General features: G+C 41.2%; 3 protein-coding genes and 2 pseudogenes across 17 annotated transcripts; 3 read left to right on the top strand and 2 right to left on the bottom strand.

The window, feature by feature from the left end:
* Positions 1–10,710: 10,710 nt before the first annotated feature.
* Positions 10,711–73,864, bottom strand: HELQ (helicase, POLQ like). Of its 12 annotated transcripts, XM_063663833.1 has the most exons (19): positions 73,396–73,692; positions 71,228–71,939; positions 66,819–66,997; positions 64,860–65,060; positions 64,040–64,112; positions 61,550–61,647; positions 59,354–59,452; positions 57,913–58,058; positions 54,925–55,164; positions 50,208–50,349; positions 49,747–49,851; positions 47,597–47,819; positions 45,625–45,782; positions 44,081–44,179; positions 39,649–39,822; positions 36,210–36,323; positions 34,785–34,919; positions 14,512–14,566; positions 11,810–11,880 (listed from the first exon to the last, which is right to left on the bottom strand). In XM_063663833.1, exons 1-19 carry the CDS (start codon positions 73,690–73,692, stop codon positions 11,831–11,833), a joined length of 3,300 nt encoding a protein of 1,099 aa, XP_063519903.1. In that variant the 3' UTR covers positions 11,810–11,830. The 12 variants fall into 12 exon arrangements, 9 of the variants coding, with proteins under 9 accessions (XP_063519904.1, XP_063519903.1, XP_054340421.1 ...); XM_063663834.1 differs by lacking the exons at positions 11,810–11,880; positions 14,512–14,566 and adding an exon at positions 10,711–11,083; XM_054484446.2 differs by lacking the exons at positions 11,810–11,880; positions 14,512–14,566 and adding an exon at positions 25,369–25,586 and having other exon boundaries at positions 73,507–73,864.
* Positions 73,865–74,051: 187 nt separating this feature from the next.
* Positions 74,052–79,409, top strand: MRPS18C (mitochondrial ribosomal protein S18C). 4 transcript variants are annotated; one of them, XM_054484454.2, is made up of 6 exons: positions 74,052–74,181; positions 74,919–74,974; positions 76,354–76,437; positions 77,732–77,789; positions 78,959–79,018; positions 79,107–79,409. In XM_054484454.2, exons 1-6 carry the CDS (start codon positions 74,082–74,084, stop codon positions 79,181–79,183), a joined length of 435 nt encoding a protein of 144 aa, XP_054340429.1. In that variant the 5' UTR covers positions 74,052–74,081; the 3' UTR covers positions 79,184–79,409. The 4 variants fall into 4 exon arrangements, with proteins under 4 accessions (XP_054340429.1, XP_054340430.1, XP_054340431.1 ...); XM_054484455.2 differs by lacking the exon at positions 76,354–76,437; XM_054484456.2 differs by lacking the exon at positions 77,732–77,789 and having other exon boundaries at positions 79,107–79,223.
* Positions 78,925–112,415, bottom strand: ABRAXAS1 (abraxas 1, BRCA1 A complex subunit). Its single transcript, XM_054484453.2, has 9 exons — positions 112,215–112,415; positions 109,410–109,500; positions 97,852–97,888; positions 90,191–90,257; positions 88,182–88,375; positions 87,009–87,128; positions 85,426–85,510; positions 81,479–81,593; positions 78,925–80,886 (listed from the first exon to the last, which is right to left on the bottom strand). Exons 1-9 carry the CDS (start codon positions 112,299–112,301, stop codon positions 80,453–80,455), a joined length of 1,230 nt encoding a protein of 409 aa, XP_054340428.1. The 5' UTR covers positions 112,302–112,415; the 3' UTR covers positions 78,925–80,452.
* On the top strand, positions 104,947–105,658 carry LOC129034798 (brain mitochondrial carrier protein 1-like; annotated as a pseudogene).
* A 17,662-nt stretch (positions 112,416–130,077) lies between the features above and the next one.
* On the top strand, positions 130,078–130,414 carry LOC129034801 (large ribosomal subunit protein eL30-like; annotated as a pseudogene).
* Positions 130,415–144,179: the final 13,765 nt, after the last annotated feature.

Raw genomic sequence — 144,179 nt, forward strand, 5'->3', positions numbered from 1 at the left:
TTTTGCCTCTCTTTATATATGGGAGGAAAAATAATGCCCTCCTCCAACCTTCATGAGCTCTGTAACAAAAGATAGATTATCAAGAGAGAAACAAATGGAAGTTTAATAACATGTGTACCTCCTGTAACATGGGAGATAACCCAGAGAAATGAGTAAATCTCTAGAGTAGATCTCAAAGAAAGATTTTAAAACCTCAGGCTTGAATAGCATTATTCTCTGAAACAAAGAAATAAGGATGGAGAGAATGGCCAGCTAAGATAAGATGACCAGAAAAAGCATCTTAAACAAAGGTACATTTGTTATACAGATTTAAGTTGATGCCTTCCTTCTTTATTGATTAAGCATCTCTAGAGATTTAGTCTTCCTTCTCTTCCTGGTGCAGAGAGGGAGGCACACTTAAAAATGGAGACTGCCTTTATAGCTGCACATTTCTCTTACACAAAAGGGTAACTTTCCAGAACTTCTCCTGTGTCTGCAGTTTCTCAAAATAACCAGCTCAAAATAAACCTTATGCCAAAGAGGCCTATTTTGGGGTGGCATATTCTGGACTCTGGCAGTCATATTTTGGAGTGGTATGTCCTGAGCCCTGTCACTTACTGTGTTTAATAAGGATCATCAAATAATTTTTTCTCTAGCAGAACTTAGTGTGCCACTGGCACGCAGCACTCACAGGTTCCCCATGTTACTGGAAAGGGTCCCAGTCTAGACCCTAAGAGAGGGTTCTTGGACCTCATGCAAGAAAGAATTCAGGACAAGTCCATATGGTAAAGTGAAAGCAAGTTTTTTAAGAAAGTGAAAGAATAAAAGAATGGCTACTCCATAGGCAGAGCAGTGGCATGGGCTGCTCAACTGAGTATACTTATAGGTGTTTCTTGATTTTATGCTAAACAGGGGTGGATTATTCATGAGTTTTCTGGGAAAGAGGTGGGCAATTCCTGGAACTGAGGGTTCCTCACCTTTTTAGACCATATGGGGTAACTTCCTGATGTTGCCATGGCATTTGTAAACTGTCATGGCACTGGTGGGAGTGTCTTTTAGCGTGGTAATACATTGTAATTAGCATAAAATGAGCAGTAAGGTTGACTAGAGGTAACTTTCGTCATCATCTTGGTTTTGGTGGATTTTAGCTGGCTTCTTTACCACAACCTGTTTTATCAGCAAGGTCTCTGTGACCTGTATCTTCTGCCAACCTCCTATCTCATCCTGTGATTAAGAATGCCTGACCTACTGGAATGCAGCATAGTATGTCTCAGCCTTATTTTATCCAGCCCCTATTCAAGATAAAGTCACTCTGGTTCGAATGCCTCTGACACCCATGCCGTCCTTTTTTCCAAATGGGTCAGTGAGGTGGAGGTGGAAGCACATGCCTTTAACATCCTCTTCTAATCTCCCTCAGCACTATGTTCCTACCTCTCCTCTTCAATTCCTTGTCTTAACACTTTTGGTACAGTTATTTATGAGGATGCCTTATCTCTGCTGCTAAGCTGCATGTTTCATTAGGACTGTATCCTATTAGATTCACCTTTATATCCTCTGTAGCACACAGCAAACCCTCAACAGAAAGTATGGGTGTCATGAAACAACTTCAAACAGGAACCAATCTGTAATCTACCTGTGTCTTAAATTGATGCCTTTCTGGTTTCCACAGTAAAATGAGAGAAAGGTTTTCTGCTGTGTTCAGATTCTGGAAGCTAGGCCCGTTTCTTCCCCCTCAGATCTCTGGACTTCATTTTTCCCTTCTCTGTATCATTTCTTGCTCATATTTATGGAAACACACCATGGCCAAACAGCTCTATTGTTCCTCCCTTTGCTGGCCAACTACTGCTTCTCCAGTTCCCATTGTCCTTAAAGGGTACCAGAATTTCTCACCCCAAAATATGCCTTTTTGGCTTATGAATTATTTTGAGCTAAAGGCAATTAAGAGCCAGCAGATACAGGAAAAGCTCTTTATCTCCTGACGACTGCCTGAAAACAAAGTGTATTAGTCTGTTTTCGCACTGCTGTAAAGAACTACCTGAGACTGGGTAATTTATAAAGAACAGAGGTTTAATTGACTCAGTTCCACATGGCTGGGGAGGACTAAGGAGTCTTCCAATCATGGCGGAAGGCAAAGGGGAAGCAAGGCACATCTTAAATGATGGCAGGAGAGTAGGGTGGAAGTGCCCCACACTTTTTAAACCATCAGATCTCATGAGAACTCACTCACTATCACAAGAAGAGCAAGGGGGAAATCTGCCGCCAAGATCCAATCACCTCCCACCAGGCTCCTCCTCCAATTTGACATGATATTTGGGTGAGAACACAAATCCAAACCATATCATTCTGCCCCTGTCCCCTCCCAAATCTCATGTCCTTTTCACATTGCAAAATACAATTATCTGTTCTCAACAGTCCCCCATTCTTTACTCATTTCAGCATTAACTCAAAAGTCCACAGTCCAAAGTCTTACCTGAGACAAGGTAAGTCCCTTCCATCTATGAGCCTGTAAAATCAAACAGTTACTTCCAAGATACACTGGGAGTACAGGGATTGGGTAAATGCTCCCATTCCAAATGGGAGAAATTAGCCAAAACAAATGGGCTACAGGCCCCATGCAAGTCTGAAACCCAGCAGGGCAGTCATTAGATCTTACAGCTCCAAAATAATCTCCTTTGATGCCATGTCTCACATCCAGGTCATACTGATGCAACAGGTGGGCTCCCAATGCCTTGGGCAGCCCTGCCCCTGTGGCTCTGCATGGTACAGCCCACATGGCTGCTTTCACGGCTGAAGTTTAGTGCCTGTGGTTTTTCCAGGCACACGGTGCAAACTGTCAGTAGATCTACCATTGTGGAGTCTGAAGGACAGTGGCCCTCTTCTCACAGCTCCACTAGGCAGTGCCCTAATGGGGACTCTGTGTGGGGGCTCCAACACCACATTTCCCCTCTGCACTGCCCTAGAAGAGGTTCTCCATGAGGGCACCCCCCCCACCTGCAGTAGACGTCTGCCCTGGACATCCAGGCATTTCCATACATCCTCTGAAATCTAGGTGGAGATTCCCAAACCTCAGTTCCCAAACCTGTGCACCAATAGGCCAATACCACATGGAAGCTGCCAAGGCTTGGTGCTTGCACCCTCTGAAGCCATGGCCAGAGCTGTACTTTGGCCCATTTTAGCCGCAGTTGGAGCTGTGGATGCAGCTGGGATGCAGGATGCCATGTCCTAAGGCTACACAGAGCAGCAGGGCTCTGGGCCTGGCCCACTAAACTATTTTTTCCTACTAGGCATCCAGGTCTGTGATGGGAGGGGCTGCCATGGATGTCTCTGAAATGCCCTGGAGACATTTTCTCCAGTGTCCTGGCTATTAAAATTTGGCTCCTCTTTACTTATCAAAATTTCTACAACAGACTGGAATTTCTCCCCAGAAAATGGCTGGCTACCACATGGCTGGGCTGCAAATTTTCCAAACTTTCACACTCTGCTTCCAGTTTCAGATAATCTCTTTGTTCGTGCTTATGAACATACACTTTTACAAACAGCCAGGTCATATCTTGAATGCTTTGCTGCTTAAAAATTTCTCCTGCCAGATACCCTAAATCATCTTTCTTAAGTTCAAAGTTCCATAAATCTCTAAGGCAGGGGCAAAATGCCACCAGACTTTTTGCTAAAGCATAGCGAGAGTGACCTTTACTTCAGTTTTCAATAAGTTCCTCATCTCCATTTGAGACCACCTCAGCCTGGACTACACTGTCAATATCACCATCAGCATTTCTGTCAAAAGCCATTCAACAAGTCTCTAGGAAGCTCCAAACTTTCCCATATCTTCCTGTCTTCTTCTGAGCCCTCCAAACTGTGCCAACCCCTTCCCATTACCCAGTTCTGGGATTGTTTCTACATTTTCAGGTATCTTTATAGCAGTGCGTTACTCCTGGTACCAATTTTCTGTGTTAGTCTGTTCTCACACTGCTATAAAGAACTACCTGAGGCTGGATAATTTATAAAGAAAAGAGGTTTAATTGACTCACAGTTCCGCAGGCTTCACAGGAAGCATGACTGGGAGGCCTCAAGAAATGTACCATCATGTTGGAAAGGGAAGCAAGCACCTTCTTCACACGGTGGCAGGGGAGGGACGGGAGGTGCCACATCACTTTTAAACAATCAGGTCTCCTGAGAACTCACTCACTATCACAAGACCAGCAAGGGGGAAATCTGCCCCCACGATCCAATCACCCCCCACCAGGCCCCTCCTCCAATTCAACATGAGATTTGGGAGGGGACAAAAATCTAAACCATATCACAAAGTAAGTAAATTTTTTTTGTAAAAAAGCTTACATTTTTGAAGGACACTTCCATTTGTAAAGATATCTCTGTACCAAGGACAGAGCTACTCCAGGGAGGCAAGTCTTATCCCCTCCACCCCACCCCCGCCCCCAGAGAGTATTATCTGCATAACAAGACAAGTCTTCTTTACCTTACATTTCCCCCCTCCCCTTCCCATAACTTGCTTCCTCGGCTCAGAAGCCCAAAGCCCCTTTTATTTGTGTAGCTTAGTCTGTGTATAAGCGTCAAGCATCTGGCTACCTCCTTGAGTCACATTTTCTCTCATTTGTACATATATAAATTAAACTGTTTTTTCTTTCTTGTTCATCTGCCTTGATCAGTTTGATTTGTGGGCCTCAGCCATTGAAGCTAGGAGGATAGAAGGAAAAAGATTTTCTTCTCTATATCCCCCAAACACTAACCAATTTCCTGTTCCTATAAAGAATTTAAGGAAGACTGGCATTGGAAAGGCCCTGATGGTGATGAGGAAGATCAAACCATGCCTACCTCTTTTATCAGAGAGTGTCCGGTTTGGAAAACAGAGCCCATCTCAGATAATTTTGTTGAGGGAATTTGATATAGGGAACCAAATACAAAAGTCTTGAGAGAATTGAAAAGTCAAACAAAGGACAAGGAGGCAAGCCAGATATTAGCAACAGCAAGAGGCTGCTACTACCCATAGGACTAGAAAGAACAAGAGAAAAGGTGGTATTGGGAAGCCAGGAGCCAGAACCACCACCACTGGTGGGAGTTAACCACTTTGGAGCCTGCCCAAGGAGCTGAGGCTGCAGAGGGGCTGCCTCAAAAAAGCTGGGACCTTAGAGGAGACGCAGTCGGAGATGCTGCCAGATCTCCTGCCAGTGCCTCCCACTGGCCTATTGAGAAGGAAAAACTTTCCCTTTACTATCTTATGTTCAGTAGCTCAGGGCCTGTGAATTTAACAGACAAAAGACAGAGTCACAGGAGAAAAGACAGTTTGTGTGTGCAATGCACACGTGAGTGCTCAGTGAGGAGTCACTGGGTGTGGTGTGGTAGTTAGAATTTGGGGCTTACATTCCTAACTTCATAGGTGTAAGGGAGAAAGGAGAGAAGGCTCCTCATGAAAGAACAAATAGATTTCTTTAGGAAAGATAAATAGGTTTTTAGGGGGAAAAAAAACAACAACAGGAGACAAGAAAGTTTGTAATAATGTTTGTTTGTAAGTAGTCTTTCTGTCTTCTTTCTGGCCATGAAACCACACTGAAGAGGGGATTTATGGTAGGTTAACTCTTGGTCTCTCTCATGGGAGGAAATCTGCTTCAAAGAGGAAATTTATGGCACCCTCATTTAGAAGTTTCTGCTTTTTGTCAGAGAAAGGAAGCTCTGAAAGGGCTCCTTTCTGTATCTGTTGAATCTCAAATGTCTTCAGCTTAAAATAATCTTTATATTGTCAACCTAAATAACAGAGAGAGGCTCTCTAAAAGAAAAGATGTTTATCTGGGAATGGAACATTGCAATAGGAATGCACATACCGTAGTAAACTATGTGCATATTTAGGGAGGTGAAGGAACACAAAGGTTTTCAAAGGAAAAAATGAGGATTATGTAATTGTTTTGAAATAATTATCCTTGGCTATGAAGATCAATAATAATGGTGGCACCAGTCCAAGGTTGGACTGGCAGTTGCTGGGCAGAAGTCCTTGCAGAAGTATTTTATGTACAAAGTTGTGTTTTGTTGTAGTCTTTTTCATGATCAGGCATACAAGCATGAAACCCTCTCTTCATGGCCTTACCTGGCTCTATTGTTAGGGTTTTCTTAACATCAGTGACTCCATTTTGACTCTGACATCTTTCATAATACCAGCTCTGGAGCTCCAAGTGGGTTCCCACAGACTAAACCTAACTGAGCACCAGGTCAACAAGGAAGACTGGGAAATGGAAATGTCCAGGCTCTGGCCCCTACAATTCCGAGAAGAAAAGAGCAGGGGATGGTTCTGAGAACAAATAAATAGCCATCCCATTTCTTTTTCTGTGGTCACCAGTGATGTAGCTCCACAATTGCCCCTTTTGGAGTACTCCACCATGCAGGAAACACTGCCTACCCCCAGACAGCAAGCCCAGCAGTTCACTTCCGGGTTCCCTTGAATTGCCACTTTGATGGTACTGCCTGAAAAGCAAGAAGAGCTTTTAATCTGAGAGAACATCACCGCCCTCCACAGTCGCATACATGTAACTACTAACATATATTGGTTTGTAAGTAACACCAAACTGAGGTGCTTAAATAAAACACCCCAATAACACTCTGAAGCTTCTTAATTCACAGTATAGATGTGGCAAGTGTTCCCAGGGATAAGGAGTGGAACTCATTTCCTTCCAAGCCACTTGAATTACCTGTGGAACAATTTATCTGCAATTCTAGCAGAGACCAGCCAGGACATCTATTACCAAGGGTGGGATTCAAGCTTCTCATTCAACAGACCATTGACGTTCACTAAGGAAAAGCGAACTCTTGAGTGGGTTTCTCTGATCTTAGTCTGCTTAGTGGTTTGTATCAGACACAGGAACTCAATTGATCATTATTTATGGATGAAACCACTCGCCATTATGAATCAGTAACATGCCAATTATGCATTTGGAATAAATAATGGGAAAGACTTTTTCTCATTGCTGAATTGATAATAAAGAAGTTTTGACAGTGTCTGCTCATTTTTCAGGAAAAGACGACAAAAAAGGACACATGAAACTTGAAGGGAAGCCAGCCTCCACCTGCCGTTCATTCTGCCCACAGTAACAAAAGTGTGGATGCAGCCACTGTTAGTGTGTTCTGCCCACGGTACTATTTAGTGAGGCATCAGACCATTCTCACATTTTTCTGTGTATGGACTCATGTCCTACTTTTGTGCTTCTCTCAAGGACTTTTGGCTTCTTCTGAAAGAACACGTGTTCATCCAGCCCAACATCTTGGCAAAGGCAAGCCTTTTTGGCAGCAGGGACATTAATGATAGTAGGTGCTGGCAAAAGTGTAGGCAGCCAGGGCTCAGGGGAAGGCAGTGACCCAATTACTGACAGCTGTTAGAGCCTCGTTTCTCTGCCTTTTAGTTTCCCCAGCAGAGTGGTACCGACACCACTATCATTAACAGTTAATTTTGATTTAGTATGTCTGCACAGGCTGGGACAACTAAAGTGCAGCCTGTTGCCTATAAAAGCTCAACTACCCCCTTGAGGTCATTTTGAATTGCACCTGCTCAGGCCCAAGCGATGGGTGGAAGAAGCTTTTCAAGGTCATTCCAGTTTCTAAAGGCTTCCTCCTGCAGCAGGAGTCTTGAAAGATGAACTTAAGAGCTATGCAAAGGGCTGAAATAACTCATGTTAAAACCCTCTTTCTACTCCCGTGTGATCATACTGAGAAAAACCCAAGAACTAAAATTAAGTTAAAGACCAAGACCCAGGTTTTATAACAACCAAATGTCAAGCTTAGTGATGGTATTTTAAAAAACGAGCTAAGTGGAGCATTTTGAACAAATATTGGAGGGTGACAAAAACTCTCTTCTTGACCAAACTTTATCTATTACTTTATGTTTCAAAATAGATACAGGGCCTCAGTCTGTTGCCAGGCTGGAGTGCAATGGCATGATCATATCTCACTGCAGCCTGAATCTCCTGAGCTCAAGTGATCCTGCCACCTCACCCTCTCAATGTGCTGGGATTATAGACATGAGCCACCATGCCCGGCTCAAACTTTAGAAAGACTCCTCTGAGCCCTCTTTTTGATGAGGCCTCAACTTTGGGCCTATAAAAACTACAGACTCTCAGAACAAATGATTTCATCCACACCCTCTCTTCCCCACTAAAAGACTCGAACCACCAGTAATATAGTCTCTAACAGTTAAGGCTGAATCCCTAGGATGACCCCTCACTCCCCTTAAAGTTCCTGCCTGGGAATCCTCAAGGCTGCTGGAGAATTACTGTTTTTTACAGCCCAAACCTGGTAATAGACAGATAGGCCCCTTCACCTGCCTGCCTTAGAGCAGTACCTTTAGAAAGTTTGCAAGTGTAGACGTTTCTCTCCCTCTTTGTGATGTTGATTTCCACCATCCAGAACTGTCTCCTCAAGAACCTGAGGGCCATCCCTTTTTTTTTTTTGAGATGGTTGAAGCTATTCTCCTGCCTCAGACTCCTGGGTAGCTGGGATTACAGGCTCCTGCCGCCATATCTGGCTAATTTTTGTATTTTTAGTAGAGACGGGGTTTTACCATGTTGGCCAGGCTGATCTCAAATTCCTGACCTCCAGTGATCTGGCCGCCCAGATCTCCCAAAGTGGTGGGATTACTGGCGTGAGCCACTGCGCCTGCTGGCCATCTCTTTGAAATGCAAAAATTCAGGGAAATGACTCCGCTCTCCTTACCACATCTCCCAGCAGGGTGACCACTGTGCTCTAACTAGTAGCACTATCTCCTGTCATAAAGACGTGAGGGGAAATCTGCTTTTCTTTCACATAAGCACCAATGAACAAACCCAGTCCCTGCTCAAGCTTGGTCTGGTTCCCCCATCCTACTCCCTCATTCTCCCTTTAAAACACCTAGTCACCTCTGCACAATCAAAGTAAGCTCAGTTCAAACTGGATCTCTTCCCTATTGCAGTGGTTATGACAGAATAATGTCTATTTTAGTACTTCACTAGTGTCTGACTTTGTCTTGGACAAAGGCCAGATACATTTTCTTTTTGTCATAGGGAGCAGGGATTAGTTTAGGCAGACAGACCGTGGAGCTGACAAGACCAAGGTTATTATGAACTTGTCCTCCAGATGGCTCTGCCCGTATTGTGGTGGTACGTGCACACCTCTGTCAGGCGTTTCACACGTGGCTTCCACTGATCACAAGGGAGACCGGATGAGAAAGTAGTGCTGGCTTAGCACAAACCATGTGCTGCTGCTCATTTGGTTTCTCATTACTGCCTTAAGAGCTCCAGTATACAGATGGTGCAGCTCATAGCCTCTTCTTTGTACACCTCAGCTGGAAGAGTACCTGTGCTCTTGCTCCCCCAAATGCCTTCTCTCTGACATCCCCAATTCTCCCATCCTTTTAGCATCTAGTTCATGGTCCCCTTCTACCACAGTTCCTTCCCAGACTCTACCTCCCACTTTGCTCACTCTGGTGTCTAGAACATTTATCTTGCATACTCTACATCTCGTTTTGTTACCATGGGTAACAACATTTCGCTACTCCTAAAAGAAATAAGAACCAAGTATTCCACCTCCTGCCTTCTACTAGTATCAGGCTAGTATATTGAAACTATTCAGTAAAATGCACTTAAATATTTTAAATGAGCTTTCAATGGCTTTGACAAATTTCAGTAAAATGATGTTGAATTCCTTCAGCGTTTCTAGGATGAACAATAAACTTTTATTACAACTCTCAAAATGCTTACAAATTTATGCAAAATCAAACTAGTGTTGCTGCACTTTGTATGGAGTAAGTAGTCCATTGCCTACGGATTTTTTTCCAATTTTATGCGTGATCATACAGTAATATTATGTTTTACCACAAAGGAAAAACGTTTAGCATTTGGCATTATAATAGCTAGTTCTTTACACTCTCATTGCTGTTAGCCTATATTTTCATAACTTTATGCATATCTCTTTCTTATGATAGTATCCTTTCTGCCCATTTTAAAAAGAGAAGAAAGGTTTGGGGAAGTGTTAGAGACTAACTAGATGGCTCATAAAAACTCCTCTGCAGTTAGCAATTCAAACTTTCGGTTATCTGTATTAATTGGATCTTTGTTGTTCTGTTTTAATCAACTAAGGATAGGACTTTTACATTTTACTTAAACTGTTATAATACTATAAATAAATAATACTAATACTATAAATAAAATCTTTTCACTGGAGAAAAGAGCAATCAATAAAAATGTTAGGTATCCATCACAGTAAACTTTTTTTTTTGAGATGGAGTCTCACTCTGTCGCCCAGGCTGGAGTGCAGTGGCATGATCTCGGGTCACTGCAACCTCTGCCTCCCAGGTTCAAGCCATTCTCCTGCCTCAGCCTCCCTAGTCGCTGAGATTACAGGCACCTGCCACCACGCCCGGCTAATTTTTTGTATTTTTTAGTAGAGATGGGGTTTCACTATGTTGCCCAGGCTGGTCTCGAACTCCTGACCTTGTGATCTGCCCGCCTTGGGCTCCCAAAGTGTTGGGATTACAGGCGTGAGCCACCACGCCCAGCCACAGTTAACTTCTATATAGTTTTCAGGAGTATAAAATAATCCTGTCATGGGTATTTAACTTAGATTACTCATGTGCTAAGATCCAGAAGGAACCTTCCAGAATGGTGGTTTTCCATTTGTGTTCCACAGAACCCCAGGATGCTGAAGAGTTATTTTCAGGTATATTGGTTTTCTGTTACTGCTGTAACAAATTACCACAAATGTAGTGGCTTAAAACAACAAGGCTTTATTTATCTTACAGTTCTGGAGGTCAGAAGTCTGAAAAAGGTATTTCTAGGCTAACAACAGGGGTCAGGAGGGCTGTGTTCCTTCTTGGAAACCCTAGAGGAGAAGCTGCTTCCTTGCCTTTTCCAGCTGCTGGAGGCCGCCTGCGTTCCTTGGCTTGAGGCCCTTTCCATCTGGCTGGTGGCGTCTTCCTCAGATCAGATCACTCGGACTAACTCGCCTGTCTCCTGCTTTCACTTATAAGAACCTTTGTGATTACGTTGGGCCCACCCAGATGATTCAGGTCAATCTCTTCATCTCAAGGTCAGCTGACTAGCAAACTGAATTCCATCCACAATTCTAATTTCCTCTTGCCCTGTAACAAAACATGTTTATACGTTCCAGGAATTAGGAGTTGAACTTCTATGGCTGGCCATTCTACTGCCTACTACATCAGGTATCTCACAGATTTGAGTTCAAATTCTAAAACAGCAAAAACAGGTTATTTAAAATATTTAGAAGAAACAAAACACACACTCAAATGCAAAATGCACAGCTTTCTATTTTATTTTATTTCTGGATACAGGGTCTCACTTTGTTGTCCAGGCTGGAGTTCAGTGGTGCAATCACAGCCCACTGCAACATCGAGCTCCTGGGCTCAAGCAATCCTCCTGCCTCAGCCTCATGAGTAGCAGGGACTACAGGTGTGCAACAGCACACCCGGCTAATTTTCTTATATTTTGTAGAGAAGGGGGTCTCACTATGTTGCCCAGGCTGATCTTGAACTCCTGGCCTCAAGAGATCCTCCAGCCTTGGCCTTCTAAAGTGTTGGGATTACAGGCGTGAGCCACTGTGCCCAGGCAATGTACTGAATTTTAAACACCAGAGTCTACCAGTGTATTAACTTGTGCTGCTAGGTCACTCATTTGTTTGAGCACAGACCTTAGACGAAAACTTCTGCTGCCATCGATGTGCAGATGCCTTGTTTTGGCGGGGAGTTTAATAATCTAATACATGTGGTTCAGTTAGAGCAAAATCCAGTTATTTCCTCCAGAGTAATACCTATTCTGAATAGCAAAATTTTTATATATTGCATACCTGTAGTTATCTTGAAAGACATTTATCACATCTTCAAGAAGTACTTCAAGTGGCCACATATCACTTTCATAGCTTCTGAAGACAAGGATCAAAGGGCGATTTTAACAATGAAAAATGAAGGAAATGAAGCCCACTAATTCATCATACCTAGTTTTCTCCTCCAAGTTTGCTTTAGAACATTCTAAACATAATCATAAGGGACAACAGAGAGCTCAAAGCCACCAACTCAGTGGGGAAGGCAGATCATACCTCCCTACTATGCAGTGCAGAGTCCCTTGTTGGTGCGCAGTCAGTGGCAGAAAACAATTGCCCAATATTTTGGTGGGATTATTCCAGCTGTCTGGAGGGTATGGCCCTCAGAAAACTATCCACTCATTTTATTTAGTCTGGTGCAATACAGCTTCAACTCACTGTCCTTTTTCATATGTATTAATGTCCTTCAGGAACATTTGAGTGAATCCATCATATAATATCCTGATAGATCCTACATTTTCACAAGAGGAACATTAAAAATCATTGTTGCTTGTCAATATTGCATTTCTTGTGATCTTCACACCTACCTGCATGTTTTAAAAGTAGAAGAGAAATAATAATTTATCTCTTGACCTTGCTTCAACCTGGACATTTTCTATTGTATTTAGAGAGTGAAGACTGCTTCAGAGATACAAAGCTAACATCAGAACCTTTCTAAGAGACTGACATATTCCTATTCCAGGTTAGGTATGAAAGGTGAAGTCACAAATTAGATATTTTCCTTTGAATCTGATCTTTCTGAATTGTGCTAAAATAGCTCTCGCTGTGTTGACATCTACAGTCAATGAAGAATAAGCCACAGCGTTCTAATAGGCTACATCCTTTGAAAAAAGGATAAAACTGTTGTGCCCCCCCAAAAATTTAAATGGCTTAAATATATTAGTTTAATTCTCTCTCACAAAAAGCCTGAAGTCTTCGACAGAATGTCTGATTCTGTTATTTCCTGCATGTCTCAAGGTGTTTATTTTATCTCTATGCTAGGATGGGCATAGATTACTAGGGTCTTTTCTCTATACCTCTGAAGATATGGCTTTATTGTCTTTCAGCACAGCAATAAATAGGTATTAATAGAATTCTCATTCCTTTGGACTGTAATCTGTTCTTACTTTTTTCTCTTTCGAGGCTTTATCCTGAGCATTCTGGTTTTTCATTGCCATGTGTCTAGGTATTGGTCAGGACCTGGTGGGGCCCTTTCAATCTGTTTTTCATCAGCTCTAGGGAAATTTATCTTGTATTTATTTGTTCTCTCCCTCTGGTACGCTTTTTAGACATACAGATGTCTGAATCTCTCCTCCATGACTTCCATTGCTTTCTTTCATAGTTAGCAATTTTTTTGTTCTATAGTTATGCAGCTCAGAAAGATTCTCCAACTCAAACTTGGAAATCACTAATTGGCTCTCCAGGTCTGACTATTCTCGCTATTTAATCCAGCTTTTTTTTTTTTTTTTTTTTTTTTTTTTTGACACAGAGTCTCACTCTGTTGCCCAGGCTGGAGTACAGTGGTGCAGTCAAGGCTCACTGCAACCTCCACCTCCTGGGTTTAAGCAATTCTCCTGCCTCAGCCACCTGAGTAGCTAGGATTACAGGCACACACCATCATGCCTGGCTAATTTTTGTCTGTGTGTGTGTTTTTAGTAGAGATGGGGTTTCGCCATGTTGGCCAGGCTGGTCTCAAACTCCTGGACTCAAACAGTCTGCCTGCCTTTGCCTCCCAAAGTGCTAGGATTACAGGCGTGAGCCACTGTGCCCAGCCAGCTATTGCGTTTTTCATTTTGATCAAAATATTAACTTGTTATGATAATTTGATCTTTGCCTTCTATCTAGCATCCACCCTAAAATATTAATTATGGTTTTCTAAAATCTTGATCTGTTGCTTATTAATTGCCTCCTTAGATTGTAATTCTTCTGTTTGCTGAATTGCTGTCTCTATTTTATGGTGTTGACTTTACTCATAAACATTCGGCATTCTTGGTTCTCTGAGCAACTTAGTACCTGAGAATCCTTGTTTTCTGCTTTTTCTGTTACCAGATTGTGGTAACACGCTGAGGGTTTGAGCCAGTAGCTTTTCTTGTGGGTGTGTGGAGGTTATCTTCTATCTTTCACTCCTTGCCGGATCCTGTAGGATACCGTTTTAGCTTTGTAGGAAATGCCACTAGTGTGTACTATTCTGCATCAGTGAGGGAGTAGGAAAAGCCTGCTGGCCTAGGATGCTCCATTTGGCTTTTTAATCTTCATGACCCTATGTGTTAGTGCCAGTCTTCACTGTTTTTCTGCACTATTATACACTTGGGCTATTTTCAAATCTCTATTTTATTTATTTATTTTTTATTTTGAGATGGAGTTTTGCTCTGTGCCCAGGCTGGAGTACAATGGCACGATCTTGGCTCACTGCAACCTCTGCTTCCAGGGTTCAAGCAATTCTCCTGCCTCAGACACCCAAGTGGCTGGGATTACAGACATCCACTACCACGCCCACCTAATTTTTGTATTTTTATTAGAGAAGGGGTTTCACCATGTTGGCCAGGCTGGTCTCAAACTCCTGACCTCAAGTGATCCACCCACTTCAGCCTCCCAAAGTACTGGGATTACAGGCGTGAGCCACTGTGCCTTGCCCAAATCTCTATTTTAAATCATTTCATGGGATTTTAGGCAAGAGGAAGGGCAAACACATACGCTCAGTCTGCCATCTTGATCCACTCCTTTCCAAACACATGTAGAGTAGCTTGCGCTGCAAATGAACACAATCAAAAACAGAATTATCAGTGTGATCAGGGATGAGTCTAGGCTCTGTCACTTGATAATGTGGTGATCCTGGCAAGCCACACTTTCCACATTGGCAATGTAAGGTAAAAAACAGCACCTCGGATGGCTGCAAGGAATCATCTAGACAAAGCATGAAAGTGTTCAGCATAGTGCCAGCACTTGGCAAACCTTCAATAAATGGTAGTTTATTGTCACCCTTATTGTCATTGAGTGTAACAAAAGAAAATATACACTTCTGGCTGGGTACAGTGGCTCATGCCTGTAATCCCAGCACTTTGGGAGGCTGAAGTGGGTGGATCACCTGAGGTGAGGAGTTAGAGACCAGCCTAGACAACATGGTGAAACCCTGTCTCTACTAAAAATACAAAAATTAGCCAGGTGTGGTGGCACATGCCTGTAGTCCCAGTGACTAGGGAGGCTGAGGCAGAAGAATTGCTTGAACCTGGGAGATGGAGGTTGCAGTGAGCCAAGATTGCACCACTGCACTCCAGCCTGGGCAACAGAGCAAGACTCCATCTCAAAAAAAAAGAAAATAAGGCCAAGCACGGTGGCTCACGCCTGTAATCCCAGCACTTTGGAAGGCCAAGGCAGACGGATCACCTGAGGTCGGGAGTTCAAGACCAGCCTGACCAACATGGAGAAACCCCAACTCTACTAAAAATACAAAATTAGCCGGGCGTGGTGGCGCATGCCTTTAATCCCAGCTACTCGGGAGGCTGAGGCAGGAGAATGTCTTGAACCTGGGAGGCGGAGGTTTGTGGTGAGCTGAGATCGTGCCATTGCACTCCAGCCTGGGCAACAAGAGGGAAACTCTGTGCTCCTGTCTCAAATAAAAAAAAAAAAAAAAAAAAAAAAAAAAAAAAAAAAAAAAAGCACACTTGTCAACATGATTATAAATTACTAGAAATTGTTAGATAAAACCAAGTATAACAATGGTTATATATTTTTGGTGTTACTTCTTGTCATAATGAGATGGAGTTCAAAAGCTGCAGTGATGCTTGTGTGGAAAGACTCTCATAAATGAAAGCATAAAGTCAGGGAGGGCCTTACCTTAGTCCTTCCTGAAAAAATGCCAGTATGGAGATTGGAGGAGTGGGTGGCTAGGTTTGAAAAGGCTCATACTTGACCTTAAACATGGGTGTGCTCCAACAGAAAAGCCTCTTTTGGGTGGTTGTTTAAATTTATAATGCAAAGCAGAAGAGGCTTGGACATTAGAAAGATCTTGAAGCTAAGCATCTTAGAAATGGGCCAGCTGGCTTGTAGCTTGAAAAGAATCTAAAAAGAAAAACAATAGGGGTGGAGCCAAGATGGCCGAATAGGAACAACTCCAGTCTACAGCTCCCAGCGTGAGTGATACAGAAGACGGGTGATTTCTGCATTTCCAACTGAGGTACCGGGCTCATCTCACTGGGAAGTGTCAGAAAGTGGGTGCAGGACAGTGGGTGCAGTGCACCAAGTGTGAGCTGAAGCAGGGCGAGGCATCGTCTCACCCAGGAAGCGCAACGGGTCAGGGAATTCCCTTTCTTAGTCAAAGAAAGAGGTGACAGACGGCACCTGGAAAATTGGGTCACTCCCACCCTAATACTGCACTTTTCCAATGGTGTTAGCAAACAGCACACCAGGAGATTATATCCCGTGCCTGGCTTGGAGGGTCCTACCCCAACGAAGCGTCCCTCATTGCTAGCACAGCAGTCTGAGATCAAACTGCAAGGTGGCAGCGAGGCTGGGGGAGGGGTGCCCACCATTGCCAAGGCTGAAGTAGGTAAACAAAGCCACCAGGAAGCTCGAACTGGGTGGAGCCCACTGCAGCTCAAGGAGGCCTGCCTGCCTCTGTAGACTCCACTTCTGGGGGCAGGGCACAGCCAAACAACAGGCAGCAGAATCCGCTGCAGACTTAAACGCCCCTGTCTGACAGCCTTGAAGAGAGTAGTGGTTCTCCTAGCACGCAGCTAGATATCTGAGAATGGACAGACTGCCTCCTCAAGTGGGTCCCTGACCCCCAAGTAGCCTAACTGGGAGGCACCCCCCAGTAGGGGCAGACTGACACCTCACATGGCCGGATTCCTCTGAGACAAAACTTCCAGAGGAATGATCAGGCAGCAACATCTGCTGTTCACCAATATCTGCTGTTCTGCAGCCTCCGCTGCTGATACCCAGGCAAACAGGGTCTGGAGTGGACCTCCAGCAAACTCCAACAGACCTGCAGCTGAGGGCCCTGACTTAGAAGGAAAACTAACAAACAGAAAGGACATCCACACCAAAACCCCATCTGTACGTCACCATCATCAAAGACCAAAGGTAGATAAAACCACAAAGATGGGGAAAAAACAGAGCAGAAAAACTGGAAACTCCAAAAATCAGAGCGCCTCTCCTCCTCCAAAGGAACGCAGCTCCTCATCAGCAATGGAACAAAGCTGGACGGAGAATGACTTTGATGAGTTGAGAGAAGAAGGCTTCAGATGATCAAACTACTCCGAGCTAAAGGAGGAAGTTTGAACCCATGGCAAAGAAGTTAAAAACTTTGAAAACAAATTAGACAAATGGCTAACTAGAATAACCAATGCAGAGAACTCCTTAAAGGACTTGAGGGAGCTGAAAACCAAGGCACGAGAACTATGTGACGAATGCACAAGCCTCAGTAGCCGATTTGATCAACTGGAAGAAAGGGTATCAGTGATGGAAGACGAAATGAATGAAATGAAGTGAGAAGTTTAGAGAAAAAAGAACAAAAAGAAATCAACAAAACCTCGAAGAAATATGGGACTATGTGAAAAGACCAAATCTACATCTGATTGGTGTACCTGAAAGTGATGGGGAGAAAGGAACCAAGTTGGAAAACACTCTGCAGGATATTATCCAGGAGAACTTCCCCAATCCAGCAAGGCAGGCCAACATTCAAATTCAGGAAATACAGACAACACCACAAAGACACTCCTCGAGAAGAGCAGCTCCAAGACACAACTCCAAGACACATAATTGTCAGATTCACCAAAGTTGAAATGAAGGAAAAAATGTTAAGGGCAGTCAGAGAGAAAGGTCGGGTTACCCACAAAGGGAAGCCCATCAGACTAACAGCTGATCTCTTGGCAGAAACTCTACAAGCCAGAAGAGAGCGGGGGCCAATATTCAACATTCCTAAAGAAAAGAATTTTCAACCCAGAATTTCGTATCCAGCCAAACTAAGCTTCATAAGTGAAGGAGAAATAAAATCCTTTACAGACAAGCAAATGCTGAGAGATTTTGTCACCACTAGACCTGCCCTAAAAGAGCTCCTGAAGGAAGCACTAAACATGGAAAGGAACAACCAGTACCAGCCACTGCAAAAACATGCCAAATTGTAAAGACCATCGAGGCTAGGAAGAAACTGCATCAACTAACGAGCAAAATAACCAGCTAACATCATGATGACAGGATCAAATTCACACATAACAATACTAACCTTAAATGTAAATGGGCTAAATGCCCCAATTAAAAGACACAGACCTGCAAATTGGATAAAGAGTCAAGACCCATCAGTGTGCTGTATTCAGGAAACCCATCTCACGTGCAGAGACACACATAGGCTCAAAATAAAGGGATGGAGGAAGATCTACCAAGCAAATGGAAAACAAAAAAAGGCAGGGGTTGCAATCCTAGGCACTGATAAAACAGACTTTAAATCAACAAAGATCAAAAGAGACAAAGAAGGCCATTACGTAATGGTAAAGGGATCAATTCAACAAGAAGAGCTAACTATCCTAAATATATATGCACCCAATACAGGAGCACCCAGATTCATAAAGCAAGTCCTCAGTGACCTACAAAGAGACTTAGACTCCCACACAATAATAATGGGAGACTTTAACACCCCACTGTCAACATCAGACAGATTAACGAGACAGAAAGTTAACAAGGATTTCCAGGAATTGAACTCAGCTCTGCACCAAGCAGACCTAATAGACATCTACAGAACTCTCCACCCCAAATCAACAGAATATACATTCTTCTCAGCACCACACTGCACTTATTCCAAAATTGACCACTTAGTTGGAAGTAAAGCACTCCTCAGCAAATGTAAAAGAACAGAATTTATAACAAACTGTCTCTCAGACCACACTGCAATCAAACTAGAACTCAGGATTAAGAAACTCACTCAAAAGTGCTCAACTACATGGAAACTGAACAACCCGCTCCTGAATGACTACTGGGTATATAATGAAATGAAGGCAGGAATAAAGATGTTCTTTGAAACCAATGAGAACAAAGACACAACATACCAGAATCTCTGGGACACATTCAAAGCAGTGTGTAGAGGGAAATTTATAGCACTAAATGCCCACAAGAGAGAGCAGGAAAGATCTAAAATCAACACCCTAACATCACAATTAAAAGAACTAGAGAAGCAAGAGCAAACACATTCAAAAGCTAGCAGAGGGCAAGAAATAACTAAGATCAGAGCAGAACTGAAGGAAATAGACACAAAAAACCCTTCAAAAAATCAATGAATCCAGGAGCTGGTTTTTTGAAAAGATCAAAAAAATTCATAGACCGCTAGCAAGACTAATAAAGAAGAAAGGAGAGAAGAATCAAATAGACGCAATAAAAAATGATAAAGGGGATATCACCACTGATCCCACAGAAACACAAACTACCATCAGAGAATACTACAAACACCTCTATGGAAATAAACTAGAAAATCTAGAAGAAATGGATAAGTTACTCAATACATACATCCTACCAAGACTAAACTAGGAAGAAGTTCAATCTCTGAATAGACCAATAACAGGCTCTGAAATTGAGGCAATAATTAATAGCTTACCAACCAAAAAAAAAGGTCCAGGACCAGATGGATTCACAGCCAAATTCTACCAGAGGTACAAGGAGGAGCTGGTATCATTACTTCTGAAACTATTCCAATCAACAGAAAAAGAGGGAATCCTCCCTAACTCATTTTATGAGGCCAGCATCACCCTGATACCAAAGCCTGGCAGAGACACAACAAAAAAAGAGAATTTTAGACCAATATCCCTGATGAACATCAATGCAAAAATCCTCAATAAAATACTGGCAAACCGAATCCAGTAGCATATCAAGAAGCTTATCCACCATGATCAAGTGGGCTTCATCCCTGGGATGCAAGGCTGGTTCAACATATGCAAATCAATAAACGTAATCCAGCATATAAACAGAACCAAAGACAAAAACCACATGATTATCTCAATAGATGCAGAAAAAGCCTTTGACAAAATTCAACAACGCTTCATGCTAAAAACTCTCAATAAATTAGGTATTGATGGGATGTATCTCAAGATAATAAGAGCTATCTATGACAAACCCACAGCCAATATCATACTGAATGGGCAAAAACTGGAAGCATTCCCTTTGAAAACTGGCACAAGACAGGGATGCCCTCTCTCACCACTCCTATTCAACATAGTGTTAGAAGTTCTGGCAAGGGCAATCAGGCAGGAGAAGGAAATAAAGGGTATTCAACTAGGAAAAGAGGAAGTCAAATTGTCCCTGTTTGCAGATGACATGATTGTATATCTAGAAAACCCCATCGTCTCAGCCCAGAATCTCCTTAAGCTGATAGGCAACTTCAGCAAAGTCTCAGGATACAAAATCAATGTGCAAAAATCACAAGCATTCCTATACACCAATAACAGACAAACAGAGAGCCAAATCATAAGTGAACTCCCATTCACAATTGCTTCAAAGAGAATAAAATACCTAGGAATCCAACTTACAAGGGATGTGAAGGACGTCTTCAAGGAGAACTACAAACCACTGCTCAATGAAATAAAAGAGGATATAAACAAATGGAAGAACATTCCATGCTTATGGGTAGGAAGAACCAATATTGTGAAAATGGCCATACTGCCCAAGGTAATTTATAGATTCAATGCCATCCCCATCAAGCTACCAATGACTTTCTTCACAGAATTGGAAAAAACTACTTTAAAGTTCATATGGAACCAAAAAAGAGCCCACATTGCCAAGTCAATCCTAAGCCAAAAGAACAAAGCTGGAGGCATCATGCTACCTGACTTCAAACTATACTATATAAGGCTACAGTAACCAAAACAGCATGGTACTGGTACCAAAACAGAGATATAGACCAATGGAACAGAACAGAGCCCTCAGAAATAATGCCGCATATCTACAACCATCTGATCTTTGATAAACCTGACAAAAACAAGAAATGGGGAAACAATTCCCTATTTAATAAATGGTGCTGGGAAAACTGGCTAGCTATATGTAGAAAGCTGAAACTGGATCCCTTCCTTATACCTTATACAAAAATTAATTCAAGATGGATTAAAGACTTCAATGTTAGACCTAAAACCATAAAAACCCTAGAAGAAAACCTAGGCAATACCATTCAGGACATAGGCATGGGCAAGGACTTCATGTCTAAAACACCAAAAGCAATGGCAACAAAAGCCAAAATTGACAAATGGGATCTAATTAAACTAAAGAGCTTCTGCACAGCAAAAGAAACTACCATCAGAGTGAACAGGCAACCTACACAATGGGAGAAAATTTTTGCAATCTACTCATTTGACAAAGGGCTAATATCCAGAATCTACAGTGAACTCAAACAAATCTACAAGAAAAAAACAAACAACCCCATCAAAAAGTGGGAGAAGGATATGAATAGACAATTCTCAAAAGAAGACATTTATGCAGCCAAAAGACACATGAAAAAATGCTCATCATCACTGGCCATCAGAGAAATGCAAATCAAAACCACAATGAGATACCATCTCACACCAGTTAGAATGGTAATCATTAAAAGTCAGGAAACAACAGGTGCTGGAGAGGATGTGGAGAAATAAGAACACTTTTATACCGTTGGTGGGACTGTAAACTAGTTCAACCATTGTGGAAGACAGTGTGGCGATTCCTCAGGGATCTTGAACTACAAATACCATTTGACCCAGCAATCCCATTACTGGGTATATACCCAAAGGATTATAAATCATGCTACTATAAAGACACATGCACACATATGTTTATTGTGGCACTATTCACAATAGCAAAGACTTGGAGCCAAGCCAAATGTCCAACAATGATAGACTGGATTAAGAAAATGTGGCACATATACACCATGGAATACTACGCAGCCATAAAAAATGATGAGTTCATGTCCTTTGTAGGGACATGGATGAAGCTGGAAACCATCATTCTCAGCAAACTATCACAAGGACAAAAAACCAAACACCGCATGTTCTCACTCATAGGTGGGAACTGAACAATGAGAACACATGGACACAGGAAGGGGAACATCACACACTGGGGCCTGTTGTTGGGTCGGGGGAGTGGGGAGGGATAGCATTAGGAGATATACCTAATGTTAAATGACGAGCTGATGGGTGCAGCACACCAGTATGGCACATGTATACATATGTAACTAACCTGCACGTTGTGCACATGTACCCTAAAACTTAAAGTATAGTAAAAAAAAAAAAAGAAAAAAAAAAACCTGACACCACACTGGAATTACTGACATTTTACTGTTTTGAAGCCTTACAAGAAGGAACTGCAGATACATTCTTTGATGCTTCAGCGTAGTCAGATGACACCTTCAAAAATTCCACATTTGAATCTTTGATTTGCCTAAAGTTTAATTTGGTTTAAAGCAATAGCTAGAAATCAGCTCTCTATTTATATTTATAATATAAAACATATATTATAGATAGAGTGCTAAATATATATATATGTAGAGAGAGAGAGAGAGAGAGAAAAGAGAGAGAGAGGGTCTTGTTCTGTTGCCCAGGCTGGAGTGCAGTAGCATGTGATCTCAGCTCACTGTAGCCTCATACTCCCAGGCTCAAGTGATCCTCACACCTCAGTCTCCTAAGGAGCTGGGACCACAAGTATGCGCCACCAAGCCTAGCTAATTTTTTAATTTTTTGTAGGGACGGGGTCTTGCCATGTTGTCCATGCTAAGCTTAATATTTTTCTAAATGGCGTGGTAGCCATTTGTCTCAATTCCATTCACCGAGTTATCCATCTTTTCCACTGTGACTTGAAGTGTCATCTGTATTAGCTGTTTTCTCTGCTTATCCCCACTTCTCTGTCTTCTGAAGAACGAAAACCCAAACCTAAACCCTATATCCTGCTCATAGGGGTGGGAAATGGACCCACAAGGGACTAATGAGAACCCTTCCTGGGGATTTTTCTAACTAGAGTTGGCAGCAGAGAGCTCTTTTTGCTTTCATCTTGAAGCCATAAGGAAGCAGGTCTGGTGCTGCCCCACAAAGAAGAGATGGTGAGTATGGATGGTGATAAGATTCTCTGGTTCTAGCTGCCCTAAGGCCAATTCTATTGCTGCCTACTATTTGAGAGCATGGCCACTAAATGTCCCCTTTTGCTTAAGCTACATATGCTTGCATTTCTATTACTAAAAACTGAAAAACCATGTTTATTATTATTATTATTATTATTTTTTGAGATGGAGTCTTGTTCTGTCACCCAGGCTGGAGTGCAGTGGTGCGATCTTGGCTCACTGCCTCCTCTGCCTCCCGGGTTCAAATGATTCTCGTGCCTCAGTCTCCCGAGTAGCTGGGACTACAGGCATGTGCCATCACGCCAGGCTAATTTTTTGTATTTTTCGTAGAGATGGGGTTTTGCCATGTTGCCCAGGCTGGTCTCAAACTACTGAACTCAGGCAATCTTCCCACCTCGGCCTCCCAAATTGCTGGATTACAGGCATGAGCCACCGTGCCCAGTCTATTACATTAAATTCTTAAACGTATTTAGGTCTATTTCTATTCCCCACTTTGTTCCTTCCCACTTATCTACTTCTCTAGAACTAAACTGTTTCAGTTTCTTTACATTTTAATATCTTTTAGGGCTAATCACCCACCATTACACTTGATACAATCTTTTATTGAGATTGACCTGGAGAAACACTGATAGAAGGGTGTGTGTGTGTGTGTGTGTGTGTGTGTAGATTGTCCTGAACTGCAGATACAGGTATTCAAGTTACTGTAAAGGTACCCTTCTCCCTGCCCCCTCACCTCTAATCTTAAATTAATACATTAATCTTGGATTATAAATCAGTTTTTTACAAATTGGTTAGCAAGAATCAGTCCTTTGACCTGGCACAGTGGCTCACGTCTGTAATCCCAGCACTTCGGGAGACCAAGACGGGCAGATCACTTGAGCCCAGGAGTTCGAGACCAGCATGGGCAACATGGCAAAATTCCTTCTCTACAAAAATTAGCTGGGCAGTGACGCGCACCTGTAGTTCCAGCTACTTGGGAGGCTGAGGTGGGAGAATCACTTGAGCCCGGGAGTGAGCCTCGAACTAGGTGACAGAGCAAGACCCTATCATCTCAAAAAAAAAAAAAAAAAAAAGAATCAGAGCTTTACTTAATTGCGCAAACTAGTAAACCTGGGGTTTCTAGACTTAAAAAAAATCCTCAAGACTGGACTACGGCCCATTGTGAATGCAACTCAGAGGCTGGTCCAAACAGCCAGCAGGCTAGCCAGCTGCTGTTTCACAATCTTTTTAGCTGCAACAAATGGAACATGTGCGGCGAAGCCCAGAATTCTACTAGGACATTAGGATGCCGTACTTTGACATATGTAAGGAAATGCAGCGATGGGAGTGGGGCAAGGATGATGGAATGTAATGCTAAAGATAAAATCAAGGACAGGTGTAAGGAACACTTAGGAAGGAATAAAATGGACAAATTTACCAAGACACTATTGTATAATGATTAAGTGTGTGGATGTTACACTGGGGCTGCATGGGTCTGAATCCTTGCTCTGTGACTAACTAGTTTATGACCTTGGGGAAGTTACTTTAGTTTCTCTGTGTGTCAGTTTATTCATCTGTAAAATGAGGATAATAATAGTACCTGTCTCACAGGTACTATTTTATAAGAATTAAATTAGTTAATTCATATAAAGCACTTATAAGAGTTCCTGGCACATAGATATTTTCTGTGTATTTACCTAGTACTCTAGGTAAGTGACTACCAGATTATAATGGCCTAAAATGTTAAGGCACAAATAACTTAGACTATGGATCTATTTGCAAAGTTTCCAAAGGATGTTTCTTAGACAGGTGGGTTAATTGTTAATCAAACAAGTTCAGTACTCATAAATATTGCTAGTTAACACTTTTTTCTTGCACTAGTGTCATCTACATTTGAGCTATGATTGTGAAAAGGGAGAGGCAATATTTAAATTGTGCTTAAAGAAAAGCTTCAAATTGTTAATTGTGGGTAGTATTCATTCTTCACTGAGATTCCTACTTCGTGCAGTGAAGTGTGTGGGTGCTGGTCGCATACACACATGGAGGACTTGGACATCCAGATTATAAAGTAGCGGCAGCAAAAAGACCTGGGCATAAATGCGGGGTCTATGATGCTTATAGGAGGGAAAGAGCACCCAGATATGGGGTAGGGGTGAGGATGAACCTGGAATAATTTCATAGAAGAGACAGCATTTTAGCATTTTTTAGTTAATCCTTGAAGTATTAGTGCATTTTAAAGACAATTTTCATGCATTAGAAATAACATAAAGCAGTTAGGAAATGGAGGGTTTGGAAATCCTAAGGAAAATTCTGGGGATTTCAAATAGTCCAATGTGATGAAAGAAATGGGTAAGAGAATAATGAAAGATCTGGATACAAAGGTTGAGCACAACGTTGATGAAGTTGAATTTCATTTTGTGGTGGACACTATAGTCTGTTTAGCAGAGAAATAATGTGTAAGTATTCCAAAGAATGAATTGTTAGTGGGAAGAGGTATATTCAAACATTATTCATAGTTCTTAATGTATAATTGAAATGTATTTTTTCATTTATAAAGTTTAAGTTATCTTTAATAAAACACATGTACAATAAATAATTCATATGTGAAAATGCTCATCAGATGGCTTCATGCTTTGTCAGTGGAAGAAGCCACAGCACCAGGGAAATCAGAAGGCAATCTTAGTAGCTCTTCTACCTCTTCTTGCAGGGCCTCTGCTTTTTCATGCAACAGCATCTACATTAAAAAATTAAGACGTGAGGCCAAAATATGCATTGCTAGAGAATTGCCAACAGTTTTACCACTGTCCATTGAACACCTGAATCCTTACACATCAGAAATCTAGACATTAAAACTATAATGAGATTGAAAAATTGCCACTTAAGAATAAACGATTATAGTCAATGAAGATGAGGCATTCAGTTAAAACCATTTTAGCTGATCACTGCCTTTTAGTACGCCAAAAATAAAGGAGCTTTAATTCTCCCAAAGATTTGTTTTATTGAAGACTCAGCCACTTAAAAATTAACTTCTAATCTATAAAATCTAAGACAATTTTGCAAAAATTTAATTAGCTCCTGAAAAATGTTATCCTTTATATATATATGCATTTTATTATTCCTCAAAATTTAGTATGCTTTTAAAAAGCTACCAGTATTTCAAATAAAAGTTTTATTCAAGTTCTTAAACTTAAAACTGTTAATTTCAAAAGCAACATAATGAACAAAAAAAGTATTTCCAAACATGGCATAAAAAAGATGTCAATGAATTTTTGCCGAATAATAAGCTACATAGATCAATAAGAATAATAACTAAACTACACAAAACCCTTGTGTTAGTATTACTATAATACACAGAATATCAACAACCTCAAATTACTTGTTTAAAAAAGCCCACCAATTTCTGGAAGAATAAATTCCACTCCCCCCCGCCAACCCTTTTTTTTTTTTTTTTTTTTTAAGACGGAGTCTTGTTCTGTCGCCAGGCTGGAGCGTGATCTCAGCTCACTGCAACCTCTGCCTCCTGGGTTCAAGTGATTCTCCTGCCTCAGCCTTCTGAGTAGCTGGGACTACAGGCACGCACCACCACACCCAGCTAATTTTTGTATTTTTAGTAGAGATGGGGTTTCACCATGTTGGCCAGGATGGTCTCCACTGCTTGACCTCATGGTCTGCCTGCCTCGGCCTCCCAAAGTGCTGGGATTATAGGTGTGAGCCACCATGCCCAGCCTCTTTTTTTTTTTTTTTAATTAAAAAAAATTTAAAAAGCTTTTTTTGTAGAGACTGGATCTCCCTATGTTGTCCAGGCTGTTCTCAAACTCTTGGGCTCAAATGATCCTCCTGCCTTGGCCTCCCAAAGTGCTGGGATTATAGTGTGAGCCACTACACTCAGCCAAAACCAGTTTCTTGAGCTCCCACCCAAGTGTTTGCAGAGATCCAGATGGGGTTGAGAAAAGAAAAAAACACATGAACAAGATAAGAGGGAAATAGAGGGTCTAAAATGAAATAAGATCACCTCCAGAGAGAAAAAGCCTACCCAAATATAAAAATACTGAAAAAAGAATGTTGGTTGATTAAAGCATTGTTTATAGGAAGATATTTAAAATGCATGTGGGACTCTAGGAGGCAGTCTTGGAAAGGCAATGCTTTTAGGGGAGAGAATGGGTGAAAAGGGAGGTGCCTTTTGGAAGCTCAGCCATGAGGAGAAGAGGAAAAAAGGACAAAATTTACAATCTTGTAGGGCAAAAGGAAATCAAACAAACAAACAAACAAACAAAAAAACAAAGGACACAAACCCTCCTTGCATTCCTCTCCCACCCCAAGTCATCCATTAAAGAAAAATACTTTGCTACTCTGACAGAAGAGAACACTCTTGAACTGGGATCTCATAAACCATTCCAAATGACTGCATTGTCCAAGATATGCAGAAGCACAAGTGGTTCTTATCTATACAAAACTACTATATAAAAAGAAAACAAGGCTGGGCGTGGTAGCTCACGCCTGTAATCCCAGCACTTTGAGAGGCCAAGGTGGGTGGATCATGAGGTCAGGAGATCGAGACCATCCTGGCTAACACAGTGAAACCCCATCTCTACTAAAAATACAAAAAAAAAATTAGCCAGGCGAGGTGGCGCGCGCCTGTAGTCCCAGCTACTCAGGAGGCTGAGGCAAGAGAATGGCGTGAACCTGGGAGGCGGAGGTTGCAGTGAGCCGAGATTGCACCACTGCACTCCAGCCTGGGCAAGAGAGCGATACTCTGTCTCAAAAAAAAAAAAAAAAAAAAAAAAGAGAAAAACAAATAAGAACCCAAACTCTTCAGCTCATAAAAATTTCCCTCCCTGAAAGCAAACCATGAAGCAGAAAAACTGTAATACAACACTCCAAACAAAATTAAATATTCTCAAATAAAAATCTGGAGATATGAGGAGGAGTAGAAATGCTCTCTAAATAAGAAGTTAAAAAACTAAGAACCGACATGGACAAAAACTGGAAGAAATGATACAAAAGTTGACTGAGCTCAGGAATGAAATAAAAGAAAAAGGCAAAATCATATTAGAAATAAAAACTAATAACTATAACTAAATAACTGGGTGTCCATAGAAAAACAGATTTAAATAAAAAACCTAATTAGGGCCACTGAAAAAATTTAAAAAGCAGGAAAACAATAAAGAGAATAAAAATGAGATAGGCTGGGCATGGTGGCTCAGACCTATAATCCCAGCACTTTGGGAGGTTGAGGCAGGAGGATTGCTTGAGGCCAGAAGTTAGAGACCAGCCTGGGCAATGTAGTGAGACCAAGCCTCTACAACAACAACAAAAAAATTAGCCAGGAATGGTGGCCCATACCTATAGTCCCAGCTACTCAGGAGGCTAAGGTGGGATCACTTGAGCCTGGGAGTTCAAGGCTGCAGCGAGCTATGATGGTGCCACCGCATTCTGGCCTGGGTGACAGAGACCTAGTTCCTCCCCACTTCCCCTAAAAAAATATCTGTGAGGGAAGGAGAAGAACTAAAATGGAATACCAGTAGAATTTGTGTTTCGAATGTATAACAACCACACTGAAGCAGATTTTTTTTAAACCCCAAACCAAGTAACATTTTAACACATTATTTTAATTATATACTCTCAGATTGAAGACAAAAAGTGCTGTAAATAAATACTGAATTTGTTTTTTTTTTGGAGTGGTACAATTTAACAATTCTGCAGTTACTTTCAGTGCATTCTAAGATTGAGGAAAACAAATATATTAATAAACACAGGGATGAGGTTTCTCATTATTGGAGAAAGGAAGTACAAATATGAAAAAGAGGAAGACTATATAGCAAGTCCTATACGGGATTAGTGTGGCAAATTAAAGATGATTGGAAATTCTTTGACACCTTCATTGAGATGGGATCTAATTCTCCTCTTGAATCTGTGCTAGCCTTTGTGATTCACTTATAACTAATAGAATGCAGAAGAAATGATGCCACATGACAGGGCTCAGTTTAAAAAGGGCCTTGGGGTCTTGAAATGAGATCATTCCAAGGTCATGTGAATCCTCCCTCTCAGACCCTAGCATCCACACTGTAAGAAAGCCATGCTAGGATAGGCAAGGTGGCTCACACTTGTAACCCCAGCACTTTGGGAGGCCAAGGTGGGCAGATTGCTTGAGCCCAGGAGTTCGAGACCAAACCAGGCAACATGGAAAAACCCCATCTCTAAAAAAAAAAAAAAAAAAAATTACATAAATTAGCTCGGTGTGGTGGATGCTGCATGCCTGTGGTCCCAGCTACCTGGGAGGCTGAAGTGGGAGGATCAACTGAGCTTGGGAGGCTAAGGTTGCAGTGAGGCATGATTGTGCCACTGCATTCCAGTTAGAGTGAGAGGGAGACCTTGCCTCAAAAAAAAAAAAAAAAAAAAAGAAAGTCAAGCAACATAGAGATTATAAATAGACAAATAAGAAACTGCAATGTTTTAAAAGATATACCAGATTGAATAAAAAGAGACAGACAATACAAAACATCAAGTGCCTTTGAACTTTTCGTTTTTTTTAATTTAGAGATAAGGTCTCCCCCAGGCATGGTGGCTCACTCGTAATCCCAGCATTTTGGGAGGCTGAGGAGGGTGGATCGCTTGAGCTCAGGAGTTGGAGACCAGCCTGGGCAGCATGGTGAAAAAGAAATTTAAAAAGGTTACTTAGTTAGGCATAGTGGTGCCCGCCTGTGGTTGCAGTTACTTGGGAGGCTGAAGTAGGAGGATTGCTTGAGCCTGGGAGGTTAAGGCTGCAGCAAGCCAAGATCATGCTACTGCACTCCAGCCTGGGTGACAGAGTGAGACCCTGTCTCAAAATAAATAAATAAATAAATAAAATTAATTAATTTAATTAAATTAAAAATAAAATAGAGATAAGGTCTCACTTTGTTGCCCAGGTTGGAGTGCAGTAGCATGATCATAGCTGATTGCAGCCTTCATCTCCCCAGGCTCAAATGATCCTCCCATTGCAGCCTCATGAGTAGCTGGGACCACAGGCACACATCACCATGCTTGGCTAATTTAAAAAAAAATTTTCTTTTGTAGGAACAGGGTCTTGCTATGTTGCCCAGGCTGACCTCAAACTCCTGGCCTTAAGTGATTCTCCCACTCTGGTCTCCCAAAGTGCTGGGATTACAGGTGTGAGCCACTACACCTGACCCTGAACTCTTGAACTTCAATATTCTTGAACTACATATAGGAAGCACACTGAGAAAGCTACCTAGCAGCAAACATGGGTTTATTGCCTATGGAAAAGGGAGAATGGCTCAAATGAGATAACCCAAAGCCAAGGAAAACCATTCCCAGGAGAAGAACTGGGACATAATTAACAAACTGGCCACATATGGCTGGCTAGATTTCAGAACTGCTGCTATGCACTACCCATTTTCCTTCTTTATGAATAAGAGTGTACTATGGTTATCCTATTTCTGGTTTCACTGTTTTATGTAGTGTCTCTTTAGTTCACTGGTCTTCAGATTAAGAACTGTAACTTGTGAAACTGTACTGAAGGTGTATCACTCACACCCGGACTTGATTTAGAATACTGGATCTGAGTCTGATGCTGTGATATTATGATAGACATATATTGGTCTTCATCCACGGTTCCTGGCTTATAACTCCCACAGCTCTTGTTACAATGATGGGGCACTTTAGACCTCAGAAAACAGAATTTCTCTCTCTGACCTTCTTCTGCCCTCCTTTCGCCTGCCTAAGGCAGAACTTTAATCTGATCATTGGGTCTTAAAACCCTCATTCCAGGCTGGGTGCAGTGGCTCATGCTGTAATCCCAACACTTTGGGAAGCCAAGATGGAAGGATTGCTTGAGGCCAGGAGTTCAAGACCAGCCTGGGCAACATAGCAAAACCTTGTCTCTATTAAAAATTAAAAACATTAGCCAGGCGTGGCACCTGTCTCTATTCCTAGCTACTCATGAGGCTGAGATGGGAGAACTGCTTGAGCCTGGGAGGGGAAGGCTGCAGTGATCTATGATTGTGCCATTGCACTCCAGCCTGGGCAACAGAGCAAGACCCTGTCTCCAAAAACAAGTAAAAAGACCCTCATCCCAGAGTGTCCTGCCCCATACTCTGAAGAAAGGAATGCTGCACAGAGAGGCCAGAAGAATCTGAACAGATGGGTCTTGCTGGGTTTCCCCACTCAGTCTGTTAGTATTATTAATAAATCATACCTTTTCTGTCCAGTCACATTTCTACATGATTATCAATCATGCCAACCCAATAAAGTTTCTATAAGAGGTCTAAGAGTACAGGGTTCACAGAGCTTCCAGACAGCTGAACACATGGAGGGTGCTGTGCCCAGGGAGGGCATGAAAGCTCTGTGCCACTTCCCCCATACCTTGCCCTATGAATCTCTTCATCTGTATCTTTGTGATATCCTTTATTATACGCATGTTTTCCTGAGTTTCGTGAGCTGATGGAACCCAGAGAAGAGGTTGAGGGAACCCCAACTTGAATTGGTAAGAAGTTTTAGAAGCCCAGACTCCAGCTAGACAGTGTCAGGACACCCAGCTGATGTCTGCTACAGAAATGATTGCTTGTTTTTTGGGGAGAAATCCCTCACATTTGGTCACAGAAATCTTCTGTCTGTGTTGTGTTTGTTGAGTGTTGAGTGGGAGAACAACAACAATAAAAAGACTTTGAGTTTTTCCTAATAGAAGCTATAATGGAAAAGCCTTTTGGGGGTTAATATATTTTGCATGTGGGAGGAACAGAAACAATTTGTGACCAGAGGGCAGATTTTAAAGATGACTGCGAATTATTTGACACTCTTCTCATGAAGAGGTGGTCTGATCCCCTTTCCTTTCAATCTAGGTCTTAATGGTTTTCTAGTAACCAACAGTATGCAGTAGAAATGACACTGTATAACTTCTGAGGTTGGCTCAGAAGACTTCTTGCATTTTCTGCCTGGATATCTTAGAATGCTCATTTTCTGGACATTCCCTCTCAAAACCTAGTTTCTATGCCATAAAGACTGAAGCCACATGGAAAGGCCATATGCAGTTGCTCCAGTTGAAAGCTGAAAAGCCCCAGTTGCCTCCAATTATCAGCTGTTGGTCATGTGAGTGTCACCTGGGTCATCCAGCTCGGTTGGGCCTTATGACTATAGCTCCAGTCAACTTCTGACTACAGTTGCCTGAGATCCAAGTGAGAAGCACCCAGCTGCACCCCTCCAGAATTCCTAATCTATAAAAACATGAGCAAAATAAGATGGCTGTTTTAAGCCACTAAATTTTGGAGTTAGACTCTGTTATGTAACGTATGTACGTGGAAAAATCAGAATTAGGGTTATCAGTATGAGCTCATGGCCTTCAGTAATTTACACATAAGCATAGAAAAATACATAGACATACATCAGCTAGGGTGTTCCTAGATAGTGCCCTAGTTCCATGGGCCCTAGAGCTGGCTTCTGGGCAAGTTCAACAGTACATTGTAGGCAGCTTCCTGGCAGTTTTGTCAGCACTCCATGGGCAGTTTCTGCTTATTAGCCTTGGCTGTAGCACCACAACAAACTTCCCAGCATCCAGTGGCAATGAAGTCCGGATCCCATCTACAGGGGTGCTGTGGGGTGGGGGTGGACTGTCTCTCAAATGTATTCCTTCCTGAATTCTTTAAAGTTCTATTGACCCCTTAGAGGCCTGTTCAAATTACTGTGTGGTTTCTGCCTCCTAATGATTAGATGCTGACAGACACAGCCAGAAAGTAAGAAAATACTTCAAGAATGATGATGACAGGTCAAAAAGCCACACAAACCAGTTTTCAGGGGCTTCCACTGGCCAAATCTGAGGCCATTTGAGCACCAAAATAAGTAATGTTATTAATGGGTTATAACCCATTGAATATGTTTGAACCTATGAGCACATACTGATAAATGAATAAACAAAGGAAAAGCTTTTCCTCACAGTAAAACATCAGTAAATAAATCCAGAAGGAATAATGAAGTTAGAAAATCACCTCATGATAAGCATCATGGAAATAATGGAGTTAGGCAAACATCACTAGTAAATGATGAAACAAGTGTGTGAAAGTTTAATGAACCTTTTTTTTTTTAGGTGCTATGGCAAAGAAAATGACTATAACTTCATCCCTACCAACCCCAAGAACTCCTAATTTAACGGGACAAGGTCAATCTTAGTGGTTTCATCTATAAATTGGGGTTAACACTGACTTTGTCCACCTCATAGGTTTGTTGTAAAGAACAATTAAGGTAATGTAAGCAATGTGAGCACCATTAAAAAACGATGGAAAGTTGATTCTGATTTATATATGAAAATTGTAAAACAGTGAAGCTTCAAAGAAGCCAAGCAATTTCAGACTTAGAACTATAGTTGAGATCAAGAAGGAAATAATTCAAATTGCTGTGGATTGGCTTTACCCACAGGGAGCAGAAGGCAATGACAAACTGGGTTGCATCTAGCAAAGGGTAACTAGGACAGTGAATGGCCTAAAACTTGATTATTTAATACAGATAAAAACAACAGAAAAGAGAAACCCTTGGGGACAATAAGAGCTGTTTTTGAATATGTGAAAAACAGCATACAAACAAAAAAAGAGTCCAGTTCCAGAGGCAGTACTCTGATGCAATGGTAGAAATTTTAAGAAGGCAAAATTTAGCCTCAGTATATCAGGATAATTTTTGTAACACTAAGAGCGTACAAAAATAGAACAACCTAATTTTTGATGATGCAAGCTCCTTGTCAGTGATGGTGCTCAAAGGTGGAGAGACCAGATGTCGGGATGCTGAGGAAAGGATTCCTGTGAAGAGAACTTTGGGAGGCAGAGCTCAGTGACTTCCAGGGTTCTTTGTACTTCAATGAACACTTGAAATTGTCTTTTTTTTTTTTTTTAGACAGACTTTCACTCTGCCACCCAGGCTGGAGTGCAGTGGCGTAATCTTGGCTCACTACAACCTCCACCTCCTGGGTTCAAGTGATTCTCATGCATCAGCTTCCTGAGTAGCTGGGTTGCAGGTGTGGGCCTACAGGTGTGGGCCACCATGCCTGGCTAATTTTTATATTTTTAGTAGAGACAGGGTTTTTACCATGTTGGCCAGTCTGGTCTCAAATTCCTGGCTTCAAGTGATCCACCTGCCTTGGCCTCCCAAAGTGCTGGGATTACAGGTGTGAGCCACTGAACCCAGCCATTTTTTTTTTTGAGACAGAATCTTGCTCTGTCGGCCAGGCTGGAGTGCAGTGGTATGATCTCGGCTGACTGCCATCTCCATCTCCTGGGATCAAGCAATTCTCCTGCCTCAGCCTCCCAAGTAGCTGGGATTACAAGTGTGTGCCACCAAGCCCGGCTAATTTTTGTATTTTTAGTAGAGATGGGGTTTCACCATGTTGGCCAGGCTGGTCTCGAACTCCTGACCTCAGGCAATCCACCTGCCTCGATCTCCCAAAGTGCTGGGATTACAGGCATGAGGCACCATGCCTGGCATTTTTTTTTGGGGGGACAGGGTCTCACTCTGTCATCCTAGCTCACTGCAGCCTTGAACTCCTGGGCTCAAGCGATCCTCTTGCCTCAGTCTCCTGAGTAGCTACAACTACAGCACAAACCACCACACCGTTAGTTTTTAAATTTTTTTGCAGAAACAGTCTCATTATGTTGCCCAGGCTGGTCTCAAACTCTTGATTTCAAGCCATCCTCCCATCTTGACCTCCCAAAGAGCTGGGATTACAGGTATGAGCCACCACTGAAATTTTATTTTTTAGCAGGTCCTTTTTCTGTTTAGCAAGGCTTGTGTCACAACAGATGCACTATTTTTACTCACAAATATGAGTATGTACTTTTGTATCTATAGAAATAAACAGTTATGCAATGTGAAATGTTTTTGTTCTGATGTCTACAATACAAGGAAATAACACTACGCAAGATTATTAAGGTTAAAAAATGGTTTGTTTGCTTACCTTTGCTGATGAAACAATTCGCTTGGCTTGGCGTCTTGATAAATGATCAATTGTCCTTACGAGCACTTCAGGATTTGCATTAGCTAAGTGCATTAGACTTTTGTAACCTGCACTGTATAACTGTTTTGCTCGACCCTGAAAAGTGTTACAAAAATCAGTAGGATAATAGTTTGGGATTAGAAAAAAGAAAATTAAGCACTTCACTGAAAAGAACAAAAACTGCATGTAAGAGACTGGGATAAAATAAAGTAAATATGAAGAGATAAGACATGAGAATCCTGAGGAATTTTTAAAAATGCATTTGGGTGGTTCCAAACTGACTACAAGGTAACTATAGTTCTATGCAGCTTGAGTCAACTGATGTGTGCTGCAATCAAGAATAGAAACCCATTAAGGCACTTAGGTTGGTGGCATCATCTCATATCCTCAAGTAAAATGTTCCAGTCCAGTATCTTTCTTTCTTTCTTCTTTTTCTTTTCTTTTCTTTTCTTTTTTTTTTTTGAGACAGAGTCTTGCTCTGTTGCCCAGGCTGGAGTGCAATGGTGCGATCTTGGCTCATGGCAACCTCCTCCTCCCACGTTCACAAAATTTTCTTGCCTCAGCCTCCCAGGTAGCTGGGATTACAGGCGCACGACAACACACCTGGATAATTTTTGTATTTTTAGTAAAGATGGGGTTTCACCATGATGGCCAGGCTGGTTTTGAACTCCTGACCTCAAGTGATCCACCCACCTTGGCCTCCCAAAGTGCTGGGATTACAGCATGAGCCACCTCATCCGGCCAAGTCCAATATCTTTCAGTGTTCTCACCATCTACTCAGGGGACCAACGGTGTCTCTGTGTGTGTGTGTGTGTGTGTGTGTGTGTGTGTGGACCAACGGTGTCTCTGTGTGTGTGTGTGTGTGTGTGTGTCCTACGTAGAACTCCTCTGACTCAAGAACTGAATGACAGAGAATAAACTGAAGTTGAGGGTTGGCTGAAAATAGAAAGCTGGAAAACCAGTTGCGAACCCTTTCTTCTTACTCTCTTAGAAAAAATACAAATGACCCTTGCTGCCACTGAATCACCATTACCTTAAACAAGCACTGAGTCCAAACTGACAGAAGGTAATTCTTCAAAGGAGTGGAGGAAGGAAGAAGTGTTAAGGACAATTGGTAGCACAACATACTTGGAGACAGTCACCCCCACCCTTCCTGTTATGTTTTTTTTTTCACAACTGAGATTTTTTCATCAGGTATGCCATCTAGTAACAGTGGATTTCTGGAAGGCCATAGCAGCTATTTGTTTTAATAAAAGATTCCCATGACAAATGAGCAATAAGGCTCTTGCTATCACTTCCTCTGTATTAAGACTTCACAAAATAATAAAACCTGGCTTCTGTATTAATTCAACATAATTTCAGTTGGGAAACCAGCAAGCTACTGACCTCTAAAACTCCAGTAACTTCCATGAGAGGGATTAATTCTGCCTTTACACAGTAAGTCAGCTTCTTGGTAAGTTCTACCAAAAGGGCTCTGTAAACCCAAAACTCCTCAAGCTCCTGTAGAACACAAAGAAATGTATAAAATTTAAATTTTGTAAGTTATTTCAAAGTTTGGTTTGTGTGACAGGGGGCTCAGAGAGAATGTTCCTTATACAAGTTCTGGAACTTGAGTTAAGCCAGAGATGAAAGATGATTCTAAGCAAAACAGATGTGAAGAAACATGGGGAGGACTCTGAGGAATCTGAGGAACTGGTTTTAGGATGAGGAAAAGATTGAAAATTGAAAAATAAGTCAATAAAAAGAGTTCTGGTCATTTGAATCAAAATACCTGGAAGCAAATGCACAGTTTTTCTTTCCCAAGTGACTAAAAACAATTCCTATGCCTGGAATTTATCCGGAAGATGAATATTAAATATGGAAATATTCAAACATAACATGATGTTCAATGCAACAATACAACAATAAAAATACTGGAAGCCATGAGTCAATAACTGTTAAAGCTAGATGGGTAAATGGTAATTCAAGATAATATTTTGTCATAGATATTTGCAATATTCTATTATAGTAGTTTATTTTATTTTAAAGGTCCCTTTCTAGCCTTTGGATATCACTGTGAGAGTACATGATGAATGGAACAGCATTAGCTAGCCATTTTGTGACTACTAAGAAAGAAATCAACGTAATGAAGATGGCAGAGTAAAAAGAAGAAAACCTTGAACTAACTATTGAATCAATCAACCCTGAAGCTGCCTTAGTTCTGGCATGCCTGTTACATAAAATAATTATTTTTTCTTACTGTTTAAACCTTGATGAGTTTTTCTGTAACTTGTAGTTAAAAGCATCTTAACTAAGACAATTAATGTACCATTTCATACCATTTATAACTTTTTAAAATAAAACATACCTTAAAACAAGCTTGTCCAACCTGTGGCCCACAGGCCACATGCGGCCCAGGATGGCTTTGAATGTCACCCAAAACAAATTTGTTAACTTTCTTACAATATCATGAGGTTTTTTTTTTTTTTTTTTAGCTCATAAGCTATCGTTAGTGTATTTTACGTGTGGCTCAAGACGATTCTTCTTCCAATGTGGCCCAGGGAAGCCAAAAGATTGAACACCCCTGCCTTGAAATATTGAAAGCAGACCAGGTGTGGTGGCTCATGCCTGTAATCCCAGCACTCTGGGAGGCCAAGGTGGGAGAACTGCTTGAGTCCAGGAGTCTGAGGCCAGCCTGGGCAACACAGCAAGATCCCTGTCTCTATTGATAATAATTTGAAAAATTATACACATGTAATATATATCATATAATTATATAATATTTATATTATATTATATGTAATTATATAATTATGATATATATAAATGAAGTAAATTAGAGTACAAATTGTCAGCTAGATTTTTCTTAGGATTAGCCATCAAATTATTGCTGTTTTTCTTGATGCTTTATAGAGTTTTTTACTTGAACAATTCTATAAGGCTCAAGTCCTCATAGTCGCAATGAAAACAAAGGGAAAAAATATTAGGGAGAACGTCTTTAAATATACAAAACAACAAATATAGAAAACTTAAGAAAATAGATTTTAAAGGCTAGCTTCTTCTTATTACCCATAATTTTTGTCTTCTGTTTAACTAGCATGTGCTCGGGGGTAAAAACCAACATTTAAAAATCAGCACAAGTAAAAGATATTTAGAAAGCTAAATTTGTTAAAATAATTATCATTCAATTGAAAGCCAAGTATGTTTGAATTATTTACTACCTTCATTAGCACATATGATAGAATTAATTGCCGTATACATATACAGAATATGAAGGTTTAAGAAAGGGAAAATGAAGTAAATTTTAAGTTTAGAAAACAATTCATGGGAAAAAAGTTTTAAAAAATTGACTTGGAACCAAATACAGAAAGGATTATTATGCCACCCAATAAGAAGAAATTTAAATGCAGCAAAAATGGCTTACATTATAAACACATAAAAAAACTATCTGGATGTAAAAGCCTGGTAAGCTTTATTGTGCTATTTAAAGGAATTCTGAAAGCTTATTTTAATAAAGTCTTAAATCCATCACAAATGCATATGGCCAATATAAGGTTTCCTTCTTAAATTGTTCTATAAAACACACATTTGATATAAAAACTTTAAATAGCTGCCTGACACTGGAAGCAAATATACTACATTACAGTGGCAATCAAGAGAATATGGGGCCAGGAGTGGCGGCTCATGCCTGTAATCCTAGCACTTTGGAAGGCCAACCTAGAGGATCACTTCAGCCTGAAGTTCAAGACCAGCCTGGGCATCATGGTGAGATCCCCCCTCATTTGTACAAAAAAATTTAAAAAATTGACTGGGCACTGTGGCTTATGCCTGTAATCCCAACACTTTGGGAAGCCCAGGCAGGTGGATCACTTGAGGTCTGGAGTTCGAGATCAGCCTGGCCAATATGGTGAAACCCTATCTCTACTAAAAATACATAAGTTAACTGGGAGTGGTGTTGAGTGACTGTAATCCCAGCTACTCTAGAGGCTGAGGCAGGAGAACTGCATGAACCCGGGAGGCGGGGGTTGCAGTTAGCTAAGATTGCACCACTGCACTCCAGCCTGAGACTCCATCTCAAAAAAACAAAAAAAATTAGCCAGGTGTCGTGGCACATGTCTGTGATCCCAGCTACTCAGGAGGCTGAGGCAGAAGGATCGCCTGAGCCCCGGAGGTCAAAGCTGCAGTGAGCCTGGATTGCACCACTACACTCCAGCCTGGGCATCAGAGTGAGACCCAAGTAGCTGGGACCACAGCTGGCTAATTATTGTTATTTTTTGTAGAGAGGGGTTTTGTCACATTGCTCAAGCAGCTGGTCTCGAACTCCTGGGCTCAAGTGATCCACCTGCCTCAGCCTCCCAAAGTGCTAGGATTACAGGCGGGAGCCATGGCATCCAGTCAAAATTAAATTTTTTTAAAAAGAGAATATGGTACTAAATAGTCGCATGGTAGCTGTTGGATATAGGTAACTTACTAATCAAACACCTGACATTTTTATTACTCAGGTGAAAGACATTCACATGGAATCTACTTCAATAGGTTGTTTTTAACAGTTAATTCTGAATACCTGAAACTATTAATGGTGGCTTTAAGAGTTGGGTTAAAAAGACACTTTTCATTATGTCTTTTAGTTGACTCAGTAATTTTTGTATTGTTACCGTAAGTACATAATAGTAGTTTCATAAACAGATAAAAACAAACGTATATTTTAAATAGTTTTTTAGTGCTCCGTAATAACAGAATATGTCAACAAGAAAATGCTGACATACTGACTAACTGGCTTATTAGTTTAGTAACAGTTAAAACCAGAAGATGCACAAAGTACATATCATATATTCAATGAAATTACCTCACAGAAATGTAATACACAAGATGAGAATGAGGCAGCTCCAGTGAGAAGATTTTGTATATATCCTCGAGGCATATTAAATTTTTCAGATACAGTCCAAATGTTGGTCTCTTTGAGCAAGGTATAAAGAACAAAAGACAGATATAGCCTGTTGACAATGTCCTTGTCCACCTTCTAGAAAGATACAATCAAATAAATTCATTTACTAGACCTGCTAAAAATGTATGTTATTAAAATTGGACAAAAGGAAAACTGAAGTTGTATTACAGAATAGCAAGGATAGAATAATTCCATAGAAACAAAACTAATTTCTAACAGATGTACTTCAGATTAATTCAAATTTATTATCATTTTTCCAACTATAAAAAAAAGATAAGGCCAGGAGGAGTGGCTCATGCCTGTAATCCCAGTACTTTGGGAGGCTGTGGCAGATGGATTGCAAGAGCCCAAGAGTTTGAGATCAGCCTGGACAACATGGCAAAACTCCGTCTCCACAAAAAAACAAACTAACAAAAAACGTGGCTGGGTGTGGTGGTGCGCACCTGTAGTCCTGGCTACTTGGGAGGCTGAGGGATCACTTGAGTCCAGGAGACAGAGATTGCAGGGAGCCGAGATAGCACCACTGCACTCAGCCTGGGAGACGGAGTGAGACCCTGTCTCAAAAAAAAAAAAATAAAAATAAATAAAAGTTAAAAGATAAACCAAATTATTTCCAATATAAATTAAACTTCCTTCTACAGGGAAGGAATTGTACCCCCTCTCCATCACTCCACAAAAAGAAATGTACAAATCCTAACCCCTGGTACCTGTAAATGTGATCTTACTTGGAAACAAGATATTTGCAGATACAATTAGTTAAGGGTCTCTAGGTGAAATCATCCTGGATTTACAGTGGGCTCTAAATTCAATGATTAGTGTCCTTATAAGAGGAGAAGACACAGAGAGACACAGAGAAGGCAGCAATGTGAAGATGGAGGCTGAGATTGGAGGGATGCATCTATAAGCCAAGGAACACCAAGGACTGCCAGTAACCAACAGAAGCTAGGAAAGAGGCACGGATGGCTTTTTCCTCAGAGGCTCCTGAAGGAATCAACATTGCTAATACCTTGATTTTGGACTTTTGGTCTCCTGAACTGTGGGAGAATAAATTTCTGTTGTTTTAAGCCACCCATTTGTGGTAATTTGTTATGGCGGTTGTAGAAAATGAATACAGGAAAGGAAGGAATTGGGGAGAGAGACTTTTACAGTTACTTGGTATTTGTAAATTGTGTACGTATGTGATTATTATTATAAATTAGACAAATGTACTTTAGATAAATATGTTAATAAGCTTGTCTATATTATAAACTAAGAGTAAATATTAGATCCTATGGTTTCCACATGGTCCAAGCTAAAACACCTGAAAGAGATAGAAAAATGCTTCCTGTAGTTGATGATTTCGATTCTGTGTACCTGCTTTTGCCTGTGGTGCCTGATGGCCATATTTGTGCATAAAGGATTTCATAGCTAGCTTAGAAACTAATTAATTCTTAAAATTGAGGGCAAAAAGATGAACTTAAAAAAGAAAAAGTAGGTATAAAAAATAAAATTAGAGGTTGGGAGTGGTAGCTCACACCTGTAATCCCAGCACTTTGGGAGGCTGAGGTAGGAGGATCTCTTAAGTTCAGGAGTTCAAGACCAGCTTGGGCAACATGGTGAAACCCTGTCTCTATTTACAAAAAAACTGTAAAATAAAAAATAAAATAAAATATAAAATTATATCCTCCACCATAGTAAAAGAATGAAATGAGAACTTACGGTGACAAATTGAAGGATGTATGAGTTACATATTCTGCATGTTGATACTGGATCACTTTTTTAAGAGCATTAAGCTGAAAAAGTATGACAGCTGAACATCAAGTAGGAAAAGAAAGCTATTTAATTTCCCAATTTTAGTGCATCTTCAGTACTAACTACAAATTGAGTCAATGTAGGTTTTTTCTTAGAATGTATTTCCTAAGCCAAGAAAAACGATATAATTATTATATGGCAAAATACAATGCTTTATGCCAATTTCAAGATCTTTTGCGGCAGGGCATGGTGGCTCACGCCTGTAATCCGAGCACTTTGGGAGGCTGAGGTAGGCCTATCACCTGAGGTCAGGAGTTTAAGATGAGCCTGGCCAACATGGTGGAACCCCGTCTCTACTAAAAATACAAAAATTAGCTGTGTGTGGTGGTGAGCAGCTGTAATCCCAGCTACTTGGGAGGCTAAGGCAGGAAAATCGCTTGAACTTGGGGGGCGGAGGTTGCAGTGAGCTGAGATCGTGCCATTGCACTCCAGCCTGGGTGACAAGAGCGAGACTCTGTCTCAAAAAAAAAAATCTTTTGCAAGAAATCAAGAATGTTCAAAAAAGGTCGGGTGGGGGCCTCTTTTTCAACGTGGAGAAATCAATTAGATTTTAAGTACTTAAATATGTTCTCTAGAGTTTTAAAAAATTATACCTCCAAAACATTAAACTAGTAATTGATCCATTTGTAATTAAGATAAGTTCATGTCCATACTATTTTAAATATGTATTAATTTGGCAAATATTTGTTGACTATATTACATTAAATGTAACAAAAATAAATTCTGGATTCAAGCTTAAAAATATATATTATTCTAATAAGATTTTTGCATGTTTATTATTATTTGATAATTAGTTCCAAATTAATGATATTGTTATTTTACATTTTAGAGTTTGACATAAAAGATTTGTTTTAAGAAATATTTTTATTCAGCATTTTGAAGGTCTAAACAACATAGCCATTTCCAAAGTAAAAGACTCAATCTAAAAATTGTGATAACATGAATGCTTAAGTACTACAGATACTTTTATTTTTATTTTTCAGACAGGGTCTCACTATGTTGCCCAGGCTATCCTGAAACTCCTGAGTACAAGCAAATCTTTTGCCTCAGCTTCCTGAGAAGCTAGGAGTACAGGCATGTGCCACTATGTTGGGCTCATGGAATTATTATTATTATTTTTTTTTTGAGATGGAGTCTTGCTCTGTCACCCAAGCTGGAGTGCAGTGGTGTGATCTAGGCTTACTGCAACCTCTGCCTCCCAGGTCATGTGAGTCTCCTGCCTCAGCCTCCCGAGTAGCTGGGATTACAGGTGCCCACCACCACACACAGCTAATTTTTGTATTTTTAGTGGAGATGGGGTTTCACCATGTTGGTCAGGCTGGTCTTGAACTCCTGACCTCATGATCGCCCACCTCAGCCTCCCAAAGTGCTGGGATTACAGGCGTGAGCCACTGTGCCAGGCCCAATATTTTTGATTTTATGACACAGTGATGCATGGGACACTGCACCATCAATTTAAGTGTATGTAAACATCATCTTCCATTTTACAAAATGAAATCTGTACTGTCTATGCAAATTTAAAAGGTATAGGGGAGGTTGGGTGTGGTGGCTCCCAACCTGGGAGCCACCTGTAATCCCAGTGCTTTGGGAGAACAAGGCGGGTGGATCACCTGAGGTCAGGAGTTTGAGACCAGCCTGGCCAACATGGTGAAACCCTGTCTCTCCTAAAAATACAAAAATTAGCCAGGCATGGTGGTGGGCGCCTGTAATCCCAGTGACTCAGGAGGCTGAGGCAGGAGAATTGCTTGAACCCGGAAGGTGGAGGCGTCAGTGACCCAAGATCATGCCACTGCATTCCAGCCTGGGCGACAGAGTGAGACTGCACCTCAAAAAAAAAAAAAAGGTGTGGGGGAAAATGGAAGGTAACTAGGTTTCAATGTAAATTGGATTGCCAAATAAAATTTAAAATGAAAAAAAAAGTGTATTACAAGCGGGAAAATAACATTCTCTTAAGGAAATCGAAGGTATGGTTATGAAAGAATTACTTCAATTTCTCTTAAAGTTAATGTATGCATTTGATAACTTGCTTCATGCCTGCTGACTGAATTTTAAAACACCAAAATATAAGATATCACACAAACGAGTATTAGCTTATCCCCTTTAACCTTCTAAAATGCTTTATGTAATACAAGTACTAGACTAGGAGTTCTTTGAGGATGACAAAAGCAGTAACAAAAAACCCAGACCTGTCTTATCTTAGAATCCTTGATACCAAATAGAAAGCCTAATATAGTTTCTAGAAAATGTATTTCCTCCTTTGAATTGAACTTATATCAGGATTGTGTAATATTATGAAAACATTTCATGCTACCCAAAAAAAGGCCATCACACCACCCAGAAATAAATGTTGTTTAAAAATATTCATACATTTTGGGTGCTCAGGTATGTTTTAAGTAGTAAAATGAGCATTATGCTAATTTAAAGGAAAAAATGTAAACCAAAAAAGATCAATATAATGGTATTAATTTTGTTGAGTGAACTTAGTGAGTGAACTAAGTGTTGAGTGAACTTATTATTTAGGAAGAAAAAAAGAATGTGGTACCTTCCTGATGGCTTGGCCTGATGCTTTCTTCCCAATAAAGCTTTCAGAGACTCCAAGAATGGCAGCTACATTTTGTTCTGCTGGACTGAGTTGGCTGAACTACATGGAAAAAGAGCAAATAGATGGAAACATCAAAATATCTGTCATGTGAACCAAATCCAGTATTTCTTTTGATATCACATTCTCATGATTCAGGATACAAAAAACAAGATAAATATATTTGTAAATATTGCAGGTTTTAAAGTTATATCATTAGGATATAACATACTTCAGAATTACTTAAAGGCACAGCCACAAGTACTGGTTTCCATGGACCATATGATTATGTTTAATACCAGATGGCTGAGGGGAAGGAGAAGGAAAGGTTTTGAGAGTAATTGCATTATATAGTGCCACATTAAAAAAACTTACTTCCTGAGTAACGTAAACTCAGGAAGTTGAGAAGAGATGGAGAAAAGAAAAAAAAAACAATAATGATTTAAAAATATGACATTAAAAAGAAAGTTAATTTCCTGTGATTAAAAGATGTATACTACCTCTGTCTAATACACGTTTTTGTTTTTTTTTGAGACAGTCTCATTCTGTCACCCAGGCTGGAGTGCAGTGGTGTGATCTCAGCTTACTGCAACCTCCGCCTCCTGGGTTCAAGCGATTCTACTGCCTCAGCCTCTTGAGCAGCTGGGAATACTGGTGTGCACCACCGTGCCCGGCTAATTTCTGTATTCTTTTAGAAGAGACGAGGTTTCACCGTGTTGGCCAGGCTGGTCTCAAACTCCAGACCTCAAGTGATCCTCCCACCTTGGCCTCCCAAAGTGCTGGGATTACAGGCATGAGCCACCACACGCAGCCCTAATATACATTTGTACAGCTAGCCTGTTCACAGTAAAATAATAATACACTGTATGTTACCACTTGGCTTCATAATAAGTATGGACAGCTCTACTTTGTGATGGGTTGTAAAATAAATATTCCTTTTCAGTTATTAATGTCATTGGGTTTAATGTATTATCATCTTGGATCTGACCGAGCTTTCATGTAATTAAACTCTCAGTCATCAGAGATGGTTTTCACTGTTTTCTTTGCATTCTAGGCATTATAAAATGCAGTGATCATAACAGTAACTTTCTGTGGGGAAATAGGACCACAGATAATCTTTTTTTCTTTTTTTTAACCTTTACTTTTTTCAATAACAAATATGTTTATATTTAAGAGAAAAGTAACATTAAACAAACCATAAATGCTGTTGCCAGATTACAATTTTTAAAAACTGAAAGAAAAAAATATCCAATTCCAAATATATTTTAATAGAGAAAAAAAGTGAATAATCACTTCATAAAAGGCATATAATAGGCTGGGTACAGTGGCTTACACTTGTAATCCTAGCACCTTGGGAGGCCAACATGGGAGGATTGCTTGAGCCTAGGAGCTTGAGACCAGCCTGGGCAACATGGCAAAGCCTCATCTCTAAAAAACAAAACAAAACAAAACAGCATGTAATAATTCATAAACGAAGTAGCCTAAGCTGAAAAATGTTATATTCTCACCTGCCTGAAGTATATCATCCAATCAGGGTTACACTGTGAAACCAGATCATACGGGGTTGTTAGGTAGATTAGATGAAGAAGGCTTTCAAGCACAAGTCCTTCAAGACCTTTCTTCAAGTCTCTGTACAGAATGTCACAATAAGCTAAATCTATAGTTCCTAAAAGAAAAATACAAATATTCAATCTTTCACAATTACCAGAGGGGCAAAGAGATGGTTTTAAATATTATGTAGAAATTGCTTAAATATAGCAAAAAGTCTTCAAAATCTCTTATAACATCTTACTATATAACTATTTTGGAGGTCACTTTGATGGTACTCATCAACACTTAATAAGTACATATCTTCCGAACCAACTATTTTGGGGAATCTAATCCAGAGAAACATTTCCATATGTACCCCAAAATACACAGAGATGTCCATGCAGCCTTGTTTATAACAGAGAAAAATCAGAAATAATGCAAGTGTCCATCAACATCCAATGGTTAAATAAATTATGGTACATCCATACTATAGATGACTGTAGTATTAAAAGAAAAATGAGATAGATTTAAAGAGACTCATCTGTTAAGATGTTCATGATATCTTATGAGAAAAGCAATTTGGAAAAAAATATTTAAATGATCATTCCATTTGAAAAATAAATACACACATAAAAATATTTGGAAGAATACATATCAAACTGGTAGTAGTAGCTCCTGAAATGGGACAGGAATATGGCACTTTCCTTAACATAATTCTGAGTTCTCAGGTTTTTGTTTTTTTTTTTTAACAACAGACATGTATTATTTTTCATTAAAAAAGAGCCTCAGCCTGGGCACCATCGTGAAACCCCATCTTTACTAAAAATACAAAAATTAGCCAGGCATGGTGGCATGCACCTGTAGTCCCAGCTACTTGGGGGGCTGAGGTGGGAGAATCATTTGAGCCCAGGAGACGGAGGTTGCAGCGAGCTGAGATTGCGCCACTGCACTTTGGCCTCGGCAGCAGAGCAAGACCCTGTCAAAAACAAGCAAACAAACCAACCAACCAAAACAACTCCCACAACACTTTATTCACTGTCATGAAACAATCTCTAAGACATTATATTCAGAAAAAAAAGCAAGTTGCAGGCCAAATGTGTTGTCTCATGCCTGTAATCTCAGCACTTTGGGAGGCAGGAGGATTACTTTAGGTGAGAAGTTTGAGACCACCCTGGCAAACATCGTGAGATTTTGCCTCTATATTTAAAAAAAGAAAAAAAAATTTTTAATTCATAAAAAGTTTCAGAATAATATAAATGATTACTCGTTTAAAGACAAAAACTTAAAACTGTACATATGTACATATTATGCACTGAAATGAAATGTACAGGAAAGGTCTGGAAAGATATACACCAAATTGTTATTCTTGGTAGAATATTAAGATTTGTATCGTTGCTGGGAGGGAAGCATGAAGGAGGGATGCCTATCTTATTCTCTATATACTTCTGCAGTACTTTACTTATAATTCAAAACATTTTTCAACTTTTGAAAGTTGAAGGAGTTATCAGCTTATAAAATAAGATTAATGCAATTAATATAAAATTATAAATACAACTGAAAGAAAGTATAATTTTTTATTTTTTTATTTTTGAGACGGAGTCTCGGCTCTGTTGCCCAGCCTGTAGTGCAGTGGTGTGATCTCGACTCACTGCAACCTCTGCCTCCCAGGTTCAAACAATTCCTGTGCCTCAGCCTCCCTAGTAGCTGGGACTACAGGCATGTATAACCATGCCTGGCTAATTTTTTTTGTATTTTAGTAGAGATAGGGTTTTACTATATTGGCCAGGCTGGTCTCAAACTCCCAACCTCAGGTGATCCACCCCGCTTGGCCTCCCAGAGTGTCGGGATTACAGGCGTGAGCCACTGTGCCCAGCTTAAAGAAAGTATAATTTAATTTTCATTTTTTCCAATGTGTTTCCTATGATCAATAAGATTTAGGTAAACTCTTACCCTTAAATGAAGCACGTCCCAACTTTGTAATATGAAAATTATATTGGACCTCTTCTTCAGACTTATAAATAGTGTCTTTTTGTAGGAGTCCTTTTTCTGTCAGGTATCTAAGTGATTCAACAGTTATTTCCCAGAGACTTTTTTCTTTCAATAAAATCTTTTGCTGAACACCAAAAAATGTACCATTCATGAAGTGATAGATGTCATCAAGATTCGTTGCAATCTGAAACAATTCAGGACATCATTGGAGCATTTTCCTTAATTCAAGGCATCACCTTGAATGCATATTAATCAAGATAACTCATTTCCATACTTCAAAGCTATTTAAATAAAAAATTAGTATTAAATCTACACAGTTGCATATATAAATTTATAATGGCAATTAAAAATTAACAAAAAATTTAGGGGGATGATAGTTATTATATTCATGCTTTTTACGAAAACATGTACCCATTTTTCATTCCAAAACTCCTTTGAATAGATCTTTAAATAATTTTTCACAATATCTCCAGAACTGTGCTATTTACTCCCCAACCAATTTTCACTAATTCTCACTCAGCCTCCTTTAGGGATCTTCCCTGCACTGCATTCCACCCACCTGTGAAAACATCCTTTAGCTCTAAAAGTTGCATTAAAAAAAAAAAAAGGAAAATACAATAGTTTCTGGATGCAGCACACCAACATGGCACATGTATACATATGTAACAAACCTGCGCGTTGTGCACATGTACCCTAGAACTTAAAGTATAATAAAAAAATATAAAAAAAACAAAAAAAAAATAAAGAACTGAAAAAAAAATACAAGTTTCCACTAAAACAGCGTCAGACAGTATTTTGCCTAAAATGTTACCTAAAAATAGTTGATCTCTACCTATTTTTGTCTCTCTCATTCCTATCTCCATTTCTTGTTCTTTCACTGTTATTCACTATTTATAACTTACAATGGCAATCATAAGGAATACTTAACCCTCCATTTAGTGTTCAGATGTAGAGCTGACTCTGAATTAGAATAATTTTTATTAGCCAATTTCAATGAAATCAGCATGTTATATTAAAATATAGTCAATCAATAAGTATATTTCTCTCTCACAATTCTGATGCTATTTCAACTGGAAAATTTAAGTCATAATTTCATATTAAACCAATATAAGGGATAAGAAAAATATTATGGGGCACAGACATTTTCTATTGCTTCTTCCCACTTTAATAAAAATCATTATTAATATAGTATTCAATTAAGCTAAAATTATACTTTTAAGATATTTAAGAACTGATACTTGGTTTTTGGATTATTAATATACTCAGCTTTTGTACTGTTTCCTACCTAAATGATTAGAGTTAACACTGGGCGTGGAAGAGTGCAGGGAGGCAGGGGAACCTTTACTTGATCCCTCTATCTACCATCATGTTATCTTTCTATTCCTCCCTGAAAAAGTTTTTGACATAGTAATTGAAACCCACTGGGCCAGCCTCGGCTTCTGGCTTCTGAAATCCAGATTCTCCACTGATGCCCCAACTTGCAAGTTCACCCACACTCAGTTCCAAAGTTAATTTCATCACCATGCCCCAGATTAAAGAAAAAACAAACAAACAAACAAACAAACAAAACAGGCCAGGCACAGTGGCTCATGCCTATAATCCTAGCACTTTGGGAGGCTAAGGTGGGAGGACTGCTTGAGGACAAGAGTTCAAGACCAATCTAAACAACATAGCAAGACCCCATCTCTAAGAAAAAAAAAGCCAATTTCATTAATTCAAGTATTTATTAAGTGCCAACCACATGCCAAGCATTAGGATTCAGTGACCTTTTTTTTTTTTTTTTGAGATGGGGTCTTGCTATGTTGCCCAGGCTGGTCTTGAACTCCTGGGCTCAAACGATCCTCCTGTCTCAGCCACCCTAAGTGGTGGGATTGCAGGTGTGAGCTACTGCACCTAACCAATCCATGATCTTTTAAAAATTATTTACCTTAATCACTGAAGTGGATGAGAAAATAAACAAAATAAAAAAGAAAAAAAATTAAAAGAAAAAAATTATTCAATAAAAAATTAGTATAAAATCTACACAGTTGCATATATAAAGTTATTGCATAACTTTTTAACCACTATTATGTCAGAGAACAATAATAAGATAAAAAATTTTAAAAAAATACCTTCAAACCAATCAGAGAGAGAAATAATGTTTGGATTCCCTTGGTGAATTCCTGAACAAGATGGCTGTAACAGTTTTCCAATGGTTTAGTTATTAACTCCAATACCTATAAAGGTTAAAGCAACACCATGCCTTGTGTTATTATTAAAAATAAATGGCATTTAATATAAATATTTTATACTTTACATAAATCTTGTGGAGCCGAAGGAGACCAAAAAAGTAAAGGCAAAAGAATTTAACATTTATCTTCATTAAAAATGGAAGAAAAACAAATAGGAAAAATATTTTTTCATTGTCTGAAATACATACATTTTCAAACCACTCTAATTCTTAATCATATAGGAAAGAAAGCATCATTTAAAGAAAATTAATAATTAATTTTTAAGAGATGATTTCATAAAAGGGCTAGACCAACAACCAAGAAAAAGATAAAAACAACCAACCAACCAAATTAAGTATTACCTGTTGTTTGTCTTTTTCTTGCAATATGAGGATACTCTCCCCAATAGTATCTATTCCAGCACGACCAGCTCTGCCAATCATCTGTTTATATTGATTCCTCTTTAAAAATTCCTTAGCAACATAGGGAGCTCTTAAAATAACTCTGTGGAATTAATGAAAAGTGATACTCTACAGCAAACAGCACCAATTTAAAAAATTCTTAATTTCATTATATATTTGTGATATTAAATTTAATGACATACTAACACAAAATAATAGGTAAGTAGTGTTTACCAAGAATCTATGATTTCTTAGGTTTTTACACATATTATCTGTAATTCTTACAAAACTCTTAGTAATAATACACTTTTTTATTTCATTTTTATAAAGGAATTAATTGCAACTCAGTTAAGTGACTTACCCTAAACTAAAAAATTAGTAATTACCAGAGCTATCATTTGAACTCAAGTCTGCCTAGCTGCAATGCCTATGATCAATCTGTAGCAGCAGTCTCCAAAGCGTTTGGACTTTATACTCCATAAATAAAAAATATGACCATACACCACTAACATATACATATCTATTTATGAATTTTTATTATTTTGAACTGTATAAAATTGCAGATGTCAACTGTTTTTGACCTACAAAAATGGTGATTTCAGCCAGGCTCAGTGGCTTATGCCTGTAATCACAGCACTTTGGAGAGCTGATGTGGGAGGTTTGCTTGAGTCCAGGAGTTTGAGACCAGCTTGGGCAATATAGTGAGATGCAGTCTCTACAACAACAACAACAACAACAACAAAAAACTGGCTGGGCATGGTGGTGTGCCCCTGTAGTCCCAGATACTTGGGAGGCTAAGGTGGGAGGATCACTTGAGCCTAGGAGGTTGAGGCTGCAGTAAGTCGTGATTACATCACTGCACTCCAGCCTGGGCAACAGAGTGAAACCCCATCTCTTAAAAAAAAAAGCAATTTCAATTATGTTCATATATACAGAAGTCTATAGTCAGTCAGCTTTCCTATCCAAAGGGAAGAAAAAACCTATTGTTTACCTATACTAGTCAACTTCCTCTTTATTTATAAATCTCAATATCCAGAAAAGATTACCAAATACTTGAAGAAAACTAATAACATAAAAGAAACATAACATGAATATACAGAATAAATGACTACAAAAACCAGATAATATAGGGATCAGAAGAGAACTTTTAAAAATCCTAATTAGCATTAACAGAAAATTCCAAAGAGTATTATATCCACAATATGAGAGCAGACTATTGGCCGGGCGTGGTGGCTCACGCCTGTAATCCCAGCACTTTGAGAGGCTGAGGTGGGTGGATCACGAGGTCAAGAGATAGAGACCATCCTGGCTAACATGGTTAAACCTCGTCTCTACTAAAAATAAAAAAATTAGCCAGTTGTGGTGGCAGGCGCCTGTAGTCCCAGCTACTCAGGAGGCTGAGGCAGGAGACTGGCGTGAATCCAGCAGGCGGAGCTTGCAGTGAGTGGAGATCGCGCCACTGCACTCCAGACTGGGTGACAGAGTGAGACTCCATCTCAAAAAAAAAAAAATAAAAAAAAAAAATAAAGGAGTAGACTATTGGCCGCATGTGGTGGTTCATGCCTATAAATCCCAGCACTTTCGAAAGCCAAGGCGGGAGGATCACAAGGTCAAGAGATCGAAACCATCCTGGCCAACATGGTGAAACCCCGTCTCTACTAAAAACACAAAAATTAGCTGGGCATTGTGGTGCATGCCTGTAATCCCAGATACTTGGGAGGCTGAGGCAGGAGAATCACTTGAACCCGGGAGGTGGAGGTTGCAGTGAGCAGACATCACGCCACTGCACTCCAGCCTGGTGACAGAGCAAGACTCTGTTTCACAAAAAAAAAAAAAAAAAAAGAGTAGACTATTACAAGGAAAGAACAACAAAAGAGAGTTCTTAGAAATAAAAAAAATTAAATTTATTTAAAAATTCATAAAAAAATTTGAAGGGCCAGGTGTGGTGGCTCACACCTGTAAATCTAGCACTTCGGGAGGCCACAGTGGGCAGATCACCTGAGGTCAGGAGTTTCAGACCAGCCTGGCCAACATGGTGAAACCCCAACTCTACTAAAAATATAAAAATTAGCCAGGTGTGGTGGTAGGCGCCTGTAATCCCAGCTACTTGGGAGGCTGAGGCAGGAAAATCACTTGAACCCAGGAGACGGAGGTTGCAGTGAGCCAAGACCGCACCACTGCACTCCAGCCTGGCCGCTGGGCAACAGAGTGAGACTTTGCCTCAAAAAAAAGAAAATTCAATTGAAGAACTGAATAATGAATGAAAACAGTTAATGGATACAGTTACTGTAGTTAATGGATATCAGTTAAAAACTCATTTTTTTTTTTGAGACAGGGTTTCACCGTTGCCTAAGCTGGAGTGCAGTGGTACAATCATAGCTAACTGCAGCCTCAATGTCCTGGGCTCAAGCAATCTTCCCACCTCAGCCTCTCGAGCAGCTGGGATCACAAGTGTATGCCACCATGCCCAGCTAATTTTTTAATTTTTTAATAGAGATGAGGTCTTGCTATGTTGTCCAGACTGGTCTCAAACTCCTGGGCTCAAGCAGTCCTCCTACCTTTGCCTCCCAAAGTGCTGGGATTACAAAACACTGATTTTTTGATATGGAAGGTAAAGTTGAAAAAAATTACATGGCACAAACGTGTGCTTACATTCTTACACATTCTGAAAAATGTGTAAGAAAAGAGATACGAAAGCTGAATCTAAGAGGCCTCAACCCTGTCTAAGTGAAATTATAAAAGCAAGGAACAGAGATAATGGGAAGAAAAAGAAATAACAGAAAAAAATTACTCAAAGAAGAAAGGCATAAAGCTTGGATTAAAAGCATCCACCCAAGTGCTAAACCCTATGAATGAAAAGTAGTAATGTTGGGATTGTAAAATCAAACTTCCTGGGTTCAAACACTGGCTTTAAAACTCATTTGTTGGAAAATGAGTTGGGAAAAAGTTATTAACTTTTTAAAGTTGGGAAAATTATTTAATTATTCAGTGCCTCAGTTTCCCCTTCTATAACAGGTGTGTAATAAAATATGACCTTCCTCACAGAGTTGTTGTGAAGCTGTATCAAGTCAATGCATGTAAAGTTGTTACTACATGAAGGGGAGGGGAATGTAGTAACTACAACTATTATTATACACCACGATGAAATTGGGAGGTTAAAGAGAAAAGTCTAAACGTTTCTGGAAAAGAAAAACAGAAAATCCATGCAGACACAAAAATGAGCAACATTGGCCTCTAGAAAATATGGAACAATATTTACAAAGTCCCTAAAGGAAAAAAATTGAATCTAGAATTCTTTTGCTAGTGAAGTGTAAAAATGAGAGGCCAAAATACAGCTATCTTTAACTATGCAAAGAGTCAAAATGTTTTACCCCCCTAAAGCGGCATTCTAAAAAGGATTACTCAAGGAAGCCAAAATTAAAAAAAAAAAAATCAGTGAAGAAAGATGTGGGATGTAAGAGGCAGTGGTAAGCAAAAAACAAGTATGATTTACAGGTAAGTTTAAATACTACATAAGATGAAAGAAAATGTTTAAATCTGGCACTAAAATTCTAAGTAATTGCAACATTCATGGGGCAGAGTAGAATATACTAAGGACATGCTAAGCCTCTTTTTATGTTCAGGAGAGGAGAGTTATTGATTAATTCTAAAGTAATAAAAAATGTTTGGTTACAACTTAAAATTTTAAGAGTAACCACTGGAATAATAGAAACAGGATATATAACTTTCATTTTTTTCTTCAATTGTCTGAAAAATGGAAAACTTAATCAGAGACAGAAATTGAAAATAAAAGAATGGACAAAGGTACATACGTGGCAAAAAAAATGAGTCGTGGCATTCAAAGCAAAATTATTAAATGAGCAAAACAAGTATTTATTGTATTGATAAAAGGTATAATTCGGCAATAAGATATTTGAAGTAAACCTTTGTATATCTAAATAGTTTTGAAATATAAAAAGTAATAACATCTAGAAATGCAAAAAGGAGAAACTGAAACTACATAAAGTGGGAGACTAACACACTTCTCTGAAATTGATAGACCAAGGAATCAAATATAGTAAGAAAATAGAGAAGCTGATAACACAATGAACCTCTGTGATCTCACTGAGATGTACAAAACTGCATATTCAACTAAAAATACATATTTTTTTAAACACTCATGGAAAGTTTATAAAAATTGATCATTTATTAGCAAAATACTCCATGATCATAAATTATAAAGGGTAGAAGTCAATTACACAGGCCCACACCTTTGGTAATAACTGAAAACGTAATCAAGGATCTGCTTTAAAATACATATATTAGACACAAATTGCCCATGGATCAGCTCTCCAAGATTTCAAGGAAATCTCTATGTTAAATAAACTCTTTCATATCATAAAAAAGGTGAAACACTTGCCAACTATTTCTACAAAACCAGATTAATAGACCCTAACATCAAAACTAGATATAAAGAACAAAAAGGATGGAATTCTAATATCAAGAAATCTATTAACGTTATTTTTCATTACATATTTCATTACATATTCATTAAAATATTAAAGAAAATAAACCAACCAATCAACTCAGCATATGCTAAAAGAACATTCCACTACTGAGAAAGCATAAAACAACAAAACTCCTCGCAAGCTAGAAATGGAAAAGTTCTGAGCCTGGTCAACACTTACTTATCTCTTACCTTCGAGCTGGTAGGTTGACACCTGCCGCTAGGGTAGATGTACAGGTAAAAAGACAGAGCACTCCTGTGGAGTAGGCCTCCTCCAAGAGTTTCCTTTCATCACTTGTTAAGCCACTATGGTGATAGGCAACTCCAAATGGGATAGTGCGCTTTAAAACAGGACACAGGTTGCCATTGCCAATATTCTTTAAGTTCTTAATCACCTCACATTTTTCTTTCTCCTTGTGTTTCAGATATTCCCTATGAAAAAGATCTGTTAGAAATATGAGCCCTTGATCTTTTAGTGACAAAATTTCTACCATTTTCATTTTAGTAGATGCTAACGTAAACATTCTTTAATGTACTATTTCCATTGAGTTAAGTACATTAAATGTTCTTAGAATTTTGATTCTGACTTCATTAACTATTAGGCAGTCTCTCAATCTTTTTGTGGATTACAGAACCCTGTGAAAATCTTATCAAAACTAAGGAAAGGTGGAATGCGATGGCTCATGCACTTTGGGAGGTAGAGGCAGAAGGATCGCTTGAGCCCAAGAGTTCAAGATCAGCTTGGGCAGCGATGCGAGACCACCTCTCTACAAAAAATAACAAAAATTAGCCGGGAATGGTGGTGCATGCACCTGTAGTCCCAGGCTACGGGGGAGGATGAGGTGGGATGATTGCTTGAACCCGGGAGTTTGAGGTTGCAATGAGCTATGAACCTACCAGTCTGGGTGAAAGAGCAAAGCCTTGTCTAAAAAAAAAAGAAAAAAAGGAAAAATATAACTATTTACATAAATACAACACTTTACATATAATTTCAGAGGGTTCGTGGATTTCCTAAAATTCATTCCTGTACTTCCTTTGAATCCATGGACACCAGGTTTAGACCTTTGCTCTGGATGTTATAACCGTTTTTTCTTTATAACACATATCTTTATAGGGGATAGTTTTTTTTAAGACATAAATTTTCTTTTCTGAAGATGGAAACATACATATTATTAAATCATACTTCTATGGTAAAACACTGCCTAAACACTAGCACTTTAGAAACTTCATATCCTACAATGTTTCCATCACTTAGCCAGTGTCTCCATCTTATTACCTTGAATTATTCTAAGAAAATGAATGATTTACTGAGAATTTTTTTAATGATAATTTAATTTCCTTAAGCTTTTATAATCAAAATCATTGTAAAAGCAGACTGTTACCGAAATGAGCAACTCCTTCATCTTATTCCAAACATTTTTATCTTTTGCTATTCAATAAATTTAAGTCTATCTTAGACCAATCCATGATAGCAGGATTGAAAGAGGAGGTAGAGGTTGACTAGATTAGCATTCAGGTTAATAGACTATGAATAGTGATACAGCATTAGCTAAGGGGCTGAAAGAAATCTCAGAAAATGACAAAACCACACATGGGACAAACAGGTGCATAAAAAACTGAACTGTTAGTAGTTAAAGTAACTTCATACTTATCTCTATGAATATGACAGAGCCAATATTAAGATACTACAAAATTACAAGACAACACATTTCTTACTCAGGAAATTATATCCAAATGTCCACACAACTAAGTGTGAAGTTTACTAAGAAAACAAAGGCAGGCCAGGCGCAGTGGCTTACGCCTGTAATTCCAGCACTTTGGGAGGCTATGGGGGGCGGATTGCTTGAGCTCAGGAGTTCAAAACCAGCCTGGGCAACATGGTGAAATGCTGTCTCCATGAAAATTACAAAAAATTAGTTGGCAGTGGCGGTGTGTGCCTGCAGTCCCAGCTACTTGGGAGGCTGAGGTAGGCGGATCACTTGAGCCCAGGAGACGGAGGCTGCAGTGAGCTGAATTTGTGCCACTGCATTCCAGCATAGGTGACAGAGTGAGACCCTATTTCAGGAAAAAAAAAAAAAAAAAAAAGGAAAAGAGAAAAAAAGGCAATGGAAGATACAATTCATTTCCACAGTGGTAAGAGTGATTAGTCCTTTGACTGACTAAGCCCGTGGTTCCTGTCCTTGGTTATATGTTGGACTTGCCTGGGGAGCTTTACAAAATGATATCTGGGTGTCACTCCCAGAGATTCTAATTTATCTAAGATGTAGCCTGGACTTTGGAATTTTTAAAAGCCTCCAAGATGATTCACTATGCAGCCAAGGTTTTGAATCACTGACCTAATATTACTTAACATTCTCGTACATATAGTCTTAGGGTTTTGTCTTTTTTTTTTTCCTTTTCTTTTTGAGACAGAGTCTCCCTCTGTTACCCAGGCTGGGGTGCAATGGTGTGGTCTCGGCTCACTGCAACCTCTGCCTCCCAGGTTCAAGTGATTCTCCCGCCTTAACCTCCTAAGTAGCTAGGACTACAGGTGCACGCCACCACACCCAGCTAATTTTGTATTTTTAGTAGAGACAGGATTTCACTATGTTGGCCAGGCTGGTCTTGAACTCCTGACCTCATGATCCGCACGCCTCGGCTTCCCAAAGTGCTGGGATTACAGGCGTGAGCCACCGTGCCTGGCCTTCTTTTTTTTTTTGATGGAGTCTCGCTGTGTCACGCAGGCTGGAGTGCAGTAGTGCGATCTCAGCTAACTGCAACCTCCACCTCCCAGGTCCAAAAGATTCTCATGCCTCAGCCTCCCCAGTAGCTGGGATTACAGGTGCAAGGCAACACACCCAGCTAATTTTTTGTATTTTTAGTAGAGATGGGGTTTCACCGTGTTGGCCAGGCTCGTCTCAAACTCCTGACCTCAAGTGATCCACCCACCACGGCCTCCCAGAGTGCTGGGATTACAGGCATGAGCCATGGTGCCCAGCCACTTTAGAATGTTTCTCTGGCTATTTCACATGTGATTTTCACAGTTAAAATTTCTTTCTTCAAGGTCAAGGCCTTCAGTATACCAAAACAACTTAATATTATGTTTTGCAAGGCATAATTAGTGTTTGCCCAATAAACATAATACATAGTCTGTAATTCCTAATAAAAATAAAACAGGATATTTAAAAAATATTAACATACTTGCTTAAAAATTTGCATATCATTTCTGCTACATTTTCACAGTTCTTCTTACTAGGACAAAAAACTAAGCAGGAATAATTGGGAATAACTTCTGTCACCAATGCTACCAAGTGATCAGGATCCATCTTTTTTAGGGTATCAGAATACTGCGAAACAACAAGATGTAGGAACAAGGTGGTTAGTAAACATGAAACCCTGTCAATTTTTTACCAGTGTGATTTGAAAGGTAAATAAACCATCTATAATTCTAAACTTCTAATTTAATAAATCTGATCATTTAAAAGAAAAGATGAAATCTATATTAAACATCAAAATGTTCAATCTCACTTTTCTTTTAGGTTATTATGATTTTCTTAGGTCTAGTTAGTCTAAAAAAAAACTAGAATTAAAGAAGTGAATTAAAGAAAATTAAAGAAGTGAAAATAGTTAACGTTATTAATAGCCTCACTACATGCCCATCTCCACCACAGAAGAATAAAAAAGTCCACAGAGAGAAACACAGATTGATCCTAATAATAGTTAACGGACTGTGTAAATAAGACACGCCCTTTACAACCGTTAAGTTTTCAAAAACACAGATTCTATCATACTACTGAATTATGACAATTTTTGTAGTGACACGAGGAACACAAAGAACATGAAGAAAAAATGTGAAGTTATTTAAAATCTATTTCTTCAACTTTACTAAAGACATAGCTTTAGAATAACACAACTTCATAGAATTCTAAAACTACTGTATAATCCCTTCTTCCCCTTTTTAATATCCTTCATACAAGTCATAAAACACTAAAATTTACATAGTAGACATTAACATTTTATACACCAGTATCTGAACTACATGGTTCATAAATTATTCTTTTGTTGTTGTTGTTAAATGAATAAACATTTACAGGAGAGGTTTCCAAATTTTCTTTGTTCACAGCCCCAGTGCCCAAAGAAATACTTTACAGTTTTGTTAATTAAATAGTGAGGTCCAAACAACTTAATAAATATGTACTTCCTCACAACTTAGTAGCTGTTAGAATAAATAATACACATCAGTTGAGTGAAAAAATATTTTTATTTCATTCTTAAATAACCACAACAGCTCACTAATGGGATGTGTGTACAACTTGGTACTGTCTTTCAAACTCTGAAATAAGACTGGACACAGCTATTCTCTTCTGTTCCAGGTTGATTTTCACACGGTACTTGCTTACAGCAACTGCAAAAACCCCAACTTCACAAAGATATGATGTCATAGAAAAGAATATGGTGTGATCTAATGCTGAAATTGGAAACGAGCTATCTTGAACTGGCAGTCTGCATGGTGTCCAACAAATGTCAAGCATCAGCTGTTTCTCTAAAAAATCTAGACTATTCTACGGAACCCATTGGAAACTCTTGTGGTGCCCCAGACACAAAGTCTGGTAACCTGGAATTTAAAGGTTATCAACGTTACCTTATAATTAAGGAGACGTGAAAAAGTCATGCCATTCTCAGCTTTGCTGTCAACTTCATATATTGTATCATTTATTTTCAGATATTCTTTTAACTCAACCTTGAATTAAAAGGACATTTGCAATTACTACCACATATAAATTCGTTTTTCCAGCATTTTAAATGTTGTAAAATAGGTTAAGAAAGGACAGCTATAAAAGAGTTTAGCTTTTCTAAGATATATAAAACATGCTTCAATTTAAAAGTTCTTGCTTTACCATTTCTTCTTCTTCTTCTTTGGTCTCTTTTTCCCTTTAAATCAAAATAGGGATCAATATCCTTGAAGAAATATATTTGAATTCAGTAAACATCATATCCAAAAAAGAAACCACACACTTCTGTATTTGTCACAAAAAGTGTGAGTCTTGGTGTTCTTAACTTTTACTAAGGTATCATCTGTTTTATGTCTCAAGATCTAAAACTTTGTCTTTTTTTTTTTCTTTTGAGACAGGGTCTCACTCTATCACCCAGGCTGGAGTGCAGTGGCATGATCACAGCCCACTGCAGCCTCAACCTCCAGGGCTCACGCTATCCTCCTACCTTAGCCTCCTGAGTAGCTGGGATGACAGGCACGTGCTACCATGCCAGGCTAATTTTTATAGAGATGGGGTTCCTCTACGTTGCTGAGGCTGGTCTTGAACTCCTGGGCTCAAGCGATCCTCTTGCCACAGCCTCTCAAAGTGCTAGGATTACATGCATGAGCCACCGTGTCCAGCCAAAACTTTGTCTTATTACTCATCAGTTTTAATTCTAAATACCACCACACTATTTTTATTTGTAGACACAAACAGTTTGTAAACACAGCTCATTGCATTTTATAATAACAATATCTACTGTGGCAATTAAGTTAAAAAATATCTCTTGAAAATGTTCATATTTGGTACAAATGTAAAAACATCAATTTTTTTTTTTTTTTTTGAGACAGGGTCTCACTCTGTAGTCCAGGCTGGAGTGTAGTGGCACAAAGACAGCTTACTGTATCCTCGACCTTCTGGGCTCAAGTGATCCTCCCATCTCACCCTCTCAAGTAGCTGGGACTATATGTGAGTGCTACTATGCTCTATTTTTTTTTTTTTTTTTTTTTGCTCTGTCGCAAGGCTGGAGTGCAGTGGCGCAATCTTGGCTCACTGCAACCTCCACCCCACTGGGTTCAAGTGATTCTCCTGCCTCAGCCTCCAGAGTAGCTGGGACTACAGGCGTGCGTCACCATGCCCTGCTAATTTTTGCATTTTTTAGTAGAGTCGGGTTTCACCATGTTGGCCAGGATGGTCTCGATCTCTTGACCTCGCGATCCGCCCACCTCGGCCTCCCAAAGTGCTGGGATTACAGGTGTGAGCCACCGCGCCCGGCAGCCCTAATTTTTTAATTTTTTGTAGAGACCGGGTTCTTGCCATGTTGCCCAGGCTGGTCTTGAACTCCTGGACTCAAGCAATCCTCCTGCCCCGGCCTCTTAAAGTGTTGGCATTGCAAGTGTGAGCCACTGCACCCGGCTAAAACATCAAATTTCAAATTAAAATTTGGCAATTAAAAAAAATATTTTCTGAAAACCTATTTAGACACTGAAAAGCTATTTAGACCCAAAACATACACAGTAGTACTGCACACAAAAATATATATACATTACAAGCTATTTTCAAATAACCACAAATTATATTTGTTTACTTTCTTCAAGCATTTTGGGAATGCTGCTGTTGAGGAGTTTACATGTAAATCCACGAGAAGCCTTAACTTATTAAAAAAGTATTATAACTACTAACATATAAATATTTAAAAATATTTTAAATTTTAAGATATATTTTTTAACGTGCCAATAACTCAAAACATGTCTCACTAAAATTTTGCCAAATAAAAAAATTTAGTTTAGAGAATAAGAACTGAAAAAATAAAATGGGGGTCTGGGAAAATTCATTCAATGAACGTTCATTGAGAGCCTGTGGGCCAGGCTATAGACACATTAGTGACCCAACCCAAGATCCCTGACCTATACACAAACTCTTAAATTCTCTACACACAACCTCTTATTAGCATATAGTCATGGTGAGTAAAATACGCCCCTTCACTACTCTACAGAATTATTTAAAACCTATGTTTACTGCTTTCATTTCTAAGTTAGATGAATACAAAACAAATCAATACAGTGCAAACCTTAGGTACATACTGGTCTAAATTGACTGGTATAATATTCTGCTTGAAGAAACTTTTGTAGGTCTTCAACATTGTTTAACGTTGCACTCATACCAATAATCTGAGTTGTTTCTAAAACACAAACAAACAAAAGCCAAAGTGTTAAGGAAAATATGTTATTTAATATATCATAAAGTAATTTTAGCAAATCTTTTGTGCTCTGAATTCTTCCTGAGTGATTTGGGAAAGGGGTGGGAGAGGTAAGTAAGAAAAATACAAATAGCTGGGTGCCTGGCTCACATGTGTAATCTCAACACTTTGGGAGGCTGAGGTGGGAAGATCACTTGAGGCCAGGACTTCAACACTAGCCTGGGCAACATAGTAAGACCTCATCTCTACAAAAAAATTAAAAATTACCTGGGCATGGTAGTGCACGCCTGTAGTCCCAGCTACTTAGGAGGCTGAGGTGGGAGGATCACTTGAGCCCAGGAGGTCAAGGCTGCAGTGAGCCATGATTGTGTCACTGCACTGCAGCTTGGGCAACAGTGAGACCTGACCTCTTAAAAAAAGAAAACTACAAATATATTACCAGAGTATTAAACTGGCATTTGAAGAATGAAATTTTTCAGGTATCCTGAAAGGTACTACTTAGAAGTTTATAGAGTTTCGAACTTGGCAAGAAGTAGGATATTAAGGCTTCTAAACAATAATAAATGAGTATAAATTTGCTTATAACTGTCTATCAGGATCCCCTTTATGAAGAGCTATGATATGTTCCACAGGTATGGCTATAGACAGATGTAGAGTTGGTAGGATAGAGGGCTAAATGTGTCTCGAACTCTTGGCCCATGAAAAGTCCTCTATGAGATCTTGCTATCAAGCTAACTTTTAATTTTATTTATTTATTTATTTTTTGAGACAGAGTCTTGCTCTGTTGCCCAGGCTGGAGTGCAGTGGCATGATCTCGGCTCACTGCAACCTCCACCTCCTGGGTTCAAGCGATTCTCCTGCCCCAGCCTCCCGAGTAGCTGGGACTATAGTTTTTGTTGATGTTGTTTTAAATAAAGGTGGAGTGAAGCTTATGAAGCCATACGACATCCTGGGCAATACAAAATGGCTGCTTTCTACAGACTTAGCTATTGAATGAAAACCCAAATAGGCCTTCTTTGCAAATGTTTCTTCATTGCTCCTATGTCTTGAAATGATCATTCAAGAAACTGGCTGAAAGAGGAATAAGTGGGAGTATCCTCATTCCATAAAGATAGACTACAAAGCTGAAGAGGTGGGCATGGGGTCAAATCAAGAAAGGCTGTACTAAGAAATTAGGGATTTATGCAGAAAGCAAAGGGGAGCTATTAAAGAATGGTAAACAGTAAAATAAACTAATAGGATTTGCATTTGGGAAAGATCATTCTACTTGTGCTAAAGAAAGATGGATTTGGTGGATGAAGGGCAGTGGGTACACAGAAGAACTTGGTGATTTCTGTGGCAAGCCAGGTAGAAAGGATGAGGTACTGAACTAAAGACCTAGTGGTAATGAGGGATAGGAGAGACAGTAGTAAAAATAGATTTATGAGGTAAAGCAGACAGGATTTGGTTGCTGATAGAATATGTAGGATCCTGGCTTGGCTGGCTGGAGAGTGGTGGCTGAGAATTCAGGCTCAAGAACGGCTTTGAAGGAAATGAGCTGGGCTCAGACTAAGCCTTAGTTAGGCTTAGCTGTTCATAGAATATTCAAATAGGAATGCCCTAAAATACAGGCTTGATGAAAGCAGGGACTGTTTTATTCACTGCTGTATCCCTAGCACTTAAAATAGTGCCCAGCACACAGTAGGTGATCAATATTTTTTGAATGAACAATTATAAAATGCTATAACCTGCTTAAATATTGTTGCTGTTGAAATTTTTAAAATACTTTTTAAGATTTGACCTTTATAGTTAATTTTTCCATATATAAGGTAAATATTGCAATAGCATATCAATAGTAGGTTATGACATTTAGAATAAATTTTTCATAAACTTTAAAGACTACCTGATGCTGCAAAATAGCTCCTTAAAGTGACCTATTTAAATGTATTGCTTTACAATATTATTATTATAATATTTATGTTATATGTATTATTACGGTGATGATAATAATGGCCGCAGTAGCAGCAGCAAACCCTTACTGAATGCAGTATGCTAAGCACTGCTGAATGCAATATATGTGTTAACTCACACAATCCTTACAACAATCCCATCAGGCTGGTACCATCATTATCCTTGTTTTACAGATAAAGAAACATAGAAGTTGAGAGATGTGCTTGGGCACACATAGCTAGTAAGTGGCGGATAATAATAGAGGACTTCTTCAAATACCAATTTCATTTACCTTCAAAATTCTATTCATTAGAAATTTTAAAACAAAGGCAAAAAGCTTAAGTATCTTGCTTTAGGTTACATACTGTAGCTAGTGATAGAATTTAGTATTTTATAAGTCTCTTGATTATAAATCAATTCATGACCTCATTTAAAAAATACTTACTGCTAGTGTAGAGGATTTTTGCTAGGGTCATTTCCAGTGTAGCTCCACGGCTTCCTTCACCAATCATGTGCAACTTCGAGATTTTTTTTAAAAAGGGCAGAGAAGGAAATCTTCATATAATGCTCATATAAAACATGCATATATTCATATGAAATTTGTTTGTAAAGAGTTGCTTATAACTTTTAAGTATTTTGAATATAACAACTATAATACATGTATATTATTTCACTGGTATTTAGGTTAATGAGCTTTTGGTACAAAATCCTTATAAATCTGGGATTCATAAGTACTATTAAAAAAATTTTTTTTTTTTGAAACGGAGTTTGGCTCTTGATCCCCTGGCTGGAGTGCAGTGGCGTGATCCTGGCTCACTGCAACCTCCACCTCCCGGGTTAAAGTGATTCTCCTGCCTCAGCCTCCCGAGTGGCTGGGATTACAGGCGCCCACCACCACGCCCGGCTAATTTTTGTATTTTTAGTAGAGACAGGGTTTCACCTGTTGGCCAGACTGGTCTTGAACTCCTAACACCAAGTGATTCACCTGCCTTGGCCTCCCAAAGTGCTAGGATTACAGGCATAAGCCACCATGCCCGGCCTATAAAATTGTATACTACACACATACGTGTTCACGCTTTAAGAAACACTTGACACAAAACCAAATTTAAGATTATCAAGCATAGAATGTCTTCACCTATATTGTCTATATGTTCAAATAAATTTATTTTTATAGAGGTATTAAGGTACTAAGTAGATCCACACAATAACCAGAATAATAAATGTTTAGTATAATAAAAATACAAATTACAAAAGTATTAACCAACCTCGTCTACAACAACCAGACCCAGACTGCCAATTCTTCCAGTTTCAATCAAGGAGTTCACCAAGCTATGTCCTTTTTCAATAGTGGCAATATATAGTGATTTCTTTTCCCTTCTTTTAGTTGGAGGAAATCTTCCTTTGCTTCCAGCATATTCTTCAACAAAGAAACCGAGTTCTATACCAAAACTTGACAAACCTGAAATCTAGAATATTAGTTATAATGAAGAAAAATTGGCCAGGCATTGTGGCCAATGCCTGTAATCCCAGCACCTTGGGAGGCTGAAGCGGGAAGATCACTTGAGCCCAGGAGGGTGAGACCAGCCTGGGCAACACAGTGAGACCTCATCTCTATAAAAAATAAAAAATTAGCTGGCTGTGGTGGCACAGGCCTGTAGTCTCAGCTACTCGGGAAGCTGAGGTGGGAGGACTGCTTGAGCCCAGGGAATTGAGGCTGCAGTAAGTCTTGGTCACGCCACTGCACTCCAGCCTGGGCGACAGAGCAAAACCTTGACTCAAAAATAAATAAATAAACTAAACAAAACCAAAAAACACAGATAAAAAACCCCTCTACTAGGTGCTCATGGGGTTCAAAAAAGCTAAAGTAGTGTTTAATACCCATCAACAGGAACAAGGTCACAGGCAAGACATACATAAGAAATGCTGTAATGTCTCGATCTTTGCAAAATAAATGCAACTTCTAAAATACATGTGAAAATAAATTTCAACTGTCTCCTTTGATGACAAAAAGCATCAGGGGTGTGGTGGCTCATGCCTGTAATCTCAGCATTTTAGGAGGCTGAGGCAGGTGGATCACTTGAGGACAGGTGTTTGAGATCAGCCTGGCCAACATGGCGAGACACCATCTCTACTAAAAATAAATAAATTAGCCGGGCATGGTGGTGTGTGCTTGCGATTCTGGCTGCTGGGTGGGGTCATGGGGCATGAGAATTACTTGAGTCTGGGAGGTGGGGGTTGCAGTGAGCTGAGATCATGCCACTGCACTCCAGCCTGGGCGACAGAGCAAGACTCTGTCTCCAAAAAAAAAAAAAAAGTATCAGAATAACACATTTTAGAAATAGTTTCTGCTTGAAAAAGCAAGGTAAGGCCGGGCACAGTGGCTCACACCTGTAATCCCAGCACTTTGGGAGGCCGAGGTGGAGGATCACTTCAGGTCAGAAGTTCCAGACCAGCCTGTCCAACATGATGAAAACCCATCTCTACTAAAAATACAAAAATTAGTCAGGCATGGTGGCACACACCTGCAATCCTAGCTACTTGGGAGGCTGAGGCAGGAGAATCACTTGAACCCAAGACGCGGAGGTTGCAGTGAGCAGAGATTGTGCCACCGCACTCCAGCCTGGGCGACAGAGGGAGATTACATCTCAAAAAAGAAAAAGCAAGGTAAATAGTAATAGAACATTTAAGATGATGTTTAATCCACCAGTTTAGAAAAAGTAAAACTTTCAACAACTGGTAATTAGTATTTGAAGAGATTTTAGGTAGTATATACTGCTTTTATACATTCTAAAAATATTAATTCTCCATTATTAAGAGGTACTTCTCACCAGGCGCAGTGGCTCATGCCTGTAATCCCAGCACTTTGGGAGGCTGAGGCGGGTGGATCACCGGAGATCAGGAGTTTGAGACTAGCCTGGCCAATATAGTGAAACCCTGTCTCTACTAAAAACACAAAAATTAGCTGGGTATGGTGGTATGGGCCTGTAATCCCAGCTACTTGGGAGGCTGAGGCAGGAGAATCGCTTGAACCTGGGAAGCGGAGGTTGTAGTGAGCCAAGATGGTGCTACCACACTCCAGCCTGGGTGACAGAGCAAGACTCCATCTCAAAAAAAAAAAAAAACAGGTACTTCTCAACAATACAAAGTTATTAGATTTATAGATCTTAACGTCAAAGTATTAGCAAATAACATTTGTTTTAAAACATACACACACACACACACACCTTTTCTTGGACAATTGCCACATATGGAAGAATCATTAAAACATCTTTCTGACAGCAAAGCAGTTCTTGCAGCATTAAAATCTCAGCCACGAGGGTTTTTCCACCACTTGTTGGCAAGGAATATATTAAATTTTTTCTTTCTTGCACAGAATTCAATGTTAAACAAGTATGTTGCCATTCTGTGGAATTAAAAAAAAAAAAGGCATTATTTTCCCCTTCCAAACTTTGAAACTCAAAAGTTTTCTAAGAAAAAAAATCAAATCCCTTCCTGTGGAGCAATCTTCTCATAAGGATAAATTTAATTATAACCAATGTTACATGTCAAAAATCCCAAATGTGCAAGTAGTACAGCCAGTGAGAGCCTAGTTCAGGCCTAAGCAGCAAGGTGGGCAACCAGCCCATTTATTCACCAGCTGCAGACTTGGGTCCAATATTACAGCAGGGCAGGTAGCAGCCTCGTGGACAAGGAGTGCCATCTAAGATATCAGAGGAACAAAGGGACAGTACAAGGACGTATGTGAATTCTAATGTCTTCCTCTTATGTTCTGCAAGGAGATTATATAAGCTTCCCTTCCTCATTCAGCCAAAAGCCATCTCAGAGAGAAGCAGGGGGAGGAGGGAAACAAATCTATTAGGTTTTACACAAACCAATAAAAACTTTAACTAGCTCTCACGGAGACCTGAACTTCGAATGGGTCCAAAACCATTTTAAACTGTTAAAACTCTTTAAACCACAAAAGACTAGGATTATTAATGGCACGTCTAGGATTCCCACAATTTGGCAAGGCGGGATTCATGAAAATAGATCAGATCCAAGATACTGTGTGAAAACTAGTATTAATTACTCTGTAGGATAATTTGACAATAAAAATCATCAAAAGTCTTTAAAAATGTGCTTCAGTGTTTTATCACTAGAAAAATGGGCAAAAAATTTAACACATTTCACAGCAGATGGCAAATGGCCAATAAATACATGGCCAATAAGCAGCAGAAATGCATATGGCCAATAAATACATGAGAAGATGCTCAGCTGTTCTTTACTGGGTTGGCAAAATAAATTTTTAAAATAAAAAACAAATAATAATAATAAAAAAAAAAGCCCCATACATGCAAAATCCAGAGCTGACTAATGTGGGGAAAACAGCCATTCTCATGTATGGTTGTGAGAACATAAACTGCTAGAATCCTTGTGGAAAGTAACCTAGTATAAAAAAATAGAACTGCACATTGCCTTTGATCTGGTAGTATTACTTTTGGGATTCCACATCTATAGAACGGAAGCCAAAGCATATAAAACACAGCATTGTTTGTAGGTAACAAAGTGCCACGGTGGTGGGGGTAAAGGCCGAATGAATTATTGTACAATCAACCAATGAGATTCTTTGCAGTTTAAAATGAAGAGTAGATGGATCTATGTATGTTCAATATACAGCTAAGTAAAAAAACAAACAAACAAAAAAAAACCGCAGATCATTGCCCTGGAGTGGTGGATCATGTCTATAATCCCAGCACTTTGGGAGCCTAAGGCAGGAGGATCACTTGAGACCAGGATTTCAAGATGAGCCCAACTCTGTTAAAAAAAAAAAAAGTTATATCTGAATGACAGTTACAAGTAACTGTAACTTATTGTGCTTTTGGGTGATTCCCAAATACTACAAGTGACTGTGAATGTTTTTTCTTTAAAAATATTTCAAAAATACTTAAATTTAATATTGAATAAATATTGAAAAATACTTCAGGTTAGTATCACCTGAGTTATCAAATTAGACGTTTATGCCAAAGTATAACTTAACCATAGCCACATTTTATCCAATTCAGATTTTTAAGTATAACATGACAAAATAACAATATTTATGAATATAATCTTCACATCAAAAAAAAAAAAAAAAAAAACTAGCCAGGTACAATGGCTCATATCTGTAATTCCAACCCTTTGGGAGGCTGAGATAGCAGGACTGCTTAAGCCCAGGAGTTCAGGACCAACCTAGGCAACAAAATGAGACCCTATCTCTACAAAATATAAAAAAATTAGCTGGGTATGGTAGCGCATGCCTATAGTCCCCATGACTTGGGAGGCTAAAGTGGGAGAATTGCTTGAGCCTGGGAGGTTGACGCTGTAGTGAGCCATGATCATAGATTGCCAGGTCATACTCCTAGAGGTTCTGATGCAGTAGGTCTGGGGAAGTGTCTGAGAACATGCCCTTCAACAACTTTCCAGGTGATGTTGATGCTGCAGTCCAGGAACCACACTTGAGAACCACTGCTTTAGCTTAACAAAAAGTAGCGCATGTATTTATGCTTTAATCTCGTCATGTTATTAAGCCAGATTTAGAGGTAAAAAGATTTAAAAAGTTGCTATTTACTGAAGTTCTTACTTAGAAGCTACCAATGTAATTACTGACGATCATTACCAACATCTAATTTGGCATGTCCTTAACACAAGACTCTAACTCGCAAAAAAAATTATCCCTTTTTATAGATGAGGAACTAGGCCCAAAGTGCTAAAGTTGCATTTTTAAGTGACAACCCCCAGCAGTTGAGAACCTACCAGAGTGTACCAGGCACAGTGCTAGTTAAGAAAAAGATGAGTTAGGCCGGGTGTGGTGGCTCACGCCTGTAATCCCAGCACTTTGGGAGGCCGAGGCAGGCGGCTCACAAGGTCAGGAGATGGAGACCATCCTGGCTAACACGCTGAAACCCTGTCTCTACTAAAAATACAAAAAAAAAAAATTAGCCGGGCGTGGTGGCGGGTGCCTGTAGTCCCAGCTACTGGGGAGTCTGAGGCAGGAGAATGGCGCGAACCCGGGAGGCGGAGCTTGCAGTGAGCCGAGATGCGCCACTGCACTCCAGCCTGGGCAACAGAGCGAGACTCCGTCTCAAAAAAAAAAAAAAAAAAAAGAAAAAAAGATGAGTTAGATAGAGGCTTGTCCTCAGGATATTCATTCTGGCAGACTAAACAAAAAGCGAGGTGCTAGGAGAAAAACAGAGGGAAGAAAGTTAACGTCTACTTCCAGGGTAATACACACCATTAGCTCTTAAACCATGAACCTCACAATTTAGATTCTTGTAGAGTCTTTTATTAGACTTTGTTTCCTGTAGTTCTGCTTCTCCAACCTGATTGTCTTCTCTGTAAGAACCCAAGTTTTCATATCATTCATAAGATCCTAACAGGAGTTCCAGAAAACTTACGAAGTGGAAGGTTGATGGGGCTGACCCTCCAGTATGGCAGCAACTGTCCCTTCTTTGTCTAAAATGACACATATCTGAAATATATGCAAGGACCCTGGATTTTTGAAAAACATCACAAGATACCTTCTTAATATTATTGCTTCTTTGCACTTAAAACAAGCTTGTCCAACCCACGGCCCTCATGAGGCCCAGAATGGCTTTGAATGCAGCCCAACACAAATCTGTAAACTTTCTTAAAACATTATGATAATTTTTTTTGCAATTTTTTTTCTTGGCTCATCAGCTATCGTGTTACTGTATTTTATTGTGGCTCAAGACAATACTTTTTCCAATGTGGCCCAAGGAAGCCAAAAGATTGGACATCCCTGACTTAAATTTAATTGCAGCTGTCTTTAAAGATGTCTAGTTTTGGGAGCGGCAGCACAAGGCAGAGCATCTGGGTGGTGGCAGGGATGCGCCCGTGGGGAGAGGTGGCTGCGGCTGCTGGTATAGGGGGAAAGATGTTTGGTTTAATCAACAGTATTACTAATACTGACTTCTTTCACTCAAGACATGTGAGTGTCAAAGACATACCACAACAGCTAGGTTTTGGTAGAGAAGACAGAGCCACCCAAGGAAATACAAGCTAAGAAAGCTGAGGATCTACTAAACAATCGGGGTCAAAAAACAGGAGTGGTTGTAAGGACATCCAGAAACAAGAATTTCAAGAATGGTGTAGTCAATAGTATCAGGTAAGTTATTGAGAAGTCAGATAAGGTAAACATTAAAAGTAACACTGTGTTTAGACGTCTTAGTCATCAGATCTTAAGTGAGAGCACAGAACCCAGAATTAGAGTGGGGTAATTTACTAAAGTTCTTACTTAGAAGCTACCAATATAATTATTGAAAATCATTACCAACATCTAATTTGGCATGTCTTTGAACCAGACTCTAACTTGCTAACAACTTATTATCCCTTTCTTATAGATGAGGAATTAGAGGAATTATGTGAAGTAAGGAAACAGAAAGGATAACTGGTTTGATAAGTGTGACTGTGAGGGAAGGAAAGAGGTTCAGCAGCAGCAGGATACGTAGGAATGGAAGGGGTTGAGAGACCACTGATATTTTGTTTTCAAAATGAGAAATAGTATGGACCATGAAAGCATTTGTTTCTATTTACTTGCACTAATATTATGGTAATGATAGGAAAAAAAATTTTTTATTCCAGCAAAAAGCATTACCATATAATTTTTCAATTCCCTTGAATTGGGCATAAAGGTCTCTCACTTTGCTGGGTAATGAATAAAAAGGACCAAGGTCATTTGATGATGACTCAATTGTTTTCTTAGCAATATTAATTTCCTCAGATAGGAGAGTGTCTTTGAGCTGTTTACTTCTAGAAAATATTGGTGTCTGGGCCTTGGCATTTCCAGTCATGGCACTTTTTAGATGATCTTTAATACTTTTTCTCCTATTCATATCTGAACTAGTTCTGACTTTGGAAGAGGACTCATCATTTTGCTGGGGTTGCTCTATGCAATTATGGGGCAGTTCCTCATTCACAGTGTTGTGAGAGGATGACTTCCAATCCCTTTCTTTCATAGAATGATCACCCAAATCATTTGAAGAGTTCTGCAAATTTTCAAAGTATATAGCCTGTGAGGAAGGTACATCATACAAAAGATCAGCTCCAGGTTCACTAGTGACACCTTCATGTCCACTCTGGTTCTCTGTGTGCTTATCAGTTTGTAATTCAGTAAGATTGCCTGTGGTAGTAATGCTGAGTTTGTTTTTGATACTTTCTGAGCAAAGATTTTCAGTGGCAAAGTCTGTAGCATGTTTCTTATGTTCAGGGAGTTGCATATATTTTTGTTCCAGGTCGTCAACTTGAGCTATAAAGTTTTCAGTAAAGCTATCACAGTCACCAAACATGTCCACTTCACTGTCATTATGCTGCAAAGAGAACAAAAACGCTTATGGTCAATTCCAGTTTCATTAAGAATAAAAGCTTCACCAGCCTGGCCAACATGGTCAAACCCCGTGTCTACAGAAAATACAAAAATTAGCCGAGCATAGTGGCACGCTCCTGTAATCCCAGCTACTCGGAGGCTGAGGCAGGAGAATTGTTTGAACCTGGGAAGCGGAGGTTGCGGCGAGCCGAGATCGTGCCATTGCACTCCAGCCTGGACAACAGAGTGGGACTCTGTCTCAAAAAAAAAACAAAACAAAAAAACAAAAAAAAAACCCAAAAAAACACTTCAGCCTAGGGCTGTACCAAGTATATAATTATATGGTCACATATGGATCACAGACCTATATGTAAATAGATATCTTACAGCTGAAGAAATGGAGGCCCAAAGAGGTTAAATTACTTGCCTAAACAGCAGGTTTAGGTGTGTTATGATGATACCGAGATTCTAATTTTTGAGACAGGGTCTGGCTCTGTCACCCAGGCTGGAGCACAGTGGCTCCAGCCACTGCACGATCACAGCTCACTGCAGCCTTGACATCCTGGGCTCAAGCGATCCTCCTGCCTCAGCCTCCCAAGTAGCTAGGACTACAGGTGCAGGCCACCACATCCGGCTAATTAAAAAAAAAAATTTTTTTTTTTTTTTTTTTTTTTTGTAGAGACTGGGTCTCTGTTGCCTAGGCTGGTTTTGAACGCGAACTTCTGGGCTTAAGTGATTCTCCCATCTGCCTCCTAAAGCACTGGGATTACAGGCATGAGCCACCGCACTCGGCCAGATTGTAATTCTTAAAGCTGTACTAAAACAGCAGGAAGACTGGTAGACGTCTACTGAAATGTCAGCGCATTCGAAGTTTCTGTAACCGCAGCGCTTCCCTCCCAGACTACAATCTACAGAGACTGGCCTGTAACAGAAACATGGTTGTACCACTAGACGCTCCAAGGAGTTCCTGGGAATTTGGAATTGAGACTGAGAAACTGAATACTGACTTGGAGTGGTCTGCTACAAAGAAGAGACACAAACCTGGAGGCAGCAATATAGTAAAGTGATTAAGACAACAGGATTTGGAGCAAGAACTGTAGTATCTCAACTTTTCAGGGCCTGATTACTGTCGTAAAATCTAGATAATGTAACTAGCTTAACATAACGGGTCTTCAATAAACAGCAGATTTTATTTGTACAGTAGGAGCTGCAGTTATCTGGAAGCCTAGATTTGTGTCTCAGTCATGCCACTTATCTGCTGCGTGTACAACTTTTATGTCTCGGGGTTTACATTTCATATTTATACAGAAATGTAAATAAGTCAATCAATACCTCCTAAGTGCCGATTAACAGTGGTAACGAAGATGAGAGAAGTAAACGAAGGCGATAAAACTGGTCAACTCTTTGCATCTGGGAAGGATGCCAAAAGTTGGCAGTTTCAAGTTCCAAGTCCTCCGTACCTGGTCTCCCACCTCTCTGTCAGTGGGCATGCGACGTAGGAGGTCCGGGTTTGTATCACCACCTCCAAGGACGAGACATTCGGGGGAATCTGAGAGTAGAAGGGGCTGTACCTCGACCGGTAGTACGCCCGCGGTTTTCCGCCTCCTGTTCTCAGCCACCATTTCCTCCTCCTCTTTCCCCTCATCTCCAGGCTCGAGCTCGGCCGCGGTGGGAGCGCTAAAAATACACCCCAGGCTTGGACGGTTCCTTTTCGGGAGAGACACCCGCCGGCGGATGCGGGAACCACCTTCATCCATGGCAAGGACCCAGGGCCCTATTCAGACGTCGTTCTCAGTGACCCAAACGCTAAGCCCATATGGAAGGGAGAGTGGGAGGCCGGCACCCGCTTTTACATCCACCTAGGGAAAAGACCCCAAGTTAGTTAGCTCTTGGAGCTAGCGGACCGGAAGCAAGCATAAACTTCTACCTTGTCCAATCATAAGCCTCACGTGACCTGTCGCGTAGCGAGGGCACGGACAGAAAGGTGCTGCGCATGCGTATTGAAAAACCTCACCTACTCTCGCGGGTCCTCAGCGTTCTCCTGCGGAACCTTTGAACAGAGGCACTCGAACCCACAGGGGAAGAGCCCCGGAAGGGGCCTTTCGGAACGATTTGGAGTGAAAGGAAGTGGAAGAAACGCGGAACCATGGCCGCTATGGTTGCTGCTTGCGGTGGTCTAGGGAGGAAGAAGTTGACACACCTGGTAACGGCTGCTGTCAGCCTTACACATCCCGGGACTCACACGGGTAAAGTCTCCATATCCTATGCTCCATTGTAGCGTTGCAGGCATTAACCTTAGTCCTAATGGTTGGAGTCATCCCTGTTAGCAAAACAACTCTGGTTTCTAGGCGATTAAGTTTCTCCAAGATGAGTGGGAATCTGTAATTGCCTTTGACTGTTTTAGTGTCGTCTAATCCACTCCTTTAAAGTATTTAAACGTATGAGGAAGTTGGAGTGGTTCTTAAAAAGCAGAGACTTTCCTAAGATCTCTGGATAATCTTAGGAAGGGGCATTTCCAGAGTCGCCCAGCAGCAAATTCCAGATGTGTAAGGTCCCCAAACAGAACAAAATTGTATAATTTTTGCAATTTTATCTTCTCTGTGCTTCTCTATAAATTCTCTCTGGGACGGGTCTGTTACTTTCTTTTTGGTATGACAGTGCCTTTCTGTTGCTTCTCCTGTAAGAATTTGCATTAAGAATTTTCTCTAACCATGGAATGAAGGGAAAATAAATGTCAGAAAGAGAGCAAGTATGGGCGGGAAAATAGGTGCTTTTTCCCCAAAGCCCTGGAAAGCACACCCATGTTGAGTCTTACTCTGTCCCAAATATAAAAGTTTTTAACCAGTCATTCTGAATATAATGAATACAAAACCTTTCTTTAATATCGTGTCCCTTAATTCATCCTGTCTCCATAAAAACAAAAATCTTTAGCTATTCAGCTAAGAAAAAGAAATGGTTAATTGCTGTTTCTGTTTAATCGCAGTGCTTTGGAGAAGAGGTTGTTCACAGTATAAACAGGTATCCAGCAACGAGGACCTGGTAAGAATTTTTTTTCCTATTAGTAAGGCCTTTGCAAATATGACCAAATTGTTTTTCTTTTTAAAACGAGAACTGGTATTAGACTCTAACATCTTTTATTTTAGCTGCTTGAATAGAGTTCTGCTGTAGGACAAAACAATTAGATAATTACTCTGAGTTCAGAAATGATGATGAATTGATTGTAGTCAGCTGAGTTTTGAAGTAGGGGAATTCCTAGATTAGAAGCAAAGCTGCTATAATACCATATTTTTCTTCCTAGATCTTAAATTTAAGGATATGTGATTTGGGAATTGTTTTATTTTTTTACATAGCCATTTGTAAGCAAATGATTTGGGAATTTTAAAAGGTAGTTTGGGTGAGTAGAATTTTAGATAACTGAAAAGAGATTGTACAAAGCTTAGCTATAGGTTGGCTATAGTATTAACATGGATTTGAAAGCACAGGTTCTTACCTCATGCAAAGGTATTTTGACACTAATCAGACCATACAAAGCACTTGGCACAGAGCTGAAGAGTAGTCATGTGAGCTGAATGTAAATTGGAAAGTTTGAGGAATTGGAAAAAACAAAAGAACTTGTCTAGTTTCTCTGAGCATCTGTCTTGGTAATCTAATCCATGCACCATACTTTAAGAAAGTAAAGGGACATTATTTCTTTTTTAGTTCATAAATCCCACTTTGTCTCTAATCAAAGTTATGGACCCTCTCCACAGAAGGCGGCACACAGTCCCATTCATTTGAAGTTTTGCATACGATTACAGGGAGTCATGGGCTTCAAAGCCATTTCTAGATTAAGAACCTCTATCCTGGAGACAGCCATACTGACGGTAGGAAGGAGGCACTATGACAGAAGCATTAGAGGCAGTGGTGGTAACAGAAAAACCAAAAAGGCTGATACAAACTTATATAGTAGCCTGGGGTGATAAAGTCAAAGAACCTTTTATTACAGTAAGTCATGGGCCATTATCTATGTATAAAAATAATGATAAAATACTTGATAGAGACATGGGGATGGATAAATTAGGGATTGTACTCATTTAAGAATGGCATATGTTATCTATTGTGTTGTAAGTTTTCTTAAATCTAAAAATTTTTTCATTATCTACAATCTGAGCAAAGCACTGGAGCAATCACTTTCTTATCAGACATCATTTTTGTTCTGCCATAAAATTTTATTCTACAAAGATTGTCCTTTATTCCAGAATCTTCCCATGTGTTAATTTGTAGGCTAAACTGAAACAAAATGAAGTGCTTATACAAAATATGTACACAGTTAAGAAAGGTATAACTAATCCTTTGAATGGATTTGAATGTAGAATAGTAACCTTTTAAAATTCAGAATTAACACATCCTATTATCAGACTTTTCGTTTCTTTCCCTAGCCCATTCCAATGGAAAATCCTTATAAAGAACCTCTTAAGAAATGTATCTTGTGTGGAAAGCATGTAGATTATAAGAATGTACAGGTGAGATCTGGTTTTACTTCACTATATTTTAGGGTTTTGCTTCTGATAGATCTGCTTAAAGAGAATCAAGTCAGTTTATAGCAGGCTTTTGTAGAGGTAACTGTTTCAGCAACTTCATAATTTCAAATTTGGTTATAATTCTACGTATAAGCTTATCTCTGCTTTATTCAAGTAAAAGCACCTTGGCTCTCCCCCACTTACTATTATTTCCAGTCTGTTTTTTTCACTACCCCAAACATCTTAATAGCTCACTGTGGCGGTAATTCTCAATTGGTGAGGGTCAAAACTTTGGAAAAAGCTCATCTGGTGAAGCTGATCTCTTTACCTCACCACCCATATCACTGATTCACATATTACTTATCTCTTGTCTAACTCTCAGCAAGTTAGAAGTTGCAAATTTGGGGCAAGTGAATAGCGCTAGAATTCTGTATGTTGGCCGGGCGCGGTGGCTCACGCCTGTAATCCCAGCACTTTGGTAGGCCAAGGCGGGCGGATCACCTGAAGTCAGGAGTTTGAGACCAGCCTGGCCAACGTGGTAAAACCCTCTCTCTATTAAAAATACAAAAATTAGCTGAGTGTGGTGGTGCATGCCTGCAATCCCAGCTACTTGGGAGGCTGAGGCAGGAGGAATCGCTTGAACCCAGGAGGCGGAAGTTGCAGTGAGCTGAGATTGTGCTATTGCACTGCAGCCTGGGCGACAAGAGCGAAACTCTGTCAAAAAAAAAAAAAATTCCGTATATTGACAATAGTATAAGGTGATAGCTGCCTTTGAGGGAGAACCAAGAAATTACAAAAACACACATACTAGGAAGATTATGCAAAGTGCCAAGAATAATGACTAGCACCTAGAAAGTTCTAAAGAAATATTTAAATGAAACATAAATTATAGCAAATGCCTGGTGTACTTGTACCTCTTGAAAATCTCATTACCCTCTGATAATTTATCTTAATGATTATTATCAGAGGGTAATGTGATAGCTTGTCATGATAGATGAAATTTTTTAGTAGCTAGTTTCAAGCAATATTTTAGAAAGGTATCTGTGGAAGTCAAGAAAACAGATTTACCATTGAATGAATATGCTGACTAATCTGCTGTTTAATTATATATAGACGACACACTGGATAGAAAATATTTAAAAACAGGAGAATAACAATTTTTTTTCTTATATTTTATGAAATGTGTCTGAAATTTAGTAAAGCTTTATATAACTTGAAGGTTGTTTTTTGAAATTTACACATTCAGAAATAAATAACAAATACTTTTTTTTCCCCTCCAAATAAAACTCCAAAACAGCTTTTGTCCCAGTTTGTTTCTCCATTTACTGGATGCATTTATGGAAGGCACATTACAGGTATTTTGTTTTTTATCATGGGAATATAAATGTAGATACAAATTATATCAATCTATTTCTATCATTTAAGAAAACTCAAATTTTCAAATTGTGCTGTAAATTACTACTAGATCAGATACTACAGGGACTAGAGCTAGTTACTATGAAAAAGCCTCTTAGGCCAAGAGGATTATTATTTTGCTGTCTTATGCAGAGTTAACTATATAGAAAAATTAGGCTTTAAAAAACTGTTGTTGATGTTTTGGAATATACTATAATCATTCCTAGATTGATACTTAAACTTGGTGTCAGCAAACTATGGCCCATAGGCCAAATCCGACCTGCCCCCTTTTTATCTTGATTAGGTTCATCATATACAAATGCCACTTTTTTTTTTGAGATGGAATCTCACTGTCACCCAGGCTGGAGTGCTGTGGCACAATCTCGGCTCACTGCAACCTCTGCCTCCTGGGTTCAAGTGATTCTCATGCCTCAGCCTTCTGAGTAGCTGGGATTACAGGCATGCACCACCATGCCTGGCTAATTTTTGTATTTTTAGTAGAGATGGGGTTTCTCTATGTTGGCCAGGCTGGTCTTGAACTCCTGACCTCAGGTGATCCACCTGCCTAGGCCTCCCAAAGTGCTGGGATTACAGGTGTGAGCCACTGCACCTAACCCCACTTGTTTTTGTAGTTTTGTTTACATAGTGTCATATGGTTGTTTTCGAGCTACAACAGCAGAGTTGAGTGGCGGTGATGGAGACTGTATGGCCCACAAAACCTAGAATATTATTATTCTGGCCCTTGACAAAAATGATTTACCAATCCTTGACTTAAAAACTTGTTGAGGCTGGGCATGGTGGCTCACACCTGTAATCCCAGCACTTTGGGAGGCTGAGGTGGGCGGATCACCTGAGGCCAGGAGTTCAGGACCAGCCTAGCCAATATGGTGAAACCCTGTCTCTACTACAAATACAAAAAATTATCCAGGGGTGGTGGTGCATGCCTCCAGTTAGTGAGGAGGCTGAGGCAAGATAATCGATTGAGCCTGGGTGGCAGAGGTTGCAGTGAGGGAGGCGAGAGAGCGCCTCTGTACTCTAGCCTGGGTGACAGAGTGAGACTCTGTCTCAAAAAAAAAATTGCAAACTTTATTGACATTTTTTATGAATAAGAAAGCTTTTTATTTTACAGGTCTTTGTGGGAAGAAACAGAAAGAAATCACAAAAGCAATTAAGAGAGCTCAAATAATGGGTAAGAAAGAATACCTCGACAACTGAATTGAGCTAGCTGAAATTTTGCTCATTATGTTTTGTCAAGAACTTTAATTATCTCTTTACAGGGTTTATGCCAGTTACATACAAGGATCCTGCATATCTCAAGGACCCTAAAGTTTGTAACATCAGATATCGGGAATAAATTCTATCACGTTACCACTAATAAACTTATTTTACAGTAAGTGGTTGTATGATGCCAATACTGACTCAAACCAACCTTTGGATAGAAAAGTGTTTCAGGAGTGAGGTAAAGAATGACACTTCCCCTTCATACCAATGTCCATTAAGCAGATTGCTTATTTAAAATGTTAACACTCATCACATTTTATATATGTTGAATAAAAGTGGTTCTGTGTGATTGTCATTTATATCTGATCCCCAAATAGCTCATACAATAATCCATTCAATAGAATGGAATTAAAACTGTTCAGAATGATTTTCCAACTAGCAAATGTAAGTATGCCTGGTTAAGATGTCTTCCCTTTGTAGAAATGTTACATTGGGATGGATAGTGGTGCTGTCACAGAAGGACAAAACATTCCTAGACAAGTCTATCCTCAAATCAGTAGTGTCTTTTACATAAAGAGATGATTTACGCCTAATAGACACTGAATATGATAGACGTAAGTGTATATATGTATCAGTTCTGAGTCCCACTGGCCTATCCCAAATACAGTGGACTACCAGGCTTGTACTGTATTCAAAATGATGGATTTGCTAAATTTCATGCAAAGGACTCTAAACTAGGGGAGAGATTACTGTTTGTGTCGTGTTATAGTTGTGTAATAATTAAGGCTGCCAGATTTAGCAAGTACAAATGTAGGACAAATTTAAATTTTAGATGTTTTGCAAATTTATTGCATGGTATCCAGCATTTTATCTGGCAACTCTAGCCATAACGTACTTCTAAAAAAGTATCACTTAAGGAGAATTTTAATGACTCAGATAAATTTTCATATAAATTTCTTTCCATATTTTGGAAATAAGCCTATTCTTGCTTTTCCATTTTATTTTTTAAGAGAGATGGGTCTCAATACGTTGCCCAGGCTGGTCTCTAACTTCTGGCCTCAATCAATCCTCCTGACTTGTCTTCCCTAAGTGCTGGGATTACGGGTGTGAGCCACTGTGCCTGGTCTCACTTTTCCAGTTCTAAAGAATGTGTCTGTGTAAGCCTTCCCCTCAACAACTTAGTGAAAGGTGAAAAAAAGGTTTGGAAATAAAAGCATCTGATGTTTGAAAAAGTACTTTGTGAAGTAAATGCACTAAGACTTATCTGTGTATTACTGCAAACAGGTGAACATAGTAAAAACAAATGAACTTACTGCAAGTAGCTCAACATAGTAAAAACAATAGAAATGTTTGGCTTTACCCATCAGCCAAATAAAAAAATCTCCTTGTAAGGTTAAAAGGATCAAAATGTAGGAGACCGTGAATATTCACCAAAACCCTTCATCTTTTCAATTTCTTCATCTGTTTCTGGGCTGCTCATTTTGGACGCTTTATCTTGGTTACTACTATCAGTATCTGTTTTAGATCGTTTGTCTTGTGTATCTAACAACCGTGATCTCTTGAATTGCCATCTGTCATCTAAGTCTAAGGCTTTATGCTTAATGATTTGTGGTGTACTAGCTGGACTAGCTTCAGGAATGTCAGTGTGTTCTACCATTAAGGTCAGATTGTCTACTACATCGAGATGGTGGTTGTAGTTACAGCTACTTTTAGAAACATGTCTATTTTTTAAAGACATAACACACGAATGAAGAAATTCAGAATTTGGAAAAAAGGTCCGTAATGCTTGACAAAGAAAAATGTTCTCCTGAGGGTCTTTTTGGATGTTCTTCTCTCCTAAACAAAATAGAAGAACAGTTCAACATAGAACATTTCGTCTACAAAGCTTTTATAATTAACTATTTGTGAGTAAAATTAAGTCAAAAAGATTTTTAACAGTTGTATTATCTAAAGTGAGAATAACATACATAATTCTGAATTCTAATTTATATGCCACAGTATTCTAAGACAAAATTAAAGTTGTGTTCTTTCATGTCAGCAATATAGCTACCGTAGTATTATGTTTTTTAAAAGCACAGAAAGGGGCGAGTGCAGTGGCTCATGCCTATAATCCCAGCACTTTGGGAGGCTGAGGCGGGTGGATCACTTGAGGTCAGAAGTTCAAGACCAGCCTGGCCAACATGGTGAAACCCTGTCTCTATTAAAAATACAAAAAAAACTAGCCAGGCATGGTGGCAGGCACCTGGAATCCCAGTGTTTCGGGAGGCTGAGGCAGGAGAATAGCTTGAACCCAGGAGGCAGAGGTTGCAGTGAGCTGAGATCACACCATTGCACTCCAACCTGGGCGACACAGTGAGACTCCGTCTCAAAAAAAAAAAAAAAAAAAAAAAAATTTAGCACAGAAAGTAGAGATGTGTTGTTTACTTACTTGCTGCCTGAATCTGTGCTCCTCTCCTTTTCTCAATTTCTCGTTTTAATCTGTTTACATCCTTTACTAGTTTATCTACTGCTTGTTCACTGTCTTCCACTTTTTTGCATATACTCTGCAAAATAAAGTAATTTAAGGGCATAGGTAAGATTTCAAGCTCTGTACTAATATAGTCTAGATTCACAAATAATATAAAATCATTGGTGGTATATAATACCCAGAACTATTTGCCTTTTATATAAATTTTATTTATTTTCTGGAAGGTCTCAGTAACAAGCACTTGTAGGTTATAAATAAGCCTTATAGGTTATAAAATGCTTTTTCAGATGTAACTTCTCATTTATACAGTTTTTATCATGCCAGTTATTTCGCTGAAAATATACAGAAATAAACTGAAATATTAACTCCTGGGCCAGCTGCAGTGGCTCACGCCTGTAATCCCAGCACTTTGGGAGGCTGAGGCGGGTAGACTACCTGAGCTCAGGAGTTCGAGACCAGCCTGGGCAACATGGTGAAACCCCGTCTCTACTAAAAATATAAAAAATTATCCAGGTGTGGTGATGCATGCCTGTAGTCCCAGCTACTCGGGAGACTGAGGCACATGAATCGCTTGAGCCCAGGAAGCAGAGGTTGCAGTAAGCCAAAACTGCACCACTGCACTCCAGCCTGGGCGATACAGTGAGACCCTGTCTCAAAAAAAAAAAAAACAGAAACAAAAAAACAAAAAAACTTTGAAACAAAAAAATACAGATGCAGAGTTACTGCGTACATTTAACACTAAGAAACTCACAGTAAGTGAAAACAAAGTGACTCTATTTTACTATTACGAAAGGATACTATTGAAGATTTTTTTCCTGTAAGAGAAGCTACTTTTGAAAAGCAGATCACTTCTGTGTGTCTTTAGTTTTAAAAGTATGAATACCAGTAACTTTTGACGCCATAATTCCATTTGGGAATATATCTGAATAACAACAAAAATATAAGATGATGTTTCTTAGTATAACATAAAACAACTAGGGGAGGGGAGAACAACTAATTACTAAAAAAACAACTAATTTCCAACTGTAGGGTAATAGTTGTTTTGCCAGTTTTAGTGGACACTTCTTAGGATGTCTGCCAAGCCTACTTTTTACAAACCTTTTTTGCCCTGACAGAGTTTGCCAGTTACCCCTGTACCCGAGCTGACCCAAACAGAACCAATGAGATTCTTGCCTGGCACTCTGGAGGTATTACATAGCTAACTGGCAAATCTTGTGCTCTAGAAGAGATCTAAATGCAGGAGCTGTGGGTTGGCTGTTTTATGGCCTGCCAGTGGATGAAGAAACAAAAAGGTCTGGAAGGATAGCAATGTGCAGACACAGAAAGTTCTATTGGCATTCTAGCTCCTGGTTCCAATTCCTTCCTAAAGTTCAGCTGCTTTCTGCCTATAGTTCTTATGATACACCTCTACATTCCCGATTTTAGCCCAAGTTGGTATTTTTCCATAACGCTGCTCTATGAAATATACTGCCATTAAAAATAAAGAGGCCGGGCAAGGTGGCTCACACCTGTGATCCCAGCATTTTGGGAGGCTGAGGCAGGTAGATCACCTGAGGTCTGGGGTTCCAGACCAACCTGGCCAACATGGCGAAACCCCGTCTCTACTTAAAATACAAAAATCAGCCTGGCGTGGTGGGTGCGTGTTATCTCAGCTACGTGGGAGGCTGAGACAGGAGAATCTCTTGAACCAGGGAGGCGGAGGTTACAGTGAGCCAAGATCGCGCCATCGCACTCCAGTCCAGGCGATACAGTGAGACTGTCTCAAAAAAAACAAACCAAATACAAAAACAAAAAACTAAAGAATATGTAGCAACAGAAACAATGTTTTATGTATCAAATTTTTTAAAAATCATGACAAATTTATGTCACCATGACTATCAACTATATCAAAGTATACATATATTAAGGAAAAACTGAAGCAAATGGCAGAGTGAAAATAGTTATGTTAAAATGGTGAGATTCCAAGCTGGATGTGGTGGCTCACACCTGTAATCCCAGTACTTTGGGAGGCCAAAGAGGGTGGATTGCTTGAGCTCGGGATGGAGACCAGCCTGAGAACATGGTGAAACCCTGTCTCTACACAAAATACAAAAAATCAGCTGGGCATAGTGGTGCACACCTGTGGTCTCAGCTACTCTGGAGGCTGAGAGAGGAGGATCACTTGAGCCCAAGAGGTGGCGGTTGCAGTGAGCTGAGATTGTGCCACTGCTCTCCAGCCTGGGTAATAGAGCAAGACACTGTCTCTAAAAAATAAATAAGATGGTGAGATTCTGGATGTTTTTACCATCTAAAATTCCTGTTTCATATGAAAAAAGTAGTGTAATATGAATCAAAATATTTTAACTGCTTTTCTGTTAGTGTGCTCTACTGATGAGTATGGTGGCCATGGAAATATACTCCTTAGTAAGATCTCCAACTGGGGGAAGCATAGTTGACTTAACAGCCCCAGCTTTGGATCTACCACTGTGTTTACTCTTAAGCCATACTTCCCCTGGGCTGTTCCTAGCCAATGACTAGGTTCAGTGCAGGTATTAGTGCAAGTCCATGCCTATAGAACAATTTTCGGGCAACTTTGCTCAAAGACTCCCCATCAGCCTAGTGGAACTTTCTTAAAATGGCACTGCAGTCTGAGGCTCTTCCTAACCACTTGTCCTCTTATCCTCCTCTCCTTTCTCAGGGGTCAGACTTGCAGTGTTGTCTGAAGGCTCTTCCTGCCTGTTCTTGCTTCCTTTTCTTTATCCTTCTCAGGCCCAGTAAATCTGCTGCACTTGTAATCCCATCTTGACATCTAGTTCTAAAAGGACCTGAACTGACACATGAAGTAGAACTGACACATCTTAGTAGAGGGAAGTATACTGTTCCCAAATATACTTCCCTGTTTCTGTAAGGATTATATATCCCTGCCTATTACCATGTGATGTGTTCAGGCCAATGAAATGTGAGTAGAAGTGACATGGCCGTTTTAAGCAAAGTTTTAAAAGCTGTTGTGAATTCCCACTAGTTTTTTTTTTTTTTTTGAGACGGAGTCTCATTCTGTTGCCCAGGCTGGAGTGCACGATCTCGGCTCACTGCAAGCTCCACCTCCTGAGTTCACGCCATTCTCCTGCCTCAGCCACCCGAGTAGCTGGGACTACAGGTGCCCACCACCATGCCCGGCTAATTTTTTTGTATTTTTAGTAGAGACGGGGTTTCATCGTGTTAGCCAGGATGGTCTCGATCTCCTGACCTCATGATCCGCCTGCCTCGGCCTCCCAAAGTGCTGGGATTACAGGCATGAGCCACCGCGCTCGGCTCCACTAGCTTTCTTGCTCTTTGCCTTATGCCATGAGAACATGTCCCAAATAAGGGCTGCTCCTTCAGCCTGGATCCTGGATGAAGGTGACATTCAGAAAAGGAGTAGAGCTACAGCCAAGATAAAATGTGAGCAAGACTAAACCATGGTTGTTGTAAGCCACTGAGATTGCAATCTTTGTTACTACAGCTAAAGAAATACATCTCAGTCAATGAAGCTAAAGGAATAACGACATCTCGTTCAACAAGGGACAGCATCTATGATGGGGTCTCACAAGATTATAATGGAGCACATACAGAAAAGCTGATATATAGCACTTGATATTGGCATTACAGATCAAATGGGGAAATGACTGATATTCAATAATAATTTGGGGACATTTGGTTTTCCCTATGAAAACTAAAAAGTAAAAATACATATAGGTTTGTGTAAGTATATGTTTGCACAATGATGAAACTGCCTAATGACACATTTCTCAGAAGGTATAGCCTTCATTAAGCAACTCATAACTGTATAAATCTAATCAAGATGTCAGGTTATCCCTAAAAAATGTCAGTCATTAACTTGATATGAACTCTATCTAGAAGTGGTTGAAGTGTTTGATATGTTAACTTACCTTTAATTCCTCTTGTAATGAAGCATACATTTCATTTATCTTATGTACCTCCTTTAAGGATCCATCTTCTTCAAAAAATTTAGAGCTGTAAAAAATTACCATTTCCTCAGGCAAATACACAAAACTCATTTTAATGATAAGGTGAAAAACTTACTGTCAAGGAGCAATAGAAGAGTCTTTTTACTGGCTTTGTAGGAACCATAATTTTGTCAATCTATGTGTATAGAGAAAAACCAACCACAAAACCTACTTCATTGATCTTCATATTAGCAAACTTTTTAGCCTCCTAAGTACTATTGCCAGGTCTCCCAAAAAGGCGAGGATGGGTGAGGGATTGCATAAAAATAGATAAAAATAGATTGCATAAAATAGATAAAAATTGAAGGAAGGAAAAAAAGTATCTATTGGCAATGGGAACCGGAGTCAATTTTTAAAATATTTTACTGAATTCAAGTTACCTTTACTTGAAAGAGACATCATTATTTTATGATCCATAAAATAAGGAAGAAAGTAATTCTAAGAAGGAATGACTTGTAGGACATCCCAATGTCAGAGATAAATATGAAAAATGTGCATCTCGCCGGGCACGGTGGCTCACGCCTGTAATCCCAACACTTTGGGAGGCTGAGGCAGGTGGATCACCTGAGGTCGGGAGTTCGAGACCAGCCTGACCAACATGGAGAAACCCCGTCTCTACTAAAAAAAATACAAAATTAGCGGGGCATGGTGGTGCATGCCTGTAATCCCAGCTACTCAGGAGGCTGAGGCAGGAGAATCGCTTGAACCCGGGAGGGACAGGTTGCAGTGAGCTGAAATCATGCCATTACACCCCGGCCTGGACAACAAGAGCAAAACTCTGTCTTTAAAAAAAAAAAAAAAGGAAAATGTTCACCTCAGAATCAATGAAATACAGTATTCAGTTTTTAAACTGCTAGCACTGTGGGGACACAAAAGTAAGTAAAACCTAACCCCTTATTCTCAAAGTTTACACTCTAGTAGGTATCCTATAGTACCAGTGTTGCTGTTTTTGACATTACTTCCTTACTTACTGGCCACAAAGAAAGTTATATCTAAGCAGCCTATAGTATGAGTGAGTCTTGGCTAAAGTCTGATTTTTACAAATATCTAATTTCACGCCTTTAATCTGAACCACTGCCTTAGAAAATTATAATTTTTAGGCTATATACTTATTCTAACCTAGAATAGATATGCTAAACTTTACAGGATATGCAACAAGCTCCTCCCAGTACTTTTTTTTTTTTTAATTTCTTTTGTAGAGATGGGGTTTTGCTGTGTTGCCCAGGCTAGTCTCCAACTCCTGAGCTCAAGTGATCCTCCTGCCTCAGCCTCCCAAAGTGCTGGGATTGCAGGTGTGAGCCACCATGCCTGGACTAACCACCACCTTTTTTGTATCTTGTAAATAGACAAGCACTAACAGGAGTATAAGGAAGGTAAAAACAGCCTAGTTTACTTGAGTAATGGATTAGTTTTCCCCTGAATTTTTATTCTGCTGTTGTTTGAGAAATAAGAAAATTAATTTCAAAGATGAATAGAAGTTTTGTGAGAAAGCAGTTGAATCTTACCTGTGTGTTTGTACTGCTCGGCTAAAACCAGTGGACATACAGGAACCTGATACAGTTTTATAACCCAGTTGTTCAGACATGCCCAGATTGGCAACCACTAAAGGTACCCTGTGAAAAAGTCTGACAAAATAAAACTTTAGAGTATAAACTTAGAAAGAAAAGAAAGATTAGTATCTACCTGCTGGAATAGACTACTTGTCCCCTACAAGATTTAAAAAAATACACCTCCAAAACCCATTCTTTACTACTTATCCAAAATAGAATTTACTGACTTGAGACAACTTTTTTTTTTTTTTTTTTTTGAGACAGCGTCTCACTCTGTCTCCCAGGCTGCAGTGCAGTGGTGCGATCATGGCTCAATAATGCAGCTTCAACCTCCCGGGCTCAAGCAATCCTCTTGCCTCAGCCTCCCAAGTAGCTGGGACTACAGGCACCCATCACCAAACCGACTAATTTTTCAGTTTTTTGTAGAGATGAGGTCTCCTAATGTTGCTCAGTGATCCTCCTGCCTTGGCCTCCCAAAGTGCTGGGATTACAGGTATGAGTCACCACACTGGGCCCAGATGACATGTAAAGCTGTGAAATGTGCTTAGTATAATAGTGTGGAAAAACAGTTTAATGGCTCCTTTGATTAGTACATGTATAAATAAGGCAGTATTAACATTGAGATTTACCCTATCTTCCATGAACAATAAAATTATTCTTAGTTGGTACTCTTTTAACGTAATTCTCATATTCCACGAAAATGTAGTTTACTATATACAACCTGTAGGGAGTCCCTGGTTAGACTCATTTTAGTGGACCATCAAGAGCTACTTTGTTTCTTTGCTCAGTTATAGAAAAACTGCTCAAGTATCTAGGCTTAAATTCTAAATTCTAAATTACACCCTTTATCAATCAATTAAAAAAAAGTTTTTTTCCACCTTAAATAGTAAATAAGAGCAAATCTTCAGTGCCAGAATACGTCATCATTCCACACTGGGCTTCTAATTTCCTTATCTGACCATTATTTTCCCACCTATAAATTAACAGATGGTAAGATCTACTTCTGAGGGTTATCGTGACAATCTGATGCGACAATATATGAGAACACTTTGTAAGCTGCAAAAAGTACTAAATATTAGATATATTTTTCTATTAGTTTAATACAGCCAGTGACTGGCCAACATTTACCCTTTTTGAGGTTTATATAAGGAATGTTCCAGTCGATGAGTAGAGCAGCTTTCTGTTATTATACTTGGTGTTAATAGCAGAAAAACAAGGTCTTGGTTTGAAAAATGCTCCTGCAAGTTTTTGTGAAGCAGCCTCTCTCTAAACGTCATGATCTGATCTGAATGACGACGGAATTTGTACCAACCTACCACATTCTGAAATACAGAAAAAAAAGGATATACATCTTAATAGTTACAATGATATGTCTTACTATTATAATTAAATAAAATAAACAAACTTTAAATGGCTTTCTTAATATTTAGAAAGATTTTGGGCATATATAAACAAAGAATACACTTAATTGTATGCTTTACTTTTGTAAAACACACAAACTGACTTACTTTCCATTCATTTAAAAGGGTACAGTTTTGATCAATATAGATTAAAAGGGAGAAGTAAATTCTTGACTTTCTGTAGTTTCTTTTATGGCATTTGCTATCTTGCAATCTTAATCTTTAGTCAAAATTTAAATGAAAAAAATATCAATGCCATTGATTCACTTTTTAAAAGGCAATCCCTCCCTGAAAATAAATTAATTGCCTGTATGGACACTTGGTTTGTTAAATAAGTTAAGCTGAACCCTACAGCTTTTACCTAAAATTTTTATGGGAATGGTATCACCTACCCGACAAAGTTGGTTTCAAGATTAAGATCACATTAAACGGTTTTATAAACTATAACATACTAAGCAAATGTGTTAATATTACTAGACCTTTTTTTAACTCGGAAAATAATTCTCCTTTACTTAAGACAAAGAGAAAACCAACCATTTTGCTTAGAGATCTGTGAGTTTCAGCAACTAAATTATATATTTGCACATTTAAATTGAGGAAATTAAAATTAGTTTTTAAAAATAAGGCATTTTTACAGGTACTTTTTTAAATACTCAAATTATAATGGGGGGGGGGAAACACAAGCATTTTCAGCCAAACATATTTTTTGAGAGAAACATCTTTTTTTTTTTTTCTTTTTTGAGACAGTCTGGCTCTGCTGCCCAGGCTGGAGTGCAATGGCATGATCTCAGCTCATTGCAACCTCTGCCTCCCGGGTTCAAGTGATTCTCCTGCCTCTGTCTCCTGAGTAGCTGGGATTACAGGCATGCGCCACCACATCCGGCTTTTTTTTTTCTTCTATTTTTAGTAAAGACAGGGTTTCACCGTGTGGTCAGGCTGGTCTCAAACTCTTGACCTCGTGATCCGCCCTCCTCAGCCAACCAAAGTGCTGGGATTAAAGGCATGAGCCACTGTGCCCAGCCAAGAAACATCTTTCAATTAATCTATTTTTATTTTCAAATCAAAGTTTTAAGAGAAAAAGTAGTGCCTTGAAAAAATTTTGTGTTTGGGGAAAAAATCCATTTTGATCATTCAACAACTTTTAACCAAACACGAAGTATGTTATAGAGGATCCAAATTCAGTGCTATATAGGAAACATCCCTGCAGTATCTATCAGAAATAATAACTGAGGCCAGGCACGGTGTGTGGTGGCGGGTGCCTATAATCCCAGCTATTCAGGAGGCTGAGGCAGGAGAATCGCTTGAACCCGGAAGATGCAGGATGTAGTCAGCCGAGATCACACCACTGCACTCCAGCCTGGGTGACAGAGCAAGACTCCGTCTCAAAAAAAACAAAACAAAAAAAACCAAAACACTACAGCCAAGTAAAATAACAGAACTGATTAGGTCACAGAATAAATGGTAGCGGGAAGGGGTGTGGTGGAAATATAAGAGAAAGAGATAAATGTTAATTATAGTAGTCAAAGGATGAGAACAACATTAATATTTTTAATTACTAGTTTTATTTTCAGAGCAACCACTTTCAATTTCTGGGAAGAACAAACCTTTTCTTACTTACTTTACAGGATACCATGATGTCAAACACTGCTTAAAAATTCTGTCAAAGTACTGTGTGTTTTTAAGAACCAAAAACAATGCAAATAATACCAAAAAAAGGGAAGATAAATTAGAGAATACCTTTTTGACATTTGATAATATTTTCTTCAGTGCTTGCTCATTTACTTCACCTGAAGAATTATAAAAGCTGTAAAAGCCAAAATTAAAGGTATTTCAAATATGCTAAAAATATAAGTAATTTTATTAGTATTTTAAATTTTAGTTATTCCTAACCCAACTACCAAACCCCATATACCTATTTGCCTGTCAGATAAAGTCCTAAAATAAATAGTAGAGAAAGTTCTCAAATTAACTGACTTAAAGTAGTAGGAACATAAAGTCCATAAAGCAATGAAAAGGATAAAGGAGTAACTTAAGAGACAAGTTCTGGGAATCGTTTTTTTTGAACCTAAAACAGTAAACTATCCATTAAATACAGGTATTAAAATGTAAGTTCACATAGCCGGTTCACAATTCATTCAGTTTACTCATTTATATTTTTTATAACATTGATACATACAAAAGAATGTATAACCAGTAATGAAGCACAATAACAAAAAGACAATTTATTATTCACTGCTAGTTACAAAAGCTATGTATTTTAGGAGCTGGCTGGGTTTTTTGGGGTTGGGGAAGGGAATAGGTTTTGTTTGGTTTAGAATAGTAGTCTTTGTTCAGGAGTTGGAATATCCAAAATGTAGGAAGAATTAAAAGATAATTCCAAATGATTCTACTTCCAGCTTTCTTTCCCTTCCAATAACAGAGACTATAAATAATATTTTCTTCCTTTTACCATTCATTAAGATCAACAATATTTTCTATGATGGTTAAATATGTTATACAAAATCCTTTATAAATAATTTTTGCCAGGGCATGGTGGCTCACACTTGTAATCCCAGCATTTTGGGAGGCTGAGGGGGGCGGATGGCTCGAGCCCAGAAGTTTGAGACTAACCTGCGCAATGTGGCAAAACCCTGTCTACATAAAAAATACAAAAATTAGCTGGGGCGTGGTGGTGTGTGCCTGTAGTCCCAGTTTCCAGAGAGAGCGAGGTGGGAGGATCACTTGAGCCTGGGAGGCAGAATTTGCAATGAGATGAGATGGCACTACTGCACTCCAGCCTGGGCAACAGAGCAGACTCTGTCATCTATTTATGTTTCCAATATTTGTCTACTTACAGTTCCAATATGAAAATACAAGAAATTCTTCTCTAAATACAAGAATTTATTCCTATATTTCCCTAGAATAGTCCACTTCTGAGCTCAAATTGGAGCATAAAGCAGTATATTAGGGTAAGATTAGCAACAGGATAACAGTGCACATCATCTGTGGAAGCACTAGGTTTATGTGAAGTTTCTGGGGAGAAGATGAAGGGGGTGGCATTTTATGTAGAAACTGATATATCATGCAGAATTCATGTCGAACTGCATAATTTTTTTTGAGACACGGTCTCGCTCTGTCACCTGGGCTGGATCTCGGCTCACTGTAGCCTTGACCTCTGCCCTCAAGCAATCCTTTCACCTCACCCTCCCTAGAAACTGGGACTATAGGCACACCAACACACCCAGCTAATTGTTTTGTATTTTTTGTAAAGAGGGAGTTTCCCTCTCCCCCTCCCCCTCCCCCTCCCCCTCCCCCTCCCCCTCTCCCCTTTTTTCGGGCTCCCTCTGTTGCCGAAGCTGGACTGTACTGCCGGGATCTCGGCTCGCTGCAACCTCCCTGCCTCGGGCTCCTGTGACTCTCCTGCCTCGGCCTGCCGAGTGCCTGGGATTGCAGTCGCGCGCCGCCACGCCTGAATGGTTTTTGTATTTTTGGTGGAGACGGGGTTTCGCCGTGTTGACCGGGCTGGTCTCCAGCTCCTGGCCTCGAGTGATCTGCCTGCCTCGGCCTCCCGAGGTGCTGGGATTGCAGACGGAGTCTCGCTAACTCAATGCTCAATGGTGCTCAGGCTGGAGTGCAGTGGTGTGATCTCGGCTCTCTGCAACCTCCACCTACCAGCCTCCTGCCTTGGCCTCTTAAAGTGCTAAGATTACAGCCTCTGCCCCACCGCCACCCCGTCTAGGAAGTGAGGAGCGTCTCTGCCTGGCCGCCCATCGTCTGGGATGTGAGGAGCCCCTCTGCCCGGCCGCCCTATCTGGGAAGTGAGGAGCACCTCTGCCCGGCCGCCCATCATCTGGGATGTGAGGAGCGCCTCTGCCCGGCTGCCACCCCGTCTGGGAGGAAGTGAGGAGCGCCTCTGCCCGGCTGCCCCGTCTGGGAGATGAGGAGCACCTCTGCCCGGCCGCCCCGTCTGGGAGGAAGTGAGGAGCGCCTCTGCCCTGTTGCCCTATCTGGGAAGTGAGGAGCGCCTCTGCCTGGCCGCCACCCCGTCTGGGAAGTGAGGAGCGCCTCTGCCCGGCTGCCACCCCATATGGGAAGTGAGGAGCGCCTCTGCCCAGCCGCCCCTTCTGGGAGGTGAGGAGCGCCTCTGCCCAGCCGCCCCGTCTGGGAGGTGAGGAGTGCCTCTGCCCGGCCGCCCCGTCTGGGAGGTGAGGAGCGCCTCTGCCTGGCCGCCACCCCGTCTGGGAGGAAGTGAGGAGCACCTCTGCCCAGCTGCCCCATCTGGGAAGTGAGGAGCGCCTCTGCCCAGCTGCCACCCCCTATGGGAAGTGAGGAGCGCCTCTGCCCGGCCGCCCACTCTGGGAAGTGAGGAGCGCCTCTGCCCGGCCGCCCACTCTGGGAAGTGAGGAGCGCCTCTGCCCGGCCGCCCACTCTGGGAGGTGAGGAGTGCCTCTGCCCGGCCGCCCCGTCTGGGAGGTGAGGAGCGCCTCTGCCTGGCCGCCACCCCGTCTGGGAGGAAGTGAGGAGCACCTCTGCCCGGCCGCCCACTCTGGGAGGTGAGGAGCGCCTCTGCCTGGCCACTCCGTCTGGGAAGGGAGGAGCGCCTCTGCCTGGCCACCCCGTCTGGGAGGTGAGGAGCGCCTCTGCCCGGCTGCCACCCCGTCTGGGAGGAAGTGAGGAGCACCTCTGCCCGGCTGCCCCATCTGGGAAGTGAGGAGCGCCTCTGCCCGGCCGCCACCCCATATGGGAAGTGAGGAGCGCCTCTGCCTGACCACTCCGTCTGGGAGGTGAGGAGCGCCTCTGCCCGGCCGCCCCGTCTGGGAGGTGAGGAGTGCCTCTGCCCGGCCGTCACCCCGTCTGGGAGGAAGTGAGGAGCACCTCTGCCCGGCTGCCCCATCTGGGAGATGAGGAGCACCTCTGCCCGGCCGCCCCGTCTGGGAGATGAGGAGCACCTCTGCCCGGCCGCCCCATCTGGGAGGTGAGGAGTGCCTCTGCCCGGCTGCCACCCCGTCTGGGAGGAAGTGAGGAGCACCTCTGCCCGGCCGCCCCCTCTGGGAAGTGAGGAGCGCCTCTGCCTGGCCGCCACCCCGTCTGGGAGGAAGTGAGGAGTGCCTCTGCCTGGCTGCCCCATCTGGGAAGGGAGGAGCACCTCTGCCCGGCCGCCACACCGTCTGGGAAGTGAGGAGCGCCTCTGCCTGGCTGCCCCATCTGGGAAGGGAGGAGCACCTCTGCCCAGCCGCCACACCGTCTGGGAAGTGAGGAGCGCCTCTGCCTGGTCGCCCCATCTAGGAGGTGAGGAGCGCCTCTGCCCGGCCGCCCAGTCTGGGAAGTGAGGAGCGCCTCTGCCCGGCCGCCCTGTCTGGGAGGTGAGGAGCGCCTCTGCCTGGCCGCCACCCCATCTGGGAGGAAGTGAGGAGCGTCTCTGCCCGGCCGCCCCGTCTGGGAAGTGAGGAGCGCCTCTGCCCGGCCGCCCCCTCTGGGAAGTGAGGAGCACCTCTGCTCGGCCACCCCGTTGGGGAAGTGAGGAGCGCCTCTGCCCGGCCGCCCCGTCTGGGAGGTGAGGAGCGCCTCTGCCCGGCTGCCACCCGGTCTGGGAGGAACTGAGGAGCGCCTCTGCCCGGGCGGCCCCGTCTGGGAAGCGAGGAGCGCCTCTGCCCGGGCGGCCCCGTCGGGGAAGTGAGGAGCGCCTCTGCCCGGCCGCCCTGTCTGGGAGGAGAGGAGCGCCTCTGCCCGGGCGGCCCCGTCTGGGAAGCGAGGGGCGCCTCTGCCCAGCCGCCCTGTCTGGGAGGTGAGGAGCGCCTCTGCCCGGCTGCCCTGTCTGGGAGGTGTACCCAACAGCTCCGAAGAGACAGCGACCATCGGGAGCGGGCCATGAGGACGATGGCGGTTTTGTTGAAGAGAAGGGGAGGAAGTGTGGGGAAAGGAAGGAGAGATCAGATTGTTGCTGTGTCTGTGTAGAAAGGGGTGGGCATAGGAGACTCCATTTTGTTCTGACTAGGAGAAATTCTTCTGCCTTGGGATGCTGTTGATCTATGGCCTTTCCCCCAGCCCCCTGCTCTCTGAAACATGTGCTGTGTCAACTCAGGGTTAAATGGATTAAGGGTGGTGCAAGATGTGCTTTGTTAAACAGATGCTTGAAGGCAGCATGCTCTTTAAGAGTCATCACCACTCCCTAATCTCAAGTACTCAGGGGCACAAACACTGCAGAAGGCCGCAGGGTCCTCTGCCTAGGAAAACCAGAGACCTTTGTTCATGTGTTTATCTCCTGACCTTCTCTCCACTATTATCCTATGACCCTGCCATATCCCCCTCTCCGAGAAACACCCAAGAATGATCAATAAATACTTCAGAAATAAAAAAAATAAATAAATAAATAAAAATAAAAATAAAAATAAAATACATAAATATAAGAAAATAAAAATAATAAATAAATATGTTATCTATAACAAAAAAAAAAAAAAAAAGAGGGAGTTTCGCCATGTTACCAGGCTGGTCTCCAACTCCCTGAGCTCAAGTGATCCACCCACCTCACCTCCCAAAGTGCTGGAATTATAGGCGTAAGCCACCACGACCCACCTGCGTAATTTTTTAAAAAGTGACTTTAAGTTTCAGAAGCCGGGCACAGTGGCTCACGCCTTAATCCCAGCACTTTGGGAGGCTGAGGTGGGTGGATCACTTGAGGTCAGGAGTTTGAAACCAGCCTGACCAACATGGCAAAACCCCATCTTTACTAAAAATACAAAAAAAAAAAAAAAAAAATTAGCCAGGCGTGGTGGTGCAGGCCTGTGGTCCCACCTACTCATGAGGCTGAGGTGGGAGAATCGCTTGAACCTGGGAGTTGGAAGGTTGCAGTGAACTGAGATCACACCACTGCACTCCAGCCTGGGCAATAGAGTGAGACCTTGTCTAATAAATAAATAAATAAATAAATAAATAAATAAATAAATAAATAAAATCTCTATCTATCCATCCACACTCTAAGTTTCAGTAGGCTATTTCCCAGGTACTTCCTCCAGATTTCTGAGGTAACCAAATCAGTGTATTTCAGTGGAAAAGTCTGCATCCTAATGTATTTAGTGCAGGGTTAACAAACTTTCTGTAAAGGATTGTATAGAAAATATTTCAGGCTTTGACGGCCACATCCAGTCTCTATTGCATATTTTTCCTCCTTTTTTTACAACCCTTAAAAAATGTAGTAAACAAGGCCAGGCATGGGTGTCTCACGCCTGTAATCCTAGCACTTTGGGAGGCCGTGGCGGGCGGATCACAAGGTCAAGAAATCAAGACCATCCTGGTCAACATGGTGAAACTTCGTCTCTACTAAAAATACAAAAAAAATTAGCCGGGCGTGGTGGCACCCGCCTGGAGTCCCAGCTACTTGGAGGCTGAGGCAGAAGAATCGCTTGGACCTGGGAGGCAGAGGCTGCACTGAGCCGAGATTGCGCCACTGCACTCCAGCCTGGCGACACAGCAAGACTCTGTCTCAAAAAAAAAAAAAAAAAAAAAAAAAAGTAGTGAACAGTCTCAGATCGAGGGCCACATAAAACTACATCGTGGGACTCTATTTTAGCAACCCCTGTAATTAGAGCAGGAAGAGGAAGAAACTGCATAGCATAATGCTGGATTAGAGCTCAAGAAATCCTTATTCTTCTCATTTTTGCCCTACCATTAACTAGATCTGTGGCCTTGGTTAAATCATAAACTTTTCAGGCCTATTATTGTGTTGTTTAATGAAGTATGTAGTTACCCTCTGAATGAGAGGTATTTCACATGTCTCTCCTAATGCCTTTCCACCCCGCTTTAATCCTGTAAGAGCTAAAAGGCTCAGGCATTGGTTTCTCATCACTGAAATAGATGGTTTCTTCAGGTCTCAGCTTCTATTAAGTTAGTCTAATTATTAATGTGGTTGAAAAAGGTACTGAATCACTTTTTGCTGTTCCTTTAAATCCTTTGTTGGTCCAGAAGATCCTTCAATAAAGTCCTTTTTATGAGTCTCCACTAAGAATTCCTGTCATCTAACAAATATTTTTGTATGTCCATTACACATAAGGCAGTATAGGAGCTGTACCTTTTCTTGGTATAGCAGTTTAAAAGACCACACTAAGCTCCTTTTTTCTGCTTTCCTCCTACAGTTATTTCTCACCTTAACCATATGCTCCACTGTAATTCTTACATAACTTTAAAGATGTGTATAGTACATAGTCTGTAAGATAGTTACGCTGATTTTTCTTTTCCTTTTTTTGGAGACAGGGTCTTGCTCTGTCACCCAGGCTGGAGTGCAGTGGCATGACCTCAGCTCACTTCAGCCTCTTTCTCCTGAGCTCAAGTGATCCTCCTACCTCAGCCTCCCCAGTAACTGGGATTACAGAAGCATGACATCACTCCTGGCTAATTTTTGTATTTTTAGTGGAGACAGTGTTTCACCATGTTGCCCAGGCTGTTTGTGCTGATTTTTCTTGCATGGTTTATATAAATCATAAAACGATTTCATTAAAATCACACCATGCTATGGTTACATGATTACATGTGTTTGCTTTGTGAAAATTCATTTATTTGTGTATTTTTCTATGTGTATGTTATACTCAATAAAAGCTAAAAAATACACAATGTATTAGAGTTAACAGTACTATGACTATCTGTAGGACTAAGTACAAGTGTTCATCCTAGAAAAGCAATAAGAAACAGGTTAAAGAACATAACCAGCTGAGTGCAATGGCTCATGCCTGTAATCCCAGTACTTTGGGAAGCAGAGGAAGGAGGATGGCTTGAGCCCAGGAGTTTGAGACCAGCCTGGGCAACATGGCAAAACCCTGTCTCTCCCAAAATACAAAAATTAGCTGGGTGTGGTGGCTGGTGCCTGTCGTCCCAGCTACCTGGGGGGCTGAGGTAGAGAGGGTCACCTGAGCCCAGAAGGTGAAGGCTGCAGTGAGCTGTGTTCACGCCACTGCACTCCAGCCTGAGTGACAGAGTGAGACCCTGTCTCAAAAAGAAAAAGAACATAACCAGCTAACACAAAAGATAACACTAAAAAATGTAAGTGAGGAACCAGTTGCTAAAATATGCTGAAATAAAAGGGTAGAAAAAAGGGCTGCTATTGATGATGTATAAGAACATTTCATTTACTGAGTTTATAATATGCAATGAGGTGACTGGGTGTGAGAAGAAAAAGCAATTCTCAAGGTAAACTGGTGCCTGGGAAAGGTAATGAAGATCAGCTTAAAGTAATATAAACACAGAAAAAGAACTACTAGGGTTGACAATACACAAGTGATTTTTTCAGCTATTTAAAAAAAACTTTCCATTCTACTCAGTACCACCATGTATAGGTGATAACTAAGATAATCTGTTAGTTTTAAAAAGTATTTCACTTGCAGAGAGTAATTTTCACAATGGATCATTTACTTACTAGCACTACTACTTACCTAAAAAGCTGATAGCATGGAATATATTTCTGAATGTCTGGAAGAAAAGGATTTTTAGTTATGATTACATTAATTCAATTCACAGTCATCTGAATACTGCATTTGAGCCTTTACCTCATGCCAGGAAGTACTTTACCACTGATTATCTTATTTTTATCCTCACAACAAATCTGCGACATATACTATCATTATTCCCCTTTCAAAGATGATATAACAGGTAAAGAGAGATAAGTGGCTTGCCCAATCCAGTGGTAGGGCCAGAGTTCAAAACCCAGCGCCTCGCCTGGAACCACAATGCTATTTCCTCTAAATAACGGTCTAATAAGTCCAACACAAAAGATAAATTCAAAGTTGTCACATTTTCACCGAGTTCTAAAAAGGCTGTGCTCTAAATTTGCCCAATTAATAAAATCACCTATTAAAGGAATTTAAAATGATGAAAATCTCCTTAACCAAAGCAATGGAATAATATGTTGATCTTGGATTTTACGTGTTTAAACATCTGTGATAATCCAACATTTAAAATAATTGGAGCAAATACCTTAGAGCTTAGCACTGTACCTAATACCACAATGCAGTTGCTCAGTAAACATTTGCTTGATTAAATGCCTAGAACTATGTTAGATACTTTCGGTGGCACGCTAATTTCAATTAGGGAAAAAAATGCTCTAAGGGCTTGCTTTAATTTTTTAATTTTTTTTATTTATTTTATTTTATTATTATTATTATTATACTTTAGGTTTTATGGTACATGTGCGCAATGAGCAGGTAAGTTACATATGTATACATGTGCCATGCTGGTGCACTGCACCCACTAACTCGTCATCTAGCATTAGGTATATCTCCCAATGCTATCCCTCCTCCCTCCCCCCACCCCACAACAGTCCCCAAAGTGTGATGTTCCCCTTCCTGTGTCCATGTGTTCTCATTGTTTAATTCCCACCTATGAGTGAGAATATGCGGTGTTTGGTTTTTTGTTCTTGTGATAGTTTACTGAGAATGATGATTTCCAATTTCATCCATGTCCCTACAAAGGACATGAACTCATCATTTTTTATGGCTGCATAGTAGTCCATGGTGTATATGTGCCACATTTTCTTAATCCAGTCTATCATTGTTGGACATTTGGGTTGGTTCCAAGTCTTTGCTATTGTGAATAATGCCGCAATAAACATACGTGTGCATGTGTCTTTATAGCAGCATGATTTATAGTCCTTTGGGTATATACCCAGTAATGGGATGGCTGGATCAAATGGAATTTCTAGTTCTAGATTCCTGAGGAATCGCCACACTGACTTCCACAAGGGTTGAACTAGTTTACAGTCCCACCAACAGTGTAAAAGTGTTCCTATTTCTCCACATCCTCTCCAGCACCTGTTGTTTCCTGACTTTTTAATGATTGCCATTCTAACTGGTGTGAGATGGTATCTCATTGTGGTTTTGATTTGCATTTCTCTGATGGCCAGTGATGATGAGCATTTTTTCATGTGTTTTTTGGCTGCATAAATGTCTTCTTTTGAGAAGTGTCTGTTCATGTCCTTCGCCCACTTTTTGATGGGGTTGTTTGTTTTTTTCTCGTAAATTTGTTGGAGTTCATTGTAGATTCTGGATATTAGCCCTTTGTCATATGAGTAGGTTGCGAAAATTTTCTCCCATTTTGTAGGTTGCCTGTTCACTCTGATGGTAGTTTCTTTTGCTGTGCAGAAGCTCTTTAATTAGATCCCATTTCTCAATTTTGGCTTTTGTTGCCATTGCTTTTGGTGTTTTAGACATGAAGTCCTTGCCCATGCCTATGTCCTGAATGGTAATGCCTAGGTTTTCTTCTAGGGTTTTTATGGTTTTAGGTCTAACATTTAAGTCTTTAATCCATCTTGAATTGATTTTTGTATAAGGTATAAGGAAGGGATCCAGTTTCAGCTTTCTACATATGGCTAGCCAGTTTTCCCAGCACCATTTATTAAATAGGGAATCCTTTCCCCATTTCTTGTTTTTGTCAGGTTTGTCAAAGATCAGATAGTTGTAGATATGTGGCATTATTTCTGACGGCTCTGTTCTGTTCCATTGATCTATATCTCTGTTTTGGTACCAGTACCATGCTGTGTTGGTTACTGTAGCCTTGTAGTATAGTTTGAAGTCAGGTAGTGTGATGCCTCCAGCTTTGTTCTTTTGGCTTAGGATTGACTTGGCGATGCGGGCTCTTTTTTGGTTCCATGTGAACTTTAAAGTAGTTTTTTCCAATTCTGTGAAGAAAGTCATTGGTAGCTTGATGGGGATGGCATTGAATCTGTAAATTACCTTGGGAAGGATGGCCATTTTCACGATATTGATTCTTCCTACCCATGAGCATGGAATGTTCTTCCAGTTGTTTGTATCCTCTTTTATTTCCTTGAGCAGTGGTTTGTAGTTCTCCTTGAAGAGGTCCTTCACATCCCTTGTAAGTTGGATTCCTAGGTATTTTATTCTCTTTGAAGCAATTGTGAATGGGAGTTCACTCATGATTTGGCTCTCTGTTTGTCTGTTATTGATGTATAAGAATGCTTGTGATTTTTGTACATTGATTTTGTATCCTGAGACTTTGCTGAAGTTGCTTATCAGCTTAAGGAGATTTTGGGCTGAGACAATGGGGTTTTCTAGATATACAATCATGTCATCTGCAAACAGGGACAATTTGACTTCCTCTTTTCCTAATTGAATACCCTTTATTTCCTTCTCCTGCCTAATTGCCCTGGCCAGAACTTCCAACACTATGTTGAATAGGTGTGGTGAGAGAGGGCATCCCTGTCTTGTGCCAGTTTTCAAAGGAAATGCTTCCAGTTTTTGCCCATTCAGTATGATATTGGCTGTGGGTTTGTCATAGATAGCTCTTATTATTTTGAGATACGTCCCATCAATACCTAATTTATTGAGAGTTTTTAGCATGAAGGGTTGTTGAATTTTGTCAAAGGCCTTTTCTGCATCTATTGAGATAATCATGTGGTTTTTGTCTTTGGTTCTGTTTATATGCTGGATTACATTTATTGATTTGTGTATATTGAACCAGCCTTGCATCCCAGGGATGAAGCCCACTTGATCATGGTGGATAAGCTTTTTGATGTGCTGCTGGATTCTGTTTGCCAGTATTTTATTGAGGATTTTTGCATCAATGTTCATCAAGGATATTGGTCTAAAATTCTCTTTTTTTGTTGTGTCTCTGCCAGGCTTTGGTATCAGGATGATGCTGGCCTCATAAAATGAGTTAGGGAGGATTCCCTCTTTTTCTATTGATTGGAATAGTTTCAGAAGGAATGGTACCAGTTCCTCCTTGTACCTCTGGTAGAATTCGGCTGTGAACCCATCTGGTCCTGGACTTTTTTTGGTTGGTAAGCTATTGATTATTGTCACAATTTCAGCTCCTGTTATTGGTCTATTCAGAGATTCAACTTCTTCCTGGTTTAGTCTTGGGAGGGTGTATGTGTTGAGGAATTTATCCATTTCTTCTAGATTTTCTAGTTTATTTGCGTAGAGGTGTTCGTAGTATTCTCTGATGGTAGTTTGTACTTCTGTGGGATCGGTGGTGATATCCCCTTTATCATTTTTTATTGCATCTATTTGATTCTTCTCTCTTTTTTTCTTTATTAATCTTGCTAGCGGTCTATCAATTTTGTTGATCCTTTCAAAAAACCAGCTCCTGGATTCATTAATTTTTTGAAGGGTTTTTTGTGTCTCTATTTCCTTCAGTTCTGCTCTGATTTTAGTTATTTCTTGCCTTCTGCTAGCTTTTGAATGTGTTTGCTCTTGCTTTTCTAGTTCTTTTAATTGTGATGTTAGGGTGTCTATTTTGGATCTTTCCTGCTTTCTCTTGTGGGCATTTAGTGCTATAAATTTCCCTCTACATATTGCTTTGAATGCATCCCAGAGATTCTGGTATGTTGTGTCTTGGTTCTCGTTGGTTTCAAAGAACATCTTTATTTCTGCCTTCATTTCGTTATGTACCCAGTAGTCATTCAGGAGCAGGTTGTTCAGTTTCCATGTAGTTGAGCGGTTTTGAGTGAGATTCTTAATCCTGAGTTCTAGCTTGATTGCACTGTGATCTGAGAGATAGTTTGTTATAATTTCTGTTCGTTTACATTTATGGAGGAGAGCTTTACTTCCAAGTATATGGTCAATTTTGGAATAGGTGTGGTGTGGTGCTGAAAAAAATGTATATTCTGTTGATTTGGGGTGGAGAGTTCTGTAGATGTCTATTAGGTCTGCTTGGTGCAGAGCTGAGTTCAATTCCTGGGTATCCTTGTTGACTTTCTGTTTCGTTGATCTGTCTAATGTTGACAGTGGAGTGTTAAAGTCTCCCATTATTAATGTGTGGGAGTCTAAGTCTCTTTGTAGGTCACTCAGGACTTGCTTTATGAATCTGGGTGCTCCTGTATTGGGTGCATATATATTTAGGATAGTTAGCTCTTCTTGTTGAATTAAACCCTTTACCATTATGTAATGGCCTTCTTTGTCTCTTTTGATCTTCGTTGGTTTAGGATTGCAACCCCTGCCTTTTTTTGTTTTCCATTTGCTTGGTAGATCTTCCTCCATCCTTTTATTTTGAGCCTATGTGTGTCTCTGCACGTGAGATGGGTTTCCTGAATACAGCACACTGATGGGTCTTGAGTCTCTATCCAATTTGCCAGTCTGTGTCTTTTAATTGGAGCATTTAGTCCATTTACATTTAAAGTTAATATTGTTATGTGTGAATTTGATCCTGTCATTATGACGTTAGCTGGTTATTTTGCTCGTTAGTTGATACAGTCTCTTCCTAGTCTTGATGGTCTTTACATTATGGCATGATTTTGCAGTGGCTGGTGCCGGTTGTGCCTTTCCATGTTTAGCGCTTCCTTCAGGAGCTCTTTTAGGGCAGGCCTGGTGGTGATAATCTCTCAGCATTTGCTTGTCTGTAAAGTATTTTATTTCTCCTTCACTTATGAAGCTTAGTTTGGCTGGATATGAAATTCTGGGTTGAAAATTCTTTTCTTTAAGAATGTTGAATATTGGCCCCCACTCTCTTCTGGCTTATAGGGTTTCTGCCGAGAGATCCGCTGTTAGTCTGATGGGCTTCCCTTTGATGGTAACCCGACCTTTCTCTCTGGCTGCCCTTAACATTTTTTCCTTCATTTCAACTTTGGTGAATCTGACAATTATGTGTCTTGGAGTTGCTCTTCTCGAGGAGTATCTTTGTGGCGTTCTCTGTATTTCCTGAATCTGAATGTTGGCCTGCCTTGCTAGATTGGGGAAGTTCTCCTGGATAACATCCTGCAGAGTGTTTTCCAACTTGTTTCTATTCTCCCCGTCACTTTCAGGTACACCAATCAGATGGAGATTTGGTCTTTTCACATAGTCCCACATTTCTTGGAGGCTTTGCTCGTTTCTTTTTATTCTTTTTTCTCTAAACTTCCCTTCTCGCTTCATTTCATTCATTTCATCTTCCAGGGCTGATACCCTTTCTTCCATTTGATCGCATCAGCTCCTGAGGCTTCTGCATTCTTCACGTAGTTCTCGAGCCTTGGTTTTCAGCTCCATCAGCTCCTTTAAGCACTTCTCTGTATTGGTTATTCTAGTTATACATTCTTCTAAATTTTTTCAAAGTTTTCAACTTCTTTGCCTTTGGTTTAAATATCCTCCCGTAGCTCGGAGTAATTTGATCGTCTGAAGCCTTCTTCTCTCAGCTCGTCAAAGTCATTCTCTGTCCAGCTTTGTTCCGTTGCTGGTGAGGAACTGCATTCCTTTGGAGGAGGAGAGGTACTCTGCTTTTTAGAGTTTCCAGTTTTTCTGCTCTGTTTTTTCCCCATCTTTGTGGTTTTATCTACTTTTGGTCTTTGATGATGGTGATGTACAGATGGGTTTTTGGTGTAGATGTCCTTTCTGTTAGTTTTCCTTCTAACAGACAGGACCCTCAGCTGCAGGTCTGTTGGAGTACCTGGCCGGCCATGTGAGGTGTCAGTCTGCCCCTGCTGGGGGGTGCCTCCCAGTTAGGCTGCTCAGGGGTCAGGGGTCAGGGACCCACTTGAGGAGGCAGTCTGTCCGTTCTCAGATCTCCAGCTGCGTGCTGGGAGAACCACTGCTCTCCTCAAAGCTGTCAGACAGGGACATTTAAGTCTGCAGAGGTTACTGCTGTCTTTTTGTTTGTCTGTGCCCTGCCCCCAGAGGTGGAGCCTACAGAGGCAGGCAGGCCTCCTTGAGCTGTGGTGGGCTCCACCCAGTTTCAGCTTCCAGGCTGCTTTGTTTACCTAAGCGAGCCTAGGCAATGGCGGGCGCCCCTCCCCCAGCCTCGCTGCCGACTTGATGTTTGATCTCAGACTGCTGTGCTAGCAATCAGCGAGACTCCGTGGGCGTAGGACCCTCTGAGCCAGGTGCGGGCTATAATTTCCTGGGGCACCGTTTCCTAAGCCCGTTGGAAAAGCACAGTATTCGGGTGGGAGTGGCCTGATTTTCCAGGTGCCGTCTGTCACCCCTGGAAAGGGAACTCCCTGACCCCTTGCGCTTCCTGAGTTCCCGAGTGAGGCAATGCCTCGCCCCTGCTTTGGCTGGTGCACGGTGCACTCACCCACTGACCTGCGCCCACTGTCTGGCACTCCCTAGTGAGATGAACACGGTACCTCAGATGGAAATGCAGAAATCACCTGTCTTCTGCGTCGCTCACACTGGGAGCTGCAGACCGGAGCTGTTCCTATTCAGCCATCTTGGCTCCTCCTAATTTTTTAATTTTTAAAAAATAATCTTGTATCGCTATAAAGGGCTTGCTTTTAAAACTCAAGTGTCCGAACCAAAAAAAAAAAAACTACATTAAAATTATAAACTACAGGGTTTCAATGCTTCCAGGTTGGCACTGCAGTGTCATTTCTGACTGTAGGAGCCTCAGTTTCCCAGTCGTCTGATGAGCCTGAGCAGCAGCAGAGAAGTACCACTGTAAGCCATGAGATGTCTCGTCTGAACTGGAAACCCTTTGTATATGACGCCTTGCCTCTATCATTGCTGAGTTTGGAACTTTCCCCATGGACCTTGCCAAAACACTACTTCAGGTAGGTTCAAGGCCAAAGCATTGATGTCCGTTTCAAAGAAACAAAATATAGATGGATGTTTCATGCTTTGTTTTGGATCTATAAAGAGGAAGGTGTATTGGCTCTGTATTCAGGAATTGCTCCTGTTTTGTGAAGACAAGCATCATATGGCACCATTAAAATTGGGATTTACCAAAGCTTGAAGCAATTATTTGTATAACGTTTAGAAGATGAAACTCTTTTAATTAACATGACCTGTGGGGTAGTGTCAGGAGTGATATTTTCCACTATAGCCAATCCCACCGATGTTCTAAAGATTTGAATGCAGGCTCAAGGAAGTTTGTTCCAAGGGAGCATGACTGGCAGCTTCATCGATATATACCAACAGGAAGGCACCAGGTGTCTGTGGAGGGGTGTGGTTCCAACTGCTCAGCATGCTGCCATCGTTGTGGGAGTAGAGCTACCAGTCTATGATTTTACTAAGAAGCACTTAATATTGTCAGGAATGATGGAAGACACAACTTTAACTCACTTTGTTTCCAGCTTTACGTGTGGTTTGGCTGGGGCTCTTGCCTCTAATCCAGGTGATGTGGCAGGCACTCGCATGATGAACCAGAGGGCAATCGTGGGATATGTGGATCTCTATAAGGACACTTTGGATGGTATTTTAAAGATGTGGAAACACGAGGGCTTTTTTGTACTCTAAAGGATTTTGGCCAAACTGGCTTTGGCTTGGACCCTGGAACATCATTCTTTAAATTACATATGAGTAGCTCAAGAGGCTTTAAATCTAAGGACTGAATTATACGTGAGCCCAGCCCTGCCAGCCTTTCTACTCCTTTTCCCTTTTCCCGTGTTCTAATGTATTTCGGCAAAGTTGTAAGTGTTTACCAAACCGTTGGTCTTCTAAGGGCCTCCTGATGGAAGAACAGTAGGATGGTTCAAAGTTATTTATATGTTTGTGTTACCATGTTAACTTTTCCCTGAGAGAAAGTGTTAACATTGAGACTCTAGCCCCAGATTGGTTATCTTCTACAAAGATGGATACTGATGGATGACACTGAAAATGGCCTGCTTTCCAAATGTGGGTTAAATGTAATTGGTTAGGCCCCAGACTTGGGCTAGAGCAGAAGGCATAGGCCAGGGTGGTTACTGCTATATATGTTATAGACCTCGGTTCTCATTAAAGTATTTATTGACAGAAAAAAATTATAAACTGTATTAGCATATGTATAAAACATGACAAAAGCCCAGTTTCCTTAAGTAACGTGATTACAAATCACTAAAAGCAAAATAGTACAAATGCAGCCAAAGAATAGGACAGGCCTATCCTTTTCAAAGAAAATGGCCAAGAAAAAAAGTAAGAAGTATCAAAAAAAAAAACCTCTTTTGTAATTAAGAAATGCAAATTAAAATGCTATTTTTTTCACTTATCAAATTGGCAAAGATTAAAATATTTGATAATACCTAGTGTTGGCAAGAGCATGGGGGCTGGGCATGGTGGCTCACGCCTGTAATCCCAGCACTTTGGGAGGCCGGGGCGGGCAGATCACCTGAGGTCAGGTGTTCGAGACCAGCTTGGCCAACATGGTGAAGCCCCGCCTCTACTAAAAATACAAATATTAGCTGGGTGTGGTGGCAGTCGCCTGTAATCCCTGCTACTCGGGAGGCTGAGACAGGGATAATCACTTGAACCCGGGAAGCAGAGGTTGCAGTGAGCCGGAATCCCACCACTGCACTAGAGCCTGGGCGACAGAGTGAGACTCTGTTTCAAAAAAAAAAAAAAAAAAAGAAAAAGAGTATGGGGACCTAGGCACTTTTATATACTGTGGAGAAGTCTAAAATGGCATAAGCATAAGTTTTCCAAAAGGCAATCAGCTAGTCTACCTCCAGGAATGTGACTTTCAAATATACACTCAAAGGCACAAACAAATGTACAATACTAAATGTTCATGGTAATACTGTTTATGTTAACAAAAAAACAGAAAAATCATTCTTAGATGGTTAAAAAAATTATGGTATGTCTATACAACAGGATATATGCAGCCAGCAGAAAGAATGATGGGCCGAGTATGGTGGCTCACCCCTGTAATCCCAACACTTTGTAATGACAGGAGGATTGCTTGAGCCTAGGAGTTTGAGACCAGCCTGGGCAACAAAGTGAGAACCTGTCTCTACAAACAATAAAAAATTATCTAGGCATGGTGGTGCATTCCTATGGTCCCAGCAATACAGGAGGCTGAGGCAGGAGGATTGCTTAAGCCCAGGAGGTCGAGGCTGCAGTGACCAGTATTTGTGCCACTACACTCCAGCCTGGCTGACAGAGCAAGACCTCATCTCAAAAATAAAAACAGAGTGATGAATTATACATTATACACACAGATACTATTCTGTACTTGTGATATCTTGGGAGATATTAGGCACATATAGTAAGATCCCATTTGTGTAAATAAAAAGTATACACATTTGGCCGGGCATGGTGGCTCACGCCTGCAATCCCAGCACTTTGGGAGGCTGAGGTGAGAGGATCACTTGAGGTCAGGAGTTCGAGACCAGCCTGGCCAACATGGTGAAACTCCATCTCTACTAAAAATACAAAAAAATTACTTGGGCATGGTTGCGTGTGCCTGTAATCCCAGCTACTCCGGAGGCCGAGGCAGGAGAATCGCTTGACCTCGAGAAGCAGAGGTTGCAGTGAGCCGAGATCATGCCACTTCACTCCAGTCTGGGCAACAGAATGAGACTCCATCTCAAAACAAAAACAAAATATATATATATACATATGTATGTGTATATATATACACACACATTTACATTTGTGTGTTTTATGAATATTGCAAGCTAGTAAAAATCCATGAAACAGTAGTTGCCACTAAGGAAACTAATAAGAGTTTAAATTTTTTATTTCCTACTTTATATATTTCTATTTTTAAACTTCTAAAGTAGCAAACAAAAATAACATACAGTATGAGTACAAACTGATATAATCTTTCTGGAAAGCAATCTGCTAATGCAGATCAAAAACCTTACAAGTGTTCATACCCTGTGACACAGTAATACCATATCTAGGAATCTATAATAGATAACGCCAAATATTGATATACAAGGATATTCACTGTAGTATACTTTATGATAATGAAAAACTAGAAACAGCTGATTATAACATATTTAAAGGACTGTTTAAATCACAATAAGGCCACAGGGTAGAACACAATGCAGTTATGAAAAATGGTATTGTAGGCCAGGCATGGTGGCTTACGCCTGTAATCCCAGCACTTTGGGAGACTGAGGTGAGTGGATCACTCGAAGTCAGGAGTTCAAGACTAGCCTCGCCAACATAATGAAACCCCATCTCTAATAAAAATACAAAAAATTAGCCGGGCGTGGTGGCGCACGTCTGTAATCCCAGCTACTTGGGAGGCTGAGGCAGGAGAATCGCTTGAACCCAGGAGGCCGAGGTTGCAGTGAGCCAAGATCACACCACTGCACTCCAGCCTGGGCAACAGAGTGAGACTCTGCCTCAAAAAAAAAAGAAAAGAAAAATGATATTGTAGAGGATTATGCAACATTGGAAAGTGATCATGACACAATGTGATGCCAAACCTTTTATAAAGTACACTACCAATTTTGTTTAAAAATATATACACATATATATAGAAAAACTATATTAGACAATCAGAAAACTCCCTATACACTTTATTTCTTTTAAACATTTTTTTCCCTATACATTTTAAAGGTTCTCGCCTGCTTTTCCCTAAAAGAGAAGCTGCCACCAGTTATAACTGCTTTAGCACCCAATCCTCAAACCGTTTACAGCCTGGTCTCTTCCCCATTATGCTCCAGAAATTACTGAGGATTTTCAGTCATCTAATAATCCAATTACTGCATTTTCTCAGTTCTCATCTTCCAACTTTTCTGCAGCATTTAACATTTTATCTTTTTCCTTGGTCTTCCTATTGCTGGGCCATCTTCCTACTAAACAGCAGGTGTTTCATCCTTGTTTCCCTGGCAGTAAACTTACCTGCTTCCTAAGTCTCATACTATTTCTTACTTTAGACCAGTCCATGGCCATAATTTTAACTTCAAAATGAGTGCAACATATCCTTTTAAATTATTTTAAAATTAATATATATTATTTTCTTTTTTTGAGACAGAGTCTCGCTTTGTTGCCCAGGCTATAGTGCAGTGGCACAGTCTCGGCTCACTGCAACTTCCACCTCTCAGGTTCAAGAAATTCTTGTGCCTCAGCCTCCCAAGTAACTGGGATTACATTACAGGCATGCACCACTACACCTGGCTAATTTTTGTATTTTTAGTAGAGACGGGTTTCACCATGTTGGCCAGGCTGGTCTCGAACTCCCGACCTCAGGTAATCCACCTCGGCCTCCCAAAGTGCTGGGATTACAGGTGTGAGCCACCTTGCCCAGCCTCTGTATTTCCTAATTTAAAAAACAATAACTTATGCTGACCCCTTTCAGCATAAACTATCAAATATAGGAGACACAGATGATTCACATATAGGAGAAATAAATAACTCACCAATTGTATAAACAACTTCAACATCATCCATTTGAGAATCAGTAATGCTGTTCTTGGCTTCACCTTTTACTTCCCCAAGAAGAAAACCTTCCTATGAAGATAAAGAGGCAATATATAGAATACACTGATAGAATTACTGTTCACTTAACTAACAGTATTTTCTGAGTATTTTACTATGTATACAAGTATGTGCTACCAGTCGGGGGCACATATGAAAGATCTGAGATGCTTCTAGTTTACTTGGGAAAGATGAAGAGTTAAATAAAAATGAGAAGAGGCTAGGCAAGGTGGCTCACGCCTGTAATCCTAGCACTGGGAGGCCAAGGTGGGCAGATAGTTTGAGCCCAGGAGTTCAAGACTAGCCTGAGCAACAGGGTAAAACTCCGTCTGTACCAAAAAATACAAGAAAAATTAGTTAGGCATGGTGGCACATGCCTGTAGTCCCAGCTACTTGGGATGACCTGAACCCAGGAGGTTGAGGCTGCAGTGAGCTATGATCACGCCACTGCACTCCAGCCCAGGCGACAGAGTGAGACTCTGCCTCAAAAGAAAAAAAGTAGAAATAAAGAGGAGAGGAAGGGAAAGAGATTAGCCTAGCCTGAAATAATTAGAGTAGGCCCTGGGGAGGCAAGTACAGATTAGACTAAAGCGATGGGCAATATTTGTGTAGGCACAGCATGGAGCACTTGGCACACTTAGAAGTATATAAGACTTAAAGCCAGAAATGAGCACACACTGAGGAATGAGCAGAGCACTTTGCCTTGGAGCAGAAGGAAATCAAAGATAAATTAGAACGAGCCAATAATGGGACACCCCGAATGACTACTCTGGATTTAACCACATGTGCTTCTGGGAGTTACAGAAAGCTTCTAAGGTACGAAATGACATGATTAGTGTTTTCTGATTAAAACTCATGCACAATATGAAAGATTAAAATTCAATTTCAGAGTCTGCTTTCTAAAAGGAGTGCTGTGAGCCCGATTCTTTTAAAACTACTTGTATTCTGCCACCCCAGTGGTAATTTATCTGAGTTTTGGAGAATTCAATTTCTCTAGGCACACTTAAAGACCCAATGTGCTTGACAATGAAGATTTTATATCTTTCTTTTTTTTTTGAGAAGAGGTCTAGCTCTGTCATCACCCAGGCTGGAGTGCAGTGGTGCAATCACTACTCACTGCAGCTTTGACTTCCTGGGCTCAAGCAATCCTCCTGCCTCAGCCTTCCAAGTAGCTGGGTCTACAGGCACGTGCCACCACGCCGGGCTAATGTTTAAAATTTTTTTGTAGACATGAGGTCTCCTTATGTTACCCAGGCTGGTCTTCAACTCCTGGGCTCAAATGATCCTCCTGCCTCCGCCTCCCAAAGTGCTGGGATTACAGAAATATTTTATATTCTTTATAATTAATAATGCTTTTTTCCCCTAAAAGTAAAAAAGGATTAGTTCCATAATGTGAGTCTTTACTGGAATCACGCGGGGGGATATATCCAGAATCTAGTGTTCTTGATTTTGATACTCAAAAGACGAACTCAGGGAAGGGAAGCAGGGGCAATGCAAGTGCAACTAGCCAGAAAAACCCACCCTTTAAAGACTCCAGGAAAAAGATCTGAGAAACAGGTGCCTCCCTAGCACTCAGGTACTTCACAAGGGCTAATCGTTTAAGCTACCGAGGACTTACGGTCTCACTCTAACTACACTACAGGCATTCCAAAATAATTTCCACAGCTACACATATATTTTAAATGGTCATATATTTGTTCTTTATTAGGTATTACTTTGTAAGGTTATCTGAAATTGTATACATAAAACATACCAATTCCAAACTTTATTAGGATTGTGCTAAAGAGCAATTTTGTAATGTTTAGATTTTGTAGAGACCGGGTCTCACTAGGTTGTCCCCGATGGTCTCGAACTCATGGGCTCAGGTGATTCACCGACCTCGGCTTCCCAAAGTGCTGGAATTACAGGCGTGAGCCACTGCGCCCTACCTATATTAAGGCAATTTTGAGTAAAACAGACGTTATATCTTAAAATGAACTTAGCAGAAATTACTAGGCATTGTTCAGCAGGGTATTCTCCGAACTATATCACACAGCAGGGAGGTGTATTTTAGATGCTTAGACTTTCTTTCTGCAAGTTACTGAAAGTACTATAGGACATTAACTACTTCCGAGCTCAACGTTTTACAGCGTTTCTTTAATTTCATAGAACTTTTAGAAAACAGGCAACGTACTTTTAAAAACTGTTTAAACAAATTTAATAACGCAAATAAAAAGATATCTGATATACCAGATTAAGCTGTTCCATCCACTAAGATTTCCCACTGGACGCAACATCTATTTTTATTCCCTTACCATCCTACCATCTCAACAAACACGCACAGGCGCTGCTCTGCATGAAAAAGTCCGGCTGGCTTTGCAAACGCCTGTCGGGCGTCGCGAGAAACGGAAAGTTTACCGCAGGCTCCGCAGAGCAACGGAAAGACGCTCCATGAACTTTCCATCTTTTCACGCCCAAGTTTCCACAGCGAAAGGGGCGCCGAGGAAAGATGGGAGCGTGGGGGACACTTGGGTCGGAAAAGGGAAATAACGGAGGATAGCAGAGGGAGGGCTAATGCTGGAGAAGACTTCGTGGGCACGAGGCACCTCATGGACCGCTGAGGGGGAGAGAAAGCAGAGCCGCGACCGCAGGGAGGAGGCGCGGCGGCGTCGGGGGAGCGGGCGGGGACCGGGGCAACAGCGGGGAGGCAGGCCGCGCGCAGGGCTCTTCCCAGGCGACGCCGGACCCCGCCCCGTCCCTCGGCTCACCGTGTCCGAGTCCGTGTTGAGGTGCTGGAAGGCGAGTGCGCCGAGCACAAAGCCCGAGAGCACCGCCGACGTACTCTCCCCCTCCATGCTACCGCCGCCTCGGGCTACACAAGAAGACGAGGGCGGGGCGCGCGGAGCCAGGATCCTGTGGTGGCAGCGAGGCGGGGCCCAGCGAGGAGGCGGGCTTGCGCCGGCGCACGGGCTGCTGCGCGCTCCGCGGAAGGGCGGGGCGAGGGGGCTGAGGGCGGGGGCGGGCGCGGGCGGGTCCCCAGCCGCGCCCTCGGCTCCTCCTTCACTTCTGCTGCCGGCCTCTCCCGGAAGGCAGCTGCGTGTCGGTACCACTGCAGAGGGCCGCGAATTGCCTTTTGGTGGCCTGCGGCTGCTGAGCGACCTGTCACAAAGATGCAAAGCTATCAAAATGAACACGGTTGACAGGGTCATTTTAAGACAAGCAATGATTACAAGAACAAAAGAGTTGAGTAGCAACATTACGATGCCACAATGGATATGCCACGGTTTTGGTTTCCAAACTGCATTTTAGCGCCCTTCACTCACTGAAACTTACAGAATACTAATAAGCATTTGGGGATTGTCTCTGCTAGAACTCTCTAGCCATGTTCTGTGTGTGTGTGTTTGGTGTGTGCGTGTGTGTGTTCCCTTGCTTTTAGAAAACTTCAGCCTAATTTAAACAATACGTGGATATTTAATGTTCTGACAGTTTAATGATGGGCATAATCATAGTGTGCTGGTTTATTTAATGTAAATGGTAAGGTGAGTGGACCAGGGCTTGGCAAATATATTTTACACAGACACACACACACACACGCCCGTAAAGCTATGTTTCTTAAATGGCTGAAAGTAAGCATAATAGCAGACTACTGAATTAGTGTGGCACATTTGTGGGTTTTGTTGTTAAGCAGTTGTCTGTGGCTGCGTAACACACAATACATATGTATATAATTAATGATTATATATTTATTCCCTAGAATTAAGTTTCTTGCCTTCATTTTGTAGAGGTGAAGGGAAAGCTCTGCCCTCTGAAGGTTCACTGGAGTGAACTAACAAAAGAAAAGATGAACAGAAGAAAAAGGCATACGAATGTATTTTATTTTTTATTTTTTTGAGACTGAGTCTAGCTCGGTCACCCAGGCCGGAGTGCAGTGGCACCATCTCAGTTCACTGCAGCCTCCATCTCCTGGGTTCAAGCGATTCTTCTGCCTCAGCCTCCTGAGTAGCTGGGATTACAGGCACGTGCCACCAAGCCCGGCGTATTATTATTTTTTTTTTGTATTTTTATTAGAGACAAGGTTTCACCATGTTGGCCAGGCTGGTCTTGAACTCCTGACCTCGGGTGAGCTGCCCCCTTCGGCCTCCCAAAATGCTGGGATTACAGGCGCTCCTGGCTGGCATAGAAATTTATTAATGTGCCCTGGAGAAAATCACAGTAGAGTGATTACCCAATAATCCAATGAGGTTCAGATGCTTATGTACACTTTTTCATAAGGGAGAGGGAGATGGAGGAATGTAAGTAATTTTGAGGATCACAATTGATTCTTTGGATGAGCTTGAGGGATTGTTTGCACAGAATTATTTGTGGAAGTTGGATGAGCCCAAACAGAAGTCAATAACTTCGTACAAAGTTCCTCTGGGCTCTAGATTTGTGTTTGACTTTCAGTCTTCTTCCCACAGTCAGTAGATAATGAAATTTCGATGAAGGGGTGGAAGACAATTGTCGTAGGGTTGATAAAGAGTGGACGGTCGTGCAGGAGTATAATTACACAAAGGGAGTATGATGTAATGGTAACAAACCGGGGGAACTTAGAATGGGCTGTTTGTTCAGGTTCTTCTCTGTGTCCTGGTGTCTTCAGCGGTAAGGATGTTCCTTTTCTCTATGTAAGGGGAGGGTACCTCTCAAATGACAGTCTTATGACCTACTTCAGGGAAGGACACCAGGTTTTATGGCCTGCCTTAAGGGGAGATGGCCAGAGTATTCTTTCTATGGTTTATGGCCTGCTTCAGGGCAAAAGGAGTGAGGGGAAGGTGAAAATGACCTCTTTGCTCTGCTATTTTCTCAAATGCTCAGTTGCTATATTTTGGAGTAGTGTGTCCTGAACCACATCACTAGTTTTACTGCCTGCAACCCAGAGCAGCACAGTAGCTGAACCAAATACTCCTTCCGAAGCCAAAAAAGCTTGGGTATGAGTGGAGATAAGGAGAAATAGTAGATGAGAGTAAAGGAATAAATAAATGGGTTATATAATGAGGGAAATCCAATATTCATTAAGACCTCCAAAGAAACTCAAAGCAAGGGATGATATTGTCTCTTATCTTAATTATATCAGACGCCTGAAATAATGAAGATATATATTGGTAAGAACTCTGCTTTTGAAACCTGAAAAGATCAAATGGAAGCCTGAGTGGCCACACCCTGGGAGGCATTTTCTTTTTCTTTTCTTTTCTTTTTTTTTTTTTTTGAGACGGAGTCTTGCTCTGTCTCCCAGGCTGGAGTGCAGTGGCATGATCTTGGCTCACTGCAAGCTCCACATCCTGGGTTCACGCCATTCTCCTGCCGCAGCCTCCTGAGTAGCTGGGACTACAGGCGTCCACCACCACGCCCGGCTAATTTTTTGTATTTTTAGTAGAGACACGGTTTCACCGTGTTAGCCAGGATGGTCTTGATCTCCTGACTTCGTGATCCACCCACCTCAGCCTCCCAAAGTGCTGGGATTACAGGCGTGAGCCACCACACCTGGCCTGGCATTTTCATATGATAGGCTGATGGACTGGACAGGTTATTAGTGATTGAATGGGGTTTTAGAAATGTGCAACTATCTTTTAACTCTTATGATTCTTTGCTATAAGGAATCAGTGGTCAAAGATCAAGGATTTGTCTGTAGTATAGTAAAAAAGAAAATAAATATTTAGTCTTTGTCTTGAGTTCCTGGCTGTGGGAGCTTCTAAAACCTGAGGAATTTACTGGTTTTTGTATGCTAAAGAATGACTCATGGGAGAGTATATTCATCCCTTCTTGCACTGCTATAAAGAAATACCTGGCTGGGAACAGTGGCTCATACCTATAATCCCAGCACTTTCGGAGGCTGAGGTGGGCAGATCACCTGAAATAGGAGTTTGAGACCAGCCTGACCAACATGACAAAACCCCATCTCTACTAAAAATACAAAAATTAGCCAGGCCTGGTGGCATGCGCCTGTAATCCCAGCTATTTGGAAGGCTGAGGCAGGAGAATCACTTGAACCCGGGAGGTGGAGGTTGCAGTGAGCCGAGATCCTTCCACTGCACTCCAGCCTGGGCAACAGAGTGAGAATCTATCTCAAAAACAAACAAACAAACAAAAGATTGAGCACAGTCACTCATGCTTGTAATTCCAGTGTTTTGGGAGTCTGAGCAGAGAGTATGGCTTGAGGTCAGGAGTTTGAGACCAGCCTGGGCAACATAGCAAGACTCTATCTCTTCAAAAACTTTAAAAAATTAGGCCAGGTGCGGTGGCTCATGCCTGTAATCCCAGCACTTTGGGAGGCCAAGACGGGTGGATCACGAGGTCAGGAGTTGGAGACCAGCCTGCCAATAAGATGAAACCCTGTCTCTACTAAAAATACAAAAATTAGCCTACCATGGTGGTGGGCACCTGTAATCCCAGCTACTTGGGAGGCTGAGGCAGGAGAATCACTTGAACCCAGGAGGCGGAGGTTGCCGTGAGCTGAGATCACGCCACTGCACTCTAGCCTGGGTGACAGAGCAAGACTTCATCTTAAAACAAAAAGAAATAAACAAACAAACAAACAAAAAATTAGTCCAGGTGCGGTGGCTCGTGCCTGTAATCCCAACTCACGCCAGTAATCCCAGCACTTTGAGAGGCCAAGGCAGGTGGATCACCTGAGGTCGGGAGTTCAAGACCAGCCTGGCCAACATGGTAAAACCCTGTCTCTACTAAAAATACAAAATTAGCGAGGTATGGTGGCATGTGCCTGTAATCCCAGCTACTTGGGAAGCTGCGGCAGAGCTGCTTGAACCCAGGAGGCCAAAGTTGCAGTGAGGCAAGATTGTGCCACTGCCCTCCAGCCTGGGCAACAGAGTGAGACTCTGTCTCAAAAAAAAAAAAAAAAAAAAAAAAAAAAAAATTAAAAAAGTTAGTTGGCCAGGCACGGTGGCTCACACCTGTAATCCCAGCAACTTAGGAGGCTGAGGTGGGAGGATCGCTTGAGCCCAGGAGGCAGAGGTTGCAGTGAGCTGAGATCATGCCACTGCCCTCCAGCCTGGGCAACAGAGTGAGACTCTGTCTCAAAAAAAAAAAAAAAAAAAAAAAAAAAAATTAAAAAAGTTAGTTGGCCAGGCACGGTGGCTCACACCTGTAATCCCAGCAACTTAGGAGGCTGAGGTGGGAGGATCACTTGAGCCCAGGAGGCAGAGGTTGCAGTGAGCTGAGATCATGCCACTGTACTCTAGCCTGGGCCAGACCCAGTTTCAAAAAAAAAAAAAAAAAAAATCAGTCAAGTGTGGTAGTGCACACCTGTAGTCCCAGCTACTGGGGAGGCTGAGGCGAGAGGATTGCTTGAGTCCAGGAGCTTGACGCTGCAGTGAGCTTTGATTGTGCCACCTCAGCCTGGGACACAGAATGAGACCTTGTCTCTTAAAAAAAAAATTAGAAGAATAACTATGAAAATAAGAGAAACATTTTAGCTGCTGTATTAGAATCATTTTAGTGATAGGATTGATTGCTTCAGAAGGATGTGCTTGCTTGCTTAAATTGGGATCCGATAATCATCTCTGTTAAATTTTTGGTATTCTATTTTAAATAGGAGGGTTAATGGAACCTCAAATAATTTCAGGAAAAAACTGTATCTTTTACTTTTCTATTTGAATTTTTAGATATTGATTTTTTTCGCATGAAAAGGATAAGAATATGATTTTTAAGTAATCATTTCACCCACAACAGATCAACTTTTAAACAAATATGCTTACAAATAAATGAGTATCATAAAGGGAAATATATCTTATCTTCATAGCATATTATTAATTATACAATTTATTCAAAATGAATGGAGAATGTGATGGCCATGGACATGCTCCCCTCTGGTTGAACCTGCTGGGGGAGCCATGGTTGGCTGAAAGCCTCCCCCTTCAGCTCCTGTGAACATTGCTGCCCTCTAATCTTCCCTGCCACAGTATCAGTGACCATGGTGGGGTATTAACACAGGCCCATTCTTACAAGATGCAGGATTCCTGTAATGGGACTTTGGCTCAAGGACTCTTCATCAACCTGGCTAAGATTATGTTAGCTTGCACTGAAGTCTGAGACTCCTATCCTTCCCTTCCTCCTTTCCCAGGTGTCAGATTAACATGGTTTTCTGCAGCCTCTCCTTGCTTACTCCTGCTGTCTTCCCTTTATCTTTCACAGACATTTCCCCAATAGGTCTCTCTCTTGCACATGGACTCCTGTCTTTGTGTCTGCTTTTCAGAGCATCCAAAGTGAAACAGAGTGCTTGCTTTTTCATATCACCTATGAAGGGCTTTCAGAGCCATAAAGATTACATTTTCAAATATCTGCCAATTTAAAAAAACTTCAAATACAAACATACTCAAAATATAATATGATGAATTTCATTTTTTAATTATAGACATGATTTATTTCTAATGGTGAACAAGTATTATTTTAATTTTTTTTTTTTTTTTTTTTGAGACAGGGTCTCAATCCTGTTGCCCAGGCTGGTGTACAGCTGTGTATCATGGCTTACTGCAGCCTCCACCTCCCAGGGTCAAGCGATTCTCCCACCTCAGCCCGTGAGTAGCTGGGATTACAGGTGCACGCCACCATCCCTGGCTAATTTTTTGATGGTTTGTTGAGATGGGGAGGTCTCACTCTGTAACCCAGGCTGGTCTCGAACTCTTGAGCTCAAGCAATCCTCCCGTCTCGGTCTCCCAAAAGGCTGGGATTACAGGAGTGAGCCACTGCACCTAGATAAGTATTATTTGTTAAGGCTATGTTATCTGGGAAATACTATTATAAACACATTTTGTTTTCTTTGTAATATTTTTGTGTATTAAAAAAGTAATAAGAGTTTTAAAAATCTCTGATAAAACTTGATGTAACTGTAAGATTATAGACACAGAAATAAATTTATCTGAGGTTCCAGGGAAATTTGAAGATGTATTAATGTGATAACATTCCAACTTGTTATTATTTCATTCCATCTGTTAAAGAGGCGTAAGGAAAATTACGCAAACACCGTTAAGAAGTTTGCCCCCTCCGGATGCACCTCTACCTGGTGACCTGCAGGGGACACTGTGATAGTAGTTCTGAAGGAAAAGGCCTTCGATTGGGATTCAGAGATTATTATTATGTAAAAATAGTTAATAGGGCCTAATCTGTTATAATGTGTTAAAATAGGCTACTTTGAAAATCCATGGTGATTTAGTAAAAATGACTTAAATGATGTATCTTGGATAAGAATCATTGGTTTTTTTAAAAAAAATACCCTTGCACATCCACAAATATAAAAACAATAGAACTCTGGCAAAGGAGATAAAGTAACTGCAGAAATAGTAGTGCTAACTTATGCTTTAAGAATTATTGCAGACAGGGTTAAGAAGCTAATTTGAATTCCAACAGAGTCCTCCTTAAGATAAATTCCAAGAGCAAAGTAAAAGTTTCAGCAGTGTTATTTCAGCTGATCCTGAGACGGCATTCTGACAGAATTCCAAGAGGCATTAGTTTGATCTGAGCTTGTGTGGACAACTCTAGGTATAAGGTTGTTTCTGGTAGAAAATTAATTTCTATAGCTTCGGTGAATAATTTACGCTAGTTTAAATAATGAATAAGTGACTGGCTTGGGTTAAACAAAAAATGCACCTGCCTCCGGGTGAGGTGGCTCACACCTGTAATCCCAACTACTAGAGAGGCTGAGGCAGGAGGATTATTTGAGCCCAGGAATTCAATGTTACAGTGAGTTATGATGGCACTACTGCACTTCAGCCTGGGCAACAGGGCAATGTGCTGTCACAAACAGACAAAAGGTATGTTATATATTTATATAATGAAATAAGAGAAAGTTCCCATAATCCTTCCATCCAAAGATATTACAGTGAATGGTTTGGCTTATATTCTTTCAGGTTTTTATCTATTCATATGTGTATTAATGTATATAGGTGTTTGTGTATATTTTGATTATTATATTATATTACATTATATTTATTTATTTTTTTGAGAGATTCTCACTCTGTTGCCCAGGCTGGAGTGCAGTGGCACTATCTCGGCTCACTCAAGCCTCTACTTCCTGGGTTCAAGTGATTCTCCTGCCTCAGCCCCCAAGTAGCAGAGACTACAGGTGACCACCATTCCCAACTAATTTTTGTATTTTTAGTAGAGACGGGGTTTCGCCATATTGGCCAGGCTGGTCTCAAACTCCTGAGCTCAGGTAATCCTCCTGCCTTGGCCTCCCAAAGTGCAGGGATTACAGGAGTGAGTGAAAATCATTTAAAAGTAAAAATCTATTTTCACTTTTAAAAATACATATTATCCTTTATTATTAATTTTTATAATTTAAACTTATTAATGGGGTTCAGGACACACCACCCCAAAATAGGACTGTAGAATCCAGAATGTGCTATCCCAAATATGCCTCTTTGTCATAAGGATTATTTTGAGCTGGTTATTTTGAGAAACGACAGACATAGGAGAAGTTCTGAAAGTTACCCGTTTGTAAGAGAAATTTAAAGCTATAAAGGAAATCTCTATTTGTAAGCGTATCTCCCTCTCTGAATCAGGAAGAGAAGGACGACTAAATCTTTAGAGACTTAATCATTGGAAAAGGCATCACCTTAATCTGTATTAAAAAAACTTACCCTGGATTTATGATTTCTTTCCTGGCCATGTCTTTTTTTTTTTTGAGACTAGGTTGTGCTCTGTTGCCCAGCTTCTCACTACAGCCTCAGTCTCCTGGGTTCAAGTGATCCTCCCGCCTTGGCCTGCCAAAGTGTTGGGATTAGGTATTACAGTTGTGAGCCACTGTACCTGGCATTTTGGTTCTTAATTATTGAACTGCTGGGCATAGTTGGGCACAGCTAAGTGTTTCCTGGATTTTTTTTTCTTTCCCCAGGAAGATTCTACTCTCTTAAAGGGCAAAAATCTTGCTTTCCGCTTTCTTTATGTTCATGAATTCACAGCTATTGACTGCCTGCTTTACATCAGGCACTGCTAGTTGCTGGAGGTACATTGAATAACAAAATAGAGATAGTGCCTGCCCTAATGGAATTTATAATCCAGTGGGGGAAAGGAAAATTACATACATCATCTCTCATATGATGACATAATTACGATTCCAATAAATACGTAGTAGGAAAAATAGAAAACTAGAAGCAAGGGTAACTGAGATACCCACTCCCCTATTGCTGGGATCAGAGAAAGTCTTCTCAATGATCTGGATACTTGGGAAAAGGAAAAGAAGTGGGGAAGAGTGTTCCCAGTTAAAGGAACAAACATGTGTGAACACCCTGAGGCAATTAGAAGATTCTAAAACCTGGACTGTGGGAGGGAGGGAGAGAGGCAGGAGGTAAAAGCTGGCTAGTGAGAAGGGCCAGACCATGCTGGCTGTTGCAGCATAGGATTTTAGAATTTGTCTTTTTGGTTTTGAAACAAGGTTTCTCTCTATTGTCCAGGCTGTGGTGCAGTGGCACCACTATGGCTCGCTGCAGCCTCAACCTCCCTGGGTTCAGGTGTTTCTGCCCCTTCAGCCTCCTGAGTAGTTGGGACTACAAGCATGCAACACCACACCAGGCTAATTTTTGTAGCAATAGGATTTCGCCATGTTTCCCAGGCTGATCTCCAACTCCTGGGCTCCAGCAATCCTCCCACTTTAGCCTCCCAAAATGTTGGGATTACAGGTGTAAGCCAGCACACCCGGCCCAGAATTTATCTTAGAAGAGTGGAAACAGCCAGGTGCGGTGGCTCACGCCTGTAATCTCAGCCCTTTGGGAGGCCAAGGCGAGTGGATCACCTGAGGTCCGGAGTTCGATACCAGCCTGGCCAACGTGGCGAAACCCCGTCTCTACTAAAAATACAAAAAATTAGCTGAGAGTGGTGGCAGGCATCTGTAATCCCAGCTACTTGGGAGGCTGAGGCAGGAGAGCCACTTGAACCCAGGAAGCAGAGGTTGCAGTGAGCCGAGATCATGCCACTGCCCTCTAGCCTGGGCGACAGAGCAAGACTATGTCTCAAAAAAAAAAAAAAAAAAAAGAAAGAAAGAAAGAAAAAAAATGCCCGTCATGGTGGCTTACGCCTGTAATCCCAGCATTTTGAGAGGCCAAGGTGGGCGCATCACAAGGTCAGGAGATTGAGACCATCCTGGCTAACATGGTGAAACCCTGTCTCTACTAAAAATACAAAAAATTAGCTGGGTGTGGTGGCGGGCGCCTGTAGTCCCAGCTACTCGGGAGGCTGAGGCAAGAGAATCACTTGAACTGGGCAGGTGGAGGTCGCAGTAGCTGAGATCGCGCCACTGCACTCAGCCTGGGCGACAGAGCAAGACTCAATCTCAAAAAAAAACAAACAAAACATTGTGGAAATGGCCAGTGGCCCAGGCCTGTAATCCTAGCACTTTGGGAGGCCGAGGCCAGGAGTTGGAGACCAGCCTTGCTAACATGGTGAAACCCCATCTCTATTAAAAATACAAAAATTAGCCAGGCATGGTGTCAGGCGCCTGTAATCCCAGCTACTCCAGAGGCTGAGGCACGAGAATCGCTTAAGCCTGGGAGGCAGAGGTTGCAGTGAGCTGAGATTGCACCACTGCATTCCAGCCTGGGCAACAGGGTGAGACTCTGTCTAAAAAAAAAAATATATATATAAAAAACATATGTTTATATATATATTTTTATATGTGTTTATATATATTTTTATATATAAATATTTAAAAATTATAATTTATATATATTTATATATACAAATATATATAAAAATTATGTATATTTAAAAAAATATATAAAAACATGTTTATATATTTTATATATGTTAGTATATATTTATGTTTTATATATAAACATATATATAAAATATGTATAAACATACATATATAAATATATATATAAACATACTTTAAAAAATTAAATTTAATTATAAAAAGATACTGAATGGGCTGGATGTGGTGGCTCACGCCTGTAATCCCAGCACTTTGGGAGGCTGAGGTGGGAAGATAGTTGAGGTCAGGAGTTCGAGACCAGCCTGGCCAACACAGTGAAACCCCATCTCTACTAAAAATACAAAAATTAGCCGGGTATGGTGGCACACTCCTGTAATCCCAGCTACTAGGGAGGATGAGGCAGGAGAATTGCTTGAGCCCAGGAGGCAGAGGTTGCTGTGAGCCAAGATCGCTCCACTGTACTCCAGACTGGGTGACAGAGTCAGACTCTGTCTAAAAAAAAGAATACTGAATGGATAGAAGCTAAAAATGCTACAAAACTAATCCAATTACTTGCTGTCAATATTACATTTACATGTTTTTTTCATTTAAAAAAATAATAATTGTATACATTCATGGGCTACATAATTTTTTTTTTTTTTTCTTTTTGAGATGGAGTCTGGCACTTTCGCCCAGGCCGGAGGGCAGTGGCGCAATCTCGGCTCACTGCAAGCTCCACCCCCCGGGTTCACGCCATTCTCCTGCCTCAGCCTCCCGAGTAGCAGGGACTACAGGGGCCTGCCATCGCACCCGGCCCTGCATGATATTTTAATACAAACAATGCATAGTGATCAGATCAGGGTAATTAGCATATTGGTAATTTCAAAGATTTATCATTTCTTTGTGTTGACAACATTTAATATTGTAAGTATTAAAGAAAGAGGAGAGAAACACGAAGGATGGCTTTTCAGTCAACAGGCACAGATTTATTTTAAATAAACCTGAGAAGGGCGGTTGGCTGAGTTAGGTCAGAGCCATACTCTCTTACAGACTAAGAGTTTTTAAAGATTCAGGATAGGAGAGTTTATGAGAGGCTTGGACTGCTTGTGTGTCTCTTTATTGTGCTTATCTGGGAGGGACAGTTGCGTGTCTGTTCCCATACATCTTTTTGCAGCTGCAGGCATATCCACCAAGTCTGCTTTTAGCTTCTCTCTCTTAGTGTACCTGAAGGGAAAGAAAAGTGCTTATTAAGGCCCACTGTTTTACTGGGGCCCATTGTATGAGGGTGAAGTTTGGCAGTTACCCGAGAGACTTTCTCCTCACCTCCCTCTGTGCCCAAGCAGTCTTATCTGTGTTTTACTGTCTGCTCTTTCTGGCTGATTGTAGTTAGAAGAGAAGTGATTTCCTTGAAATGCATGAGGCTAGAAAGGGAGCTGGAACTTAAAGTGGTGATGGTTGTCCGAGATGACGGTGCTCCTGCTCTATCAAATATCCTGCCAGGCGTAGTGGCTCACGCCTGTAATCCCAGTACTTTGGGAGGTGGAGGCCGGGGGATCACCTGAGGTCAGGAGTTTGAGACCAGCCTGGCCAACATGGTGAAACCCTATCTCTACTGAAAATACAAAAATTGCTGGGCGTGGTGGTTCACGTCTGTAGTCCCAGTATTTTGGGAGGCCGAGGTGGGCAGATCACTTGCGGCCAGGAGTTCGAGACCAGCCTGGCCAACATGGCGAAACCCCATCTCTACTAAAAATACAAAAAATTAGCTGGGTGTGGTGGTGCACGCCTGTAGTCCCGGCTACTCGGGAGGCTGAGGCAGGAGAATAGCTTGAACCCAGGAGGCGGAGGTTGCAGTGAGCCAAGATTGCACCACGACACTCCAGACTGGTGACAGAGCGAGACTCCATCCCAAAAAAAAAAAAAAAAGAAAATACAAAAATTAGCTGGGCATGGTGGTGCACACCTGTAATCCCAGCTACTTGGGAGGCTGAGGCACTAAAATTGCTTGAACTGGGGAGGTGAAGGTTGCAGTGAGCCAAGATTGCACCACTGCACTCCAGCCTAAGTGACAGAGCAAAACTCCATCTTAAAACACACACACACACACAAACACACACACACACAGAGCAACATTCAATATCCTCTTTTCTAGCTATTTGAAACTATACAATGCATTATTGTTAATTATAAGCAACCTGCAATGCTGCAGAGCACTAGAACTTACTCCTCCTATCTAGCTGTAATTTCGTATCCTTTAACAAATCTCTCCCTATCCTCCCCTTCCCAGTCTCTAATATCCTCTGGTTCCACAATTTACTTCTATTAGATCAACTTTTTTTAGCTTCCACATGTGAGGGAGAATATGCGGTATTTAACTTTCTGTTAAGATCATTTGCCTACTTCATAATCAGACGTTTTCTTGTTTTGTTTTTTGCTATTGAGATGTTTGAGTTCTTTGTATCTTCTGGATATTAATCCCCTGTGGGATGAGTAGTCTGCAAATATTTTCTCTGATCCTGTAGGTTGTCTTTTCACTCTGTTGATTGTTTCCTCTGCTGTGCAGAAGATTTTTAGTTTGATATAATCCCATTCATTTATTTTTGCTTCTGTTGTCTGTGCTTTTGAGGTCTTATTCGTAGAACCAAGACTGCTGACATCTTGATTTTGAACTTAGAGCTTCCAGAACTGTGAGAAAGTACATTTCTGTTTTTTAAGCCACCCAGTCTAATGTAACAATAATATATTTAGATACCTTTTGACTTCTCTCCCTGCCCCCAACAAATATCTAATGGTCAGAATAAATAATAACAGGGAAGACAAACATGTTTTGTTTTGTTTGAGAATGAGATGTACCTGATCATAGTGGATTTTAAGCTGTTTTTGTAGATATAATGGGGAATGGCTGGATGTCTTTTTTCATAATTATTACACTAGGATCACATACTAGTTAGTAACTTCAAATAGGGCAGTCAGATAGGCTTCACTTGCCTCCTTCAAGCACCAAAAGCTATACTCTGGAAACTCTAAGATCAATGTTAAAGTCCTACACAATTTCTCACACCAGATGCTGGATGAGACATTTGAAAAATAAAAGTTTAGTGAACTTCTAACAATGTCTGGTTTCAAGGAATGCCAGAGTGCCAGGCCTGTAGTGATAAGATTTCTTCACTCCCTGGTTGATTTGCAGGCAATCAGCTTAGAAAGAACTATGGTATAGAAAACTTGTTCCTTACCAGCCCCCTGCCTTTTGCCTGGAGCTCAGCAAGCTAGAGGGGCACTGATACCAGAAAGAGATGGCTGAGCAGCTGCAAACACAACTGAGAGAGGATCTTGGCTATGTAAATTTTATTTCAAAATAAACTGCTACCTTCACAAAGTTGTGGAAAAGTTACTGCATTTAGATATGACAATTAGGCTAGGTGCAGTGGCTTACACCTTAATCCTACCACTTCGGGAGGCCGGAGCAGGAGGACTGCTTGAGCATAGGAGTTAAGAGGCTACAGTGAGCTATGACTATGCCACTGTACTACAGCCTGGGCAATGGAGCAAAAACTTGTCTCTTGGAGAAAAAGAAGGAAAAGAAAAGAGGAGAGGAGACAGAGAAAGAAAGAAGAGAGGGAAAGAAAGAAAGAAAAAGAAAAGAAAGAAAGAAAAAGAGAGAGAGAGAGAAAGAAGGAAAAAAGAAGGAAAATGGACTCTCTATGTCCTGTGGGTTCATGCTAAAAAGTTAAAAAACAAAATAAAATAAGGACAAACTCTTTGATAGCTGTTTAAAGAGACAGAGAGGAAATACATATAATGATCTTACATATTACTGTGTGTGGTAGTTTGTCTGCAAACATGGCCATCAACAATTTCTCCTACCCTATGCACTCATGCTGCTTCTCCTATCAAGTAGTCTATTTTCCCTTCCTTTTAACTGAGGTGGCCTTGTGACTTCCTTTAATCAATACAATGCATCCTGTGTGACTCTGCCACTTCCACACTTAGGCTTTAAGTGTTCTGGAAGCTTCCACCTTCAACATCTTTGAAGTCAGCCACTGTGCTGTACAAAAGCTCAGGCCAGACCACTGAATGATGAGAGCCATGTGGAGAGACACTCTAGAGGATGAGCTTCTCTGGAATGGTTTGGCCCCAGGTGTGCTTCGGGCTGAACATAGCCTCATGAGTGACTTCAAATACAACAAGTGGAGTGGAAGAACCACCCAGTTAAATTCAGTCAACCTGCAGAATCATGAGAAATAACAGATCATTGTTATTTTAAGCTACTAAATTTTAGAGTGTGTGTGTGTTTTTTTTTTATGAAGCAAGAGAAAACTAAAATATCTTGTTTAAATGTTTATTTTTATTTTTTTGAGATAGAGTCTTGCTCTGTCACCCAGGCTGAAATGCACTGGCACAATCTCGGCTCACTGCAACCTATACCTTCCAGGTCCAAGCAATTATCGTACCTCAGCCTCCCGAGTAGCCAGGATTAAAGGCATGCACCCCCACGCCCAGCTCATTTTTGTATTTTTAGGAGAGTCAGGGTTTTGCCATGTTGGCCAGGCTGGTCTTAACTCCTGACATCAAGTAATCTGCCAGCCTGGGCCTCCCAAAGTGCTGGAATTACAGGCGTGAGCCACCGCACCCAGCCTAAATGTTTATGGTTTTTTTGGTTTGTTTGTTTGTTTTTTGTTTGTTTGTTTTTGAGATGGAGACATGCTCTGCCGCCCAGGCTGGAGTGCAATGGTGCGACCTTGGCTCACTGCAACCCATGCCTCCCGGGTTCAAGGGATTCTCCTCTCTCAGCCTCCCCAGTAGCCAGGATTACAGGCACATGCTGCCACACCCAGCTAATTTTTTGTATTTTTCAGCAGAGACGAGGTTTCACTGTGTTGCCCAGGCTGGCCGCGAACTCCTGAGCTCAGATGATCCACCTGCCTCAGGCTCCCAAAGTGCTAGGGTTACAGGCGTGAGCCACTGTACCTGGCCATTTATGTATTTTTCAGTCTCCTGAGTGGCTAGGACTATAGACATCCACCACCAGTCAGCTAATTAAAAAAATTTTTTTTTGTAGACATGAGGTCTTGGTGTGTTGCCCAGGCTGGTCTGGAACTCCTGGCTTCAAGTGATCCTCCTACCTTGGCCTCCCAAAGTTCTGGGTTTACAGGCATGGGCCACTGTGCCCAGCCATCTGCTGTTCTTAATCCATGAGACTGTGATGATAATTTGGGACATATGGTCTCCAAAGAGAAAGAAGCTGGATGGCTCATGGCCTGACAATTGATGTAGCTTTACTGAATGCTTTACAGATACGGAAAGCTAAGAGTAATGCAAAACTACAAGGGCTGCATAGTATTCCATTGAGTATGTGTACCACATTTTCTTTATCTAGTCTTCCATTGATGAGAGCATGTCCTTTGCAAGAATATGGATGGAGCTGGAGGCCATTATGTTACTGGTGGAAGGTATCTGAGTTACTGGTGGCAAATCTGTACGGGTCTGCAGCAACCTCAATTCTTGCCTCCTCAGAAGAAAGAATTCAACTGAGAGGCATAAAGCAGACAAGGAGACTGAAACAAATTTCAGAGCAGAAGTGGAAGTTTATTTAAAAGGCTTTAGAACAGGAAAGAAAGAAAAGGAGAGTAGGCTTGTAAAAGACCCAAGCAGGCACTGAGATCAAGTGTGGTGTTTAACCTTGATCCTGGAACTTTATAGGCTGGCTTTCCCATGACTCTTCCCTTAGGGTGGGCTGCCCACATGCACAGCGCCCTCCTTATCTTTGGGTGCACGTGTTTAGGAAGTTGTACACATGCCCATCTGAGGCTTTCTCCCCTTTTTCGGTGGTGTTTTCTTGGAGGGTCATACTCCACCATTTTGTCTCTTAAAGTGCATGCCTGGGAAGTTGCTTTTCCCTGGTGTCTGCATTCAATTAACACTTTAGTGCAAAAGGTGTGGACCATCAGGAAATGGCCTCTCCCTGGCACCGATGTGGGTTGGGGAGTCTTCTCCTGCCCCTGCTCATGCCTAACTACCTGTAACAATTATCCTTAGCAAACTAATCCAGGAACAGAAAACTGAATATGCATGTTTTCACTTACAAGTAGTAGTTAAATGATGAGAACACATGAACACAAAGAGGGGAACAACAGACACTGGGGTCTACAGGAGGGTGGAGGGTGGGAGGAGGGAGAGGATCAGGAGAAATAACTAATGGGTACTAGGCTTAATACCTGGGTGATGAAATAATCTGTACACCAAACCCCCATGACACAAACTTACCTATGTAACAAACCTGCATACGTATCCCTGAACTTAAAATTAAATATTTTTATTTTATTTATTTATTTATTTTTTAGATAGAGTCTTGCTGTGTTGCCCAGGCTGGAGTGCAGTGGTGCAATCTTGGCACACTGCGAACCTTCACCTCCCTGGTTCAAGCGATTCTCCTGCCGCAGCCTCCCAAGTTGCTAGGACTACAGGCACCTGCCACCATGGCTGGCTATTTTTTTTTTGTATTTTTAGTAGAGACGGGTTTCACTATGTTGGCCAGGCTGGTCTTGAACTCCTGACCTGGTGATCCACCCACCTTGGCCTCCCAAAGTGCTGAGATTACAGGCACGAGCCACTGCGCCCGGCCTAAAATTAAAGTTAAAAACACAACAAAACAAAAAACTATAAGGGCCAGGCCCTTACTCAGGGTCTTTTATGGAACTTTCTCTGACTGGCCCCAAACCAACACTACCATAGCCCAAGTCTCAGTCCCACTACTACTGTGTGTAGCGTTAAGATTCTCTACTCTCAGAGTCTAAGCCGAATGGCAGAAGACAAGATAAAGGAAAGGTTTTCCTTCCTCCTTCTAATGAAAGGTGCACTGCCCCACATTATTTTCTGTTCTAGAATCCATCTCCCCTCAGGATGACTGCCACACCTCCAAGGGAAGAACTGCACCATTACAGAGGGTGTGGTCTTGCCCTCCACAACTCTCTTAGACCAATTGCCTCAGAACCCATTGAACATTTTTCTTTCTTTCTTTCTTTCTTTCTTTCTCTTTCTTTCTTTCTTTCTTTCTTTCTTTCTTTCTTTCTTTCTTTCTTTCTTTCTTTCTTTCTTTCTTTCTTTCTTTCTTTCTTTCTCTTTCTTTCTTTCTTTCTTTCTTTCTCTCTTTCTTTCTTTTTTTCTTTTCTTTCTTTTTCTTTCTTCTTTCTCTGTCTCTCTCTCTCCCTTTCTGTCTCTTTTTTTTTTTTTGACAGAGTCTTGCTCTTTCACCCAGGCTGGAGTGCAGTGGCACTATCTTGGCTCACTGCAACCTCTGCCTCCCAAGCTCAAATGATTCTCGTGCCTCAACCTCCAGAGTAGCTGGGATTACAGGCATGTGCCACTATGCCCGGCTAATTTTTGTGTTTTTAGTAGAGATGGGGTATTTCCATGTTGGCCAGGCTGGTCTCGAACTCCTGGTCTCAAATGATCCACCTGCCTCAGACTCCCAACATGCTGGGATTACAGGTGTGAGCCACTGTACCCAGCTCCATTGAATATTTTGCTTAAATCTTTGGCACTCTTTAACAAGGTAATGGCATTTGATGCCATTTTAAATAAATTAATTAACAACACATTTACATCCCAACTAAAAGAAAGTACTAGAATATATGAATGAGGATTTTGTATAAGTAGCTGAATAGTGGGATTGGGAAGTAGTATAAATAGTACTTGGAAAATTAGGTTTTAGTATACCAGTAATATATATGTCTATAGAACCCCATTATAAACCTGTTAAATTTTAGTGGGAAGTCATTAAAGCCTGCAAAAATGGGGAATGTACACAAAAGGCAGAACCGGAGACTATGATTTTAAAAAATATTTAATGTAGGCTGTGAAGAACTTTGCATTGTGAGAACTCCTTCCTTTCTTGCTCCCTGGCTATCTTGGTGGCTGCTCTTGACTGGGGGGCATCGCATATCTAAGGCAGGAAGATGCTGGCTACAGTGAAGATGAAAAAGTCACTGGAGTTGATAAACTCCAGGTTCCAACTCATTGTGAAAGGTGGATAGTACATGCTAGGATGCAAGCAGACTCTGAATATGATCAGACAAGGCAAAGCAAAATCGGTTGACCTCACCAACAACTGCCCAGCTTTGAGGAAATATAAAATAAAGTACAATGCCACACTGGCCAAAACTGGTGTCCATCACCACAGTGACAATAATTTGGAGTTGGGAACAGGGTGGGGAAAATACTGCACACACTGGCTATCATTGACCCCATTCTGATATCATTAGTAGCATGCCAGAGCAGACTGGTGAAAAGTAAAACAAGCACAATTTTTCTTTTTCTTTTTTTTTTTTTTTGAGACAGAGTGTCTCTCTGTCATCCAGGCTGGAGTGCAGTGGCATGTGATCTTGGATCACTGCAACCTCTGCCTCCTGGGTTCAAGCGATTCTCTCTCCTGCCTCAGCCTCCCAAGTAGCTAGGATTATAGGCGCCTGCCACCATGCCCAGCTAAGTTTTGTATTTTTAATAGAGATGGGGTTTCACCATGTTGGCCAGGCTAGTTTTGAACTCCTGACCTCAAGTGATCTGCCCTCCTCGGCCTCCCAAAGTGCTGGGATTACAGGCATGAGCCACCGCGCCCAGCCATCAAACAAAATTTTTCTTTAATAAAACTTGCCTCAGCTTTCTTCAAACAAATATTTAACATAAAAGTTAAGTCATAATTTTTTTTTCTTTTTATTATTATTATTATTATTATAATACTTTAGGCTCTATGGTACATGTGCGCAACATGCAGGTAAGTTACATATGTATACATGTGCCATGCTGGTGCGCTGCACCCACTAACTCGTCATCTAGCATTAGGTATATCTCCCAATGCTATCCCTCCCCCTACCCCCACCCCACAACAGTCCCCGAAGTGTGATGTTCCCCTTCCTGTGTCCATGTGTTCTCATTGTTCAATTCCCACCTATGAGTGAGAATATGCAGTGTTTGGTTTTTTGTTCTTGCGATAGTTTACTGAGAATGATGATTTCCAATTTCATCCATGTCCCTACAAAGGACATGAACTCATCATTTTTTATGGCTGCATAGTATTCCATGGTGTATATGTGCCACATTTTCTTAATCCAGTCTATCATTGTTGGACATTTGGGTCGGTTCCAAGTCTTTGCTATTGTGAATAATGCCGCAATAAACATACGTGTGCATGTGTCTTTATAGCAGCATGATTTATAGTCCTTTGGGTATATACCCAGTAATGGGATGGCTGGGTCAAATGGAATTTCTAGTTCTAGATCCCTGAAGAATCGCCACACTGACTTCCACAAGGGTTGAACTAGTTTACAGTCCCACCAACAGTGTAAAAGTGTTCCTATTTCTCCACATCCTCTCCAGCACCTGTTGTTTCCTGACTTTTTAATGATTGCCATTGTAACTGGTGTGAGATGGTATCTCATTGTGGTTTTGATTTGCATTTCTCTGATGGCCAGTGATGGTGAGCATTTTTTCATGTGTTTTTTGGCTGCATAAATGTCTTCTTTTGAGAAGTGTCTGTTCATGTCCTTCGCCCACTTTTTGATGGGGTTGTTTGTTTTTTCCTTGTAAATTTGTTGGAGTTCATTGTAGATTCTGGATATTAGCCCTTTGTCATATGAGTAGGTTGCGAAAATTTTCTCCCATTTTGTAGGTTGCCTGTCCACTCTGATGGTAGTTTCCTTTGCTGTGCAGAAGCTCTTTAGTTTAATTAGATCCCATTTCTCAATTTTGGCTTTTGTTGCCATTGCTTTTGGTGTTTTAGACATGAAGTCCTTGCCCATGCCTATGTCCTGAATGGTATTGCCTAGGTTTTCTTCTAGGGTTTTTATGGTTTTAGGTCTAACATTTAAGTCTTTAATCCATCTTGAATTAATTTTTGTATAAGGTGTAAGGAAGGGATCCAGTTTCAGCTTTCTACATATGGCTAGCCAGTTTTCCCAGCACCATTTATTAAATAGGGAATCCTTTCCCCATTTCTTGTTTTTGTCAGGTTTGTCAAAGATCAGATAGTTGTAGATATGTGGCATTATTTCTGACGGCTCTGTTCTGTTCCATTGATCTATATCTCTGTTTTGGTACCAGTACCATGCTGTGTTGGTTACTGTAGCCTTGTAGTATAGTTTGAAGTCAGGTAGCGTGATGCCTCCAGCGTTGTTCATTTGGCTTAGGATTGACTTGGCGATGCGGGCTCTTTTTTGGTTGCATATGAACTTTAAAGTAGTTTTTTCCAATTCTGTGAAGAAAGTCATTGGTAACTTGATGGGGATGGCATTGAATCTGTAAATTACCTTGGGAAGGATGGCCATTTTCATGATATTGATTCTTCCTACCCATGAGCATGGAATGTTCTTCCATTTGTTTGTATCCTCTTTTATTTCCTTGAGCAGTGGTTTGTAGTTCTCCTTGAAGAGGTCCTTCACATCCCTTGTAAGTTGGATTCCTAGGTATTTTATTCTCTTTGAAGCAATTGTAAATGGGAGTTCACTCATGATTTGGCTCTCTGTTTGTCTGTTATTGATGTATAAGAATGCTTGTGATTTTTGTACATTGATTTTGTATCCTGAGACTTTGCTGAAGTTGTGTATCAGCTTAAGGAGATTTTGGGCTGAGACAATGGGGTTTTCTAGATATACTATCATGTCATCTGCAAACAGGGACAATTTGACTTCCTCTTTTTCCTAATTGAATACCCTTGATTTCCTTCTCTTGCCTAATTGCCCTGGCCAGAACTTCCAACACTATGTTGAATAGAAGTGGCGAGAGAGGGCATCCCTGTCTTGTGCCAGTTTTCAAAGGGAATGCTTCCAGTTTTTGCCCATTCAGTATGATATTGGCTGTGGGTTTGTCATAAATAGCTCTTATTATTTTGAGATACGTCCCATCAATACCTAATTTATTGAGAGTTTTTAGCATGAAGAGTTGTTGAATTTTGTCAAACGCCTTTTCTGCATCTATTGAGATAATCATGTGGTTTTTGTCTTTGGTTCTGTTTATATGCTGGATTACATTTATTGATTTGTGTATATTGAACCAGCCTTGCATCCCAGGGATGAAGCCCACTTGATCATGGTGGATAAGCTTTTTGATGTGCTGCTGGATTCTGTTTGCCAGTATTTTATTGAGGATTTTTGCATCAATGTTCGTCAAGGATATTGGTCTAAAATTCTCTTTTTTTGTTGTGTCTCTGCCAGGCTTTGGTATCAGGATGATGCTGGCCTCATAAAATGAGTTAGGGAGGATTCCCTCTTTTTCTATTGATTGGAATAGTTTCAGAAGGAATGGTACCAGCTCCTCCTTGTACCTCTGGTAGAATTCGGCTGTGAACCCATCTGGTCCTGGACTTTTTTTGGTTGGTAAGCTATTGATTATTGCCACAATTTCAGCTCCTGTTATTGGTCTATTCAGAGATTCAACTTCTTCCTGGTTTAGTCTTGGGAGGGTGTATGTGTTGAGGAATTTATCCATTTCTTCTAGATTTTCTAGTTTATTTGCGTAGAGGTGTTTGTAATATTCTCTGATGGTAGTTTGTATTTCTGTGGGATCGGTGGTGATATCCCCTTTATCATTTTTTATTGCATCTATTTGATTCTTCTCTCTTTTTTTCTTTATTAATCTTGCTAGCGGTCTATCAATTTTGTTGATCCTTTCAAAAAACCAGCTCCTGGATTCATTAATTTTTTGAAGGGTTTTTTGTGTCTCTATTTCCTTCAGTTCTGCTCTGATTTTAGTTATTTCTTGCCTTCTGCTAGCTTTTGAATGTGTTTGCTCTTGCTTTTCTAGTTCTTTTAATCGTGATGTTAGGGTGTCAATTTTGGATCTTTCCTGCTTTCTCTTGTGGGCATTTAGTGCTATAAATTTCCCTCTACACACTGCTTTGAATGCATCCCAGAGATTCTGGTATGTTGTGTCTTGGTTCTCGTTGGTTTCAAAGAACATCTTTATTTCTGCCTTCATTTCGTTATGTACCCAGTAGTCATTCAGGAGCAGGTTGTTCAGTTTCCATGTAGTTGAGCGGTTTTGAGTGAGATTCTTAATCCTGAGTTCTAGCTTGATTGCACTGTGATCTGAGAGATAGTTTGTTATAATTTCTGTTCTTTTACATTTATTGAGGAGAGCTTTACTTCCAAGTATATGGTCAATTTTGGAATAGGTGTGGTGTGGTGCTGAAAAAAATGTATATTCTGTTGATTTGGGGTGGAGAGTTCTGTAGATGTCTATTAGGTCCGCTTGGTGCAGAGCTGAGTTCAATTCCTGGGTATCCTTGTTGACTTTCTGTTTCGTTGATCTGTCTAATGTTGACAGTGGAGTGTTAAAGTCTCCCATTATTAATGTGTGGGAGTCTAAGTCTCTTTGTAGGTCACTCAGGACTTGCTTTATGAATCTGGGTGCTCCTGTATTGGGTGCATATATATTTAGGATAGTTAGCTCTTCTTGTTGAATTAATCCCTTTACCATTATGTAATGGCCTTCTTTGTCTCTTTTGATCTTTGTTGGTTTAAAATCTGTTTTATCAGAGACTAGGATTGCAACCCCTGCCTTTTTTTGTTTTCCATTTGCTTGGTAGATCTTCCTCCATCCTTTTATTTTGAGCCTATGTGTGTCTCTGCACGTGAGATGGGTTTCCTGAATACAGCACACTGATGGGTCTTGAGTCTTTATCCAATTTGCCAGTCTGTGTCTTTTAATTGGAGCATTTAGTCCATTTACATTTAAAGTTAATATTGTTATGTGTGCATCTGATCCTGTCATTATGATGTTAGCTGGTTATTTTGCTCGTTAGTTGATGCAGTCTCTTCGTAGTCTCGATGGTCTTTACATTTCGGTATGATTTTGCAGTGGCTGGTACCGGTTGTGCCTTTCCATGTTTAGCACTTCCTTCAGGAGCTCTTTTAGGGCAGGCCTGGTGGTGACAAAATCTCTCAGCATTTGCTTGTCTGTAAAGTATTTTATTTCTCCTTCACTTATGAAGCTTAGTTTGGCAGGATATGAAATTCTGGGTTGAAAATTCTTTTCTTTAAGAATGTTGAATATTGGCCCCCACTCTCTTCTGGCTTGTAGGGTTTCTGCCGAGAGATCCGCTGTTAGTCTGATGGGCTTCCCTTTGATGGTAACCCGACCTTTCTCTCTGGCTGCCCTTAACATTTTTTCCTTCATTTCAACTTTGGTGAATCTTACAATTATGTGTCTTGGAGTTGCTCTTCTCGAGGAGTATCTTTGTGGCGTTCTCTGTATTTCCTGAATCTGAATGTTGGCCTGCCTTGCTAGATTGGGGAAGTTCTCCTGGATAATATCCTGCAGAGTGTTTTCCAACTTGGTTCCATTCTCCCCGTCACTTTCAGGTACACCAATCAGACGTAGATTTGGTCTTTTCACATAGTCCCACATTTCTTGGAGGCTTTGCTCGTTTCTTTTTATTCTTTTTTCTCTAAACTTCCCTTCTCACTTCATTTCATTCATTTCATCTTCCAGGGCTGATACCCTTTCTTCCATTTGATTGCATCAGCTCCTGAGGCTTCTGCATTCTTCACGTAGTTCTCAAGCCTTGGTTTTCAGCTCCATCAGCTCCTTTAAGCACTTCTCTGTATTGGTTATTCTAGTTATACATTCTTCTAAATTTTTTTCAAAGTTTTCAACTTCTTTGCCTTTGGTTTGAATATCCTCCTGTAGCTCGGAGTAATTTGATCGTCTGAAGCCTTCTTCTGTCAGCTCGTCAAAGTCATTCTCCGTCCAGCTTTGTTCCGTTGCTGGTGAGGAACTGCGTTCCTTTGGAGGAGGAGAGGTACTCTGCTTTTTAGAGTTTCCAGTTTTTCTGCTCTGTTTTTTCCCCATCTTTGTGGTTTTATCTACTTTTGGTCTTTGATGATGGTGATGTACAGATGGGTTTTTGGTGTGGATGTCCTTTCTGTTAGTTTTCCTTCTAACAGACAGGACCCTCAGCTGCAGGTCTGTTGGAGTATCTGGCCGGCCGTGTGAGGTGTCAGTCTGCCCCTGCTGGGGGGTGCCTCCCAGTTAGGCTGCTCGGGGGTCAGGGGTCAGGGACCCACTTGAGGAGGCAGTCAGCCCTTTCTCAGATCTCCAGTGGCATGCTGGGAGAACCACTGCTCTCCTCAAAGCTGTCAGACAGGGACATTTAAGTCTGCAGAGGTTACTGCTGTCTTTTTGTTTGTCTGTGCCCTGCCCCCAGAGGTGGAGCCTACAGAGGCAGGCAGGCCTCCTTGAGCTGTGGTGGGCTCCACCCAGTTTCAGCTTCCAGGCTGCTTTGTTTACCTAAGCGAGCCTGGGCAATGGCGGGCGCCCCTCCCCCAGCCTCGCTGCCGACTTGCTGTTTGATCTCAGACTGCTGTGCTAGCAATCAGCGAGACTCCGTGGGCGTAGGACCCTCCGAGCCAGGTGCGGGCTATATTCTCCCGGGGCACCGTTTCCTAAGCCCGTCGGAAAAGCACAGTATTCGGGTGGGAGTGGCCCGATTTTCCAGGTGCCATCTGTCACCCCTGCAAAGGGAACTCCCTGACCCCTTGCGCTTCCCGAGTGAGGCAATGCCTCGCCCCTGCTTTGGCTGGCGCACGGTGCGCTCACCCACTGACCTGCGCCCACTGTCTGGCACTCCCTAGTGAGATGAACACGGTACCTCAGATGGAAATGCAGAAATCACCCGTCTTCTGCGTCGCTCACGCTGGGAGCTGTAGACCGGAGCTATTCCTATTCGGCCATCTTGGCTCCTCCCAAGTCATAATTTTTTAAGAAGAATAAACTATGGTACAAGTGGCCCAATTTCCAAAAATGGGACTCTTTCCCCAAACTTATTTTCTTTATTCATCAGAGAAAGAAACCACTGGGCATATTTTGAAGGTTGCATATATGCTACAATATTATCTCATGCATTTGGACTTTTCAGGTTTTTTTTCTTAAGATGGTCATTGTTTTCTTCACTCATATATTTTTCATCCCTATTTCATTTTATTTATTTCTGAGATGGAGTCTCGCTTTGTCGCCTTGGCTGGAGTGCAGTGGCACAATCATGGCTCACTGCAACTTTGAACTCCTAGGCTCAAGCAGTCCTCTCACCTTGGCCTCCCAAAGTGCTGTGCTGGGATTACAGGTGTGATCCACTGCACCCAGCCTATTTACATGTGTGTGTTTTTGTGTGTGCGTTTGAGACAGGGTCTTGCTCTGTCACCCAGGCAGGAGTGCAGTGGCACAATCATGACTCTCCATAGCCTCAACCTACTAGGATCCAGTGATCCTCCCATCTCAGCTTCCCAAGTGGCTGAGACCACAGGCATGTGCCACCACACCTGGCTAATAAAATTTTTTTTTTTTTGTAGAGACAGAGTCTTCCTATGTTGCCTAAGCTCTATTTATGCTTTAAATTAATCTTTGCTCATTATTGTGGTGAGTTACTCTTCACAGAAATGTGTCAGGAAATTGAAATAGACTTTTTTGTAATGTAAAAGTTGTGATTGGCTGGCTGGGGCTGGGGGCAGGGGCAGGGGCAGGAAGTGGAGAAGTATTGTGTGTTTGTACACTATTCATTTCATAACAAACTACTATTCTACTATATTAAAGTCATAGATAAACAGAAGTTACTTGCTGAAGGCCATGCTCACTTCAGACCAGACACTTTTGCATTCATTGTATTACATAATTTTGTCTCACTAAGGTCCTAAGAGATGCTGTACTTTTTCTATTTAGGAAGAAACTGAGGCTTAATGCTTTCCTTCAACTCAAACTCACTGTTATCTGACTCTAAGGTCTGCATCTTCACCTGAGTTCACTGTGAGTGAACCTGTAGCCTTGGGACAGAGATCTTGTTACTGAAACACCAGGGGTTTGGTCTAGGTCCTGCTGCTTGCTGCATGGAAAGCCAATCACTGTATTGTATTACCAAGGAAGAAAGCTTTAGTCGGATGCTGCAGCCAAGGAGATGTGAGCTCAGTCTCAAGTCCATCTCCCTGACTACTAAAATGCCGGGTTTATGTATCAGGGATGAAGTGTAACAATGTGTAAGAAAACAAGAACTGGGGAGGGGCAAGGAAGCAGTCACCTGGTGCTGTGATCTGGTGACTTTCAGTTCTTTGATACTTATATTTTGAGAGGTCTGAAGGTCCTTTCCTGAGGAAGGAACTCTGATAAAATAAATATAACTTTCAAATTGAGACCAGAAGGGTCAATTTCTGTGTTTATCAAAAAGAATAGTCTATGAGACTATTGGGCCAGTTTCAATCTTTTTGTTTTTTGGAGCAACATGCTGTTTTAATGAGCACTTGGGTGCAGGCAGGCTGAGGCCTAAAATGGTGTCAGCCCCAAGTGAAGATGAGGCAAAGATTTTATAAACAGGAAGTGTCCTAGTCTGACGTAACTGCTACGTTGTACCCAGATGGCCTCTTTCTTGATCTTCAGGGGTACGTGTCTTCCGGCTGGCTCTCTTCTTGCTTCTGCTATCTTGCTGACACACACTGCTGACGCAAGTGGCCTTGCGCCTTGGGACTGGGCCTGAACAGGGAGGAGTCACTCATCCCCTTAAGCTTTCAGGCCCTGGGGAGAATCTTACATTGTTGTCTATTTGGTTATAGCAAATGTAAAAGGAATGACTTTCTCAATAACTACTTCAGGCATGACGTAGGGGGTGGCGCAGGCACCTTGGAAAAAGAAAACCTCAATTTTTTGGGTATTCTTGACAGATGGGTTGGTATCCACCATGTCGTTGTAGCAGGAGCATTGTCTGGATTGTCTGGAAACACGTCTGTGCCTGCAAGACAGTTATGTGGAGAGGACAAGGTGGTGTTGACAGGGAGAGGCATGGCCTCATTTGCTGCTTCACAAATGGAAGACCGTGTCTGGATTAAGGAAGGGAGGTAATTCCTGAGTGGCTCAGAGTCTGGTAAGGGTGGAGGCCCCAAAACAAAAGTTTGGTCATACATGATTTCAAAGGGACTATAAAAAGAGGGTGTCTTTGGTGTTGTGAAGAGTCTCATGAGGGCAAAAGGGAGATTTTTTTGTTCATGACTGGTGGATGTCTACAGCCAGCTTGGTGAGTTGGGCTTTAAGGACAGAGTTAACTTTTTAAACTTTGCCTGAAGATTGAGGCCTGTAGGGTGTGTGGAGAACCCATTTTATACCTAGGGATGTAGAGACGCCTTGGGTAATTTGGCTGATGAAGGCGGGTCCGTTATCGGACTGGATGGATATTGGGAGTCCGAAACTGGGAATTATATGCATGATAAGAGTTTGTGTGACAATAGTTGCACTTTCTGAAGTTTGTGAAGTTGTTGGGAATGCTTCTACCCACCCGGAGAAAGTACAGACAAAGACTAGAAGATAGCAGAGCCGTTTATCGGGTGGCATGTGAGTGAATTCTACTTGCCAGTCTTGCCCAGGTACCTGGCCCTGGGCTTGGTGGGTAGGAAAAGGCCGAGGCAGGAGGGAGCCCTGGGGTGACACTGAGTGGCAGATAGAGCAGGACTGGGTAATTTCTCAAACACGGCTGGAAAGGTGAGGACAAGTGAGAATAGGGCGGAGAAGTTGCAGGAGAGGTTTGTAACTAACATGGAAAGAGTTGTGGAGGCTTTGGAGGTGAGGAAGGGTTTGAGAGTGAGGAAGAACGAAGCGCCATTCCTTGACATACCATGGTCCTTGCTTTTGAAGGTTTTGGGCCTGGAAGTCCTCCTTTTCTTCTGAGGAGTAAAGAGGAGAGAACAAGGATAGGGAGAGAGTGTGGCTGGGTTTAGATGGGAGCTGGTTAGCATGGTGATGTGGGGAGTTTCAATGAATAGAGCATACAGTTGGAGGAGCTGTGGGGCAGAGAAGAGACTTAGTACACTGTTGTGAGCTAGCATGTCTTTGATGTTATGGGTTGAATAAACTGTTAGGTTGGCATGGACAGAAAGTTTTAGACTTTCAAGGCTGAGGAGAGCAGCTGCCACCAATGCTCAGAGACAGGCAGGCCATCCGAGAACTGTGGCTTTAAGCTGTTTAGAGAGGTAGGCAACAACCTGGAGGGTGGGTCCCTTAGACTGGGTTAGAACACCTAATGCAACTCCATGCCGTTCGTCGGTATAGAGGGAGAAAGGTTTGGTGAGGTCTGGGAGAGTGAGGAGAGGGGCTGAGATGAGAGCCTTTTGGAGTAGATGGAAAGGTTGGATAATAGGCTGTGCAGGGTTTGAAGGCCCATGGAGACGGCCTTTAGCAGCTTGGCATAGTGGTTTGGCAAGTAGAGCAAAGGAGGGAACCCAGAGCCTAAAATATCCTGCTAGTCCTAGAAAAGAGAGAATTTCTTGCTTAGTTTGTGGAGGCGGGAGGGACTGGAGGAGGGATATGCGGTCGGTTGTGAGCCCTCGGGTTAGTGGGGTAAGGGCTAGGCCTAGATAGTGAATGAGGGGGTGCATATTTGTGCTTTCTTAGAGGAGACCTGATACCCCTGTTCTGCCAAGAAGTTTAAAAGAGAGAGATAGTATGGGCGTTGCAGTCTCTTTGGGAGGGGCTACACAGGAGCAGATCATTAACACATTGAAGGAGAGTGGATGGTTTTAGGGATAAGGTACAGAGGTCACAAGCAAGGGTCTGTCTGAAAAGGTGGGCGCTGTCTCTGAAACCTTGAGGTAGTACGCACCAGGTGAGCGGACATGAAATGTGGGTATCGGGGTTTTCCCATGTAAAGGCAAAGAGCTTTTGGGAATCAGGGTGTAAAGGAATTGTGAAAAAAGCATCCTTTAAGTTTAGGACAGAAAAATGGGTGGTATTGGAGGGAACTGCGGAAAGTGAAGTACATGGGTTAGGAACTACTGGACATACTGGGAGTACAGCTTGGTTAATGAGCCTGAGGTCCTGGACTAAGTGATTAAGTTCCATCTGGCTTTTTAACAGGTAGAATTGGTGTGTTAAAAGGGGAGTTTGTTGGGCAGAGTAGATGACTGGTGAGGAGGTGAGAAATGATAGGCTTTAGGCCTATGAGAGCTGCTTGGGGGATGGGATACTGCTTCTGTGACAGGAAATGGGTGGGCTGTTTAAGGGTAATGTGGATGGGGGTGTGGTGTTCTGCGACTGAGGGTGTGGAAGTATCCCAAAAAGTGGAGTTAACTACGGATGGGGGATAAGAAAATGTTGCATGTTTTAAGGTGGGAGGTTGGAGGAGTAGAAGAAAGTTAGAAGCCCCAGAGGGGTCTGGGTTGTTGTGTTGGGTACAGTGGGGAACGTGGAAGTGGAGAGTAGTGTGAAGTTTTGAAAGGATATCTCTGCCTAGGAGCGGAGATGGGCATGAGGGCAGGACTAAGAAAGAGTGAGTGAAGGAAAAGATGTTTAGGGAGCAGAAAAATGAAGTGGGGGGTTCGGGGTTTGGAGACTTCTCCATCAATTCCCACAACAGAGACTTGGGAGGACTGGATGGGTCGTGAAAAATTAGGTAAAGCAGAATAGTAGGTTGCCCAGTATTAATTAAAAAAACATACTGGCCTACCTGCCACCATCAGGGTTACCCTTGGCTTGGATGCAGCGATGGTAGTTGCTGGGGCATCCATTCCAGGGCACTGTAAGTCTTCAGTGGCTAGGCCGATGAGATCCGGGTAGGAGGTTCTGGCCAGCTCAGGAAAGGATGGGGGCGGTCCCTGCGGGGGCTGCTCACAGTCCAACTTCCAGTGGGATCCTCTGCAGAGGGGGCACGGCTTGGTGGTCTTACTTGGGTTTGGGCATTGTTTGGACAAGTGGCCTTCATTGCCGCACTTGAAACAGGTGCCAAGTGGAGGTGGATTGCTAGAAGGCTTCTGTGTGGAGCTGTGGCCCCGTGGGCCTGCTGGGCCTCTAATGGCAGAGGCAAGCATTTGAAACTCTGCCTGTTTTTGCCTTTTACTTTCCTCATCATGATTGTTAAAGACTTTGAAGGCTAAATTAAGAAGGTCTCATTGTGGGGTTTGAGGGCTGTCATCAAGCTTCTGAACTTGCACCAAATATTGGCGGTGGATTGGGAGATGAACTGAAGGTTTAAAATAGTGGTTCCTTCTGGGCTGGCTGGGTCTAGGTTGGTATATTTTCTCATGGTTTCAGTTAAATGAGAGAGAAAAAGGGCTGGGTTTTCGTCAGGACCTTGGGTGATTTCTGAAAGTTTTTCATAGTTTACTGCTTTATGGGCATCCTTTTTGAGTCCTGCAAGGAGACACACATTCATGTGGTCTTGATGGTGACATCCAGAGGCCCCTGTTTTGATAATCCCAGTGGGGGTCCTGGTTGGGGACCCCCTTTGCACCAGTAGGCTGGGCAGGAGCTTGGTGATGAATTGTATCAGCGTATACCTGAGCTAGGGTCCAGATATGGTCCCAGCCTTCTGGGTTGAGGGTGGAAGAGAGGATAATGTAGAGGTCATGCCAGGTTAGTTCATAAGACTGCATAAGGTACTGAAACTCCCGAATATAAGAGGTCGGGTCTTCTCAAAATGAACCGGGTCTTTTGTTAATTTGAGAGAGATCAGTGAGGGAGAAGGGAACATGAACTCTAACAATACCTTCAGTTCCTGCTACTTCCTGAAGGGAGCACTCTAGCACAGGTGCTGAAGTAAGAATGGGGCATGGGCCAAAGATGGCGCCTGAGCCAGTATGGGCGGGAGAGAAGGAAGAACCTGGAAGTGGTTCCTGCTGAGGGTTTGGAGGGGGAAGGGGAGTTAACAGGCAGTAGAGGATAGATAGGGGCATAAGGTGGTGGAATGGGTTTACAAGCCTCAGGAGAGGGCAGTAGAGGAGGAGAATGGGTACAGACAATACTAGAATTGCCCTGAGGAGGGGATGGTGTAGGAAAAGAAGTGGATACAGCTGGCTGGGAAGATGGCCACTGGGAAGAGGTTGGCTGGGAAAATGGCAGCTGGGAAGATGGCGGCTGAGAAGATAACAAGGAGGCTTGGGGGGTTAAAGAAGATGATTGAGAGGAAGGGGTAGGGGCTGGGAGGGGTGGACAGCAGTCAGCTGGATTGAAAGAGGGAAAAAGAGGTAGGGTCGGGAGGAGAAGGGCGATCAGGGCGGCGAGAATGGAGGAGAAGGATTTGTACAGGTAAGCAAGAATTGCAGAGGTCGGGTTGTGATCTGAATGCAAAAGGCCTGGACATAGGAATTTCTCCCCATTTCTCCAGACGTTGGCAATAATTGCTTAAGTCAGTTAAAACTGTAAACGCAAATGTTCCATTGTGGGCCATTTGGAGAGGCAGCCTAGAGGACTGTTTTTTGGAATGTAGGACCAGGAGTTTCCCATAACTGAGGGTAGGCCCGGGAGAACAGGGAAAAGTAGACCGTCCCGGACGGCCAGAGGGAGACAATAAAAGGAGCAATCATCACTGCTGCCTTTTTCATTCCGGAACAGGATCAAATGGCTTAGAGGTGTCCCCCTAAGACCAGATGATCAGCAAATGCCTGGCACACGTGGGAGCCTTCTTGGAACAATGTTGGATTTTCATACCGGAGAAACCAAGAGAAGCCGTGCAGGTTTTCCCCTGTAAACCAAACCAGGCTCCCTGGGAAATTTACCAGTAGGCAAGTTCAGTGACGGATGTGCGTGCACAGAGAGGCAACTGGAGGCTGAGGAGCTTCCTTTGTCTGGCTACTGTGGCCTGCTTTCTGGGGTGGAGGGGTAGGTCCACAGGGGATGCAGACTTGAGCCCCTCCCGGGTTTTGGCACCAGATATAATATTCTTGTATGGGTTTGAACCCTGAGAGCGTGTGGACAGACAATATGGGGTGGTGTGGAGCAACATGCTGTTTTAATGAGTGCCTGGGTACAGGCAGGCTCAGGCCTAAAATGGCGTTAGCAGGCCAGTTCCAATCTTAAGCACATTGTTGACAAATAGACCACTTTCCAATTTAGGGCAGCACTATTTGCAGCTCTCTACCTTATGACCTCTTACTACAAATAAGACTTCTGCAGTGATGATCAAAACTTGGGGAAAGGGTTGCCTGAGCTGAAAGAGAAAACTAAAATATATTTTGGAATCTCATTTTGAGTCAACTGTGAACCGTTTCTTTGTTGTGGGAAATCATGTGAATGGACCCTTTAATTGCACAAATGTAAAGCA

Source organism: Pongo pygmaeus, chromosome 3 (genome assembly GCF_028885625.2).
Source record: "Pongo pygmaeus isolate AG05252 chromosome 3, NHGRI_mPonPyg2-v2.0_pri, whole genome shotgun sequence".
Lineage (NCBI taxonomy): Eukaryota > Metazoa > Chordata > Mammalia > Primates > Hominidae > Pongo > Pongo pygmaeus.

Bases quoted from the DNA above. Each gene is read 5' to 3' on its own strand.
- HELQ (XM_054484445.2), bottom strand. From the start codon at position 73,692: ATGGATGAAGGTGGTTCCCGCATCCGCCGGCGGGTGTCTCTCCCGAAA. The intron at 44,180-45,624 runs GTGAGAATATAA...TTTTCCATGTAG, and splicing joins GGATGATATACTTCAGGCAG to TTCAGCCAACTCAGTCCAGC. The intron at 39,823-44,080 runs GTACCACATTCT...GTATCTTTCTAG, and splicing joins CAGGCCAAGCCATCAGGAAG to AAGGTGGACAAGGACATTGT.
- MRPS18C (XM_054484454.2), top strand. From the start codon at position 74,082: ATGGCCGCTATGGTTGCTGCTTGCGGTGGTCTAGGGAGGAAGAAGTTG. The intron at 74,975-76,353 runs GTAAGAATTTTT...TTCTTTCCCTAG, and splicing joins TATCCAGCAACGAGGACCTG to CCCATTCCAATGGAAAATCC. The intron at 77,790-78,958 runs GTATTTTGTTTT...TTTATTTTACAG, and splicing joins TTATGGAAGGCACATTACAG to GTCTTTGTGGGAAGAAACAG.
- ABRAXAS1 (XM_054484453.2), bottom strand. From the start codon at position 112,301: ATGGAGGGGGAGAGTACGTCGGCGGTGCTCTCGGGCTTTGTGCTCGGC. The intron at 87,129-88,181 runs GTAAATGTTGGC...TTATTTTGTCAG, and splicing joins TTATATAAACCTCAAAAAGG to ACTTTTTCACAGGGTACCTT. The intron at 81,594-85,425 runs GTAAGTTAACAT...TTTATTTTGCAG, and splicing joins CATTACAAGAGGAATTAAAG to AGTATATGCAAAAAAGTGGA.